Genomic DNA, 124,228 nt, shown 5'->3' on the forward strand with positions numbered 1-124,228 from the left:
CACCATCTCCTCCTCCAGACATCACCCACATTTTTAGGCAGCGGAGACAGACAGCAGCAGACTGAGCCACAAGTCCAACCACTGCTGGATACTTTAGTTTGCACTCACTCAGGCACTGGTAGGATGGAGCTCCTCCGGAATCTGCCTGATAATAAGTTCAGCACTGCAGCCAGCCAGGGGCTCTCTCCGCCCACAAACAGTCACACTGGCTGCGTTCTCTTAACCCCTATGTGTGCCTGCCTGGCTGCACTGACTGAGTGAGAAGATGCTTGTGTCAGAGCTGGCACATAGGGGGTTAAGAGAAGGCAGCCAGCAGTGACTTTGTGGGCGGAGAGAGCATGTTCTCCTGCTCTGCTCTCCCAGCTGTATCTATGATAGCGTGAGTGGGCCCCCCTCTCTCTCTAGGGCCCCGGCATTTGCCCAGGTGCGCCAGGTGCTGACGCCGGCCCTGAGTACAGTCCATAGGCTCCTCAGCACTGGCATTTCCAGCAGGTACTGTATCTCCTCTGCGAGAGCTGGCATTGCTGGGTCTCTCTGAGGTGGACTTGGAGCGCCCCCAGACACAGGGTTGCAGTCTCTTTACCTCTTTACTGAAGGCTTTGGGATCCGCAATCCAGAGCACTGCTAACAGGGCTGGCTGAGACCGGCCGGTCCGAAGGCACATCCAGAGTTTCCTTTGCAGGTGGAAATCAGTGCCTACCCACTAGCGCCTGTGTGTTGTAGTCCTTCCCTGCTGAGCACCACGGGATAGTCCTCACAACTGTTGTCTGTGTTCGTTGTTCTTTCTCTCTCTCTTCGTCCCCCAGATGATATGGTTAGGACGCACCCGTATGACGGGTAGGCCTGGAGTTATTCTGGGACCCTAGAGACGCCACTCTCCCACAGTTGCCTCCCTTGTCTGCTTAGGTGATTTAGGTGAGACAGCCAACCTATAATTAACTGTCCTGCCGTGTTGAAGTAATGCGTAAAGTCTCTTACTTTCTCGGTGCTCCGGCCATCGCTATGCGCCTCAGAAGGATGTTGCCTCGGTCTCACGGCACGACACCTACTGGCTCTATCTCCTTTACACTGTCATCCTGCTTCTCACTTCTCCACAATCAACTTCGCTTCGTGTCCTTTCTTAGAATACCGCCACAAGGTAGTGCAGGCGCGGCTCCGTAACGATCTGTTCTCTTTCTAGATCGCTGTTGTGAATTCTGTGGTCAAGCTCCCTCCTGTGGTCATGAGTGGTACTTCGGCTGGTTCTGTCCATGAGCTTCCTTTGGTGGATGTGAGTGGGGCTGCGGCTTCTGAGTTTCCTTCCTCAGGTGTCGAGGTTAAGTCGTTAGGTGCTGCTCTATTTAACTCCACCTAGTTCTTTGTTCCTGGCCTCCAGTCAATGTTCCAGTATTGGTCTTGCTCTCTCCTGGATCGTTCTTGTGGCCTGTCTGCCCTGCTTAAGCTAAGTTCTGCTTGTGTTACTTTTGTTTGCTATTTTTTCTGTCCAGCTTGCTATATTGGTTTGTGTTGCTTGCTGGAAGCTCTGGGACGCAGAGGAAGCACCTCCGTACCGTTAGTCGGTGCGGAGGGTCTTTTTGCGCCCTCTGCGTGGTTGTTTGTAGGTTTTTGTGCTGACCGCAAAGCTATCTTTCCTATCCTCGTTCTATTTAGTAAGTCGGGCCTCACTTTGCTAAAATCTATTTCATCTCTGTGTTTGTGTTTTCATCTTAGCTCACAGTCATTATATGTGGGGGCTGCCTATTCCTTTGGGGAATTTCTCTGAGGCAAGGTAGGCTTATTTTTCTATCTTCAGGGCTAGCTAGTTTCTCAGGCTGTGCCCGAGGCGCCTAGGTCTGGTCAGGAGCGCTACACGGCTACCTCTAGTGTGGTGTGATAGGATTAGGGATTGCGGTCAGCAGAGTTCCCACGTCTCAGAGCTCGTCCTATGTGATTAGCAACTATCAGGTCATTTTCTGTGCTCGTAACCACCAGGTCCATTGTGGTTCTGAATCACCTGTTCATAACAGATTGCTGTCAGGATCCCACCCCTGACAGGTCCTCTCTCGAACTCTCCTGGGCTCTTTCTGTCTAACTTCCTGTCCAACCCCCAGTTTTACCAGAGTGTGAAGAGTGGCCTACTAGATAGAACCACTCCCCCTGGTGGCTGGAGTGTGAAGTGTCATGTGTGTTTGTGATACCTGGTCAGAACTCCTTTAGTGCCATCAGACGTACCATCACTCCCCTCACGGCAGAGTGTCATACTGCAACGACCAGATCTCTGGGGCGCTGCACCCCCCCACCCCCCCACCCCCGGTTAAATCCAGTACTCCTGGACTGGGAAGAAGAAGAACAACGATACATGTTAACATAAAACATATAAAATTTGTGAAACATTATGAATAAATAAACATAACAGTACTTCCCTTTATGGGAGGTGAAGACGCTTGAACGTTGCAAAAGTTTGGTCACACACAGTTCATGACTCTCAGTTCAGTTGGGTGGCACTTTAAAGCAGCAGGGACCGCGGGTAAACAAAGGGGCCCCTGTGAAGTTTTTGGAGCAATTCACTGTCCATTACTCCGTTGTCCATTTTTAAACTTGTAACAAAGATATTTACACAAACAATAGCACTTATCATTAGTATCTCCAAGCTTTGTAGCGAAGGGGAGTCTAATTCTGGGTGCTACGTGTGGACCTCCGCAGTGCAGGGGCTGTTATGGGCCTAACAGGGTCCGCTAAGTTTGCTATCACTGGTGTAGTGCACTGTCTTCTAGCTACACTCCTAGTGAGTCTGGGCAGTACTGGCACGTTGGAGTTCTCAAAACCGCTACTACTACCGATGGACATGGCAGATTCACCACTAGCGGAGGGAAGACTTGTCGGTTCAGCAGTGGGCATGGCATCTTCTGGTGAGGTCTGTTGTGATGGCGGATCTGGATGACCTGGCTCCACATCTAGTTCTGGCGGGGTCAGTTGGCGAAACGTCAGGACAGGTACCACGATGGCCTGATTTATTTGCGTCCAAGACTGGGGAAAGTCACCAAGAACAGTGTGTATCATCTTTTCTCCTTCCGCGGCCGGAGTCGTCCCAGGGTCGGCTTCCTCATCTCTCAGTTTATCAGGGCATATCTTAAGGTGGTCCCTGGATATTGCCGTTGAGGTTTCCCCTCCATCTTTGCTGATGAGACAGACCTTTGTATTGTCAAAATCAGATGGCAGAATGGTATATGGTTCCGCTTCCCATTGGTCATCCAGCTTGTGTAGCCTCCTCTTTTGTTTGAGTACTTGCTCTCCAGGGGACAAGGGAGCCGCAGGGGCATGCTGCTTGTAGTCCCTTTCTTGTTTCTGTCTGGCTTGGGCAAGGCTTCTTTCCACACATTCCTGTACTTTGCGCTACTTTTGCTGCCTCTCCGTATCCCAATCTGCATCGGGCGAGATATCTTCGTAGGACAGGACCCCCATGTCCAGGTCCACAGGCAACTTACTAGACCTCCCTCGCATCAGGTATGCTGGGGTGCAATTGGTGGAATTCACTGGGATGTGGTTGTACATATCCACCAGGTCTGGCAACTTTGTGGGCCACAAGTTCCGTTCCTCCACAGGTAAGGTCTTCAGCAAGTCGATCACTACCTGGTTCATCTTCTCACACATTCTGTCGGTTTGTGGATGGTACGGCGTGGTTCTGATCTTCTTACACCTGTACAGATCACAGATCTCCTGGAATACCTCCGCCTCAAATGCTGGCCCCTGATCGGTTAGTACCTTCTCCGGGTACCTATGGGGTCTACAGAAGTACTGCTGGAAGGTTTTGGCAGCTGTCCTAGCCGTTAGATCCTTGACCGGCACGACTACCAGGAATCTGGAGTAGTGGTCCACGATGGTGAGAGCGTAGGTATAGCCTGACCGGCTGGGCGTTAACTTCACGTGGTCTAACGCAACCAACTTGAGCGGTCGTTTGGTGACGATGGGTTGCAAGGGCGCCCGTTGGCTGTCACGATCCTTCCTGCGTAGGCTACAGGGGCCACACTCTCGACACCACTTCTCAATGGCTTTCTTCATGCCAATCCAGTAGAACCTCCCATGGAGTAGCCTCTCCAGCTTCTTCCATCCGAAGTGTGCCGTACCAACGTGGTATGCCCCCAGGACCATGGGCACATCTTGTCTTGGGACCACGATCTGCCACACCAATTCATGATTGCGTGGGTCGATGTTCCTCCGGCACAGCTTTCCATCGTGAATAAACAGCTTGCTCCTCTCCTTCCACAGCTGTAATGTCTCCGGTGGATCATCCGGGCCGGGATGCAATCCTGCCTGCGTCAGGAGCTCTTTGACCCGACGGACCGCAGGGTCACCATCCTGGTTCTCTGCCCACCCATGATGGGGCAGAGGGTTCAACGGGGCGCCCTGTTTACTCTTGCACCTTTTCTCCACCTGATGACAACACTGAGTCGCCTTGGGGTGATGGAAAGCGGGCAGTTCCACCTCTTCAAATGCTTCTGGGTCTTCCTCCGTTTCGGGCAAGTGAGGCATGCGTGACTGTCACGCTCACGCCCTGACTGGTGGGCGTGAGCTCGGGGGGTTTGTGGCCCCACTGTGCCACAAACCAGACTACCCTGGAAGGGGCGTGACTAAGTAGCTTCCTAGGTGTTCGCTGGAGCCTCTGATGGTGAGGTCAGACTTGTGCAATAGGAAGCTACCAGGTGCCACTCCAGGGTAATGTCTGGCTGTGGCTGCTGATCCCACTAAAGAATGGAGCGGGCACGGCTGGCACTCTGGCTGACAGGCGGGCACGGCTGGGACACAGGCAGGCAGACGGGTACAACAGACACTGGCGGGCAGGCGGACACGACTGGCTCTCTGGTAGGCAGGCAGGTACGGCTGGAACATAGGAAGAACCGGTAGGGACCGGTCTGCAGGCAGGTATGAGAAACAGGTTGGAACCTGTTCAGACAGGAGGACTAAGTAACAAGTAGAGAAAGACCGCAAGAGCGGATGCAGAGCGAAAGCACAAGAGCTAGAACCAAGAACAGAAACGCAGGAGGCTGAGTACGAGTAGAAGGTGGAACTAAGAGAAGAGAAGGAGAAGGCAGAGCCAAGCGCGGAGACGCTGGAGGCGGAGCCAAGAGCGGAGACGCTGGAGGCGGAGACGCTGGAGGCGGAGCCAAGAGCGGAGACGCTGGAGGCGGAGCCAAGAGCAGAGACGCTGAAGGCGGAGCCAATAGCAGAGACGGAGCCAAGTGCAGAAACACAGGAGGCGGAGCCAGATAGAACCACAAAGAGCGGAGCCAGATAGAACTGCAAAGAGCGGAGCCACAGAGCAAAGCCAGAGAGTGCGAAGCAAGGTCTGAGTGCAGAGCCGCAAGAGTGCGGAGTGTAAGCAGACTGAGAACACAAGGAAAGACAAAGCAGGGAAGGAAGCCACAGACAAGGATACCGAGAAAAGACAAAGTACAGACAAGGCAATGGAACAAGACACAGGGACAAAGACACAGGGACCAGGATATTCTGCCTCCTGGAGGGCGGACTACAAGATCAAGGCAATAGCACAGAGAAAAGCCTCCGAGGGAGTAACTCAGAGCAAGGCCAGGCAAACTCAGCAGCTAAACACTAACTGAGCTAACACATTGCACAGGCCCAGAGCACAGGGTGGAGCTGCACTATATACAGGAGGCTTTTTGGTAATTGGTCAGGAACTGATTAGACAGATGCACCTGATTCCTATAAGAACCAGAGAGTTCAGGCGCCGGCCCCCTATACACATAGCCATGAGGCATGCAGAGAGCAGAGACACAGAACATGGAGCTGGCATGAAACAGAAACCACATCATGGCCTGGAGCAGTGGGTAAGATTGTGTGAGAGATGTGAGGCCATGCTGTGATGCCAGCAGAGTTGTTACAGTGACAATGCATCAGCATTCGCATTCTTGTGCCCTGCCCGGTATTTGATGGTGAAGTCGTAGTTGGACAACCGGGCCATCCACCGCTGCTCCAGGGCACCGAGTTTTGCTGTGTCCAAGTGCGTTAATGGGTTATTATCCGTGAAGACAGTGAATTTCGCGGAGGCCAGGTAGTGCTTGAACCTCTCTGTCACGGCCCAAACGACGGCGAGGAACTCCAGCTTAAAGGAACTGTAGTTGTTAGGGTTCCTTTCAGTGGGGCGAAGTTTCCTGCTGGCATACGCGATTACTCTCTCTTTACCCTTCTGGACTTGGGATAGCACGGCTCCCAGTCCCACATTGCTGGCATCCGTATACAATACAAATGGCTGGTCGTACTCAGGGTAAGCCAGCACCTCTTCTCCCATCAGCGTAGACTTTAAGCAGGTGAACGATCCTTCCAGTTCGTCGTTCCAGTCGAATGGGGCATTTTTGCCCTTGGGTTTCTTGGACTGGCGCACCAACAGGTCTTGCAATGGCACGGCCTTCTTGGTGAAGTCCTTGATTAACCTCCGGTAGTAACCCACCAACCCGAGGAATTGCCAGACTTCATGGAGGTTACCGGGCTGCGGCCAGTCCTTGATCACCGTGACTTTGTCAGGGTCTGGGGCCACTCCTTCGGCACTCACCACATGGCCCAGGTACTGCACTTTGGGTTTTAGCAGATGGCATTTGGACGGTTTCACCTTTAAGCCAAAATTGGACAGCGCTTCAAACACCTCAGCCAGGTGCTTCAAGTGGTCTTCATAGGTCCTGGAGAAGACAATGACATCGTCCAGATATAGCAACACGGTTTCAAAGTTCTTATGCCCCAGACAGCACTCCATTATCCTCTGGAACGTTCCCGGAGCATTGCACAATCCGAAAGGTATGTAGTTGAACTCGCAGAGGCACATTGGTGTCATGAAGGCCGTCTTTTCCTTGTCTGTTTCTGCCACGGGAACCTGCCAGTACCCACTGGTAAGATCTAAGGTAGAAAAGTAGTTAGCAGACTTTAAGGCAGCCAAGGACTCCTCTATCCTGGGTAGGGGATATGCATCCTTATGTGTAATGCGGTTTAGTTGCCTATAATCCACACACATCCTCATGGTGCCATCTTTCTTCTTAACGAGAACTAATGGGGCTGCCCAGGGGCTACAGCTGTCCCTCACTACCCTGTTATGACCTGGTGGTTAGGACAATAATGGACCTAGTGGGTAAGAGCACACGGAATGACCTGGTAGTTACTAATAATATAGGACGAGCTCTGAGACGTGGGAACCCCTAATCCTATCACACACACTAGAAATAGCCGTGGATTGCTCCTAACGCTCCCTATGCAACTCGACACAGCCTAAGAAACTAGCTAGCCCTAGAGATAGAAAAATAAAGCCTACCTTGCCTCAGAGAAATTCCCCAAAGGAAAAGGCAGCCCCCCACATATAATGACTGTGAGTAAAGATGAAAATTACAAACACAGAGATGAAATAGATTTAGCACAGTGAGGCCCGACTTACTGAACAGACCGAGGATAGGAAAGGTTACTTTGCGGTCAGCACAAAAACCTGCAAAAAGACCACGCAGAGGGCGCAAAAAGACCCTCCGCACCGACTCACGGTGCGGAGGTGCTCCCTCTGCGTCCCAGAGCTTCCAGCAAGCAAGACAAAATCAAAAAAGCAAGCTGGACAGAAAAATAGCAAACCAGAGAAAAACAAGCAGGAACTTAGCTTCAGCTGGGAAGACAGGTCACAAGAACGATCCAGGAGAGAGGTGGACCAATACTGGAACATTGACAGGTGGCATGGAGCAATGATCTAGGTGGAGTTAAATAGAGCAGCCAGCTAACGAATTAACCTCGTCACCTGTAGAAGGAAACTCAGAAGCCGCAGCTCCACTCACACCCACCAGAGGACGCCCATGGACAGAACCAGCCGAAGTACCATTCATGACCACAGGAGGGAGCTTGACAACAGAATTCACAACACTACCCCAGCCTCTTTCATCTCTCGCAACATGTCCTTGGCGCACTGATAATGAGCTGGGGGCACATGACAGTACCTCTCTTTTATGGGCGGGTGATCTCCTGTGGGGATGTGATGTTGAATCGCTCTTACCTGCCCGAAATCTAGAGGGTGCTTGCTGAATACCCGCTCATACTCATGAACCACCCTGTAAGCCCCCTGTTTCTGGTGAGACGGGGTAGAGTCAATGCCTACGTACAATTCCCGGCACCAATCTTTTGACTGTCCTGTAGAGCCATTGTCCTCCGCCGGTTCGGACAAAACTAAGGGCCCAGGGCCTGTATTACATTATTACTAACAGTGAACAGCTTGGCAAGTGTGGCGTATTTGGTCAAGTGGACTTCTTCCTCCCCACAGTTAAGGACGCGTACTGGCACCCTACCTTGGCAGACGTCGACCACCCCTCTGGCTGTCAGGAGAGTAGGCCTGTTATCTGAATACACCGGCTCTACCAGGGCCTGATAATTTTTACCCCTAAGGCCTATGGCTGCCCGACACCATATTAACATTTCACTCCTGAGGGGTATCGCAATGGGGTTTGAATCACTCACTGTGACCCGGCCAATTTCACCACCGGTCAACTACACCTGCTGTCTCTGCATCAGAGCTCTGATCTCTTTCTGCAAGGCATGCTGTTCGCTGTAACCAGCTGTTTCGGCTACCTGCTGCAACAAGACAATAACTTCTGCAAGACAATTTTCTATAACATTAGTACCGATAGTCATCATGGGGTTACATTCACGTCGATCAATATCAACAATAACAATGCCCTGGGCCTCCAATTCTACCCGCTCCACTTTGATGGTGACCTCCTTATACCCCACTTGTGGCAGTGGCTGACCATTACTAGCTATGATGGTGAAATCGTCATCGGGGCCACGGGTAATGTCGGTGTCCTCCCAATAGGATTTATAGAGGACGTAGGGCATAGTCGTCACCTGGGAACCGGTGTCCAACAGAGCGTTCATGGGGATACCGTCGATCACGATGGGGAGAACTGGTCGCCCTCTGACGTATTTGGCTCTCCAATGTTGCGGGCCTGATCGTACTATTCCTGGGGGTTGGCCCTTTGCCCCAGGGGTTGCTCGTTTAAAGGACAGTACCTTGCAAGATGGCCCACTTGGTGACAGCGGCAGCAAATCGGTCATCCTTCCCGATGGAAGCGATCGATCGTTGTCTCGGCCACTGGTCGACGGGATCCTCCTCTGTCGCTGCCAGGGGACATCCTCCGGTCTGGAAGCCAGCTGGATCTTCTCCTTGGGGGCCTCCTGTAGGGACTGGACGGTCCGGGCTAGGGCAGCAACGCTCTTGGTCAGCTCTTGCATCTGGAGGCGTAGTCCTGCAGGGGAGTCGTCATCCACAGTCTGGGCATCGGCTTCAGCAGAGATGGGTGTTTCTGGCACCACCTCCTGGTGGTACGTGAGGGCTTGACGCCTGGGGAGTACAGCACGGCTGGGCTGTCGCTCTGGGAGCGCTTGGATGGCTTTATCTTTGAATTGCGCAAAGGTCAGGTCTGGGTTCTGCATGGCTAAGAAATATAGCTGAGCCCTTTGGTTACTGCATAGGAGCCCCTCGATGAACCGCTCTTTCAGGAGTTTATCTTCATCTTGCATGCTGCTGGGGTCACTCTGCTTGATGGCCCGCAGTGCCTCCTGAAGATTGAGGGCATAGTCCCGTAAGCTATCCTGCGGCCTCTGCTTGCACCCATAGAATGTCAATTTAATTTTCGTAGCGGTGCGGGTGTCAAAGGTGGTTTTTAGCTTTGCAAGGACCTGCTGTGCAGTTTTCTTATCCGCGGCGGGCCAGGACTTCGCTTCTCTCAAAGCCGCGCCAAAGAGCTGTCCAGTTATCATATGAACCTTCTGAGGCTCTGTCAGGGGATAAAACTCGAGCAGGCTGCAAATCCCCTCTTTAAAGTCAGTGAACGTGTGGGCTTCTCCGGAGTATCGCGGGACTTCTGGTAGGTACGGCATGGAGAAGGGCATTATGGCTGTTGTGGCTGCAGCAGTGTCCAGCTGGCCGATGGGAGCGGCAGGCCCCGCGGCTTCCGGCGGTGGTACCAGGCCCGCGGCTGTGTCTACAACGGGGTCTGGAAGTTCCCCCACGGCTGTGGCCGCCGCTTCTCCTGGATCTGACATGGCCGTTCTGCCTTCCTGCTAACTCCCCCCCGGGGTCAGAGTTCCACTTCCGTAATTGGCACTTCACCGCGTCTTTTCGTTCCACGCTCTTTTCAGATGGCTCCGCCCACGAAACAATGGCTCCTCCCCTCGCGCCCCACTCGGCGCGGATTTTGGCGGCAATTAGCAATACACAGTCTTTGGAAGGGGATCACAGTTCAAGTACAATTCAACACAGTTCCAAGGCACACATGACCTGATTCTTTCAGGCTTAAGTAGATCCTGTTCATGACACCAAGTTGGAGCGCCCCCAGACACAGGGTTGCAGTCTCTTTACCTCTTTACTGAAGGCTTTGGGATCCGCAATCCAGAGCACTGCTAACAGGGCTGGCTGAGACCGGCCGGTCCGAAGGCACATCCAGAGTTTCCTTTGCAGGTGGAAATCAGTGCCTACCCACTAGCGCCTGTGTGTTGTAGTCCTTCCCTGCTGAGCACCACGGGTAGTCCTCACAACTGTTGTGTCTGTGTTCGTTGTTCTTTCTCTCTCTCTTCGTCCCCCAGATGATAGGGTTAGGACGCACCCGTATGACGGGTTGGCCTGGAGTTATTCTGGGACCCTAGAGACGCCCCTCTCCCACAGTTGCCTCCCTTGTCTGCTTAGGTGATTTAGGTGAGACAGCCAACCTATAATTAACTGTCCTGCCGTGTTGAAGTAATGCGTAAAGTCTCTTACTTTCTCGGTGCTCCGGCCATCGCTATGCGCCTCAGAAGGATGTTGCCTCGGTCTCACGGCATGACACCTACTGGCTCTATCTCCTTTACACTGTCATCCTGCTTTTCACTTCTCCACAATCAACTTCGCTTCATGTCCTTTCTTAGAATACCGCCACAAGGTAGTGCAGGCGCGGCTCCGTAACGATCTGTTCTCTTTCTAGACCGCTGTCAGGATCCCACCCCTGACAGGTCCTCTCTCGAACTCTCCCGGGCTCTTTCTGTCTAACTTCCTGTCCAACCCCCAGTTTTACCAGAGTGTGAAGAGTGGCCTACTAGATAGAACCACTCCCCCTGGTGGCCGGAGTGTGAAGTGTCATGTGTGTTTGTGATACCTGGTCAGAACTCCTTTAGTGCCATCAGATGTACCATCACTCCCCTCGCGGCAGAGTGTCATACTGCAACGACCAGATCTCTGCGGCGCTGCAGACTCTCTCCTTGGCCCGATGCTACAGCACTTTGCTCCATGTCATGCTCAATCAAGGAACATATCAGCCGCTCCCTGGATCTGTCGGCTGTCTCTAGTCCTCTCTGCTTCTTGTACTGGGCTGCCATATCGATGAACAGCCTTTGCCAAATAAAAGATAGAAAAGAAAAACGGGGAGGGGAAACTGTTTGCAAGTATGTCTAAGTAAGCACTGAGTTGAACCTTGGAGAACTGGTGCACTCCTTGCAAGGATACCAATTCTTTAGTACAGGGAATAATTGCTTAAACTATGCACTAATGCTCCAATAGAAATAATTCTATCCCACCGCTTTGCCACCAATTGTCACGGATCCCTACTCAGTGGTGTCGCTTATTTGTCACGTGCCTGCTCTCACATGTGACTTGGGGTTGTGCCTGCAAGGGTTAATCTATCTCCCCACTCTCAGTCCAGCATTCAACCTCTGTCCTATGCTGTAATGGGAGCATAAATCACACACCGACCCAGGCCACACACCCGCTCATACGCGCTGCCACCACTCACCGAATACACGGGCGATGAGTCCCAGAAATAATAATACTAATAAAAATATGTCTATCACTCATAAGGCTCACACACCTTAGGCTATGGATTCATTTAGAACATTCAAGGTTCAACTTGTTAAAGTTTTATACTTTAATAACAAAGGGTCAGTGCTTACAATAAGAAAAGGTATAAAAATATGATAATAAAAAGACATACAACTTATGCAAAACAGTATCAAAATAAACAGGCGAAAACTTACAGAAAATCATCTAACTGGTAATTGCTTCTGCTCTCTGAGGGTAGGAAGAATGTAGATTGGATCACACCAGCTTCTCAGGCTGCCCCTATCATGTGAACACAATTCTCTGTCTGCAGCCTAAATTTATAACTTTGGTCTGAAGTCAGGTTTCTAGACCGGCCCCTCAGGTTAATATCATAATTGCTGGCTTGTTGATTGGCCACGGCTGATCTACTAATGAATATATATTATTTCCCTCTTGAGACACTTGTGACCAGGTTCCCAGGAATAGATCACCTTAGGCCGCAATTTGGCATCTCCCCTCCAAGACCTCAGAGGTGCCAAACGTTACCTTCTTCTTGGCTCTAGCTAGACCCCCTGGTGTGATATGGAGACACAATTTCTACTAGTCCCAAGGAAGTACCTATTAACACCTAGGTGCGACATGCCTTCAGGACAGATGTTACATTATCACTAGTCACACATATAACCCTAGACATATGTCACTACACACATATAGATATATATATACACATATTTCACCACACCATTATTTTTTGAGCAGTGTATATTAGTATGGGGGATATTACCCAAACAGCAGTGTCAGCAGCAACCCCCATAACAGGGCTTCTTATAGTCTGAAAAATATGGTAGGTTATTTAGTGCTGATGCATCACACCAGGGCCGGACTGGCCATTGGGCAGTTCTGGCAAATACCAGAAGGGCCGATGCCAGTAGTGGCCCGCTGCGTGCCGACTCACCCTCCCCCCTACCCCCCAGCGCCGCCGCTGCCGCATTCAACTATACCGGCGTGAGTCTATGACGCCGGTACAGTTGAATGCAATGATGGAGGAGAGAGCGTCCGCTATCGCTTCCTCTCCCATCATTCCCCGCTCTGCCTCTTGACACTGCGGGTGCGCACGCACTCACTGTCCCAGGCAGTGCAGCGGCAGCTGCCGAGACAGGAGCAGGGAGCACTGCAGGCACAAGGGGAGGTGAGGAGTGTTTTTTTTACTGGACTGTGGGGCCATTCTAGGGGGGGTAGGAGAGATGTGGGCTGTGCTATACACTACTGTGTGGGCTCTGCTGTATACTACTATGTGGGCTGTGCTATATACTACTGTGTGGGCTCTGCTGTATACTACTATGTGGGCAGTGCTGTATACTACTCTGTGGGCTCTGCTGTATACGACTATGTGGACTGTGCTGTATACTGCTATGTGGGCTCTGCTGTATACTACTATGTGGGCTGTGCTATATGCTACTGTGTGGGCTCTGCTGTATACTACTATGTGGGCTGTGCTATACACTACTGTGTGGCTCTGCTGTTTACTACTATGTGGGCTGTGCTATATACTATTGTGTGGGCTCTGCTGTGTACTACTATGTGGGCTGTGCTATATACTATTGTGTGGGCTGTGCTGTATACCGCTATGTGGGCTGTGCTATACACTACTTTGTGGGCAGTTGTTGTGAATTCTGCTCTTGGGTTCCCTCCAGTGGTTGTAGGTGGGAATGCAGTTGTCTCTGAGTCGCAGTCCTGGCCAGGTGTATCTGCTGATTGCAGTTCTGACTGGGATATTTAGGTGTGCAGGATTCATTAGTCCTTTCCAGTTGTCAATGTTTCTTGTGAAGTGTTGGATCACTTTCTGGCTTCTCCTGCTTAGCTGCCAATTCAGCAAAGATAAGTGTCTGTTTCTTTTTCTGTGGCACACATGCAGTGTGCTTATATTCTGTGCTATTCATTTGTTTTTCTCTTGTCCAGCTTAGACTGTGTCAGTGTGTTCTCAGTCTTGTTGGATTCTCTGGAGTTGCAGATATACGCTCCACATCTTTAGTTAGATGGTGGAGTTTTTGTATTTTCAGCTGTGGATATTTTTGGAAGGATTTTTAATACTGACCGCTTAGTATCCTGTCCTATCCTTTCCTATTTAGCTAGTGTGTGCCTCATTTGCTAAATCCTGTTTCCTGCCTGTGTGTGTCTTTTCCTCTACTACTCACAGTCAATATTTGTGGGGGGCTGCCTATCCTTTGGGGTTCTGCTCTGAGGCAAGGTAGAAATTCCTATTTCCATCTATAGGGGTATTTAGTCCTCCGGCTGTGTCGAGGTGTATAGATTTTGTTAGGCACACCCCACGGCTACTTCTAGTTGCGGTGTTAAGATCAGGGTTTGCGGTCAGTATAGTTACCACCTACTCCAGTGAAAGTTTTCATGCTGCTCCAAGGTCACCTGATCATAACAGGCAGTGCTGTATACTACTATGTGGGCTGTGCTATATATTACTGTGTGGGCTGTGCTATATACTACTGTGTGGGCTGTGCTATATACTACTGTGTGGGCTGTGCTATATACTACTATGTGGGCTGTGCTATTTGCTACTATGTGGACTGTGCTGTATACTACTATGTGGGCTATGCTGTATACTACTACTCTATGTAGGCTGTGCTGTATATTACTATGTGGGATGTGCTATATACTACTATGTGGGCAGTGCTGTATACTACTGTGTGGGCTCTGCTGTATACTACTATGTGGGCTGTGCTATATACTACTATGTGGGCTCTGCTGTATACTACTATGTGGGCAGTGCTGTATACTACTATGTGGGCAGTGCTGTATACTACTATGTGCGCAGTGCTATATACTATTATGTGGGCTGTGCTGTATACTGCTACATGGGTTGTGATGTATACTGCTACCTGGGCTGTGTTATCTGCTATGCGGGTTGTGCTATATACTATGGGGGTATATTATATTCTATGGGGGAGGCCATGTTATATACTATGTGGCTATTATATACTATTGTGGGGGTATATTCTATTCTATGGGGGAGGCTGTGTTATACTATGGGGGGCTGCATTATATTCTATGGGGGCTGCATTATATATTATGGGGAGGTGGGCTGTATTATATTCTATGAGGTGGTTGCATTATACTCTGGGGTGGCTGCATTATACTCTGGGGTGGCTGCATCATATTCTGTAGGGTGGTGGCTGCATTATGCTATATGTGGGCTGCATTATACTGTATCGAGGATTATGGGGAATACGTTATACTATATGAAGACCTATGGGGTGCATTATACTATGGGAAGTGAATTGTACTACATGGATGACTATTGCGGTGCATTATACTACATGGAGCACTATGAGGAGTGTATTATGCTATATGGAGGACTATGTTGTATTATGCTATATGGAGGACTGAGCAGTGTATTTTAATATATGGAGGACTATAAGGAGTGTATTATACTATATGGAGGACTGTGGTGCACATTATAATATATGGAGGACTATGGGGTGTATTTTACTAAACAAGTAAAATGCTGCATATTCAGATTGTTTTTGCTGGAACAAAAATCATTGTTCTCAGCAGCACATTGACAGTGTGAACTGTACATGTGCTGCTGATAACATGATACTGTATGGTAATCTGTTAGTGATCTATTAGTGATCGCTCTGTCCCATCATTATTCCTCAGCTGGTGGAAAGAGGCCGGGAAACAAGTGTTGAACAACTTCAGTATTGTTGATCAAACTCATTTAGCGGCCTGAACTCAGCGCTTGTAAATACAACAGAAAAGCTTTTGTGTGATGTGCAATATGTTAGCATTTGGGGTCCCATTTTACACTTTGCCTAGGCATAGGGCCCCACTTTGCCTAAAACCGGCCCTGCCTACAAGTGTACAAAGATATTATACAGTCACCATGTGACAAGTGGGCCTGTGTAACTTCAAATGCCAGTTCTGAATTTTAGTCCCAGTCCGGCCCTGCATCACACACAAATCGGATTCCAAAAATATTTAAACTCAGGTTGTAATATAAATAAATAGATAAAAGGAACGGGGGTTGAATATTTTTGCAAGCCACTGTATGTAGCTTTTGGGCGCAGAGAAAAGTGAGTGTTCATCCTTAAGTACAGTGTGTTAGGCTGCTTTCACACATCAGTTTTTTGCCGTCAGGCTCAATCCGGCGAATTCTGAAAAAAGCGGTAAAAGTTGACGCCAGATCGTTTTTTTTTTCTCATAGACTTGTATTAGCAAAGGATTGTGATGGATGGTCTCACCTTTCATCTGTTTTTTGCTGGATCCATTGAAAATTGGTTTTCTGGCGGCCGGAAAAAACGGACATAGTAACGTTTTTTGTGTCCGTTGAAAAAACGGACAGCGACAGATCCGTCACCCTCCGTTTGCTACAATGGAACCCTATGGTGCCGGATCGGTCAAATGACGGAATCCGGCGATGAATTCCGTTTTTTTAAACTGAGCATGCTACAATTTTTTTGGGATCCAATTAGCTGGATCAGCAAGTTGGATCCGTTGAAAAAACGGATCCGTCGCATCAGTTTTTCACAATCTGCGCCGGATCCGTTTTTTTCAGAATTCTTCGGATTGTGCCTGATGGCAAAAAACTGATGTGTGATAGCCGCCTTATGGTTTGATTCCTTATACATTTTTGATCAAAAGCTTTTAAATACGTACCTTCGTGTATTCATTAATTGCAGTGTGGAGATGCATTTTGTTATCATATATGTTTATGAATCTTCATCTCACACAAACAGACATTGAAATTCTTGCATATCATCAATAGTCACAAGCAAGGACATATATTGCATATGCCATAATCTTTCAGATTATCTCCCATTATTTTGGAAAGACAACAACATTTAAATTAACATATAATTTACAACACTTCCCTTTTCCCATCAAGCCACGGAGAAAATAACCATACTGCCCAATTAACACATACCTTTCCATCAGACTAATCATTAGTCACATGATTCCAGCATTGTTCTACATGTATAATACATTGACTCTTGTCTGGAGTACAAAAGATAACGCACTATATTTTATTATTATTCTTTATTTATATAGCACCATTGATTCCATGGTGTTATACATGAGAAGGGACTACATACAAATTACAGATATCACTTACAGTAAGCAAACTAACAATTACAGACTGATACAGAGCAAAGAATTCCAGAGGATGGGGGATATTCTGGAAAAGTCTTGGAGGCGGTTGGGTGAGGAGCGAATAAGTGTGGAGGACAGAAGGGAGGACCCAGAGATCACGTGACGGAAGATATCGGGAGATTAGTTCAGAGATATATGGAGGAGACAGGTTGTGGATGGCTTTGTAGGTCAGTATTAGTAAATTGAACTGGATACGTTGAGGGAATGGGAGCCAGTGAAGAGATTTGCAGAGGGGAGAAGCAGAGGAGTAGCGGGGAGAGAGATGAATTAGTCGGGCAGCAGAGTTAAGGATGAACTGGAAAGGTGCAAGGGTGTTAGCAGGGAGGCCACAGAAAAGGATGTTGCAGTAGTCAAGGCGGGAGATGATGAGGGCATGAACAAGCATTTTCGTAGATTGATGGATGAGGAAAGGACGGATTCTGGAGATATTATTGAGCTGACAGGAGGTGGAAAGAGCTTGGATGTGCGGTTTGAAGGACAGGGCAGAGTCAAGGATTACTCCGAGGCAGCGGACTTCTGGTACAGGGGAAAGCGTGATGTTGTTAATTGCGATAGATAGGTCAGGTATGGAAGATCTATGAGATGGAGGAAAGATGATGAGTTCAGATACGCATTAATCCACTTCTTTTCACACACTCCGATGATATTTTTACATACTCAGACTATCTTTAGGCCCTCCCTCTTTTAGTTAGCACATACAAGGGATAACACACAACTACTTAGTCCCAGACACATCAATTGGAGTGTAGTGAAATTGTGAAATTCAGGTTTGGGGGATTATGGACTATGGCCCCAACAACTGTAAGATTCATCCCAAGTTACAAGTTTTATGAGATTTAAGCAGCGTTGGAGAGATTCAAAAGGAAAAATAATTTTATTTAAGGAAACTCAAGGAGCCACTGGCTATGGCGGTTTATGTTATCCCTAAAAATAATCTACAGGAATTTACATAAGTATATCCAAGTGTAGACATTTGACATAAAAAATTATTGCCAAATCATACAGTAAAGATTATCGTAAGATTGCCTCTATTTTTCAGAGTTGTTCATCATTTCAGTTCTGGTGATTTCTCCACGGCTAAGATGGAAGACAATTAGCCTGAAAACTATGTGAAACTGACTTCCACAGCACACTCCCGGACTTGTCCAGACTGTATAAAATCAGAAAGTGAAATTATGTTTAACTCAAAAAGAAATAAGAAGAACGGCACTAGATCCAACGGCAAAATATATAGAGATCCAACTGCAAAAAATACATGAAGCTTAGTCCAATGAAAAGGTGGTGTTTTTACACGCTCCTTGCGGTGCTCAACATAATATAGCAATCCATAGGCAACACATGAACAAGAAAAGAGAGAAGATGTGGCACTCACCAAATTGTGTTGCAATAAAAGTCATTTATTACACCATCACGTGGATTAAGGACATCATACCATAGGCTGCGGGTATGTGCAAGGGTGCATGGTGACCGAGGACGATGGCCGTTTCGCGCCGACTGCACTTCAACGGGTCCAGGCGCGAAATGGCCGTCGTCCTCGGTCACCATGCACCATCGCACATACTCGCAGCCTATAGTATGATGTCCTTAATCCACGTGATGGTGTAATAAAGGACTTTTATTGCAACATGATTTGGTGAGTGCCACATCTTCTCTCTTTTCTTGTTCATGTGTTGCCTTGAAGTTATGTTTAACCCGTTTGCTGTCTCCCCTAAAGTGTCACGCCATTTGCTATAACATCATTTAACACTTAAAGCGCTCGCCATATAAGTCACAGACTGCAGCCATTTTGTAAAAATGAAACAGAGGGACATAGGAATAAAAGGAGGGCACCAGGTATGTTGATGGTACATTAGACTATACAGTCAACTTCTCAGTGTGGACCATTTACATGGACCGACTGACAGCATGATACGATTGCTGATGAGTAAACTTGATCTGTGGCCCTTTGACTACGTGTGTACAAGGGATGCACACTGATGGATCTATACTAGATTGCTCAGCTCAGTGGGCATAGGCTGCCATGGTTCTTGAGGACATGCACTGATGATCTTTTATACTGCACAAAAGATCATTTCACCTGATGAATGAGCATTTTGCTCATCCATAGGGTGATCGCAGCCTGTTTTCACGGCAAAATAATTGTGAAAGTCGTTTTTAACAAATAAGGTTCTGTATTTGCGTGGGTTTCCTCCCACACTCCCAAGACATAATTATAAAGAAATTAGTCCTAATTGGGATTTTGACGATGATGTCTGTAAACTGCTGTGAAATATGATGGCGTTATATAAGTAAAATAAACAAATTGGTGTTCAATTATTTTTTGTACTTTTAAGATGGTAATGGCCTTTTAAAATTAGTTTGTGGTTTGGAAAACTAATTTTCAAATGTACACTGCTCAAAACAATAAAGGGAACACTTAAACAGAATATAACTCCAAGTAAATCAAACTTCTGTCCATTTCACATGCTGTTGTGCAAATGGAATAGACAACAATTATCAAGACACACTCAATAAAGGAGTGGTTCTGCAGGTGGGGACCACAGACCACATCTCAGTACCAATGCTTTCTGGCTGATGTTTTGGTCAATTTTGAATGTTGGTTGTGCTCTCACACTCGTGGTAGAATGTGACAGACTCTACAACCCACATAAGTGGCTCAGGTAGTGCAGCTCTACCAGGATGGCACATCAATGCGAGCTGTGGCAAGAAGATTTGCTGTGTCTGTCAGCGTAGTGTCCAGAGGCTGGAGGCGCTGCCAGGAGATAGGCCAGTACACCAGGAGATGTAGAGGGGGCCGTAGGAGGACAACAACCCACCAGCAGGACTGCTACCTCAGCCTTTGTGCAAGGAGGAACAGGAGGAGCACTGCCAGAGCCCTGCAAATTGACCTCCAGCAGGCCACAAATGTGCATGTGTCTGCACAAATGGATAGAAACCGACTCCATGAGGATGGTCTGAGTGCCCAACGTCCACAGATGGGGGGATGTGCTCACAGGCCAACAGCGTGCAGGACGCTTGGCATTTGCCACAAAACAGCGGGATTGGCAAATTTGCCACTGGCACCCTATGCTCTTTACAGATGAAAGCAGGTTCACACTGAGAACATGTGACAGATGTGACAGTCTTGAGACGCCACGGAGAGTAATCTGCTGCCTGCAACATCCTTCAACATGACCGGTTTGGCAGTGGGTCAGTAATGGTGTGGGGTGGCATTTCTTTGGAATGTGATCGCCAGAGGTAGCCTGACTGCCATTAGGTACCGAGATGACATCCTCAGACCTCTTGTGAGACCGTATGCTGGTGCGGTTAGCCCTGGGTTCCTCCTAATGCAGGACAATGCCAGTCCTCATGTGGCTGGAGTGTCAGCAGTTCCTGCAATATGAAGGAATTGAAGCTGTGGACTGGCCCGCCCATTCCCCAGACCTGAATCCAATTGAACACATCTTGGACATCATGTCTCACATTATCCACCAATGTCACGTTGCACCACAGACTGTTCTGGAGATGACGGATGCTTTAGTCCAGGTCTGGGAGGAGATTCCTCAGGAGACCATCCGCCGCCTCATCAGGAGCATGCCCAGGCATTGTAGGGAGGTTATACAGGCACGTGGAGGCAATACACACTTGACCATCATTTCCTTGTCTTGAGGCACTTCCACTGAAGTTGGATCAGCCTGCAACTTCATTTTCCACTTTGACTTTGAACATCATTCCAACTCCAGACCTGATTTATGTTGATAATTTTTAGGTTTCATTGTTCTCAACAAATTCCACTATGCAATGAATAAAGATTTACAACTGGAATATTACATTCAGTGATATCTAGGATGTGGGATTTTAGTGTTCCCTTTACTTTTTTGAGCAGTGTAGTAGCAGGAAATGACAGCAGGAAACAAGCTGATTGGCAATTGTGTAATATTCTGTCTAAGGGCAACCATAATTCTTTGCACACAGAACAGTCATTAAAACCATTATTCTGTATGTATATAATATCACCATTTTCTGTAGCACATCACACAGGACAATGTGCTGCCAATAATATCTTTATTGCCAGTATGAAGGACCCAGTCACCAGACAAGCGAGCATCTTGCTCGTTTGTTGAGTGATTGGCACCATTTTTACACAAGCCAATTGTTAGGTGTTGAGATCCCGCCTCTGCACAGGGGGAATCTCGAACCATCTCCACTGTGGTCTCCCATTCTTCTCCAACCGCAGTGGACTCTGCTCAGCGGAGACGTCGGTCCCAGCGTCTAGCTCAGGCTGATACTGGACGACTGGTTACTGCTGCCTTTCCAACTTCTGCCATTGTAGCCAGTACTGGGCAGTGGCGAGCAGACGTGTTTGGGACTAAGTCCTGCTTTTTCTTTCTGAGCATGCCCAGGGCAAGATCTCTCGTTGGAGATCAAGGGTCACATGCTTAGATACTGCAGCAAATCCCATTGGTCCTTTAGGAAGGTCCTAAAGGTGTTCTTCTGGGAAGGTTCTGTTCTTGCTGCAGTTATAAAAGGTTCGCGTGGCCGTGCTAGTGTACATTTGGAATTGTGTGTGTGTTGATGAGTGCAAGTCGCTCTTTAAAATCCCCTCCCTTGTGTATGACTGTTTGCAAAAGGTGGATGCTTGCTGTCTAGCGCTCGACTAAGCTGTCAACATAAAGACACATGATGCAGCGTCTATTGCTGTAACCGCCAGTGCAGCGCCGTGCGCTTATAGAGCGCTTTCCTATCCCAAGTCTGGGTGGTTAGTGGCGTCCGCCAAAGCGGAACAGCACGCACTCTTGTGCTTTAAGTTATATTTTCTGTTACTTTGACACCCCAGTTGCGGTGTCGAGTGCAAGTGGTCTGTACGTACCCTAATCCTGTGTCTTGGGATAGAGTCCTGAGACTCCTTGCTTGCGCTCTTGGTGCGGTACTGCGGCCCTGTGACGCAACAGGGTTTGCTTCCTTCACACAGAGTGAAGTTAACCCGTGTGTGTATCCACATTGTACCGCCATATAGTCCGTCATTACTCAGCAGAAGGTTCCATCTCTGCATGGTGGACCCCGGGCTGCGAACGCACCTTATACCATCTCTCTTATAATTTGGTGCGTTCCGTTAGCCCTAACACCAATAATCTGCGAACAAGCCATCTAAAGAGTAGTCATTCTTGATTATCAGCTTCTTGCATGTTTCCCCAGATTGCCATGAGCCCTGAAGACCAGGCGCTCATCATCTACGTAAATGTACCTTGTACTGGAGGATCCCACTTGTTGGTGCGTCACATCTATTGGCACTGCATGGGTTACTGAGCACTAACTGCAGATTACAGAGGATTGCTGTAACCCCTGTTAATAGTTTATCATTATTGGATATTTCTAACATAAAACTAAAATTCTCAAGTGGACATTTAATGTGTATTGTAAATGTACTGGCCTATTACAATAGGGATGATCAAAGTCACAGTTGAAGTCTGGATTTATTACCTAGGCTATACGCTTCTAATTTCTAGGCTATACGCTTCTAATTTCATCATCGGGCTGGGACAAATCAATGTAAAACAAATATTATTCACATAGATCTGATTTTGAGATGAATAAAGCATTGATACAGAATTAATTTCATTATGTTTCCAGTAAATCTATTCTTCACTTATTTTTACAATCGACCTCTTTAAAAAAGACCAATAATTTGGAAAACACGCTCTCTAAAGTGCCATTCAGGTGTTCACTCTTACAGATAAGAAGCTAAAAATGGAATATCCCCCCAAATGTGCAAAAGAATACTCTGTGTAATGTAATTCTAACTCGTACGCTTGTAATATTGCCACACTGCTATAGGGTGCAGAAGCACCTAGTCACGTGCATGTGTTTTGCCATAGGAGATAATTAAGTCCTAATGTTAGTGCGAAGTGGCTTTGCACACAAATGTGCTGAGACAGTAACACTCCTCACAATAGATCATTAACACTACAGCCTCACCTACTGTAGGAGTCACAGAAGCAGATTCCAGTTAACGATGACTGTGTAGGACACAATTGGGAAGAAATGAGACTACTGTGCAGTTGTGCATGGCTGCTGCTGCTGCATGGACACAGAGTTACATCACCTTGGTCTCCTGTAAGATGTTGAGAACTCCTCCTTTTCATCCTGCCTCCTATTTAAAAGCACCTTTTCCCTGCCTACTCTCCTGTTAAGTCCTCGAAGGAGCCAAATCTGGACATCCGTGGATTTAGTCGGGTGAGTTTTGACAGTGCATTTATTTTTTCCTTTTCATTAGCCAGTCCGGCTAGGCTAGCAGCAACTCTGCCTTATGTGACCATTAATATGTATGATTCAATAATATACTGTACGCATTATGTGTACTATTATCTATCGGTCACAGTCACAACTCACATGGATATGTAAACTAGGGTAGTGGAAGAATGAAATTGCCCCTAATTCTGTGCATCTCTATCTTTTTTGTCCACTTCTCCTAGGTCCAATGGCAGATTACGCACCTTACGTAAAGGATAAATTGACTTTTTCGCTGTGGGACTATGGAGTATTTGCTGCAATGCTTCTGGGATCCACAGGCATTGGGCTGTTCTATGCTTTGGCACGTGGGGGACAGAAGACATCAGATGACTTCTTTACAGGGGGTAGAAGCATGTCAGCATTACCCGTAGGATTGTCCTTATCTGCTAGCTTTATGTCTGCAGTACAAGTGCTTGGGGTTCCAGCTGAAGCTTATCGGTACGGTGCCAAGTTCCTTCTGATGTGTCTGGGTCAGGCATTAAACAGTGCCCTGACCGCCTACATCTTTATGCCAATGTTCTACCGACTGGGTATCACCAGTACATACCATGTAAGTTATATTATCTATTTCAGTTCTGCAAACCTATTACTGATTTCATCTTTCATGCATGAAACATTATACACAGTATCTGGATTTGCTTTCCTTATTTCCACTTTTTCATCTACTGACTACTACACATTTCTGGCACAATAAAAACTCCTGACAATGTTTCTCTATCTTCAAAACAGTATTTAGAAATGAGGTTTGCAAAAAGTGTTCGTCTCTATGGCACTATTCAGTTCCTTGTGGCAACTGTAAGTATATACTTGTAATGAAAGAACACAGATTACGTACAAGGCAGACGTACTGATAGTAAACTGTTCTCTTTCCTCTGCAGATGTTATACACGGGCATTGTCATCTATGCGCCTGCACTAATACTCAATCAAGGTACCGTACTTACTATATTGTTTATACATGAGCACCAATTATAGAACCTTAATTCAAAATCTTTCTTTCTTCATTTCTTTTTTTAGTCACGGGGCTGGACCTCTGGGCATCTCTGTTTTCTACTGGAATAATATGCACATTTTATACATCAGTGGTAAGAATAAAAAACATAGCTTCATCATCACTTTTGATGGTAATAGGTTGGCAGTTCTAAGTCAGAAATGTTATCATTTTTACCAGACTAATAGCTCTTGTTGCTATGCTGCTTATTCCAGCATAACAGACAACTTAAAGAAAATACAAAAGACCCCATTATAGGTCAATGGGTTCAGTCTGCGCCAGAGATGTTTATCATGTAATGCAGGAATGGGGAATGGTTTTCTCTGCCGGGGGCCATTTGGATATTTATACCATCATTGAAGGGCCGTACAAAATTATCAACTTAAACATTATTCTGTGATATTTGGTCAAACATTTAATTAACTCAACCATAATGTGATGGCTGAAACTGTTTCTCTTTGGTGAGGTGTGTCATGTTAGGTGGTATTAATGATGTTGCTAATCAAAACTGCATTTCTAGATTTGCAACTCTCTGGGGCATAGTCAACTCTTTGCAATAAGTTTTGTGAAGAACTTGCAGCAGGCAATTGTTCCAAACACAGATGTATATCACACGTTGTGTATCCTCACAGTGGCAAATTCACCATTGCTCGTGTTACGTTTATAGAACTCAAGCAGTAGGAAGTCTGCAGTATACATCACAAAGGAGACACTGAGCCTGCTGTATTCATTACATAGGAGACACTAAGACTGCTCTATATGCATCACGTAGGATACACTAAGACTGTTTATACATCACTTAGGATACACTGCGACTGCTGTATACATCACATACAAGACAGCAAGAATACTGTATATATACAGTTGTGCTCAAAAGTTCACACACTCCAGCAGAATTTTAGTTTTCTTGGCCTTTTTTTCAGAGAATATGAATGATAACACCAAAACTTTTTCTGCACTACTGGTTACTGGTTGGGTGAAGCAAATTATTGTCAAACTACTGTGTTTTATTTTTTGAAATCATAATGACAACTCAAAACATCCAAATGTCAAGCTGTCCACTCTTCTTGGTAAAAAGCCTCCTGTTCCTGCAAATTCCGGGGCTATTTAGCATGAACTGTGCGCCAGGCATATGGAGAGCCCATCAGGATTATGTGATACTCGGTACCGGGCCGGTTCTTAAAGGGATGTGTCACGGCAGCAATGACCTGGTCTGTGGCCCTGGGCGCCCAATAAAATATGAAGTTGGGGAATAAAGTTTATGGAGTAATGTTCGTGACTCCACCTATGGTACTCAGCCAGGGATGACTGACGCTGCTTAAAGGGGTCCACTGGGGATGATGGCAGCAGAGGTGATATAGCTCCCCACAGGTAGAGCTTAGTCCCCAGGGCTCCCAATGCACTTGGTAAGGATGATAGATGGTGAAGTGCAGGAAAGAATTGGAGGACATAAGGTTGCAATATCTTTACCTTTTACTGATAACGTTCAGGTACACAGATTACAGGTGGTCTTTGGAATCCGGGCAGCCTGGAAGTGATTCAGAATCCCCCTAGCCAGGTGGGGTTGGATGCCTTCCTTACTGCGCTGTATTCTCAGTCCCTTGCTGCCAGAGGCTTCACACAAGGTCCTCTCTCAATCTGTACTCTAAGGTGGACTGTTGTGAATTCTGTTGTCAAGCTCCCTCCTGTGGTCATGAATGGTACTTCGGCTGGTTCTGTCCATGGGCTTCCTCTGGTGGTTGTGAGTGGAGCTGCGGCTTCTGAGTTTCCTTCCACAGATGACGAGGTTAATTCGTTAGCTGGCTGCTCTATTTAACTCCACTTAGATCATTGCTCCATGCCACCTGTCAATGTTCCAGTATTGGTCTAGTTTTCTCCTGGATCGTTCTTGTGACCTGTCTTCCCAGCAGAAGCTAAGTTCCTGCTTGTTTTTCTCTGGTTTGCTATTTTTCTGTCCAGCTTGCTTTTTTGATTTTTGTCTTGCTTGCTGGAAGCTCTGGGACGCAGAGGGAGCGCCTCCGCACCGTGAGTCGGTGCGGAGGGTCTTTTTGCGCCCTCAGCGTGGTCTTTTTGTAGTTTTTTGTGCTGACCGCAAAGTTACCTTTCCTATCCTCTGTCTGTTCAGTAAGTCGGGCCTCACTTTGCTAAATCTATTTCATCTCTGTGTTTGTAGTTTTCATCTTCACTCACAGTCATTATATGTGGGGGGCTGCCTTTTCCTTTGGGGAATTTCTCTGAGGCAAGGTAGGCTTTATTTTTCTATCTCTAGGGCTAGCTAGTTTCTTAGGCTGTGTCGAGTTGCATAGGGAGCGTTAGGAGCAATCCACGGCTATTTCTAGTGTGTGTGATAGGATTAGGGATTACGGTCAGCAGAGTTCCCACGTCTCAGAGCTCGTCCTATATTATTAGTAACTATCAGGTCATTCCGTGTGCTCTTAACCAACAGGTCCATTATTGTCCTTACCACCAGGTCATAACAGTACAGGTGGCCCAAAGTATTAATGCATCTCAATAGAGGGATAAGAGAAGTTCTGAGACCATTTTTTTTTCTTTGCAGTGTGTATTGTCTCTCTTTTCCCCTTGTAGCGATTTCACTCACTCAGCTGCGACGGCTGACACTCAGGAGACGTGTTCCTTTAAAGTTCACTGGGTTTATTGCTTCATAAACCATGTGGCAAAACAACAGAAAGCAAAATAGCCTTTGGTTCAGGCAAAGGAAAACAAGTGTCCAGTTCATCCGGCTCAGTCCTGAAGCCGAATACACTCAGGAGGGTTTCACCTCCACACATATCTGCTGTGTAAAGGATTAGCCAGTCTTATATAGGACTAACCACACCCAGTAATCTATCACATGATTAGCCAAGTGGTCTGACATCACCACAGGTCCTGAAACACAAACATATGGTTATATAAAACAACGCAATATTCCGGGCTACATTACAGCAACAAGGCACTTATGTGGCACATACCTCCCATCGACTACACACCCTTTAGCCATGCTACACCCTTTACCTCTGGTTCAGGATACAGGTGTAGATATGGACATTCAAGGTCTGTCCTCTTGTATGAATAATCTCACTGCAAGGGTACAAAACATTCAAGATTTTGTGGTTCAGAATCCGATGTTAGAGCCTAGGATTCCAATTCCTGATTTGTTTTTTGGGGATAGATCTAAGTTTCTGAATTTCAAAAATAATTGTAAATTGTTTCTTGCTTTGAAACCTCGCTCCTCAGGTGACCCTGTTCAACAAGTGAAAATCATTATTTCTTTGTTACGTGGCGACCCTCAAGACTGGGCATTTTCCCTTGCGCCAGGAGATCCGGCATTGCGTGATGTTGATGCGTTTTTTCTGGCGCTCGGATTGCTTAATGATGAACCTAATTCAGTGGATCAGGCAGAGAAAATCTTGCTGGCTCTGTGTCAGGGTCAGGATGAGGTAGAAATATATTGTCAGAAATTTAGGAAGTGGTCTGTACTCACTCAGTGGAATGAATGTGCCCTGGCAGCAATTTTCAGAAAGGGTCTCTCTGAAGCCCTTAAGGGTGTCATGGTGGGATTTCCCATGCCTGCTGGTCTGAATGAGTCTATGTCTTTGGCCATTCAGATCGATCGACGCTTGCGTGAGTGTAAAGCTGTGCACCATTTGGCGGTATTATCTGAGCATAGATCTGAGTCTATGCAATGTGATAGGACTTTGACCAGAGCTGAACGGCAAGAACACAGACGTCGGAATGGGCTGTGTTTTTACTGTGGTGATTCCACTCATGCTATCTCCGATTGTCCTAAGCGCACTAAGCGTTTCGCTAGGTCTGCTACCATTGGTACGGTACAGTCGAAATTTCTTTTGTCCGTTACTCTGATTTGCTCTTTGTCATCCTATTCTGTTATGGCATCTGTGGATTCAGGTGCTGCCCTGAATTTGATGGACTTGGAGTTTGCTAGGCGCTGTGGGTTTTTCTTGGAGCCCTTGCAGTATCCTATTCCATTGAGAGGAATTGATGCTACGCCTTTGGCCAAGAATAAGCCTTAGTACTGGACCCATTTGACCATGTGCATGGCTCCTGCACATCAGGAGGATATTCGCTTTTTGGTGTTGCATAATCTGCATGATGTGGTCGTTTTGGGGTTGCCATGGCTACAGGTCCATAATCCAGTATTGGATTGGAAATCTATGTCTGTGTCCAGCTGGGGTTGTCAGGGGGTACATGGTGATGTTCCATTTCTGTCTATTTTGTCATCCACCCCTTCTGAAGTCCCGGAGTTTTTGTCGGATTACCGGGATGTATTTGATGAGCCCAAATCCAGTGCCCTACCTCCTCATAGGGATTGCGATTGTGCTATCAATTTGATTCCTGGTAGTAAGTTTCCTAAGGGCCGACTGTTCAATTTATCTGTGCCAGAGCACGCCGCTATGCGGAGTTATGTAAAGGAATCCTTGGAGAAGGGTCATATTCGCCCGTCGTCATCACCATTGGGAGCAGGGTTCTTTTTTGTGGCCAAGAAGGATGGTTCTTTGAGACCTTGTATTGATTACCGCCTTCTTAATAAGATCACAGTCAAATTTCAGTACCCTTTGCCGCTGCTGTCGGATTTATTTGCTCGGATTAAGGGGGCTAGTTGGTTCACCAAGATAGATCTTCGTGGTGCGTATAATCTTGTGCGTATTAAACAGGGCGATGAATGGAAAACAGCATTTAATATGCCCGAGGGCCATTTTGAGTACCTGGTTATGCCTTTCGGGCTTTCCAATGCTCCATCAGTATTTCAGTCCTTTATGCATGACATCTTCCGAGAGTACCTGGATAAATTCCTGATTGTATATTTGGATGATATTTTGGTCTTCTCGGATGATTGGGAGTCTCACGTGAAGCAGGTCAGAATGGTGTTCCAGGTCCTTCGTGCGAATTCTTTGTTTGTGAAGGGGTCAAAGTGTCTCTTTTGGAGTTCAGAAGGTTTCATTTTTGGGTTTCATTTTTTCCCCTTCTACTATCGAGATGGACCCTGTTAAAGTCCAGGCCATTTATAATTGGACTTAGCCGACATCTGTGAAGAGTCTGCAAAAGTTCCTGGGCTTTGCTAATTTTTATCGTCGCTTCATCATTAATTTTTCTAGTGTTGCTAAACCGTTGACTGATTTGACCAAGAAGGGTGCTGATGTGGTCAATTGGTCTTCTGCGGCTGTGGAAGCTTTTCAGGAGTTGAAGCGTCGTTTTTCTTCTGCCCCTGTGTTGTGCCAGCCAGATGTTTCGCTTCCATTTCAGGTCGAGGTTGATGCTTCTGAGAGTGGAGCAGGGGCTGTTTTGTCGCAAAGAAGTTCTGATGGCTCGGTGATGAAACCATGTGCCTTCTTTTCTAGAAAGTTTTCGCCTGCTGAGTGCAATTATGATGTTGGCAATCGAGAGTTGTTGGCCATGAAGTGGGCATTCGAGGAGTGGCGTCATTGGCTTGAAGGAGCCAAGCATCGCGTGGTGGTCTTGACGAATCACAAGAATTTGACTTATCTCGAGTCTGCCAAACGGTTGAATCCTAGACAGGCTCGTTGGTCGCTATTTTTTTCCCGTTTTGATTTTGTGGTTTCGTACCTTCCAGGTTCTAAGAATGTGAAGGCTGATGCCCTGTCAAGGAGTTTTGTGCCCGACTCTCCGGGTGTTCCTGGCCGGCGGGTATTCTCAAAGAGGGGGTAATTTTGTCTGCCATCTCCCCTGATTTGCGGCGGGTGCTGCAAAAATTTCAGGCTGATAGACCTGACCGTTGCCCAGCGGAGAAACTTTGTCCCTGATAAATGGACTAGTAGAGTTATCTCTGAGGTTCATTGTTCGGTGTTGGCTGGTCATCCTGGAATCTTTGGTACCAGAGATTTGGTGGCTAGATCCTTTTGGTGGCCGTCTTTGTCATGGGATGTGCGTTCTTTTGTGCAGTCCTGTAGGACTTGTGCTCGGGTTAAGCCCTGCTGTTCTCGTGCCAGTGGGTTGCTTTTGCCCTTGCCGGTCCCGAAGAGGCCCTGGACGCATATCTCTATGGATTTTATTTTGGATCTCCCTGTCTCTCAAAAGATGTCGGTCATTTGGGTGGTTTGTGATCACTTCTCTAAGATGGTCCATTTGGTACCCTTGTCTAAATTGCCTTCCTCCTCTGATTTGGTGCCATTATTTTTCCAGCATGTGGTTCGTTTACATGGCATTCCGGAGAACATCGTTTCGGACAGAGGTTCCCAGTTTGTTTCGAGGTTTTGGCGAGCCTTTTGTGCTAGGATGGGCATTGATTTGTCTTTTTCCTCGGCTTTCCATCCTCAGACAAATGGCCAAACCGAACGAACTAATCAGACTTTGGAAACATATCTGAGATGCTTTGTTTCTGCTGATCAGGATGATTGGGTGTCCTTTTTGCCTTTGGCTGAGTTCGCCCTTAATAATCGGGATAGCTCGGCTACTTTGGTTTCGCCGTTTTTCTGCAATTCTGGTTTCCATCCTCGTTTCTCTTCAGGGCAGGTTGAGTCTTCGGACTGTCCTGGTGTAGATACTGTGGTGGATAGGTTGCAGCAGATTTGGACTCATGTGGTGGACAATTTGACATTGTCCCAGGAGAAGGCTCAACATTTCGCTAACCGCCGGCGCTGTGTGGGTCCCCGACTTCGTGTTGGGGATTTGGTTTGGTTGTCGTCTCGTTATGTTCCTATGAAGGTTTCCTCTCCTAAGTTTAAGCCTCGTTTCATTGGTCCGTATAAGATTTCTGAGGTTCTCAATCCTGTGTCGTTTCGTTTGACCCTTCCAGCTTCTTTTGCCATCCATAATGTATTCCATAGGTCATTGTTGCGGAGATACGTGGCGCCTGTGGTTCCATCCGTTGATCCTCCTGCCCCGGTGTTGGTTGAGGGGGAGTTGGAGTATGTGGTGGAGAAGATTTTGGATTCTCGTATTTCGAGACGGAAACTCCAGTACCTGGTCAAGTGGAAGGGTTATGGTCAGGAAGATAATTCCTGGGTCTTTGCCTCCGATGTTCATGCTGCCGATCTGGTGCGTGCCTTTCATTTGGCTCGTCCTGGTCGGCCGGGGGGCTCTGGTGAGGGTTCGGTGACCCCTCCTCAAAGGGGGGGTACTGTTGTGAATTCTGTTGTCAAGCTCCCTCCTGTGGTCATGAATGGTACTTCGGCTGGTTCTGTCCATGGGCTTCCTCTGGTGGCTGTGAGTGGAGCTGCGGCTTCTGAGTTTCCTTCCACAGGTGACAAGGTTAATTCGTTAGCTGGCTGCTCTATTTAACTCCACTTAGATCATTGCTCCATGCCACCTGTCAATGTTCCAGTATTGGTCTAGTTCTCTCCTGGATCGTTCTTGTGACCTGTCTTCCCAGCAGAAGCTAAGTTCCTGCTTGTTTTTCTCTGGTTTGCTATTTTTCTGTCCAGCTTGCTTTTTTGATTTTGTCTTGCTTGCTGGAAGCTCTGGGACGCAGAGGGAGCACCTCCGCACCGTGAGTCGGTGCGGAGGGTCTTTTGGCGCCCTCAGCGTGGTCTTTTTGTAGTTTTTTGTGCTGACCGCAAAGTTACCTTTCCTATCCTCTGTCTGTTCAGTAAGTCGGGCCTCACTTTGCTAAATCTATTTCATCTCTGTGTTTGTAATTTTCATCTTTACTCACAGTCATTATATGTGGGGGGCTGCCTTTTCCTTTGGGGAGTTTCTCTGAGGCAAGGTAGGCTTTATTTTTCTATCTCTAGGGCTAGCTAGTTTCTTAGGCTGTGTCGAGTTGCATAGGGAGCGTTAGGAGCAATCCACGGCTATTTCTAGGATTAGGGATTGCGGTCAGCAGAGTTCCCATGTCTCAGAGCTCGTCCTATATTATTAGTAACTATCAGGTCATTCCGTGTGCTCTTAACCACCAGGTCCATTATTGTCCTTACCACCAGGTCATAACAGTGGACACTTCCTGCATGGCAGGCAACTCGAGCCTTTTTTTAGGTGTCACTTCTTGTGGTGACTCTGGGCTCTAATCTACTGCTATGCCTTCAGGTGTTATTGTGGCCGGGATACTTGGAATCTGCTGCCCTCCGGTTTCTGCTGTGGGGCATACAGTTCCCCCCTCCACAACCTCAGACTTCCGGCCGCCGGTTTCTTGCGCTTGAACCTGGAGGGAGCCCAGTCGCAACTCTACTCCAGTTTCCCTCTCCTCCTGTGCTCCTTTTCCCATCACTGTTGCCTACAATCTTCCTAACTCCTCCTCCAGCCAGGATATATATAGGGAAACTACCCTGAAACCAAGTCTAGAGCTCCCCCTTCTGGCCTGGTGTCAGAAAGTGTTGCATGTAAGTGTCACCTGCTAAGGGGATCATTCTCACCTCCAGGCAAGGCATCACCCTCCCCGTGAGGAAGGCAATACCACTGTGACAACCGGATTCCTGGGGTGTCACACGTACAATTAGCGTCGGCGTCACTGTCACTACCTTACGTCAAATTGAACATGAAGAGGAAGTCCGGGCTGCAGCTGATTTGACTTGCTCTTCATTTTCAATTTTTCCGAAGGCGGAGAGAGTGATGCTGACGCTGATTGGACGCCAGGCACACGTGTCACAACAACCGCACGGGAGCCCCAGGAGTGCTGACACATCTGGAATGGCGCTTTTACGGGAGGGGAATATAAGCTTTTTTGTTTTATCGGGGCCAAGCATAGGGAATGACAAGGAGTTATCCAAGCAGTGAACAACTTCTTTAAGTCTATAGATTTGATACATCCAGTGTGTCCATAATATATTTTATGCAAACCAGGCCTATTATACGAATTTCATCTTTACCAGGACTCAACAAGCATACTGGTAATTATAAATAGAGATGAGCAAATATCTTCGGCTACCTCCTTATTCGGCATGCTGTAGTGCTTACCGAAGAAGCTGCATCTGCTCCACAGCTGCATGTGTCGCAACTATGTGACAGTCACAACTCTTCATTCATGTGTCTTGACTGTCACACAGCAGCGACACATGCAGCTGCTGAATCGAACAGCCGATCAGCAGGAATGATCCAGGTATCCTGGTACCCTCTGCAGCTTATTCGGTAAGCGCTATAGCTTGCCGAATAAGGAGGGAGCCAAACATATTTTATACACAATACATTTTCTTGTTTTTATAGGGATATTTACTTTAAAAGAAAATTTGACCTTGTACGCGCAATACAAAACTTTCACGTGTTACATGCGACATAAAACTACAGTATGTCAATCAGCTCTGTTCCTTCTGATCCGTGACTTCCTGCCCTCAGTTAGGATAATAGGTTTCATTTAAATGAGTTGTCTGTTTTGGACAATCCCTACTAGTAAAGCTAAATTCGCAATACGCAGTTCATAAAATGTTCTGGTAATTCCAAGGATCAGCTTTAACCCCTTCACCCCGAAGCCTGTTTTCAACTTCCTGACCAGGCCATTTTTTTTCATTTCTGACCACTGTCACTTTATGAGGTGATAATTCTGAAACGCTTCAACGGATCCTGGTGATTCTGAGATATTTTTCTTGTGACATATTGTGCTTTATGACAGTGGTAAAATTTATTTGATATGACTTGCGTTTATTTGTGAAAAAAATGGAAATTTTGCGAAAATTTTGAAAATTTAGCAATTTTCAAACTTTTTGTTTTTATGCCCTTAAATTACAGAGTCATATCATACAAAATAGTTAATAAATAACATTACCACATGTCTGCTTTACAGTACCACAATATTGGAAGCATAATTTTTTTTGTTAAGAAGTTATAAGGGTTAAAATTGACCAGCGATTTCTCATTTTTACCACAAAATTTGCAAAACCATTTTTTTAGGGACCACCTCACACTTCAAGTGACTTTGAGGGACCTATTTGACATAAAATACCCAATAGTGATACCATTCTAAAAACTGCACCCCTCAAGGTACTCAAAACCACATTCAAGAAGTTTATTAACCCTTCAGGTGCTTAACAGGAATTTTTGGAATGTTTAAAAAAATTGAACATTTAACTTTTTTTCACAAAATTTTTTACATCAGATCCAAATTGTTTTATTTTACCAAGGGTAACAGGAGAATTTGGACCCCAAAAGCTGTTGTACAATTTGTCCTGATTATGCTGATACCCCATATGTGAGAGTAAACCACTGTTTCGGCGCATAGCAGAGCTCGGAAGGGCAGGAGCGCCATTTGTCTTTTCAATGCAAAATTTGCTGGAATTGAGATCGGACACCATGTTGCGTTTGGAGAGCCTCTGATGTGCCTAAACAGTGGAAACACCCCACAAGTGACACCATTTTGGAAACTAGACCCCCTAAGGAACTAATCTAGATATAAGGTGAGCACTTTGAACCCCCAAGTGCTTCACAGAGGTTTATAATGTAGAGCCATAAAAAATCATATTTTTTTTACAAAAATTATCTCTTTTCCTTAAATTTTTTATTTTCCCAATGATAACAGGAGAAATTGGCCACCAAAAGTTGTTGTACAATTTGTTCTGAGTACGCTGATACCCCATATGTGGGGGTAAACCACTGTTTGGGCGCATGGCAGTGCTCGGAAGGGAAGGAGCGCCGTTTGACTTTTCAATGCAAAATTGGCTGGAATTGAGATTGGACATCATGTAGTGTTTGAAGAGCCCCTGATGTGCCTAAACAGTGGAAACCCCCCACAAGTGACACCATTTTGGAAAGTAGACCCCCTAATGAACTAATCTAGATGTGTGCTGAGCACTTTGAACCTCCAATTGTTTTACTAAAGCTTATAATGCAGAGCCGTGAAAATAAAAAATATTTTTTTTCCACGAAAATGATTTTTAGCCCCCAAATTTTTATTTTCACAAGGATAACAGAAGAAATTGGGCTGCAAATGTTGTTGTGCAATTTGTCCTGAGTACGCTGATAACCCAATTGTGGGGGGGAACCACCATTTGGGCGCATGGCAGAGCTCGGAAGGGAAGGAGAGCCGTTTTGGAATGCAGACTTTGATGGAATGGTCTGCGGGCATCACATTGCGTTTGCAGAGCCCCTGATGTAAACTAAACAGTAGAAGCCCCCCAAAAGTGACCCCATATTGGAAACTAGATCCCCCAAGGAACTTATCTAGATGTGTTGTGAGAACTTTAAAACCCAAAGTGTTTCACTAAAGTTTATAACACAGAGCGTGAAAATAAAAATATATTTTTTTCCACAAAAATGATTTTTTTAGCCCCCAAATTTTTATTTTTATAAGGGTAACAGGAGAAATTGGACAGCAAAAGTTGTTGTCCAATTTGTCCGGAGTACGCTGATTGTTATGATCCGGTGACCTTGGAGCCGCATGAAACTTTCTCTGGAGTAGGTGGAAACTATACTGACCGCAAATCCTAAACTAACACCGCAACTAGAAGTAGCTGTGGGGTGTGCCTAACAACCCCTAGACACCTCGACAAAGCCGGAGGACTAAATACCCCTATAGATGGAAATAGGAATTCTACCTTGCCTCAGAGCAGAACCCCAAAGGATAGGCAGCCCCCCACGAATATTGACGGTGAGTAGCAGAGGAAAGACACACACAGGCAGAAAACAGGATTTAGCAAAAGAGGACACTCTAGCTAAATAGGAAAGGATAGGACAGAATACTAAGCGGTCAGTATTAAAACCCTTCCAAAAATATCCACAGCAGATAATACAAAAATTTCCACAATCTAACTAAAGACGTGGAACATATATCTGCAACTCCTGAGAATCCAACAAGACTGAGTAAATACAGACACAATCTAAGCTGGACAAGAAAAAACAAATGAATAGCACAGAATTATAAAGCACACAGCATGTGTGCCCAAGAAACAAAAACCAGCCACTTATCTTTAGCTGATTTAGCAGCAAGGCAGGAAAAACAAGACAGAGATCCAAATCCTCCCAAAACCATGGACAACTGGCAAGGACTAATGAATCCTGCAAACCTAAATACCCCAGTCAGAACTGCAATCAGTAGATACACCTGACCAGGACTGCAACCCAAGGACAACTGCATTACCACCTATAACCACCGGAGGGAACCCACAAGCCGAATTCACAACAGCTGATACCCATATGTGTGGGTAAACCACTGTTTGGGTCCATGGCAGAGCTCGGAAGGGAAGGAGTGCCGTTTGACTTTTCAATGCAAAATTGGCTGGAATTGAGATGACACCATGTCACGTTTGGAGAGCCCCTGATGTGCTGAAATAGTGGAAACCCCCCACAAGTGACACCATTTTGGAAAGTAGACCCCTTAAGGAACTTGTCTAGATGTGTGGTAAGCACTTTGAACAACCAATTGTTTTACTAAAGTTTGTAGAGCCGTGAAAATTAAAAAATCATTTTTTTCCACAAAATGATCTTTTAGCCTGCAATTTTTATTTTCCAAGGGTAAGAGGAGAGATTGGACCCCAAAGGTTGTTGTCCAATTTGTCCTGAGTACGCTGATACCCCATATGTGGGGGGAACCACCATTTGAGCCCATGGTAGAGCACGTAAGGGAAGGATCGCCGTTTAGGCATGCAGACTTTGATGGAATGGTCTGCGGGCGTCACGTTGCGTTTGCAGAGCACCTGATATACAGTAGGGACCAAAAGTTTGGACACACCTTCTCATTTAAAGATTTTTCTGTATTTTCATGACTATGAAAATTGTACATTCACACTGAAGGCATCAAAACTATGAATTAACCCATGTGGAATTATATACTTAACAAAAAAGTGTGAAACAACTGAAAATATGTCTTATATTCTAGGTTCTTCAAAGTAGCAACCTTTTGCTTTGATGACTGCTTTGCACACTCTTGGCACTTTAGCACCGATCGTGGGCATTGCTGCGGGGTGTCAGCTGTCACATACAGCTGACACCCGCACATGATCGCCGCGGTGCTCACCGTGAGACCACACTATCGTGCTGCCATACTAGTACTGCGGTTGCGGGAACTAGAGCAGTACTAGTATGGCGCATGTCAGAAAGGGGTTAATATGTATTATATGTGAATCTGAGAGGAAGTGTGCAATTTCTCCTCAGCAATACCACTGGGTAAATTACAGTGGCATGTAAAAGTTTGGGCACCCCTGGTCAAAATTACTGTTATTGTGAATAGTTAAGCAAGTTGAAGACTGAATGATCTCTTAAAGACCTAAAGTTAAAGAAGACATGTGACCGCGACGTCATCGAAGGTCCTTCACTCACTGCATTCTAAGGAACGGAGGGAGACGCTAGCAGCGCTGTGAGCCAGGGGCCGTCCGAGGGTGAGTATATCCATGTTTTTTATTTTTATCCTTTATTTTTTACATGAATATGGATCCCAGGGCCTGAAGGAGAGTCTCCTCTCCTCCAGACCCTGGGAACCACACGCCGAAATTCAGGATCGCTCCCTGCACACGCCGTACCCGGTCACCTGACCGCTCATGTGACCATGACGTCACCGAAGGTCCTTCACTCACCGCATTCTAAGGAACGGAGGGAGACGCTAGCAGCGGTGACAGCCAGGGCCCGTCCGAGGGTGAGTATATCCATGTTTTTTATTTTTATTCTTTATTTTTTACATGAATATGGATCCCAGGGCCTGAAGGAGAGTTTCCTCTCCTCCAGACCCTGGGAACCACACGCCGTATAAGATGACTGGGCGTATAAGATGACCCCCGTCTTATACGGCGGGCATATTCCAAATTCCATATTTTATATGGAAGAGTTGGGGGTCGTCTTATACGCCAGAAAATACGGTACATAAAAATTAATCTCATCTATATTTTTGAATAATAAAGAGAACATAATATAAAATTGAAAGCATTACACAAATGAACACACAAAAGGGTTGCACAGAATAAATAATACAAATATAGAAGATTAAATTATATTATAAACAGGTAGTGAGGGGGATCATATATACGAGTGTCTCCCTGGATGTGCATAGAAACATACTGAACCTGCTAAAGAGCATGGTAATTACAGCCCCAGCTATGGTTACAATGCAAAGTAAAAGAGAGTGTGCACTTGGTCAAGCTATTTGACCAAGTCAGATTTAGGGAAACCTGATATGGGCTTTTTTTTTTGGAGAGCTCTGTAGGAAGGTAGTGGGATGGATCTCTCCCTCCAGTCCGCGTCTTATAAGTGGCCCATGTCCACAATTCTCATTTAAACTTTCATATAAGGTTTGGGTGTGTCAGCATTTGGTTTTGCAAGCAGCAGAACAGGAGCTGTATGTGTGTCAGGTCTGTGTGAGACTGAACACAGTTCAGAGCCAGAGAGAGCAAAGTCATTGCTGCAAACATGGGTTACACAGTAGTGCTGTTGCCCACTGCAATACATTGTTACAGACTGCTATGGATGATCTGACTGTGAACTGGAGGATAAAGTTTGAATTTATTTTTGCAAGTTGTTAAAACAATGGCATTTGAGTTTTACTATCTTGGGTCACTGCCTCGTTACCGAAGTGTTGTGAAAGCCGTAACACACTATAAAGAGTGCAAGAATATTTTAGTTTTACAGGCCATCACCCTTTGCTTGTCTGTCATAGGGTGGTATGAAAGCGGTCATCTGGACGGATGTTTTCCAAGTACTGGTAATGATCTCTGGCTTCTTTGCAATTGCTATTCGTGGTGCTATACTGGTTGGTGGACCCTCTACTGTAGTGGATATTGCAAGAAATTACTCCAGAATTAACATTGGCGAGTAAGTATAATTGTTCTTTGATTGATTTTTTTTGTACAATAGTGCCAGTTAGGTTTGTCTATAGTTCATAGAATATGGACACTATATAAACAGATAATATGCTGGATGCTCTTAAAGGGAACCTGTCACCCCCCCAAAATCGAAGATGAGCTAAGCCCAACGGCATCAGGGGCTTATCTACAGCATTCTGGAATGCTGTAGATAAACCCCCGATGTATCCTGAAAGATGAGAAAAAGAGGTTATATTATACTTACCTGGGGGGCGCGGTCCGGTCCGGCGCCTCCCATCTTCTTACGATGACATCCTCTTCTTGTCTTCACGCTGCGGCTCCAGCGCAGGTGTACTTTGTCTGACCTGTTGAGGGCACAGCAAAGTACTGCAGTGCGCAGGCGCTGGGAAAGGAGAGGCCCGGCACCTGCGCACTGAAGTACTTTGCTCTGCCCTCAAGAGGGCAGACAAAGTACGCCTGCGCTCGAGCCGCAACATGAAGACAAGAAGAGAACGTCATCCTATGAGGATAGGAGGCCCCGGACCGGACCGCGAAGCCCATCGGACCGGACCGCAGCAGGAACGCCCCTGGGTGAGTATAATCTAACCTCTTTTTCTCATCTTTCAGGATACATCGGGGGCTTATCTACAGCATTAGAGAATGCTGTAGATAAGCCCCTGATGCTGGTGGGCTTAGCTCATCTTCGATTTTGGGGGTGACAGGTTCCCTTTAAAGATTTGACAACTATTTTTAGTCAAGAGCATTGTCCCATCTGAGGCATTTATAACATTTATTTGATGTAGTTCAAATCACCCAACCATCACCAATCTTGAAAACCACTTCAATGCATAAAAGGAAATAGGAAACTTAGCAGAAAAAAATAAAGGTGCAACACTTACAGTACCTGCTCCTACACTGAACACAAACAATAAGGGGAAGATACCTGGTAAAACTGTGATTAGCTAACCCTAAAGTGGTTTTCCCATGAACATTTATCATTTGATAATTGTATGATTGCTGGGGTCCCACCATTGATACCGCCACTGGTATGAAAAGTCGTAGTTCTGAACTTAAAAAATGTGCAAAGAATTCTCACAAATGATGTATTATCTGTGTAAAGAACACTATGCAATTCTCTAATAAATGTATTCATTGGTATTTCAAAACTAAAACAATGGAACAGATGCAAGATTAATAGTACCATAATTAATAAGTACTAATGATGACTTCACATAGATATGTATATGAGAGTGCTAATTATTATTTGTAACAGCTTTGACCTAGACCCACGCAGGCGATACACCTTCTGGACATTTGTTTGTGGCAGCACCTTCCTGTGGCTATCCATGTATGGGGTCCATCAGGCCCAGGTACAGCGCTACATATCCTGTAAATCGGAAAATCAAGCTAAGCTGTGAGTGATCTATTCTCATTCATTGTAAAAAATGTTTATTTGTATGAATTAATTCCCTGCTGCTAAGCGAATTCACAAGTCAGTTTTTCTCATTGACAAGAGAGGACTGATTTCACCAGTGTGTCGGATTTTCATACGCTCTCGATCTGTCAGATTTTACCACACATGTGTCATTTGTTGTTGTTGAATTAGTAAAAAAAAACTGATGGCGGTTTCCTAAGTTTCTCCAAGGATTACTCAGTGAGAAATGGGCAGAACATGGCTGCAATATAGATGGCAACTGAGTGCTGATTGGTGTTTCATGGAACCGTTCACTTGAATGGAGAAGTTTGATCTGCAAATAGGACACAAAACATATGTGTATTAAAGGAAACCTGTCACCAGGTTTTTTTATGTACAAACCAATACCACCACCTTCCTCAGCGCCTGAGCTGCTTTCCAGAAAGTTGTATACTATGTTCTGATTCTCCTGAATATCATCGAAAAACCTTTTGAAGTGCTCCAACGAGGTATGCAAATTCGGACGCATCCTGTGTCATCCACATAGCCGAATGAAATCACTTGCTTGCACAAGGACATCGCTGGCTCTAGCCGACTGTAAGCAGAGCCTAAAGCCTAACTGTGCATGTGTCAGCACAAGTCTTTCTGACTCCTGCTTACGGAACCATTTTTCCCATATTGTTTTGTGCCCTGTTGCCGAAATTAAACTGGATTCCGGGTTTTAAAGGAACTCCATAATGACAAGACTGAGTCTGAAGACTCTGTCACTCCAGCTCTATTCTCTGCCGAGCACCACCTCCTCCTGCTTGACTGGCAATCCCTATGCTTTTTGACTTCAGGGAAGGGAGCTGTCAGTCAAGTAGGAAGAGGCGACACTGTGTGGGGAATAGAGCTGGAGTGACAGGGACTTCAGATTAACAATTGTTTTTTAGCCTTTCTGGTAGACTCCCATTCTGACAGAGAAAGCTTCTGGAAAACAACTGAACTCAGGTTGCTAACCCAGAGCCACAGTAATCTGCTGATTCTCACATATCGCTTCAATATTTAATGTATGGTTAGAAGGAATTCTGCTATGTGTGTATTCTGTAAAAGTACGCAAAATTATGCAGAAAGGCATGATACAATAAACAGTATCTGGGCCTAGAGGTGGACTACATTCTTGATCCAATCAAATACAAAAAACAAGAGATATTGGAAAGAACAAAAAATATTACGGTGTCATACCAGTGCCATATTCATAGAATAGAACACAGTTTTAGGCTCCGACTAGTTTAAATGCTTCTTTCCAGCTTCTGTTGGTTTTGCTTGGATTACAGCTTGAGAGTGTATTTTCTTGCAGCGCAATCTTGGTGAATCAAGTGGCTCTTTGCGTCATTGTGCCAAGCGCGGTGATCTGTGGAATTATAATGTTCACATTCTATGTGAACTGTGACCCTCTTCTTGCCGGATATGTCTCTGCTCCAGACCAGGTAGTTATATAGTCACTTATTTTAGGAGTTAAACTATCTTGATCTGTTATAAATATTATGTATTTACTGCCAGTGGAATTAAATTGTTAGGTATTTATATGTACTTCGTTATTTAGTGGAGATATTTCTGCATAACCGAAATATTAGTACCAAAAGAAAAAAAACGCAAAAACAGCTTGATTTTAAAATCTTTAGAATAGGTAAACTTTAGTGATGAGCAAGCACTAAAACGCTCGGGAGCTCGTTGCTCGGTTCGAGCAGATTGGAATACTCGGGTACTTGGCCATAACAACGAGCCCAATGTAAGTCTATGGGAGACCCGAGTATTTTTTACCGCGATCCCCCAGGGGGTCCTTTTAATGTCTAAAAAAGCTGACCCATCTTGTTTCATTTATGAAGGAGGGACTCTTAAAGTCACAGAGCCTATTTTTACTGGTGCATCAGGCGGCATTAATCTTCTTAAAGGGCCATTATTAAACAGTGGGTCTCCTAAACTGTTGTAGCCTATGCTGTGAGTGGTTGGGCTGCCAATAATTATGACACACCACAATACCCCTTTCATAAGATGCCCAGGGGGAACTCCTGAAAAAAATGTTGCATTGAATGCAAGGCCTGCCCTGCTACCAATTCACATGCACCCCAATAAACCTTTGAACCCACATACTGGATGGGCCCATGAAAATCCACTTCACAATATGCATTTTCTGCTCCATACTCCTTTATTTTTACACATTGGCAGCAAGGCCAGCCCTGCTGCATAGTCAGTCATATGCACCCCATTACGCCTTGGTACCCACATACTGCATGGGCCCATGAAAATCCACTCGTATTTTTTAATGGTATGATGGTTCTCTCTTTGCAGAATTATTTAAAGGAGAATTTGGCAATTTTATTTGCCATGATTTTAACACTTAGGTTCAGATACGGCTTTAAATAAGGCTAATACAACTCAATTTTATTGCAAACTACAAAATTCAAGGAATAGTATGATTGAATAGTGTAAGTGCGTACACTTTTATATATGTTAACATACAAAGGTTAATAAGTACATATAAGGATTAAATACATATAGTGATTACGTATATGTATATATATAGACACTCAAAAAAGAGGCAGCACTCCATAGTTTAAGTTAAAAATGTGGAAGGTTTAATCGACCCACATAGCCGGGCGACGTTTCAGCTCCATCTGAGCCTTTATCATTCCTGCATTTAGAGTGTCAAAGGTCGTCATAAATGCAGGAATGAATGTGTCACATGGATTTATGTCTTTTTACATCAACTAAGGAACTTGCCCCTCAGACCATGAAGGGTCACCACAACAGAGACCCTAATCACAGGACAATAAAACAATCCTTATCTAAGAATTGGCCCAATATTTATGGACGTAACTGTTTATCACCCATGGTAATTCTGCTTCATGTCACCTGGCTTATCCATGGTGGTTTTTTTTTTTTTTCTATACGATGTTGTGCATAAATATGTGATTCTTCAGAATTTGTTTTAGTCTTTGCCTGATGAAGAGACGTATGTAGTCTCGAAAGCTTGCAATTTGTTACCATCTTTTCAGTTAGCCATTAAAAGGTATCAACCACTGAGGACTCTCAGTTCTAAATATTTTTCTATCTACTGGCTAACACGGTACCAAGATATATTTCTTTCCTGTTACACTATGTAACTCTAGTTTCACCCAGCCCTTCAAGTGGCCAGCTTTCAAGGTTGTATAAAACTGAGATATCATGGAGTCATCAGACAAGGGGCCATAAACCCCTAGAATATAAAAGCCACAAGGATTTACATCAAACCACCACAGGCAGAGTTTCAGTAAACCTTAATGCTTTACAATCACAAACAGCAAACATATAGAGGTTTAGAACTGTTTGTGAAGTGAATAAACAAACATTTCTCACGATTGTGTCACTATGAGCATTGTCTGTCACATCTGTAAATGTTTTACAAGAAATGCAGCTATGTGATTGTCTGAATGCATTCGGTGTACAGTATTTTAATCTGGATTCCAAATCGCCGTTTGTATTTTGGTGTTGGCAGCGGCTCCTGGAGCGGTGTTGGTGGCGGTGCCGGTGGGTCCTCTGCAGGCGTTGTCCAGCATGGAGCCTTGGTGCTCACCCGCAGCTGCAGGAGCTGGTCGATCAGTTCTCCATTCCAGCCTGCAGGAAGTCAGCGCCAACTGTGGATGCCTGGTCTCAGTGCCTCTCCAGGTAGCTGGGGGAGTCCTCTGCTCCGACCCCACGCTCTGGTTCCGGGCGGCTGGCCATGTTGTCCTCCACGTGGCTGGCTCTCTCCTCATCCTTTTCCCGCTCTCTCCTCCGTGGGTGGTTTCTTGTTCTTTGTCTCTGCCCGCCATTGAGGATCAGGAGGCGGATCTCGGCTGCTGACGGACACGTCCTCAAGGTACAGAGATATTTGAACTGGGTGGCCATTATTTTTCGCGCTTCTCAGTTCGTTTATGCTCACAATGCCACGCCCTTCTTATTCTCGTGCACTCCTCATGGTGCTGTAATGGCGGCAGTTTTGGCGGGAATTTTTGGCGGCAAATGGCATTACACAGATCTTAAGCAAATCACAGTTCAAAGACAATTCTGGCACAGTTCTTAGGCGCACATGACCCGATTTTCAGTCTTAAGTAGATCCTGTTTGTGACGCCTAAAGATTGGAGCGCCCCCGTAGGTCAATGGGGTACTCGGTACCGGGTCCTTCGGTTCTCAAGGGGAATGTCACGGTGGCTGACCCGGTCCGTGGCCCTCGGGAGGTCCGTTGTAAAAGGGGAAAGGTCTTTAAAGGCATAATGTTCGTGATGTCACCTGTGGTATTCGGTCAGGGTGACTGACCCTGCTTAGGGGTCCGCTGGGCTGATGTTATGGCAGCCAGTTGGTATACCTTCCCACAGGTGAAGTATGTCCCCAGGGCTTCCCAGTGTGTGGATGGTGGATGGTGTGAGGCGCAGTGAAGAACGAGGACACAAGGTTGCAGTCTCTTTACCTTTACTGAAGGCTTCAGCATCCACAATCCAGAGCACCAGATCACAGGGCAGGCAGAGTCCGGACGGTCTGAAGGCAAATCCAGAGTCCCCTTATCCAGGTGGAAATCAATAGCCTTCCTCTAGCACCTGGATGTTGTAATACCTTACTGCTGAGCTTCTCATAAGGTCCTCACAACTGTTGTTGGTGTTCTAAATGTTATGTCTTTCTCTCTGTCCCCCAGATGGATAGGAACAACCCGATTGATTGATGGCCTGAGGCTTTTTACAGGGACTCTAGCATGCCCCGGCCCCCACGATTGCCACCGTGCCTCCTGGGTAAAAGGTTGGGCAACTAATATGGAATTAGCTGTCCTGCCGGTCTCTGGAGCCAGGCTTGTAGACGATGACTCCCTCGGTGTTCCGACTACTGGCTTCTGCGCCTCAGAAGGAGGCAGCATTTTACAGTGCAGAATCCTTCTGGTTTCCTCTTCTTTTGCTATGACTTCGTTTCTCACTCTCTGCAATGCAATTCCCTTCAATGTCTCTTTCTTAGGATGCTGCCACATCGGTAAGCAGGCGCAGCTCCGTGTCCTTCTGTCTAGGCCTCTGACAGGATCCCACCCTGTCAGGGACCCACTACCTGAGTGGAGCTCAGATAGCAGCTAACTGGGTGAAGCCCAGCCAGCCTCTGCCTGACTGGGGCTGCCTGGGTGAAACCCAGTCAGCTTCTGCCTAACTTCCTATCCAGACCACCAGTTTTACCTAATTGTGAAGAGTGCCCTACTAAATAGGAGCATAGCTCCCCCTGATGGACTGGAGTGTGAAGTGTGTTGAATGGTTTGTGATACCTGGTAAAGTGATCTCCTTTATTGTCTTCAGACGTAACATCACTCCCCCTGGTGGAAGAATGACATTACTGCAATGACCAGGACCCTGGGGCGCTGCACTGCCATGTGCCTGATCATGCTGGTGGTGGTCAGGCTGGTTGTTTTGCTACCCCTGCTGATGCGGGCATGGCAGGTGCTGCAAATGGCCTGTCTGGGGTTATCGGCAGAGTCTTTAAAAAATAACCAGACTCGGGAAGATCTAACAGTTGGAATGGCAACTTCCCTCATGGTGTTGCGGGGAATGGATGCACGCCTTCTGTATGTGGCCACCACACTGCTTCTTCCTGCCTGTTGGGGGATATGCCTCCTTCCCCATTTGTGCTACTGTCCTCGCTATGCATGTCCTCCTGTCAGGTTAGGTCAGTCATTATGTCACCTACCACCTCGTCTTCCACATCCGCACCCTGCTCCTCTTGCTGACTTTCTGGCAATTGTGTCTCATCATCGTCCATCTCTTGTGACACTTTCCCACGATTGCCTTTGTGTGACCGGGGCTGGTCAAAGCTTTGGGCAGCTCTACATACGATCTCATCTGTCCTCACTTCAAGTTCACCGGCAGAGAGTCCGGAATCTTGAAATGGAAAACTGAACAGCTCCACAGAGTGTCCAAGTGTGGGATTAGTTGTCTCAGGGCACTCGGCATGGTGGGAGGAAGGAGGATCAGGGTGAGGAATATCCAGGCCTCACTCACGGCTACTAAGACTTGACCGTGTGGAAGACATGGTGGTAGTCGTGGTGGCTAAGTGACTGGAAGCATTATCCGCTATCCAACCAACAACAGTTTGACACTGTTCTGGCTTTAATAGTTTTGTGCTGCGGTCCCCTAGAAACTGGGACAGGAAGGTCGATTGAGAAGATGTGGGTATTTGTTGTGGCCCACTTTCACCTTGGCCACAGCCTCATCCTCTGCATGCACCATCAGCATCACGCCCACTTCCCCGTCCCTTGCCCCTTGCCTTGCCCATTTTAAATGGACTACTGCTAGTGATGAGCGACTATACTCGTTACTCGAGATTTCCCGAGCATGCTCTGGTGACCTCCGAGTATTATTTAGTGCTCGGAGATTTAGTTTTCTTCGCCGCAGCTGGATGATTTACAGCTATTAGCCTGCTTGATTACATGTGAGGATTCCCTAGCAACCAGCCAACCCCCACATGTACTTAGCCTGGCTAATAGCTGTAAATCATTCAGCTGCGGCGATGAAAACTAAATCTCCGAACACTAAAAAATACTCAGAGGACACCCGAGCGTGCTCCGGAAATCTCGAGTAACGAGTATATTTGCTCATCACTAACTACTGCTCTATTTCAAAAGCTCAACACAAATGTATTTATTTGGAGCTAAATGATATCTGATCAGTATGCCTGCAAAGCTATGATTTTTCAAACACAAACACCAGGCCTCAGCCTGACATAACAGACTGTATTGCATTTTTTGGGGCTTTTTGCTGAATTTAACCCCCCCCCCCCCCCCAAAAAAAAAAGAAGAGTGGCACAAGGCTAGCACACAGAACTATGCTACGTATGCCTGATGAAACACGATTTTCCTAAACCAGATACAACTGAGCTCAGCCTGACATAACAGACTGTATTAACTTTTTTTTAAGGTTTTGTATAATTAAAAAAAAAAATCTACAAGGCTAGCAGACAGATGAAACTTATGCCTGTCAAGCTATGATTTTTCCACCACAGATACAACAGGCCTCAGTCTGACATAACAGACTGTCTTAATTTTGGGGGGGTTTGTAGAATTTTTTTAAATGTAAAATAGTGCTGTAGAGTCACAGACAGGAAAAAAATGGACTAATGGCCTAAAATGCCCAAACTTGGAGCACGCAGATATATGAGGCCTGTCACGGAAATATCACACTGCCAAATATGTGGCCTGTATTTTTTGAGGGGTCTGCAAAATAGTGCTGTATATAAGTAGAGTCACAGACAGCAAAAACAGTGGAAAACCGGCCTAAAATGCCCAAACTTGGAGCACAACAATATATGAGGCCTTTTTTGTTTTCTTGTTTTCTGGCACAAGGCTACCACATACTATGCTACTGCGGAAATACGATTAAAAAAAAAACAAAACACCAGGACTCAGCCTAACATAACAGACTGTATTATTTTTTTTTATTTTTATTTTTTTTTGGGGGGGGGGGGTGGCTTTTGAGTGAATTTGTAATAATAAAAAAAAAAAAATAGTAGAACAAGGCTAGCACACACAACTATGCTACGTATGCCTGACAAACTATGATTTTTCTACAGATGCACCAAGACTCAGTCTGACATAATAGACTGCAAATTTTTTTTTTTGGGGGGGGTGGTGAATTTCTGGAAAAAAGAAAGAAAAAAAATGAAAGCTGCAACTAGGTATATAGTAAATAAGCAGCAGCAGCAGACAGTTATGGAACTTTTGGAGGTATGCAGTGAGAGCTATGTACGTACACACAGTGCCTGAAGGCCTTGCACTGATGTCGGTATGCGCACATAGACTCCCCTGCCTACCTAGCTGCAGACCTACTCTAACCATTAAAACCACGATTCTGTCCCTATCTCTGCAGCAGCTCGCCCTACTCTCGCTGAATCCGGAGATGAATGCGTTGAGCAGGGCGGCGCCAGGTGTCTTATACTCGGGATGATGCTGTGCGGCCCAGTCAATCACTGTACAACCACAACAAAGATGGCTGTGGTGTTTCATGGCCTGGCAGACAATCCCTGCAGCGTGATTGGGTCTCTAAAGTCCGCTAAAAATGCTGGGTGGAGACACCAGTTACCGCTGAATAATCCCGGAAATGCTCGGTGCTCGCTGAGTACACCGAGCATAGTGATACTCGGGCGAGTAACGAGTAGTGGCGAGCATGTTCGCTCATCACTAGTAAACTGTAAAAAAGAAATTTCAACCCTAGGTTGCTTCTACATGGCCGTGTCCGGGTCAGTATTTTGTATCAGACCATGGAAGGTGGAAATCTTTCCACTATACATTTTCTGTTATATTCAACTCCTGAATTTGGCTTACAAATGCGGATGGAAAATACACAATCATAGGCTTTAATGTCCCTGACAAGTTCATTGTTGGATCTAGCAGCCATAACATGGATTTCTGAAACTGGCAGTTGGCTGGTTAAAGCTATCTTTGGTTAAAATATTTGGTTAAACATCCTTCTATTCCATCTTATTTATCCACCCACAAACTGTATTTTTGGCATTCTTGCATATACTTCTCCAATACATACGGGGCAAATATAATCCCAAGACCATAACTTACTAAAAAGTAACACATTTATTAGTATAAACACAAAATATGTACAAGCTTAAAGAACAAGGTACAGAGCTCGTATACAGAGGACAAAAAACACTGAAGATCGCACCACGGGTACAATTGAACAGAGATACTAATAACATGCTATGCTCCATACCTGTGTATGTGCGGTGCATGTTCCTAGTAGGGCCATGTAAGTAACTAATCATGTAAGCTTTAAATAAGAGAAGAAAAATAGTAAGGCCATGTCAATCTTACCCATAAGGTTAGTGCCAGTATCAGTCCAGCAGCCCCGATACTGTAGAGCTCCCCCGAGGAAGCCCACGCGAAACGCGCGTCGGGGCTGCTGGACTGACACTGGCACTAACCTTATGAGTAAGATTAACATGGCCTTACTATTTTTCTTCTCTTATTTAAAGCTTACATGATTAGTTACTTACATGTCCCTACTAGGAATATGCACCGCTGCACTTTATCAGGCACTATGCACCTCTATATGATTCAGCTCCTTACACAGGTATTGAGCATAGCATGTTCTGAGTATCTCTGTTCAATTGTACCCGTGGTGCGATCTTCAGTGTTTTTTGTCCTCTGTATACGAGCTGTGTCTGTACCTAGTTCTTTAAGCTTGTACATATTTTGTGTTTATACTAATAAATTTGTTTTACTTTTTAGTAAGTTATGGTTTTGGGATTATATTTGCTCCGTGTTTTCTGTGTGTAATGTGCTGCTGCAGTGCAGTATAGAGCAATCTCCACCAGAGGGTGCTGGATAAGGAAAGGAGGCTGCACACACAGCACAGCAACACTGAGCAACAACACAGGTGTCACAGGTAATGAAAGGGACATGAAACAAGCCAAGGTCATACACGGAGATAGCAGCGCGGTACAGAAGGGGCGAGCAGAGAATCGTCGGGGACAAGCAAGACGTCAGAACCTACCGGGAACGTGGTAACCAAAACGTGAGACGGAGACGGAGTCGGGGTACAGGCCAGAGGTCAGAACAAGTCATAAACGGGTGTAGGCAGTCAGAGGCAAACAGGAACACAATAACAGGGATCCGGTCAGGAGCTCAAACCGTGCAGCATGAACTATAGCTGACACTGGCCCAATGGCTGCAGAGGACTTAAATAGCTCAGCCAGCTCCAGGGTGAGGCAGAGAGGATTAACTCCCACATGACCAGTCCAGAGACAAGAGAGCTGAACATAATTTCAGAACTGGATCATGACACTGTGTAGGATAAATCTAGTAGTGGAGTTTTCCCTGTCATTCATTGTGTTTCCAATTTATGGGTATATTCCTGTGAGTCTTTGATTGATATGTATCAGTGGAACCTGTTCTTCCAATACATACGGGGCCTGATTCACTAAGGTGTTTACGCCAGAACTCTTGCGCATAACATATTAAAAAGTTGCAAAAACTTTTCATGCAAGACCTTCATAATGGATTAGACACATCTTAGTTTTGCATGCTCCTTCAATGAGACTGGTGTGTCCAATGCCAGTCTTAATGGCTCAGCCTCATAGGCCATCATTTTTTTACTCCTTATGGCCTTAAATTTATTTCAATGTATGGAGCTGTTGGCCAGATAACATAGCAGCCACCACACAAAATAGAAGAATGAACAGTAGAGTATATTAAAAAAGTGACTGTAATGGTAGACTTCTTAAAGGGACTCTGTCAGCACAAAATGACTGTTCAAACCAAGTACAGGCACTTGGTGCCCTGTTGGCATGGCCAGGCACCATCCCATCTACCGTATTTGTTTTCCCTCTATTTCCACCCTCCTCTTCCTTGATTTATAACTCTGGCTCTACAGGAGGAAGAGTACTGAACTGTTTTCAATGCCAAGTGTGCACCGTTGAGCCAACTACCTTGTAAGCATCCTCAAACTCCCCTGATTCTGCCACCGGTTTGTGTGGTGTAATTCCACTGCAGAGATTCACATTTGTTGCTTTTGGAGCACAATTTGTGAAATCTCTGCCTGAAGTCTATCTTGGTGTTTCTCTAGGGACATGCGATGTAACTCCTCCCCCCAAGATGCTGCCAATCACAGCTCAGCATTACGTCAGATGGCTAAAACATGGAGACTAGCAGTGTCTGTGAGGGAGAGGTGAAAGCGCAAACTCCTAGAGAAGACTTACCCTGTTGGATTGCAAGCAAAAATTTCACATACTACTCTCCAAAATCACTAAATGTGAATAACTCTGCAGTGGAGTGACAGAGAAAAATGAGAAGAGTGTCAGAATCAGGGGAGCTTGAGGATTTGTACAATGTCCTCTTAAAACATCTTTATGTTATTTAGATCTACAAATTATGAACACCATATACTATTCTGATTATAGCTAAATAGTTAAGACTGCTAATTTTGTGTTATGTGATTTCAATTTATGCATTTGGCTGAATAAAAGTAGGAATAAGGGTAAAATTAAAAGAAAAAATTAGAATAACTTTTGCCTTCTAAAATAACACATCCTAATAGATGCCACAAACAAAAACTATGACTCTTAACACTGACAAGTAGTGGCACAGCTGTATTGACCTCATAAATAAGATTTCTAATAGTCAAGTGATACTGGTAAATCAAGGTGGCATGTTGGTAATTACAAGGATTTAGGTGTGGAAGCTTAATATTTTATTTTGTTTTCTTCTAGTACATTCCATACTTGGTGTTGGAGATATTTGAACAATATCCAGGTGTCCCGGGTCTTTTTCTTGCCTGTGCATACAGTGGGACACTCAGGTACAATTCAATTCATGAATATGAACAATCAATAGCAGTATGCAGACGCAATCTTCTATTTCATCTTAATTATATTTTATATTGCTGCAGCACAGCATCTACAAGCATTAATGCTATGGCTGCAGTGACACTGGAGGACCTCATTAAGCCAAGAATGCCTCACATTTCTATGGCAAAGTTAATAATAATTTCAAAGGCATTGTGTGAGTATGATGTACTGCCAATATAGATGAGATATTCTGCTGATTATCAACATGCTTTATGCTGTGTATAAGAACAGCCTTGTGCTGGACTCGTATTCTCTATTACATTACCAAAATGTTTTTGTGTTTACTTGGTGTTGCACTGATGTTTGATAGGTGTTATTCAAACTTCAGCATACAGAAAAGGTGTTAAGAAAGTCCGCTTTTCAACAAACCTACAATAATGTTGTGAAAGGGCTTCCACAGATATCTGCAACCAGTACAGAGGACTCCTAGATAAGGCTATGTTCACATATTGCATTTTTCTGAGTCTTTTTCTGCAGGCAAAACCTGCTCTCAAGGCAGTAAAGAATTTGCTTACGAAAGCTTCAGCTTTGCTTTCACTACATAAGTATAAACGAACCATGAACAATGCAAGGTGTGAGGTCACCAATGCAAGACATATGCGAAACCAAAAAACATTTTGTAAAAAAAAAAGAACAATTTCATCATACTATTTAGTGGAAAACGATGTTTCTGAAAAAATAGTGACTATTCTGAACAAAAAAGTTCACATGAGTTTATGACAAAATACACAATTACAAATGTAATAGTGGGGGTAGATGAATTGGTCAGGAATAGTTTACCTAAAATATTGTCAGAGCATTGAATTTGTAGGACAAGGTTTACTTTCACACTTTGCTCAGCCCTTGAATTGATCAGGTATTGTACAATATCACACCTTGGTCAGCCCTTGAGTTGGTCAGGTATTGTTCAGTTTCACACCTTGGTCAGCCAATGTTTACTTTACACACATCACTAAGTTAATTAAACTGTACTAATCCTATCTACCATTTTCCGGTCAGGAGACCAAGACATTATGGTTTAAACCTGGGAAAAACATAAAATAAATGAGCTTTACATCCTGCTGTACCTGCTTTCTTTCACTAAAAACACAACAAAACCCGATACCTGCATTTTTTGCTGCATTTCTGCATTTACTCATTGCTTTCTATGGGTGAAAAAATGCTGCAAAAACGCTGACAGAAGTGACATGCTGCAGTTTTAAAAAATCCCAATGTGTGTGCATAAGATTTCTGAAATCTCACAGCTTTTTCTGGTACTGTAAAATGCAGCTTAAAACTTCCATTAAAAAATGCAGCAAAAGCACAACATGTGAACATAGCCTAAAGTGTCAGATTGAAGGTAATAAACTCTGCATGAGTTGGGCACAATGATTTGTAGGTGCTGAGTTCCTGGGTCTGAATCCCACCAAGGATAACATCTGCAATGAGATTGTATGTTCTCCCCGTGTTTGCGTGGGTTTCCAGGTTCTACGGTTTCCTACAACACTCCTATAGCATGCTGATAGGGAATTTAGATTGTGAACCCAATGGAGAACGTTACGATGATGCCTATAAAGCGTTGCGGATTATGTTGGTGGTATATAAACAAGCATAATAAATAAATAGCTTGTGGGCTAAAGTACCACATACACATTATACATGGTAACTATTACAGGCTTTATTACAGTATGTCTTGCAACTAAGGATGCTAATAGACCCTGGTGCCAGCACACACTTTGTAAGCCCACTGTCTCTTCCTGTTCCCATTTTCATACAATAACAACCCTTACCCCACAGTTTGTCAGCTGTTGTCTCCCTCCTTCCCTGTGCTGTGTACCCTTGTTCCTTACATCTTGTTGAGTTTTCAGCCCCCTCACTCCTGCAGACTTCTGAGCACTCTCCTTGCTGCAGACTTCATCGTACTCCTCCCTCTCCCCTGTGTGGTCTAAGTATTGTATGACTGTATGTCAGAGTTTTGTGGACCATCTTGTGGTATTACTTACCTTCCAGGTAGAGATCACTTTTTAGATAAATTATGTCATAAATCATATTTCTATTGGAAAGGCAGATGTAAATAATTTTATGCCCAAAAATGATAAAATATTCTCAGAGTGATACCTTTGTTGGCTAACCAGAGAGAAAATATATATACAAGCCTCCAGAACACTGGGGCTCCTTCTTCAGGCCTGAATACAAATGGAAAGGCCAAAAGACAACTGAACCTTTTCTTATTTGTGCCGAAAATTCAGATTTGGCAATTGCCCATTTTAGATGTGCTAGTATGTGACATCATTTTACCTAGGAAATAAAATTCAGCACAGATTTATCAATGCTGTTGGAGGAACAAATTCAGAAATGGAGCATATAGTGTTTTCAGGATGAAGAGACATTAGAGTCCTCATACACAATAGGTAGCATTTGGCTAAATGATGGTTCAGACGATTATTCGGTGATCTCTCTTGACACCTCCATACACATGTTGAGCGCTCCTGCGTTTCCTACAAGAGAGCCACCGCCAGACTCCTCTGACAGCAATTTATCTTGCCAAGAACAAAAACATGCCGGGTCCTTCTGTCCGTAACATCATTTGTCGAGGTAAAGTCTGAAGGCCCCCAAACCCATTAGACAATCCACTGAGCCTGCCGATATTGTGTAAGGTGTATGGAGGCCTTAATATGCGTTACTTTTACTCTTAAGTACCAGTAACATGTGACCATAGCTTTTTTGCCATATAACATACCAAAAAAACAAAAATATATTCTTTGTGAGGAGGAAAGATGAAAAAAAATGCAATTTTTCAGTGGCTATTATATATATATATATATATATATATATATATATATATATATATATATATATATATATATATTTCTCTTTTAAAAAAATAAAAAGCGTCTGTAAATAAAAAAAAAATTGGGTTTGTGTTGCTATATATTTTGATACTCAAAACTTTTGATTTCTCCAACTACTGAGCTGAAGAGGTATTTTTTTGCAGGGTATACTATAGATTTTATTGCTACCAATTTTTTGGTTTTATTTTCACTTTTTTGGAATGTGGTTTGCAAAAGGAAAAATGTAACATCTTAAAAGTTCAGTATTAGTCTATTGAAATTTTACCGATCACCTAAGAAGCTCTGCATGTAGCATAGAAGTATAATCCTCTTAACGCTGGGAACATTTTGTCCCTAATAAATGTAAGAAAAAAATATTTACAAGCCAAGATTGAGAACAACAGACATGAGAGAGCAACGCCAAAATTAGTGTGATTGTGGAAGGGCTTATTTGGCTTACTGAAGTTTCTGAGAAATCCACTTCTAACAAGCTTACATTGCATGTGAATATACTGTAAATGAATTTTCCTGTCTTTTCTTTCCCAGCTATGTTGTATGGGTGCTCGTGTATTATAGTAGCTGCTTTATCATCATTGCTAGGAGGTGGAGTTCTGCAGGTATCAGTATTTAACTAGGGCTAAAGAATGGTATATATTATTCTCTACCCAATGATTTATGATGATGACTGTTTCTCTTTCTCTTATATAGGGCTCTTTTACAGTGATGGGTGTGATCAGTGGCCCATTGCTCGGGGCCTTTATACTGGGAATGTTCACTTCCTCATGCAACACTCCGGTATGGTTATGTCTACATTATGTAAATTGACATATGTATATAAAAAATGCAGAAAACCAATTTAACTATGCTTGGGTATTAGCTGTGATTATAATATTCTCTATAATCTTCCCCAGGAAGTAGCATACTTCCTGCAGTGCTCTACGTTTTAGATATGCACTTGTGAAGTCATAGAATAAATTGAGAAGAATGGATATGATAAATGAATAGACATGTAACTGGACTGCGGAACATTTCCACGTATTAAGTAACAACATGGGGCATGACGACCCCTTTAATGATGCCAGAGTTGTGCAGTTGTATACAAGTGCTTCTCACAAAATTAGAATATCATCAAAAAGTTAATTTATTTCAGTTCTTCAATATAAAAAGTGAAACTCATATATTAGATAGTCATTACAAACAGAGTGATCTATTTCAACTGTTTATTTATGTTAATGTTGATTATTAAGGCTTACAGCCAATGAAAACCCAAAAGTCATTATCTCAGTAAATTAGAATATTTTTTATCACCAGCTTGAAAAATGATTTTAATATCCAAAATGTTGGTCTACTGAAATGTATGTTCAGTAACTGCACTCAATACTTGGTAGGGCTCCTTTTGCATCAATTGCTGCATCAATGCGGTGTGACATTGAGGCAATCAGCCTGTGGCACTGCTGAGGTGTTATGGACGCCCAGCCTTCAGCTCGTCTGCATTGTTGGGTCTGGTGTCTCTCATCTTCCTCTAGTCTTGACAACACCCTATGGGGTTAAGGTCAGGCGAATTTGCTGGCCAATCAAGCACAGTGATACTGTTTTTAAACCAGATATTGGTACTTTTGGCAGTGTGGACAGGTGCCAAGTCCTGCTGGAGAATTAAATTTCCATCCCCAAAAACCTTGTCAGCAGAGGGAAGCATGAAGAACTCTAAAATTTCCTGGTAGACGGCGGCGCTGACTTTGGTCTTTATAAAACACAGAGGACCTACACCAGCAGGTGACATGGCTCCTCAAACCATCACTGATTGTGTAAACTTCACACTAGACCTCAAGCAGCTTGGATTGTGGCCTCTCCACTTTTCCTCCAGACTCTGGGACCTTGATTTCCAAATTAAATGCAAAATTTTATTTCATCTGAACACAGCACCTTCAACCACTGAGCAACAGTCCAGTTCTTTTTCTCCTTGACCCAGGTAAGACGATTCTGACATTGTCTATTGGTCATGAGTGGCTTGACACAAGGAATACGACACTTGTAGCCCATGTCTTGAATAACTTTGTGTGTGGTGGCTCTTGAAGCAATGACTCCAGCAGCAGTCCACTCCTTGTGAATCTCCCTCAAATTTTTCAATAGCCTTTTCTTAACAATCCTTTCAAGGCTGCGGTTATCCCGGTTGCTTGTGCACCTTTTTCTACCACATTTTTTCCTTCCACTCAAATTTCCATTAATATGCTTCGATACAGCACTCTGTGAACAGCCTGCTTGTTTAGCAATGACCTTTTCTGGCTTACCCTTCTTGTGGAGTGTATCAATGACTGCTTTCTGGACATTTGTCAAGTTAACAGTCTTCCCCATGATTGTGGAGCCTACTGAAACAGACTAAGGGACCTTTTAAACACTGAGGAAGCCTAGGTGTTTTTTGTTAATTATTCTAATTTACGGAGATAATGACTTTTGGGTTTTCATTGGCTGTAAACCATAATCATCAACATTAACAGAATTAAACACTTGAAATAGATCACTCTGTTGTGATGACTCTATATAACATATGGGTTTCAGTTTTTGTATTGAGGAACTGAAATAAATTAACTTTTTGATGATGTTCTAATTTTGTGATAGGCACCTGTAACTAAACTTTCCATAGGGCCTGGACATCTTTCTTGAAAAATATATTACAGGCATTACTAGATTCTGTGATGGGACGTTAATTCAGGAAACTAGTATGACTGCTGTATGTGGAGCTGGAAAGGAATTGTTCCCCTAATATGGAGAAATTATCATATGCCTTATGGGGATTTTGCCTTCCTCTGGATCAACATGTTAGACTTGTGTCTACCTTTAACCTTAAAAACTAAGAAATGTAATTTCATTTAATCCGTTCACGACCAATGATAATAATAATCTTTATTTATATAGCGCCAACATATTCCGCAGCGCTTTACAGCTTAACAGTTTCAAACACAACAGTCATAAGTAATAACGTTAGCAATACAATAAAAAAAGCAAAATAAGATGACCCTGCTCGTGAGAGCTTACAATCTACAATGAGGTGGGGGAGATACAAAGTACAGGTGTGTATTTACAATGATGTATTTACAATGATGGTTCAGCTGTCACGCTGTTCTGTCTGTATCTGGTTTTCGGCGTGACAATGCATATGTTTGCTTTAACCCTTTACTCTTTTCCCCCTAATTTGAGCTGGGATACTGTTGGCTGTTACCATAATGGAGCCCTCTCAGTTCCCTGCTCTGCTGCGCAGTCGTACATGGGTGTTTAGGTATTTGCCCTGTTGCATACCTTCCTCATGTGCGGTCCCTGGTTGCTGCTGTGAAGCTGTCCGCGGGTTGTGAGGTCATTTGCAGCTGGTGCATGACTTTCCATGTGGGTCAGTGCATGCAGTTTGTCAGGTGCCCTGAGCCTCAGATCCTGCACTGTGTGTGCTGTAATGGTTTCTGTTTGTGCTTAGGGCGTGCGCGGCCACACCTCCCCTGCCTTTTTCAGGGTGAGGGTGTGTACTCCAAATGCTGTCCCCAGCCAATTGCTGAGGGGCAGCTCATATATAAAGTTCCCCTACCCTATGGGCAGGGCCTGAGCTACTCACAAAGCTCCTGAACTTTGCTATGTGTGTTTGTGTTCCTGCACCCTGATGTCCTCGTGTACCCTGATGTCCTGCCTGGGCCCTGATGTCCCGCCTATTTGTGCCTCGGTGATCCGTTGGTGCCTTGGGGTGCACAGGGTGGTACCCTTCTGAGGTGTGGAATCGGGAGCCTAACATCGTCATGTTTTGTTTATGTACTCTGTGACTTTACTTTAGTAAACTTTACTTTCTCTATACCTGAAGTAGCGGTGTAATCAAGTCCTACGTGTTTCTTTCTTTGTCCACATGCTCAGCTGCCACAGAACCCCAGTCTCTGCCCTCCCCCTAGTTCGGGTAGGCCCGGGTCCCCCTCTGCGGTTTAAAGGGTCCGTATTGCGTCTCCGGGGGACGCGCGCCCCACGCCTACTGAGGTTGTTTGGCTTGGGGGCGTCTATGGGCTGGGCCGCATATGTGGCTGCAGCTGACCGTGACACCAGCAATCTTCAGGGGGTGGGGGATAGATGGAGATAGTGAATGGGCTACACACACACATAAACATAAAATGACTTTGATTAGAGAACATGATAGGCCGCTCTGAACAAATGTGTTTTGAGGGAGAGCCTAAAAATATGTAAATTGTGGATGGTCCTAATATCTTGTGGTAGAGCATTCCTGAGGATTGGCGCAGCGCAGGAGAAGTCTTGGAGTCGGGAGTGGGAGGTACGGATTAGTGCAGAGGTTAGTCGAAAGTCATTTGTAGAGCGCAGAGGTCGGTTAGGCCGATAGACTGAAATGAGGGAGAAGATGTAAGGGGGTGCCACACTGTGGAGAGCTTTGTGGGTGAGAACAAGTACTTTGAATTGTATCCTGTAATGAATAGGCAGCCAGTGTAACGACTGGCAAAGAGCGGACGCGTCCGAGTAACGATTAGCTAGATGGACAACGCTGGCTGCTGCATTAAGGATAGACTGGAGAGGGGAAAGTCGAGTAAGGGGTAGGCCAATTAGTAGAGCATTGCAGTAGTCCAGGTGGGAGTGGATCAAGGCGACAGTGAGGGTTTTTGTTTCCATGGTGAGAAAAGGATGGATTCTAGAGCTGTTCTTCAGGTGGAAGCGGCACGAGCAAGCAAGAGATTGTATATGGGATGTGAAGAAGAGATTTGAGTCAAACATAACACCCAGACAGCGCCCTGAGGTACCCCAACAGGGAGAGGAAGAAGAGATTAAGTGGAGCCAGAGAACAAAACACTGAAGGAGCGGTCAGAAAGATAGGAGGAGAACCAGGAGAGAGCAGTGTCCTTAATGCCTAGTGACTGGAGTCTAGAGAGTAGGAGAGGGTAGTCTACAGTGTCGAAAGCTGCAGAAAGGTCGAGAAGAATGAGCAGAGAGTGGTCACTGTTACATTTTGCTGTCAGAAGGTCATTGGTCACCTTGATGAGTGCCATTTCTGTTGAATGTAGGGGTTGGAAATCAGACTGTGAAGCGTCTAGGAGGGAATGAGTGGAGAGGTAACGGGTAAGGTGGGAGTAGATCAAGCACTCCAGGAGTTTAGAGATGAAGGGGAGATTGGAGACTGGTCTGTAGTTGTTTGTGCAGGATGGGTCGAGGGAGGGTTTCTTTAGTAATAGAGTAATGATACAGTGTTTGAAGGAGGAGGGCAAAATGCCAGAGGAGAGGGAGAGATTAAAGATTGTAGGTGAGTTGTGACGACTGGAGAGAGCGACTGGAGGAGATGTGAGGGAGTGGGGTCGGTAGTGCATTTAGTCGGATGAGAAGAAGAGAGGAGCCTGGAGACTTCTTCTTCTGTGATGGGATCGAATGTGGAGAGTGAGCCAGGGGAAATGCAGGGAGGGATGGGAGTTGCTGCGCTTGGTGTCTGGGAGCGGATTTCCTGACGAATGTTATCTATTTTCTCTATAAATTGGGAGGCCAGGTCATCAGCACAAATGTCTGTGATAGGGGCTTGTGCTTTTGGCCTGAGGAGGGAGTGAAAGGTGTCAAAAAGTTTCTTGGGGTTGTTGGATAGTGAGGAGATCAGAGTGGTGAAGTAGTTCTGTTTGGCAAGGTGAAGGGCAGAGTTATAGGTTTTTAACATAAATTTGAATTGTATGAAGTCTTCTGGTGTGCGAGTTTTCCTCCATAAGCGTTCAGCACTCCTAGAACATTGCTGGAGAAATCGGGTTTGCGATGCGGGCCAGAGCTGTTTTACTCTGTGCTTGGAGGTTCTGAGGGTGAGGGGAGCTACTTGGTCCAGGGAACTTCTAAGAGTGTCATTGTAGTGATGTACAGCCAGATCAGGACAGAAAAAAGAGAAGATTGGGGACAATGATGGGTGTAGGGAGTCTGAAAGTGTGTGAGGGTTGATAGCATGTAGATTTCTGAATGTGTGGTTGGTAGGAGGGTGCTGGGGTGGGCGAGGAATTGTGAGTGTGAAGGAGAGAATGTTGTGCCCAGAGAGGGGAAGCGGTGAGTTATCTAGGTAGGAGATTGAACAGAGCCGGACGAAGACCTGGTCAAGGGTGTTACCGTCTTTCAGAGGTTGAGAGCTGTGAGAGGCCTAGGGAAGTGGTTAGTGATAGAAGCTGGGATGCAGATGTAGAAGTGGGGTTGTTTATGGGAATGTTGAAGTCTCCCAGGATAAGGGTTGGGAGTTCTGAGGACATGAAGTGCAGCAGCCAGGCAGAGAAATGGTCCAGGAAGTGGGTGGGTGAGCCTGGGGACCAGTATATGACCGCTACTCGGAGGGAGAGGGGACGAAAGAGCCTGATGGCGTGGACCTCAAAAGAAGGGAATGAGAGTGATGGAGCTGGGAGGATGACCTGGAAAGTGCATTGTGGGGACAAGAGTATGCCGACTCCACCACCATGTCTGTTGATGATGTATATTTACAGAGTCTGCTGTGTCCATGCCTTTGATGCGGGTTCACACGCTGAGCCTGCATCTTTCCCCGCACTTGATTTCTGATTTTATCAGCCATTAAGTGCCTATAACAGCTACGGCTGTTAGCCAGGTAAATGCCACTGTCATTCACTTACAGCGACATTTAACATGTGGTGACCGGAAGCGCGTCATTGATCCCGCCCATCGGCACTCCCATTACGTCCAAGGGTTGTCATGGCATTCATAGGAGATCATGATTTCTGCTATACTGCTATGTATAGCACAGGCGATCGGATGATCACCGCTTCAGGTATCCTAAGGGGACTATTAATGAAGTGAATAGTAAAAAAAAAATGTTTTCAAATTATTAAAAAAAGAAAGAAACACAAAACTTCAAATCACCCCTCTTTTGCCCAATTAAAAATAAAACAATAATAAAAAAATACATTTTTGGTATCACCGCGTTCAGCAATGTCCGATCTATTAAAATATGAAATAAATTAATCAGATAGGTAAACAGTGTAACGAGAAAAAAAATCAAAATGCCAGAATTATTTGGTTGCCGCAGCATTGTGATAAAATGCAATAAAAGGCAATAAAAAAACATTGTATCTACCCCATAATGGTATTAATAAAAACATCAGCTCCGGCCGCAATAAATCAGCCCTCACCCAGCTGCATATCCCGAAAAGTGAAAGCTCTATGGGTCTTGTAAAATGGTGACAAAAGCAAAAACTTTTTCTCATACAAATTTCAGACATTTTTTTCATCACCTACCATAAATAAAAAAAACTATGCATGTTTGGTATCTGAGTACTCATACTGACCTGCGGAATCATATTACCAGGTTGATTTTACCATATAGTGAAAATGGTAAGTAAAAAAAAAACAGTTGTGGAACTGAACTTTTCTTCAATTTCACCCCTCTTGAAATTTTTTCCCATTTTCCAGTACACTATGTGGTAAAAATAAATGATGTAATTCAAAAGTACAACTCCTCCCACAAAATAACAACCCTCACACAGCTATATTGACAGAAAAATAAAAAAGTTATGGCTCTTGGAAGAAGGGGAGGAAAAAATTGAAAATTGTTCAGGGGTGAAAGGACTATTAGAGTGGGGGAAATAAGAATTTGATCCATTGCTGATTTTGTAAGTTTACCCACTGACAAAGACATGAACAGTCTATAATTTTAAGGGTAGGTTAATTTTAACATTGAGAGATAGAATATCAAAAATAAAATCCTGAAAATCTCATTGAATAAATTATATAAATTTATTTGCATTTTGCAGTGAGAAATAAGTATTTGATCCCCTACCAACCATTAAGAGTTCTGGTTCCTACAGACCAGTTAGACGCTCCTAATCAACTCATTACCTGCATTAAAGACAGCTGTCTTACATAGTCACCTTTATAAAAGAAACTCATGTCCACAGACTCAATTAATCAGTCAGACTGTAACCTCTACAACATGGACAAGTCCAAAGAGCTTTATAAGGATGTCAGGGACAAGGTCATAGACCGGCACAAAGCTGGAATGGACTGCAAAACCATAATAAGCTGGGTGAGAAGGAGACAACTGCTGGTGCAATAGTAAGAAAATGGAAGAAATACAAATGACTGTCAATCGACATCGATCTGGGGCACCATGCAAAATCTCAACTCGTGGGGTATCCTTGAGGAAGGTGAGAGATCAGCCTAAAACTACACAGGGGGAACTTGTTAATGATCTCAAGGCAGCTGGCACCACAGTCACCAAGAAAACCATTGGTAACACATTACGCCGTAAATATTTAAAATCCTGCAGTGCCCGCAAGGTCCCCCTGCTCACAAAGGCACATGTGCAGGCCCATCTGAAGTTTGCCAATGAACACCTGGATGAATCTTTGAGCACACCTCCCAACCGTCCTAGATCCAGCGGGACAGTCCCAATTTAAGATTCTCTCCTGCTATCCCGACCGGGATCTTACTTTTCCCGACATGGGGGCGCAGTCTGCTGCCTAATGCGGCGGTCCACAGTTTCTCCCTCAGTGGCTGCAAGGATTTTTTTTTTTTTATCCAGGGGTCGACCCACCCATCAGTAAGTCTTCGCACAGCCGGATCTATTGTGAGGACTGTAGTTCAGTAACGCTTTTTAAGAAACAGAGAACAGTCGCTGGAACTACAGCTCCCAGAATCCTGTGTACGTTATCAGCTACCCCTGTGCACAGGCACAGAGAGAGTCACAATTGTGTCCTCCTATCACACCGAGGAAGGAGGATGATTTCACACGGAGCCTACTGCAATGTGAGGCATGGAGCAGTGCAGGTGAGGACTTAGCAGTGGGGGCACAGCAGGGGCTGGTGCTTTGTGTAACAGCAAAGTGGGCTGGGAGGAGGTTTGGGGAGCAGCACTCACAATGGGGTCTCTGCTGCCATGTCCTGGGTGATTACATGGTGTATTGTTCTGGACACCAGGCTTTGCTGGAGGATTGCAGTCACTATAGGGTTTATATGGCACTGGTGTGGTCTGTGGTGTTGTACAAAGCAGCAAAGTGGGTACTTGTGATCCAATGGGACAATCCCAAAATTCAGACTCTGTCCCACTGCCCTCGCCGGGATCTTACTTTTCCTGGCATGGTGGGAGCGCAGTCGGTCCACCTAATGCGGCAGTACACAGTGTCTCCCCAAGAGGCTGCATTCTTTCTGCCACTCCCAGACTGGCAGTCGGCTGTTCTCTGTGCCGGCTGCCAAGCTGATAGCCGCCGCAGAGAAGCTGCAGCACGCCGGTAGCAAGGGATCAATTGTACTCACGTCTTAGAGACACGAGTACAATTGAAGCTCTGAGCACCAGGTCAGAACGATGTCAGCAGCGTGAGCATATCATGTGATCACGCTGCTGACATCACTCGCCAGAGACGCAGGATGGGTGGTAAGTGCTCCAGTGGAGCTGAAGACACCGAAGATTAAGTGCATGGGGGGAGATTTGGAGTGGGGATGGGGGATTTAATGTGTGGGGGGAGATTTGAGGGCACAAAATGAGGAGCAAAGGGGGAGATGGGGCATGTATAAGGAAATAGTACAGTGGTATGGGGGCATGTTCGAGAAAACAGTATGGGAGAATAGGGGTCATGTACGATGAAACAGTATGGGGGAATGGGGTCATGTAGGAGGAAAGCGTACAAGGGGATGGGGATATGTAGGAGGAAACAGTATGGAGGAATGTGGTGCATGTAGGAGGAAACCGTAAGGGGGAGTGGGAGCATGTTGGAGGAAACCGTAAGGGGGAATGGGGGCATGTACGAGAAAACAGAATGGGGGCATGTATGAGGAAACAGTATGGGGGGATGGGTGCAGAAACAGTGGTGATTGGGGAGGGGTGCAGACAGTATGGGGAGCGAACAGGGAATGTATGCAGACACAGTATGAGTAGTGATGTGAAAAATGTATGTGGACAGAGTATGGGGAGTGAGGGTGATGGGATGTGTGCAGACAGTATGGGGGAGTCAGTGGTATGTGTGAGCACGCAGTATAGAAAGTGAGGGGGTAAATATGAGACAGTATGGTGAACAGGGGGGATGTGAGAGAAGACAGTATGAGGAGGGAGGGGAATAGTGTGAGGAGACAGTATGGGGGAGAAAAGTCAGTGGGTACAGAATTGAAACTGAGTAGTGGGGGTGTAGCATGTACTTTAATTCATTACTTGTAAATAAATTTATTTTTTTCTGTTTATAATTATTGTCTATGAAACAGTGTGATCAGCATTGCTAAATGCATGTGGTTGGGGCGTGGATATGGGTGTGACTAGTTGTGAAATGGGTGTGGTCAGGGGCATGGCCTAAAATTTGCCATGGCGCGCTGTGCATGCCGCAACCTTTGTCACCCTTTCCATTCTTCAAAAGTTGGGAGGTATGCTGTGATTGATTGGAAAAATGTGCTGTGGTCAGATGACACAAAAATTGAGGTCTTTGGCATTAACTCAACTCACCGTGTTTGGAGGATGAGACATGCTGCCTCTTACCAAAATAACACCATTCCCTCTGTCAAGCATGGAGGTGGAAACATTATGTTTTGGGGGTGTTTCTTTGCTAAGGGCACAGGACTACTTCACCACATAAATGGGAGAATGGATGGAGCCATGTACCGTAAAATCCTGAGTGACAACCTCCTTCCCTCCGTCGGGACATTAAAAAACAGTTTGTGGCTGGGTCTTCCAGCAAGACAATGACCCAAGACATACAGCCAAGGCAACAAAGGAGTGGTCTGGCCAGTCTCCAGACCTTAACCCCTTAATCCCATATGACGTACTATCCCGTCCAGGTGACCTGGGACTTAATTCCCATGGACGGGATAGTACGTCATATGCGATCGGCCGCGCTCACGGGGGGAGCGCGGCCGATCGCGGCCGGGTGTCAGCTGCCTATCGCAGCTGACATCCGGCACTATGTGCCAGGAGCGGTCACGGACCGCTCCCGGCACATTAACCCCCGGCACACCGCGATCAAAGATGATCGCGGTGTGCCGGCGGTGCAGGGAAGCATCGCGCAGGGAGGGGGCTCCCTGCGGGCTTCCCTGAGACGATCGGTACACGGTGATGTGCTCACCGTGTACCGAGCGTCTTCTCCCTGCAGTCCCCGGATCCAAAATGGCCGCCGGGCTGCATCCGGGTCCTGCAGGGAGCACTTCCGGGTCAGGATCAGGCTGCAGCTGCAGCTCTAATCCTGCCCGGCTGTATGTCAGATCACCGATCTGACAGAGTGCTGTGCACACTGTCAGATCGGTGATCTGTGATGTCCCCCCCTGGGACAAAGTGAAAAAGTAAAAAAAAAAATTTCCACACTTGTAAAAAAAAATAAAAAAAAAATTCCTAAATAAAGCAGAAAAAAAAATATATTATTCCCATAAATACATTTCTTTACATAAAAAAAAAACAAAAAAAACAATAAAAGTACACATATTTAGTATCGCCGCGTCCGTAACGACCCGACCTATAAAACTGGCCCACTAGTTAACCCCTTCAGTGAACACCGTAAGAAAAAAAAAAAAAAAACGAGCCAAAAAACAACGCTTTATTATCATAACGCTGAACAAAAAGTGGAATAACACGCGATCAAAAAGACGGATATAAATAACCATGGTACCTCTGAAAACGTCATCTTGTCCCGCAAAAAACGAGCCGCCATATAGCATCATAACCAAAAAAATAAAAAAGTTATAGTCCTGAGAATAAAGCGATGCCAAAATAATTATTTTTTCTATAAAATAGCTTTTATCGTATAAAAGCGCCAAAACATAAAAAAAATGATATAAATGAGGTATCGCTGTAATCGTACTGACCCGAAGAATAAAACTGCTTCATCAATTTTACCAAACGCGGAACGGTATAAACGCCTCCCCCAAAAGAAATTCATGAATAGCTGGTTTTTGGTCATTCTGCCTCACAAAAAATCGGAATAAAAAGCGATCAAAAACTGTCACATGTCCGAAAATGTAACCGATAAAAACGTCAACTCGTCCCGCAAAAAACAAGACCTCACATGACTCTGTGGACCAAAATATGGAAAAATTATAGGTCTCAAAATGTGGAGACGCAAAAACTTTTTTGCTATAAAAAGCGTCTTTTAGTGTGTGACGGCTGCCAATCATAAAAATCCGATATAAAAAACTCGCTATAAAAGTAAATCAAACCCCCCTTCATCACCCCCTTAGTTAGGCTAGGTTCACATTGCGTTAATGGGTTAACGCTAATGGACAGCGTTGCACGGCGAAAATGTCACAATTAACGCCGTGCAACGGGTCCGTTAGCACAACCATTGACAGCAATGTGATTTTCGGGTGTAGCGCATCGCTAGAGCGTGCCATTTTCGGCTCGCGCTAGCAAGGTGCCGTTCTTTTGTGGCGCGCCTCAGACGCTGCTTGCAGCGTCCGCGGCGCGCCCGAGGTCCGATCCCCGATCTTCCAGAGCGGGGACGTTAACGCGACCACTAAACACGACACCTAAAAAGACATTGCGTTAGCGCAATCCGCTAGTGCTAAACGGATTTCCCTAATGCAATGTGAACCTAGCCTTAGGGAAAAATAATAAAATTAAAAAAAATGTATTTATTTCCATTTTCCCATTAGGGTTAGGGTTAGGGCTAGGGTTAGGGTTAGGGCTAGGGTTAGGGTTAGGGTTTGTATTACATTTACGGTTGGGATTAGGGTTGGGATTAGAATTAGGGGTGTGTCAGGGTTAGGTGTGTGGTTAGGGTTACAGTTGGGATTAGGGTTAGGGGTGCGTTTGGATTAGGGTTTCAGTTATAATTGGGGGTTTCCACTGTTTAGACACATCAGGGGCTCTCCAAACACGACATGGCGTCCGATCTCAATTCCAGCCAATTCTGCATTGAAAAAGTAAAACAGTGCTCCTTCACTTCCGAGCTCTCCCGTGCGCCCAAACAGGGGTTTACCCCAACATATGGGGTATCATCGTACTCGAGACAAATTGGACAACAACTTTTTGGGTCCAAGTTCTCTTGTTATCCTTGGGAAAATAAAAATTTGGGGGGCTAAAAATCATTTTTGTGGGAAAAAAAAGGATTTTTTATTTTCACGGCTCTGCGTTGTAAACTGTAGTGAAACACTTGGGGGTTCAAAGTTTTCACAACACATCTAGATAAGTTCCATGGGAGGTCTAGTTTCAATATGGGGTCACTTGTGGGTGGTTTCTACTGTTTGGGTACATCAGGGGCTCTGCAAATGCAACGTGACGCCTGCAGACCAATCCATCTAAGTCTGCATTCCAAATGGCGCTCCTTCCCTTCTGAGCTCTGCCATGCGCCCAAACAGTGGTTCCCCCCCACATACGGGGTATCAGCGTACTCAGGACAAATTGAACAACAACTTTTGGGGTCCAATTTATTCTGTTACCCTTGTAAAAATACAAAGCTGGGGGCTAAAAAATCATTTTTGTGAAAAAAAAAAAAAAATTATTTTAACGGCTCTGCGTTATAAACTGTAGTGAAACATTTGGGGGTTCAAAGCTCTCAAAACACATCTAGATAAGTTCCTTATGGGGTCTAGTTTCCAAAATGGTGTCACTTGTGGGGGGTTTTAATGTTTAGGCACATCAGGGGCTCTCCAAACCAACATGGCGTCCCAACTTAATTCCAGTCAATTTTGCATTGAAAAGTCAAATGGCGCTCCTTCCCTTCCGAGCTCTGCTATGCACCCAAAAAGTGGTTTACCCCCACATATGGGGTATCGTCGCACTCAGGACAAATTGCACAACAACTTTTGTGGTCTAATTTCTTCTCTTACCCTTGGGAAAATAAAAAATTGGGGGCGAAAAGATCATTTTTGTGAAAAAATAAGATTTTTTATTTTTACGGCTCTGCATTATAAACTTCTGTGAAGCACTTGTTGGGTCAAAGTGCTCACCACACATCTAGATAAGTTCCTTAAGGGGTCTACTTTTCAAAATGGTGTCACTTGTGAGGGGTTCCAATGTTTAGGCACATCAGGGGCTCTCCAAACGCAACATGGCGTCCCATCTCAATTCCAGTCAATTTTGCATTGAAAAGTCAAATGGCGCTCCTTCCCTTCCGAGCTCTGCCATACGCCCAAACAATGGTTTACACCCATATATGGGGTATCAGCGTACTCAGGACAAATTGGCCAACAATTTTTGAGGTCCAATTTCTTCTCTTACTCTTGGGAAAATAAAAAATTGGGGGCGAAAAGATCATTTTTGTGAAAAAATATGATTTTTTATTTTTACGGCTCTGCATTATAAACTTCTGTGAAGCAATTGGTGGGTCAAAGTGGTCACCACACATCTAGATAAGTTCCTTAGGGTGTCTACTTTCCAAAATGGTGTCACTTGTGGGGGGGTTTCAATGTTTAGGCACATCAGTGGCTCTCCAAACGCAACATGGTGTCCCATCTCAATTCCTGTCAATTTTGCATTTAAAAGTCAAATGGCGCTCCTTCCCTTCCGAGCTCTGCCATGCGCCCAAACAGTGGTTTACTCCCACATATGGGCTATCAGCGTACTCAGTACAGATTGTACAACAATGTTTGGCATCCATTTTATCCTGTTACCCTTGGTAAAATAAAACAAATTGGAGCTGAAATAAATTTTGTGTGAAAAAAAGTTAAATATTCATTCTTATTTAAACATTCCAAAAATTCCTGTGAAACCCCTGAAGGGTTAATAAACTTCTTGAATGTGGTTTTGAGCACCTTGAGGGGTGCAGTTTTTAGAATGGTCTCACACTTGGGTATTTTCTATCATATAGACCCCTCAAAATGACATCAAATGAGATGTGGTCCCTAAAAAAAAATGGTGTTGTAAAAATGAGAAATTGCTGGTCAACTTTTAACCCTTATAACTCCCTAACAAAAAAAAATTTTGGTTCCAAAATTGTGCTGATGTAAAGTAGACATGTGGGAAATGTTACTTATTAAGTATTTTGCGTGAGATATCTCTGTGATTTAAGGGCATAAAAATTTAAAGTTGGAAAATTGCGAAACTTTCTAAATTTTCGCCAAATTTCCGTTTTTTTCACAAATAAACGCAAGTTATATCGAATAAATGTTACTACTAAAATGAAGTACAATATGTCACGAGAAAACAATGTCAGAATCGCCAAGATCCGTTGAAGCGTTCCAGAGTTATAACCTCATAAAGGGACAGTGGTCAGAATTGTAAAAATTGGCCCGGTCATTAACGTGCAAACCACCCTCGGGGCTTAAGGGGTTAATACCATAGAAAACATATGGAGGGAGTTGAAGTTCAGAGTTGAAAAGTGACAGCCTCAAAATCTTAATGATTTAGAGATGATCTGCAAAGAGGAGTGGACCAAAATTCCTCCTGTCTTGTGCGCAAATCTCATCATCAACTACAAAAAAAGTCTGACGGCTGTGCTTGCCAAAAAGGGTTTTGCCACCAAGTATTAAGTCTTGTTTGCCAGAGGGATCAAATACTTATTTCTCACTGCAAAATACAAATAAATTTATATAATTTATACAATGTGATTTTCTGGATTTATTTTTGATATACTATCTCTCAATGTTAAAAGTAACCCACCCTTAAAATTGTTCGTGTCTTGGTCACTGGGCATACTTACAAAATCAGCAAGGGATCAGATTCTTATTTCCCCCACTGTACCTAGTTGTTATGGGGTAAAATTAGAAAGAGCTTGTAAAGATCAGCAACTTTGCAATTACTTGCTATGAAAAATCCTCTCTTTTCAAGAATTGTAGTGATTTTTAATTTATTGTTTAAGGCTCTTTACCTTGTTAAACAGCCATTGCTTTCCATTAGCAGTGAAGGCTTAAAGGGAACCTGTCAGCAGGATTGTGCGCAGTAACCTACAGTGTCAGGTTGGTGCCGTTATACTGATTACAATGATACCTTGGGTGATGAAATCTGTCTTGCGGCTGCTGTATAATCTTTATTTTCAGTTTCCAGTTAATGATATGCTTGTGCCCCAGGCCGGCCTGTGGGGGGTCTTCATGTGGTGGTCTGATTAGGTATTTATCTGTATGGATTCTGACAGGTCACTAAGCAGAGCACCACATGAAGATTCCACACACAGGGGCACGAGCATATCATTAACTCAAAACTGAAAATAAAGAAAAACCAACAACCACAAGACAGATTTCATCAACCAAGGTACATTGCCTTGCGAAAGTATTCGGCCCCCTGGAGCTTTTCAACATTTTCCCACATATCATGCTTCAAACATAAAGATACCAAATGTAAATTTTTGGTGAAGAATCAACAACATGATTGTGAAGTTGAATGAAATTTATTGGTTATTTAAAATATTTGTGAAAATTCAAAAATCGAAAAAGTGCAATATTATTCTGCTCGTTTAACTTAATACTTTGTTGCGCCACCTTTTGCTGCGATTACAGGTGCAAGTCGCTTGGGGTATGTCTCTATCAGTTTTGTACATCGAGAGACTGAAATTCTTGCCCATTCTTCCTTGGCAAACAGCTCGAGCTCAGTAAGGTTTGATGGAGATTGTTTGTGAACAGCAGTTTTCAGCTCTTTCCACAGATTCTCGATTGGATTGAGTTCTGGACTTTGACTTGGCCATTCTAACACCTGGATACATTTATTTGTGAACCATTCCATTGTAGATTTTGCCTTATGTTTGGGATCATTGTCTTGTTGGACAAATCTCCGTCCCAGTCTCAGGTCTTTTGCAGACTCCCAAAAGTTTTCTTCAAGAATGGTTCTGTATTTGGCTCCATCCATCTTCCCCAGGGCCGATTTTAGGCAAAGTGGGGCCCTAGGCAAAGTTTGAAATGGGGCCCCAAATGCTAACATATTGCACATCACACAGAAGCAGTTCAGTTGTATTTACATGCGCTGAGTTCAGGCCGCTAAACGAGTGTGATCGACAATACTGAAGTAGTTGGACGCTTGTTTCCCAGCCTCTTTCCACCATCTGAGAAAGAATGATGGGGACAGAACGATCACTAATAGATCGCTAACAGATCACCATACAGTATCATGTTATTAGCAGCACATCTACAGTTTACATCGGTGATGTCCTGCTGAGAACAATGATTTTTATTCCGGCATAAACAATCCAATCACCCAATGAATATGCAGCATTTTGCTTGTTTAGTATAATACACCCCATACCCCTCCATATATTATAATGTGCACCACAGTCCTCCATATTGTAAAATGCACACCCCATAGTCCTCCATATAATATAATGTGCCCCATAATCCTCCATATAGTATAATACACTCCTCATAGTCCTCCATATAGTATTATACACTTCCCATAGTCCTCCACATAGTATAAGACACTCCTCATAGTCCTCCATATATTAATATATACTCTTCAGTCCTCCATATAGCATAATACATTCCTCACAGTGCGCCATATAGTAGTCATTCATGTAGTACAATTCACTTCCCATAGTATAATGCACCCCATAGTTCTTCATATAGTATAATGTATTTCCCATAGTCCTCGATACAGTATAATTCAGCCCACATATAGTATAATACAGCCACCACCCCACAGAGTATGCAATCACCCCTCATAGAATATAAATATAATACAGCCCCTCCCATAGAATATAATGTAGCCCCAAACAGGATATAATAGAGTCTACCTCCCCATAGAATATAATGTAGCCCCATCAAAGAGTATGATGCAATCATCCCTCATAAATTCTAATAAAGCCCCCCACAGAATATAATGCAGCCCCCCATAGTATATAACACAGCCTCCTCCATAGAATATAATGTATAATGTACCCCCAAATATATAACACAGCCACATAGTATATAACAGAGCCTCCCCATAGAATATAATATACCCCATAGTATATAGCACAGCCCACATAGTAGTATATAGCACAGCCCACACAGTGGTATACAGCACAGCCCACACAGTAGTATACAGCACAGGTCACACAGTAGTATATACAGCACTGCCCGCACAGTAGTATACAGCACAGCCCACACAGTAGTATACAGCACTGCCCACACAATAGTATACAGCACAGCCCACACAGTAGTATACAGCACTGCCACACAGTATTATACAGCACTGCCCACACAGTAGTATACAGCACTGCCCACACAGTAGTATATAGCACAGCCCACATCCCCCTTCCCTCCCCTCCTCTCCCCTCCCAAAAATGGCCCCACAGTCCAGTAACAAACACAAAAAAAAACCACAAGCTCCTCACCTCTCCTCGTGCCTCTGCTGCTCCCTGCTCCTGTGTCGGCGGCTGCTGAATGATGGGAGAGGGAGCGTCAGGTAACGCTCTCTACTCCATCATTGCTTTGAACTGTATCGGCAGACGCCAGTATAGTTCAATGCGGCGGGGGAGTAGGCGCTGGTGACAGGCGGGCCCCCCTGCCTCACAGGGGCCCCATAGCGGCTACGTGACTTGCCTCTAGCTGGGGGCCCCAGGGGGAGTGGGGGCCCCAGGCAGCTACCTGGTCTGCCTGCCCCTAACTCCAGCCCTGATCTTCCCATCAATTTTAACCATCTTCCCTGTCCCTGCTGAAGAAAAGCAGGACCAAACCATGATGCTGCCACCAGCATGTTTGACAGTGGGGATTGTTGTGAATTCTGTTGTCGAACTCCCTCCTGTGGTCGTGAATGGTACTTCGGCGAGTTCTGTCTATGGGCTCCCTCTGGTGGCTATGAGTGAAGCTGCTGCTTCTGAGGTTCCTTGCACAGGTGACGTGGTTTATCCTTTGGTTGGCTGCTCTATTTAACTCTTCTCAGATCGTTACTCCATGCCAGCTGTCAATGTTTTTGCATTTGTTCAGTTCGCTCCTGGATCTCTCTGGTGACCTGCCTTCTCCTGCAGAAGCTAAGTTCCTGATAGTCCTTATTTGTTCACTGTTTTCTTGTCCAGCTGGTTATCATGATTTTGTCTTGCTAGCTGGAAGCTCTGGGATGCAGAGTGAGTCGGTGCGGAGGTCTTTTTTGCATACTCTGCGTGGTCTTTGTAGGTTTTTGTGCTGATTGCAAAGTTACCTTTCCTATCCTCTGTCTATTTAGTAAGTCTGGCCTCCCTTTGCTGAAACCTGTTTCATTTCTGCATTTGTGACTTTCATCTTTACTCACAGTCAATATATGTGGGGGGCTTCCTTTACCTTTGGGGAATTTCTCTGAGGCAAGGTAGGCTTTATTTTCCATCTCTAGGGCTAGATAGCTCTTAGGCTGTGACGAGGCACCTAGGTCTGGTCAGGAGCGCTCCACGGCTATTTCTAGTGTGTGTGATAGGATTAGGGCTTGCGGTCAGCAGAGTTCCCACATCCCAGAGCTCGTCCTGTATGAGGTTTAACTATCAGGTCATCAACAAGTTGACACGTCACTCCTCTTATACTTCGGTGCCCGAAACAAGGGTTACCACACCCATATCATACTTATAAAAAAATGTAACGGCACTCAACATGTATATGCTTGAAAAAGAATTCTTTTATTGGATCTGCAAAATCCAGAATGTCACTGTAACGTTTCGGTCAAAACCTTGACCTTTGTCAGACTGGAGTACATAAAAGAAAATAAGGAAAATAAGGACCACATAATGATACAAAGTCCAAAGAGCAAAATACACATCCCAACAGAACAAAATATATATATATACAGGAAAGATACACAAAACCGATACAAAAAATATTTTACAAAGGAAAGACGACGAAAAGTATTTTTCTTTTATCAATAATATAACATCCGTCTAGTGTGATACACAATAGGTGATAGACTACAAATTTGTCATATATAACATAATAAAGAAAGTTCAATAATCTGAAAGACTCAGATTACAGGTTTGAACAGAACAAATTCATACATAATATCTAGAGCTGATGTCTCCCACATTTCATGAAAACGTAGGTACAAATAGAGAAGAACTAGAAAAGGAAAAAAAAGGGGGGCTAAAAAAGAGAAAAGAAAAAAGAAACTAGATCTTACCAGAGAAATACCAAACGCGCTTAAACGTGTGCACTCTCCTGTGAGTCCCTAGGAGTGGGGGAGGACCTTTAGAAATTCTAGAGACAAAAGGGCATACAAAAACGGAGCCCACTTAATCTGCGGTCAAGGTACAATAGATATACTGCGTGCTGGCTAAGTATGCCAAATTAGAATAGCACCATCCAGAGTTACGGGTGGAGAGATACCCAGTGAAATTCCATATTGATCCTTACCGGTGATTAGATCCGGAGCCGTGCGCTACACATGTGCGGGAGTGTCCGGTACAAAAGGCGTCCTAAACCAGGTAGGCAATGTAATCTATTTAAATACTACAGGCGCCGGAAATTGAGTGTCTGGAACACGGCGCCCAAAATGAACGTCACTGAGACGCAAATGGAGCGCAGCGGCGCTCCCAAATGACAAAAGGTGATCTCCCGAGCGTTGAATCGCGGCCGGAAGTACGTCACAGTATATCCCCATGTGGCGGAAGTATTCGGTGAGACGCACTGGTGGAACGCAAGCCGTCACCAGAGAAGAAAGAGGAAGAAGGCGGTACAGAGGGTGGTCCTTGGACGAATCACGCAGGTAAGCCATAATAAAAAGAAGAAGGAGGAGCATTATGAAATGACCTAGGAGACATCAAAAAAAGAAAATTAAGTGTACATAACAATAAGATTACAATTGCGCCTATTACTTTATAATAGCTTTAAAATTTGAAAGAAAAATGTCCACATGTTAAGGACACAAAACCCATGGACACTAGACAGGGAACTGAATGTAAAACATGGTAAAATAACATTCTGAAACCACTATGAGGTGAATCTAACATACTTGTGATAAATTTATAACAAACTCACAACGTCAAAATCCCTGTTGAGACCGCGTGGTTCCATGCTCTGTAGGAAGTGAATCCAATATGCCTCCCTTGCTAATAATTTTTGAGTGACATCCCCACCCCTCCTGTTCATGGAAATTTGTTCTAAAACAAAAAACCGTAACTGGGCTATCGTATGTCCTGCTGTATTAAAATGGTATGGGACTGGCAAGTGATTCTTTTTACAGCGAATATCAGATTTGTGGTGGGAAATGCGGTCCTTGACCGCCTGTCGAGTCTCACCTACATAAATCATACCACAAGGACATTTAATCGCATATATGACCTGTTTAGAGTCACATGTGAAGAAACCGGAGAAAGGAATGTAAACACCTGTCTGTGGATGGGAGATACTAGGACCCTTCAGTACATTAGGGCATTGCGCACACTGTAAGCAGGGGAACGTACCCTTACGTTGGGTGCGAAGGAACGTTTGTCTAGGACTGGTCAAAACAGAGCCTATATCTGCTCTTACAATTTTATTCTTTAAATTTTGAGGTCTCCTAAAACAAGGCAAAAATGGCTCCTGAAATTCAGGAATATCAGGGAAACTTTCTTTTAGAATATGCCAATGCTTCCGGATTTTACTATGTATTTTGTACATGAACGGATGGAAAGTATGTACAAACGGCAACCGTCGGGAGGTACTTGATCTAGATGCCCTATTTCTGGTTTGTTGGGCCTGATGTAGGAGACGAGGTGGATAGCCTCTCTGTAAGAATTTATTTTTCATTTCATCCAAACATTTTATGCATACTTGTGGATTACTCACTATCCTCCGTACCCTTTCAAATTGTGAGATCGGCACTGACTTTTTAACAGCTCGCGGGTGGCAACTTTGAAAAAGTAACAGATTATTACGGTCAGTTTCTTTAGTGTAAAGATCCAAAGTTAGATTCCCATCATCTCCTTGTAGAACCTTAGTATCCAGGAAATTGATCTCATGTTGATGAAAATTCAATGTAAATTTTAATTCAGGCCATATCGAATTAACATGATCTAAAAATAATAATAAACTCTCCTCCGTGCCCTTCCAAAGACAGAACACGTCGTCGATATAACGACGCCACAATAAGCAATGTGCTTGATAGAGTCCATTTGGATAGATGTATTCTGATTCAAAACGAGACATGAAGCAATTGGCATAGGGTGGGGCCACATTAGACCCCATGGCCGTTCCCTGTAATTGGAGGTAAAACTGATCCTCAAACAAAAAAATTATTGGTGAGAACAATTTCTAAAAGTTCCATTAGAAAATTAATCACATTGGGTTGCATTGAAGATTCTTCTAACATTGTCCTCATGGCCCTCATGCCCTTTTGATGTTGAATGGACGTGTATAGATTATTGACGTCGAAGGTTGCCAGTAAAGTACCCTTGGGTAATGTGCCAAAACTCTTGATAAGCTGTAAAAAGGAACCCGTATCTAACAAAAATGAAGGGGTGTCTTTAATAAGGGGGGTAATAGTTTTTTCTAATAATATCGAAAGGGGAGAGAGAATAGAGTCCGTCGAGGCTACAATTGGGCGCCCTGGGGGTTTATCCAACCTCTTATGAATTTTGGGCAGAACATAAAATACGGGAATTAGTGGATGATGTTTTATCAAGAAATCTTTTGTTTTTGTGTCTATAATCTGTGCTTCATATGCCCTATTCAGGGTTCCCATAATTAGTTGTTGAATAGATGAGGTAGGATTACTCGGCAAAGGTTGATAAATCTCTGTATTCGATAATTGTGACAAAACCTCAGTCTTATAAAAGGAATAATCCATGATGACAATCGCTCCCCCTTTGTCGGCAGGTTTTATTACTATTTCTTTGTCTTCTGTTAAAGACTGTAAAGCTATCCGATCTACAGATTTAAGATTTGATCTTAAACTAAAAACACACCTAGATATTTGCTTAGTATAATCAGTTACCTCTTTATCAATAAGTTCAATAAAAGTTTCAATAGGATGACTATTCTTTGGTGGAGAAAAAGTGCTACGGGTTTTCAGACCTAAATCAGTTAGATTAATAGGTGTTGCACGAATTATGGGTGTCACTCTACTCTCAGAATCTTTAAAAAAAGCTTTTAGACGCAGATTCCTGTAGAACCTCTGTAAGTCAACCTCTAACTGAAATGTGTCAAAACGATAAGTGGGACAGAATGAAAGGCCCCTTTGTAGTAAATTAATTTGAGAGTTTCTTAAACATTTTGACGAAATATTGACTACCAAACTCGAGTTACCTGGGACCTGGTGTGCATCCCTTGTCGGTTGATCTCTGTAGCATTGACCCCCCCTCCTCGTCCTTTTCTTGGGAAAGTCCTTTTGCTGGAACCTAAAAAAGAAGAAGAAGAAGACCAAACATAGTCTGGACGCTCACTATCAGAGCTAGAAGCTGAAGTTCCATCCATGTTTCTATAAGGACGGTAATTGCGGCGGGAGGAGCCTTGCCATTTATAAACTCTCTTTTGGAGATAGTCTTGAGTGTCCCTTATGAATTTCTGTCTTTTCCGTTGTTCTGTCTCTCTCTTAAAGGAGTCCACGTTGTCCTTAGTGCGTGTCTTAATTACTTCAAATTCTTCCTTGGATAATGAGTCTTTCAATTGTGTCTCGATAGACGATACTTTATCTTGGCAACTCTTAATCTCTTTATTCAGATTGTCCAAAGTCAGAGCCATTAAATCCAAAGAACACTTATTCAAAATTAGTTCAAATTTCTGACAAAAATCTGAGTTATCCTGAAAAAGAGTTGGTCTAAGGGACACCCGAAGGCCTCGTGGGATCCTCTGAGTCTTAATATACTCGGCAATAGTGATGCTATGTAACTCTAGGCCCACTAAGTGTCGGATTTTGCATATCCAATAAAAGAATTCTTTTTCAAGCATATACATGTTAAGTGCCGTTACATTTTTTATAACTATCAGGTCATTCCGGGTGCTCCTAACCACCAGGTCATAACAGTACAGCTGGCCCAAAGTATTAATGCATCTCAATAGAGGGATAAGAGAACTTCTGAGACCATTTTTTTTCTTTGCACTGTGTTTTGTCTTTCTTTTCCCCTAGACCTTTGGGTGGTTCAGGACACAGGTGTAGATATGGGCATTCAAGGTCTGTCCTCTTGTGTGGATCATCTCACTGCAAGGGTACAAAACATTCAAGATTTTGTGGTTCAGAATCCTATGTTAGAGCCTAGAATTCCTATTCCTGACTTATTTTCTGGGGATAGATCTAGGTTCTTGAATTTCAAAAATAATTGTAAACTGTTTCTAGCTTTGAAACCCCGCTCCTCTGGTGACCCCGCTCAACAAGTAAAAATCATTATTTCTTTGTTGCGTGGTGACCCTCAAGACTGGGCATTTTCCCTTGCGCCAGGAGATCCTGCATTGCGTGATGTTGATGCGTTTTTTCTGGCGCTTGGATTGCTTTATGATGAACCAAATTCAGTGGATCAGGCAGAGAAAATCTTGCTGGCTTTGTGTCAGGGTCAGGATGAAGCGGAGGTGTACTGTCAGAAGTTTAGAAAATGGTCTGTGCTTACTCAGTGGAATGAATGCGCCCTGGCGGCAATTTTCAGAAAGGGTCTTGCTGAAGCCCTTAAGGATGTCATGGTGGGATTTCCCACGCCTGCTGGTCTGAATCACCATTGGTACGGTACAGTCTAAATTTCTTTTGTCCGTTATTCTGATTTGCTCTCTGTCGTCCTATTCTGTAATGGCATTTGTGGATTCAGGCGCTGCCCTGAATTTGATGGACTTGGAGTTTGCCAGGCGCTGTGGTTTTTTCTTGGAGCCCTTGCAGTATCCTATTCCATTGAGAGGAATTTATGCTACGCCTTTGGCCAAGAATAAGCCTCAGTACTGGACTCAATTGACCATGTGCATGGCTCCTGCACATCAGGAGGATATTCGCTTTTTGGTGTTGCATAATCTGCATGATGTGGTCGTTTTGGGGTTGCCATGGTTACAGGTCCATAATCCAGTGTTGGATTGGAAATCTATGTCTGTGTCCAGCTGGGGCTGTTAAGGAGTTTTGTGCCTGACTCTCCGAGTGTTCCGGAGCCGGCGGGTATTCTTAAAGAAGGGGTAATTTTGTCTGCCATTTCCCCTGATTTGCGGCGTGTGCTGCAAAAATTTCAGGCTGATAGACCTGACCGTTGTCCTACGGAGAAACGGTTTGTCCCTGATAGATGGACTAGTAGAGTTATCTCTGAGATTCCTTGTTCAGTGTTGGCTGGTCATCCTGGAATCTTTGGTACCAGAGATTTGGTGGCTAGATCCTTTTGGTGGCCTTCTTTGTCACGGGATATGCGTTCTTTTGTGCAATCCTGTGGGATTTGTGCTCGGGCTAAGCCCTGCTGTTCTCGTGCCAGTGGGTTGCTTTTGCCCTTGCCGATCCCGAAGAGGCCCTGGACGCATATTTCCATGGATTTTATTTCAGATCTCCCTGTTTCTCAAAGGATGTCGGTCATTTGGGTGGTTTGTGATCGCTTCTCTAAGATGGTCCATTTGGTACCCTTATCTAAATTGCCTTCCTCCTCTGATTTGGTGCCATTGTTTTTCCAGCATGTGGTTCGTTTGCATGGCATTCCAGAGAACATCGTCTCGGACAGAGGTTTCCAGTTTGTTTCGAGGTTTTGGCGGTCCTTTTGCGCTAAGATAGGCATTGATTTGTCTTTTTCTTCGGCTTTCCATCCTCAGACTAATGGCCAAACCGAACGAACTAATCAGACTTTGGAGACATATCTGAGATGCTTTGTTTCTGCTGATCAGGATGATTGGGTGTCCTTCTTGCCTTTGGCTGAGTTCGCCCTTAATAATCGGGCCAGCTCGGCTACTTTAGTTTCTCCTTTTTTCTGTAATTCTGGTTTCCATCCTCGTTTCTCTTCAGGGCAGGTTGAGCCTTCGGACTGTCCTGGTGTGGATGCGGTGGTGGACAGGTTGCAGCAGCTTTGGACTCATGTGGTGGACAATTTGACATTGTCCCAGGAGAAGGCTCAACGTTTCGCTAACCACCGGCGTTGTGTTGGTCCCCGACTTCGTGTTGGAGATTTGGTTTGGTTGTCATCTCGTCACATTCCTATGAAGGTTTCCTCTCCTAAGTTTAAGACTCGTTTCATTGGGCCTTATAAGATTTCTGAAGTTCTTAATCCTGTGTCATTTCGTTTGGACCTTCCAGCTTCTTTTGCCATCCATAATGTGTTCCATAGGTCGTTGTTGCGGAGATACGTGGCACCTATGGTTCCCTCCGTTGATCCCCCTGCCCCGGTGTTGGTTGAGGGGGAGTTGGAGTATGTGGTGGAGAAGATTTTGGATTCTCGTGTTTCGAGACGGAAACTCCAGTACCTGGTCAAGTGGAAGGGTTATGGTCAGGAAGATAATTCCTGGGTTTTTGCCTCTGATGTTCATGCTGCCGATCTTGTTCGTGCCTTTCATCTGGCTTATCCTGATCGGCCTGGGGGTTCTGGTGAGGGTTCGGTGACCCCTCCTCAAGGGGGGGTACTGTTGTGAATTCTGTTGTCGAACTCCCTCCTGTGGTCGTGAATGGTACTTCGGCGAGTTCTGTCTATGGGCTCCCTCTGGTGGCTATGAGTGAAGCTGCTGCTTCTGAGGTTCCTTGCACAGGTGACGTGGTTTATCCTTTGGTTGGCTGCTCTATTTAACTCCTCTCAGATCGTTACTCCATGCCAGCTGTCAATGTTTTTGCATTTGTTCAGTTCGCTCCTGGATCTCTCTGGTGACCTGCCTTCTCCTGCAGAAGCTAAGTTCCTGATAGTCCTTATTTGTTCACTGTTTTCTTGTCCAGCTGGTTATCATGATTTTGTCTTGCTAGCTGGAAGCTCTGGGATGCAGAGTGGCCCCTCCGCACCGTGAGTCGGTGCGGAGGTCTTTTTTGCATACTCTGCGTGGTCTTTGTAGGTTTTTGTGCCGATGGCAAAGTTACCTTTCCTATCCTCTGTCTATTTAGTAAGTCAATATATGTGGGGGGCTTCCTTTACCTTTGGGGAATTTCTCTGAGGCAAGGTAGGCTTTATTTTCCATCTCTAGGGCTAGATAGCTCTTAGGCTCTGACGAGGCGCCTAGGTCTGGTCAGGAGCGCTCCACGGCTATTTCTAGTGTGTGTGATAGGATTAGGGCTTGCGGTCAGTTCCCACATCCCAGAGCTCGTCCTGTATGAGCTTTAGCTATCAGGTCATTCCGGGTGCTCCTAACCACCAGGTCATAACAGGGGATGGTGTGTCCAGGGTGATGAGCTGTGTTGCCTTTATGCCAAATCATTTTGTATCCAAATCCAGCTTTAAACTTCTCCACAACAGTATCACGGACCTGCCTGTTGTGTTCCTTGGTCTTCATGATGCTCTCTGTGCTTCAAACAGAACCCTATGACTATCACAGAGCAGGTGCATTTATACGGAGACTTGATTACACACAGGTGGATTATATTTATCATCATCAGGCATTTAGGATAACATTGGATCATTCAGAGATCCATAATTAACTTCTGGAGTGAGTTTGCTGCACTGAAAGTAAAGGGGCTGAATAATATTGCACGCCCCATTTTTCAGTTTTTGAATTTCCACAAAAATTTAAAATCTACTATATAAAGCTGAATGTGTGCGTGTGTGTATGTGTGTATGTGTGTGTGTGTGTGTGTATGTCCGGGATTGGCATCTGCACCGTCGCAGCTACAGCCACAAAATTTTGCACAGTCACATGTCTGGACCCCGAGAGTGTCATAGGCTATGTTGTGAGGTGAAATTTTAACCCTGCGCGTTACAATTCACCAAACAATTTTGCCCCTATCTACATAATGGGGAAAAAAGTGAAAGGAAAAGTGTTGGAAGCGTCGCAGCTACAGCAACAAAATTTTGCACAGTCACACGTCTGGACCCTGAGAGCGTCATAGGCTACTTTGTGAGGTGAAATTTTAACCCCGCGCGTTCCAATTCAAACAATTTTGCCCCTATCTACATAATGGGGAAAAGTGAAAGGAAAAGTGTTGGAGGCAAATTGACAGCTGCCAGATGTGAACAAGGGGGACTTAAAGAATGAGAGCGATGGCGCCAAAGAGTATATACCGTACAGTTGCTAAGGTGGGGCCCCGACATGGGATACTCGCCACACACGGGGATATGAACACACACACAAAATGCACCACACACTACCACGTGCTTGAACACATATTACCCTCAACACACATTTCACCACACATACACCAACCTCGCCACATAAAAGTCGAAACACAAAAATCGCTGTCACGATCGCCGATACTTACCTGTCCGGCCGGAGCGCTCCCAACGTCCCTCCTCCTTCTGGTCGGCTCGGCTTCTCTGCTTCTCGGCGCATCTGCGGTCCGCGCATGCGCCGTAGGGCCTCTTCCGCCGCTCTGCCTGCTGGGAGGTTGTGACCCGGTGGCTCCGCCTCCAATATGGCGGCACCCCCGGGTATTTCTGTTCGGCGCTTCCACAGGTAAGCGCCTGTGTATCTTCGCTGTAGCGTTCCTGCTAGCGCCAGCGTCGTATTTGGGCCCATCCTAAGGATACCTTTCTGGGTTCTGTTCCTCCGGTTTTCCTCTGTTCCCTGTTCCTACTGGTTCCTGGTTCTGCCATATTCTAACATTAGTGTTTTTCCTTTTCAGCTCTCCGCCTCGTCTTCCTCTGCGTTCCTGCTCCGCTGCTTCACCCAGTCGTCCCTTTGGCTCCGGCAGTTGCGGTTCCATCCTCCTTGGGCCTGCTCCTAACACTCCCTGTATAGGGGGTGCATCTATCAGGTTTGCTCGCCCTGGGGGCTCTGGGACCGTGACCCAGAGGGTCCACTATTGGGTTCACTACGTCTCGTCATCTCACCCCCGTGTAGCGTTATAGTATACACAGGCCATGGATCCCGCTGGAGCCTCGGCTGCTCAGAAAGAATTGCTCTTTCTTCGTGAAAATCAGTCCCGTATGATGGCTTTCATGAAGTCTATGGATTCCCGTTTGTCCTCACTGCAGTCTTCCGACCCCGGGAATGCATCTTTGTTGCTTAGTTTGCAGCAAGAACTGGTGCAGCAGCGCGACACACAAACGCAAATTTTGTCTTATATGGCTGCGATAGATTCTCGCCTTCTCTCTCTGCAGACCTCTGCATCTGCTCCCGCTCCGGTCCCCGCTTCTCACGCACCACCTCGTCTGGCCAAACCCCCACGTTATAATGGAGACCCTAAATTATGTCGGGGTTTCTTAAATCAGTGCCGTCTCCACTTTGAGCTCTTGCCCTTACAATATCCCACCGATCGGGCTAAGATAGCTTTCATAATTTCTCATCTTGAGGGGGATGCGTTGGCGTGGGTAAATCCTCTCTGGGAGCGTGACGACCATCTTATGTCTCACTTAGCCGATTTATTTGAAACCTCCTGTCGAGTTTTCGACGAACCTGGTCGTCTGGCCTCTACTACCGAGTCTCTATTCAGCTTACAACAGGGGACTCTATCTGTGGGTCAGTACGCCATTCAGTTCCGCACGCTGTCGTCTGATCTTGGGTGGAATAATGAGGCCTTGGTAGGGGCATTTTGGCGGGGACTGTCCGGACGCATTAAGGATGAGTTGGCGGGTCGAGATACTCCCACCAATTTGGAGGATTTGATATCCCTGGCTACCCGTATAGACCTCCGATTTCAAGAGCGTGCGCGTGAGAGAAGGATTCCTCGTCCTTCCCTGCCATTACGAAGACCATCTAGTCCCAGACCCAGGGCATCTACTATTGTGCCAGCGCCTGAGCCGATGCAAGTGGACCGGCTCAAGATGTCTGAGCAACGGCGCCGGGAGAGGCGCACCCAAGGCTTGTGTTTCTACTGTGGTAGTGCTTCCCATCTCCTCCGTGCTTGCCCTGATCGTCCAGAAAACTCCTCCGCCTAGGTCAGGTAAGAGAGGCATCCCTAGGTGCTTGTGATACCTCTCAACCCCTTACGCTTTCCGTCTTACTTCATGTCTCTGGTAAACGCTATTCTTTGCTAGCCTACATTGACTCGGGTGCTGCCGGGAATTTTATTAGGCAAGAGGAGGTTGTTAGATTTTCTGTTCCCATTAAGACCCTAGAAAGTCCTCTTTTTCTTGCTTCGGTGGACAGCAAACCCTTGCAGGAGACTGTAACCCAAGTCACTCAGGTAGTAGAGCTGCTAGTAGGGGTTTTACATAAGGAGAAAATTGCGTTTTACGTTTTAGCCAATATTTCTCATCCAGACCTTTTAGGTTTACCCTGGTTACGGACCCACGAGCCCGCATTTGATTGGCATAATGGCAATATTCTTTGTTGGGGGGATTCCTGTCGGACTCTGTGTCTGTCGTCAGTACGTCCTGTGGGTGACTCTTCCTCTTCCCTTGTTCTTTCTGGTCTGCCTTCTGTTTACTCTTCTTTTTCTGATGTTTTCAATAAGAAGGAAGCGGAGAGTCTTCCTCCACATCGGTCCTACGACTGTCCTATAGACCTGGTTCCTGGTACCACGCCTCCGCGAGGAAGAATCTACCCTCTCTCCCCTGCAGAGACTCAAGCCATGTCGGAGTACGTTCAGGAGAACCTTGCCAAAGGTTTCATTCGAAAATCCTCTTCGCCAGCTGGAGCCGGTTTCTTTTTCGTCAAGAAAAAAGACGGCTCTCTTCGTCCATGTATTGATTATAGAGGTTTGAACAACATAACGGTAAAAAACAAATATCCATTGCCATTAATCTCTGAGCTCTTTGACCGTTTAAGAGGAGCACGAGTGTTCACTAAGCTGGATCTCCGTGGTGCATACAATCTGGTACGAATTCGTGCAGGAGACGAATGGAAGACCGCGTTTAACACTCGAGACGGCCATTATGAGTACTTGGTTATGCCCTTTGGACTCTGTAACGCCCCTGCTGTATTCCAAGAATTCGTAAATGACATCTTCAGAGATTGTCTGTATGTTAGTGTCGTGGTTTATTTAGACGACATTCTCATCTTCTCTCCGAATCTCACCACTCATCGACGTGACGTCCGTCTGGTTTTACAACGTCTCCGTGAGAATCATCTTTTTGCCAAGATTGAAAAATGTGTCTTCGAACAATCAAGTGTACCTTTCCTGGGATATATCGTTTCCGATGCCGGTCTGAAAATGGATCCAGCCAAAGTGTCTGCGGTTCTGGATTGGCCACGACCAGTAGGAGTTAAAGCCATTCAACGTTTCCTTGGCTTCGCCAATTACTATAGGCAATTCATCCCACATTTTTCTTCATTGACCAAGCCCATCTCGGCTCTTACTCGCAAAGGAGTTGATTCCAACAACTGGTCAGCAGAGTCGCAAAATGCATTTCTTACTTTGAAACAGAGATTTGCTGAAGCTCCGGTGCTTCATCGTCCTGATGTCAACAGACCCTTTGTTCTTGAAGTGGATTCATCTTCCTTGGGAGTTGGAGCAGTCCTCTTACAAAAGGCAGCCTCTGGACGTACCGTCACATGTGGTTTCTTCTCCAAGTCATTTTTGTCTTCGGAACGAAACTACTCCATCGGAGACAAGGAACTGTTAGCCATTAAGTTGGCCTTAGAAGAGTGGCGTTATCTCCTTGAGGGGGCTGTCCACCCCTTCACTATATTTACGGACCATAAGAATCTAGCCTATGTGCAGTCGGCTCAAAGACTTAATCCTCGACAAGCTAGATGGTCCCTGTTTTTTGGCCTTTTTTTGATTTCGAACTCCATTTTCGTCCTGGTGACAAGAATGTCAGATCTGATGCTCTCTCACGGTCCTTTCAGCCGTTGGATGAAGTGGAGACTCCTGCACATATTATTGACCCTGCTAGGATCATTTCCGTTACTCCTTTAGAAGTAATCTCTTTACCTCCTGGGAAGACCTTCGTGGCAAGCGAGGACAAAAAGAGAGTTCTACTCTGGGGTCATTCTTCCAAACTTGCTGGACATGCTGGAGTTAAGAAGACCCTTTCTCTTATTGCTCGCCACTATTGGTGGCCGTCTCTTCGTCAAGATGTCCGAGATTTCATCGCTTTGTGTCCTTCTTGTGCTAAAAACAAGGTTCCCCGGCAATTACCTTCCGGACTCTTACATCCGCTACCAGTACCTTCTACTCCTTGGAGTCATATCGCCATGGACTTTATCACGGATCTCCCTCGCTCCTTTAATTGCTCCGTTATCCTGGTGGTTGTCGATCGATTTTCCAAAATGGCTCACTTCATACCCTTATCTGGTTTGCCATCTGCTCCCGAACTGGCGAAGATCTTCATCCGCCATATCTTCCGACTTCACGGCTTCCCTCTTCATATTGTTTCGGATCAAGGAGTCCAGTTCACGGCTCGATTCTGGAGAGCTCTGTGTGGCTTAATGAAGGTAACTCTGGATTTCTCCTCCGCTTATCATCCTCAGTCTAATGGCCAAGTGGAGCGCGTCAATCAAATTCTCACATCCTATCTACGACATTTCTCCAATGCTCATCATAACAATTGGGTTTCCTTGCTTCCATGGGCGGAATTTGCCTACAACAATCATCCTAATGAATCTTCTTCTAAATCTCCTTTCTTTGTGGTCTTTGGGCAACACCCTGGCATTCCTTTTCCCATTTCCAGCACTTCAGGCGTACCGGCGGCTGATTCTCTGTCCCTGGAGTTCTCCAAGATTTGGCTAGAGACTAAGGAGTCACTTCTAAAGGCTACTGATCGTATGAAAAGGTTTGCAGATAAAAGACGACTAGATGCTCCTCCATATCTACCGGGGGATAAGGTTTGGCTCTCTTCTCGGTACATTAGGCTAAAGATCCCTTCTCATAAATTAGGTCCTCGCTACATTGGTCCTTTCGAAATTTCTAGCCGAATCAATGAGGTGGCATATAAGTTAAAATTACCGGCTTCTTTGCGTGTGCCTAATGCCTTTCATGTCTCGCTTCTTAAACCTGCTGTATTTAATCGTTTTCACTCTTCGTCATCTTTTGTTCCATCCTTTTCCTCTTCCGACGATCAGTTCGAGGTGAGGGATATTTTAGCTCAAAAAACAGTTAAAGGCCGAACGCTATTTCTTATTGACTGGAAGGGATTTGGTCCTGAAGAGAGATCTTGGGAACCTCGAGAGAACATCAATGCACCCCATATTTTGAAGAGGTTTCTTTCCAGCTCTAAAAGAAGGGGGAGTAAGAAAGGGGGTACTGTCACGATCGCCGATACTTACCTGTCCGGCCAGCGCGCTCCCAACGTCCCTCCTCCTTCTGGTCGGCTCGGCTTCTCGTCTTCTCGGCGCATCTGCGGTCCGCGCATGCGCCGTAGGGCCTCTTCCGCCGCTCTGCCTGCTGGGAGGTTGTGACCCGGTGGCTCCGCCTCCAATATGGCGGCGCCCACCGGGTATTTCTGTTCGGCGCTTCCACAGGTAAGCGCCTGTGTATCTTCGCTGTAGCGTTCCTGCTAGCGCCAGCGTCGTATTTGGGCCCATCCTAAGGATACCTTTCTGGGTTCTGTTCCTCCGGTTTTCCTCTGTTCCCTGTTCCTGCTGGTTCCTGGTTCTGCCATATTCTAACATTAGTGTTTTTCCTTTTCAGCTCTCCGCCTCGTCTTCCTCTGCGTTCCTGCTCCGCTGCTTCACCCAGTCGTCCCTTTGGCTCCGGCAGTTGCGGTTCCATCCTCCTTGGGCCTGCTCCTAACACTCCCTGTATAGGGGGTGCATCTATCAGGTTTGCTCGCCCTGGGGGCTCTGGGACCGTGACCCAGAGGGTCCACTATTGGGTTCACTACGTCTCGTCATCTCACCCCCGTGTAGCGTTATAGTCGCCACATGCAAAAACTAGGCTCACGCAAAACTCGCCACAAGTGCAAAACTCACCTCATGGAAAACTCGCCACACGCAAAACTTGGACACGCGGAAAAATTGCCACATGCACAAAAGTTGCAACACATGCAAAAGTTGCCTCACACAAAACTTGCACATACTCAAAAGGCACCACACATAAAACTCGCCACACGCAAAACTTGGCATGCACAAAACTTGCTGCACACAACTTGCTACACTAACCTGTCACATGCAACTTGACACACAAAAAGTTGCTACACGCATGTCCCCACACAAAACTCATCTCACAAAAGTCGCTACATGCATGTCGCCACACGCAACTCAACACACACAACTTGACAAACGAAACTCGCCCTAAAACACACACAAGTCTGGTATTATCCTTCAAAAATAAAAATCTGATTAATAAGCAGACAAACTACAAGAGCAACAAATGTACCATATAGGAAATATGGCAGCTGTCAGTCACATGACCTGTCTATTATGTGTATGTGTGAGCTAATATATACAGCCAGGGGGAGGGCTTCCTGTTGGCTGGGGATTTATCAGGCTGCCAATTTAGCTTACAAATACTGAGGTAAAAATACTGAGCAAATAACGTGTGAATGAGGTCTAATACAGGAGGAGATGACACACAGGTATATACTATATACAGGGGAGATGACACACAGATATATACTATATACAGGAGAGATGACACACAGGTATATACTATATACAGGGGAGATGACACACAGATATATACTATATACAGGAGAGATGACACACAGGTATATACTATATACAGGAGGAGATGACATACAGGTATATGTTACCGTATTTTTTGGACTATAAGACGCACCGGACTATAAGGCGCACCCAGGTTTTAGAGGTGGAAAATAGGGAAAAAAATATTTGAAGCAAAAAAATGTGGTAAAATATTTAAAAACATACTATTATATATAATAACACCACATATAATAGTATGTTATTATGTTGGATGCTGCGGGACCAGTGTGGTGTCTGTACAGTACTATATGAAGATGCTGGAGGGTGAGTATAAGAATGGTGGCACAGGGCTTATATTTAAAGCACCACTCCAGCACTGTAAAATAACACTGGAGTGCTGCTTTAAAATCCAATGGGAGAACTATAACTCCCAGCATGTCCTGTAGGTCCTATGACATGCTGGGAGTTATAGTTCACTAAAGAAGTGGCAGAGTGCTTTATTGTGTTTTGGAAAGACTAACCTCTTAATTGCGGCAGCCAGCCACACTGTGGTGAGGTAAAAGCATCCCATGACTGCACACAGAGCCCTCCCTCTTGCTGCCTTTCCACAGCACAGGTAATGGAAGCCAGAAGATTCTAGTGTTGGAGTCTGAAGGACCTGTGATGATGTCAAGAAGAGGGAGGGCTCTGTGCTGCCATGTGATGCTCCAGCCCGCCCACTTCTGACATCATCACAGGTCCTCCTTGTGCACACTGCACAGCACTCAGCTCCAGCCCAGGAAGGTACAGCGATCTCCTCTCCCCCGGATCCTGCTGCTGCTGCCTCCTCTCCCCCAGACACACGATCCCCAGCTGCTGCAGGAATCAGCGCTGGGGAAGCCATGTGTGTCCCTGCTTAAGTGCAGTATTCATTTGCCTCTCCTGGCTGACTGCTCAGCTGATAGGTGGGCGGGGAGTAGCTAATGAATATTCACTGCACTTAATCATCGGGACCACATGGTTTCCCCAGCACTGATTCCTGGCAGTGGGGACATCCTGAAGTGGAATAACAGTGCGATACCACTCACTGCTGCCCCCCTCCCCACATGCTACATCCCTACCATAAGACGCACCCACACTTTCCTCCCAAATTTGGAGGAAAAAAAGTGCATCTTATGGTCAGAAAAATACGGTATATATAAAAGATGACGTGCAGGTATATACTATATATAGAAGGAGATGACATACAGGTATATACAATATATAGGAGATGATGACATACAGGTATATACTATATACAGGGGAGATGACACACAGCAGGTATATACTATATACAGGTGAGATTACATACAGGTATATACTATATATAGGAGATGACATACAGGTGTATACTATATATAAGGGAGATGACAAACATGTATATACTGAGGTGAAAATGAGAGGTGTGAGGTGAAAATGAAAAGGTGTGAGTGCAAAATGAGAGGAGTGAGGGAAAATAGTGGAGTGATCGGAAAATGACAGATGTGAGATCAAAATGAGAAGTGTTAGGGGGGAATGAGAGGGGTGAGGGAGAAAATGAGAGGTGTGAGGGAGAAAATGAGAGATGTGAGGGGGAAAATGAAAGATGTGATTGGGAAAATGAGAGGCGTGATGGGAAAATAAGAGAAGTGAGGTGCTATAACTAACCACAGATATTTACTATGCCCAGGCAACGCCGGGCTCTTCAGCTAGTAACCAATAAATTTCATTCAACTTCACAGCTGTGTTCCACTTGTTGTTGATTCTTCACCAAAAATCTACATTTGGTATCTTTATGTTTGAAGCATGTGTGATGCAGCGGTAGGACCAAAAGCAGTGAAACGGCAGTGACCCAAGCAAGTTCAAACAAAACGTTCCTTTATTGTGTTACTTCACACAGTCATTTAGCAATACACATTAAATGGCTTCATCCAGGCCAAAGGAAAATATACAGTACACGGCTTCTTCACACAGTCCATCAGAAATACACAGTAACCAGATTTACCTTTGCAGTCCCTACACAGGCCAGACTTCCCTTTGTCCAGTTTCCCTGGGGCGACCGCCCACCGATACCAAGTCTCTTTATTCATGCTGTGCACCTCACGCCATCCTCCTGTTTGCAGCCGGGCAACACAAGACAGCCCGGGACGCAGGGTGTCAGTTCCTTTTGCCCCTGTGTTGCCCCACACACAAAGAGCTCTGCAGACAACTTCCCTGTCTGCTTCCAAACCAACACTGACACACCTCCCCCTCTACTACAGGGCTTTTAATTAGTCACTGCTTCACTATTCTAATTACAGCCACACCTGTGTCTGCAGTACGCCCTCTTGACCTCACTAGGCTTCCATGCACATTCTGTAGAGCACATACAGCGCCCCCTAGCTGTAACAGGGGTCACTGCCTCACACTTGATATGAGGGAAAAGGTTGAAAATTTGAAGGGGGCCGAATATTTTAGCAAGACACTGTATGATTGTAATCAATACAACGGCACCGACCGGACACTGTCTGAAGGTTACCGTGCACAATCCTGCTATCGGTTCTCTTTAACTTATGCAAGCTTGTTCCAATAGTAATTCGAAGCACTGCTCTGAAGCTGTCCAGTTTCACTTAAATGCACTGTCTGCTCTTGATACCAGCTAGCTTCAGTGCCCCTGCGCTCCTGCAATGCTGCTGCATAAGCAACATTGGGGGGTGCACAGTTTGGACCAGTGGCTCAACAATGCCACTTGTCTGAATTGCCAATCAAGGGCTCACCTCACTCAATCAAGCAGGAACATTGCAGGCAGGGGTGTGATATGTCCTGGTTGAGAACAAGAGACAACTTATTAAAGAAAATCATTAATACCAACCCAGGCACCTTATGATCCTCCTACCTACCTCATCTATCAAGTACACTAATTGATTTTCCCATCTGTAAGTATTTATTCACAGTGTCAGTAGGATATTTGGCAAATAGTGCCCTTGTAAGGGTACCGTCTCACAGTGGCACTTTGGTCGCTACGACGGCACGATCTGTGACGTTCCAGCGATATTCTTACGATCTCGCTGTGTCTGACACGCTACTGTGATCAGGGACCCCGCTGAGAATCGTACGTCGTAGCAGATCGTTTGAAACTTGCTTTCGTCGTCAAGTGTCCCGCTGTGGCGGCATGATCGCATCGTGTAACAAAGGTGTGCACGATATTCTCCACCTCCTCTGCTGATTCTACATCGCAAATACATCATGAAATTATCGCTCCAGCGCCGTGCATTGCGAAGTGTGACCGCAGTCTACGACGCTGGAGCGATAATGGAGCGACGCTGGAGCGTCACGGATCGTGCCGTCGTAGCGACCAAAGTGCCACTGTGAGACGGTACCTTAAGACTACTTGTAGTTAAGATAAAGTGTGGTGTCATGTGTGTTTCTCAGTATAACTAGTAATAGTCCTACAAGTTATCTATCTGCAGCAGGTCCTATTGAGAGTGATCAGAAGTTGGTCATGGGGTAGTGGAGCATAAGGTATCTTGTTCACTTTTTTAAAGACAGCACTCCAATAAGGCAAACATGATGTTGCTATATTTGTGAAATCAAAGCAAAGTGTGACCAATGTTCTGGTTTTTCCTGGACCTTGTTCATAGACATAGTGAGCATATGTAGAAACGTTGAAAGATGTACGATTTACTATTGACTCGAATGAGACTGTGCATCATGGCCTAGTATAATGAGCTTCTTGATTTAAACTAAAAGGAATATATAAATAATATTCACCGCGCTACTGTTGTACCAAATGGTCTAAAAGGAAAAAAAAAAGTAGTAAGGTGTACTTACTTTTGTGGTGGAGAAGGTTAACAGTATCTCTTGGTGATGTGAGGGGATGTAATGTCCAAAAAGTGGTAGATTATAATAATAATAATAATAAAAAACATGTTTGTTTAGTATATTTGCTTATTACCTATTCCGACGACAGGCAAGGGATGTTGAGGACCTTGTCTGTTTGGGAGAACTGGTGGTGTGATAATATGGCTGGCTACAAATCAATGATTTGATGCACTGGTAGTATATTTGGAACCGCAGTGCATTGCAGGAAAAAATACCTATGAATTAATGGTACTTACTGATTGATATATCTGCTGAAGTAAGCAGTTAATCTGACGTTGGCTATGTTAGTGTTCCTAATCCATTATTAAATAATTGGCTGTATTAAGCCAGGTGTCTAATGGAGCTGACTTGGTAGAGCTGCTGGATAGTATGAGGATAATATCGTCAAGGGATCCTGTACTGGCGTCCCGTATTGTCAAATGTCTGAGAACCACTTACTTGGGTATTAGCGCTGGTGGTGCAGCAGGTTGCCTGGCGTTGTTTAGTCAGGAGTGTGTCTCTGCTACTTGCGGTTCCTCAACGGGGAATAGGGGAGAGCACGAGATGCCTGCACCTAGCGTGCCCCGGCCGGAAGCAAATGCTGAGGACGCGGCGAGGATGAGGGGCGGGGCTGACGTGATGTCACTATAAAGGAAGGATGGGTCCGTGGGTTGGACACTTTCCTATGCGTTTCAAGGGGTAACTCCCCTCTTCGTCAGGGCCGCATCATTCTACCAGTTTCCACTTTTTGGACATTACATCCCCTCACGTCACCAAGAGAAACTGTTAACCTTCTCCACCACAAAAGTAAGTACACCTTACTACTAATTTTTTCCTTTTAGACTAATTGGTAACTAACTAACTAACAAACAGTAGCGCGGTGAATATTATTTATACATTCCTTTCGGTTTAATGCACTAATGGGGTCAGACACAGTACCTGTTATTCACCAGCAGCAGCTGTATACCCTTTCCTGTTCTCTAGTGGTCAGCGCCAGTGTCCAGTAGTTTGATTTCAACTAAGTTTAAAGTCGGGAGTTTGTATGTTCTCCCAATGTTTGTTGGGTTTCCTCTGGATGGTTCTGTCACACTCCAAAGACATACTGATAGGGAATGTAGATTGTGATGGCAATGTCTGTTAAGTGCTGTGGAATATGATGGCGCTATATAAGCAAGAATATCAATATTAACTCCTTTCAAGACAGAACAAAAGATTCTAGGATTCAGTTATTCAATATTTACAATCTACAGTACAGACCAAAAGTTTGGACACATCTTCTCATTTAAAGATTTTTCTGTATTTTCATTACTATGAAAATTGTAAATTCACACTGAAGGCATCAAAACTTTGAATTAACACATGTGGAATTATATACTTAACAAAAAAGTGTGAAACAACTGAAAATATGTCTTATATTCTAGTTTATTCAAAGTAGCCACCTTTTGCTTTGATGACTGTTTTGCACACTCTTGGCATTCTCTTGATGAGCTTCAAGAGGTAGTCACCGGAAATGGTTTTCACTTCACAGGTGTGTCCTGTCAGGTTTAATAAGTGGGATTTTTTGCCTTATAAATGGGGTTGGGACCATCAGTTGTGTTGTGCAGAAGTCTGGTGGATACACAGCTGATAGTCCTACTGAATAGAATGTTAGAATTTGTATTATGGCAAGAAAAAAGCAGCTAAGCAAAGAAAAAGGAGTGTCCATCATTACTTTAAGAAATGAAAGTCAGTCAGTCCAAAAAATGGGAAAACTTTGAAAGTGTCTCCAAGTGCAGTGGCAAAAACCATCAAGCGCTACAAAGAAACTGGCTCACATGAGGACTGCCCCAGGAAAGGAAGACCAAGATTCACCCCTGCTTCTGAGGATAAGTTTATCCGAGTCTCCAGCCTCAGAAATCGCAGATTAACAGCAGCTCAGATTAGAGACCAGGTCAATGTCACACAGAGTTCTAGCAGCAGACACATCTCTACAACAACTGTTAAGAGGAGACTTTGTGCAGCAGGCGTTCATGGTAAAACAGCTGCTAGGAAACCACTGCTAAGGACAGGCAACAAGCATAAAAGACTTATTTGGGCTAAAGAACACAAGCAATGGACATTAGACCAGTGGAAATCTGTGCTTTGGTCTGATGAGTCCAAATTTGAGATCTTTAGTTCCAACCACCGTGTCTTTGCGCGACGCAGAAAAGGTGAAAGGATGGACTCTATATGCCTGGTTCCCACTGTGAAGCTTGGAGGAGAAGGTGTGATGGTGTGGGGTGCTTTGCTGGTGACACTGTTGAGGATTTATTCAAAATTGAAGGCATACTGAACCAGCATAGATACCACAGCATCTTGCAGCGGCATGCTATTCCATCTGGTTTGCGTTTAGTTGGACTATCATTTATTTTTCAACAGGCAATGACCCCAAACACACCATCAGGCTGTGTAAGGGCTATTTGACCAAGAAGGAGAGTGATGGGGTGCTATGCCAGATGACCTGACCTCCACAATCACCAGACCTAAATCCAATTGAGATGGTTTGGGGTGAGCTGGACTGCAGAGTGAAGGCAAAAGAGCCAACAAGTGCTAAGCATCTCTGGGAACTCCTTCAAGATTGTTGAAAGACCATTTCCGGTGACAAGCTTGACAGGCCACACCTGTTAAGTGAAAACCATTCCCGGTGACTACCTCTTGAAGCTCATCAAGAGAATGCCAAGAGTGTGCAAAGCAGTCATCAAAGCAAAAGGTGGCTACTTTGAAGAACCTAGAATATAAGACATATTTTCATTTGTTTCACACTTTTTCGTTAAGTATATAATTCCACATGTGTTAATTCATAGTTTTGATGCCTTCAGTGTGAATTTACAATTTTCATAGTCATGAAAATACAGAAAATCTTTAAATGAGAAGGTGTGTCCAAACTTTTGGTCTGTACTGTATATACCGTATTTTTCTGACTATAAGACGCACTTTTCCCCAAAAAAAATTGTGAGGAAAATGGGGGGTGCGTCTTATAGTTGGAATGCAGGCTTAATGATGAGGAACGGTGAGCGGTATGGCGTGAGCAGGGTCCCTTCCACAGGTGAGGTGACGCTATGGCCCAGTATCCAAGGCGAGCAGCAGAGCTGGGTCAGTCCCGGCTTACTCGGTGACGGCCATCTTCCTGAGGCCGCGCCTGCGCAGATTGAGTTTTCTGCTTCCTGGGGCTTCAGGAAAATGGCCACGGGAGGCCGCACGTGTGCAGGTTGAGATCGCGGCGGCCATTTTCCTGAAGCCGAGTTCGCAGATTGAGATCTCGGCTTCAGGAAAATGGCCGCCGCCATCTCCATCTGCGCACGGGCGGCCTCCCGCGGCCATTTTCCTGAAGCCCTGGGAAGCGGAGTACTCAATCTGCGCATGCGCGGCCTCAGGAAGATGGCCGCCGCCACCGAGAAACTGTTGATTAACACAGCTCTGCTGCTCACCTTGGATACCGGGCCGTGGCGTCACCTCACCTGAGGAAGTGACTGCAGATCTGCTGCCGCCACAGCACTGCCGAAACCCCCCCATGGACACCAGGCCATGGCATCGTCCACTTAAGCAGGAAGGGACCCTGCTCAGGTGCACGCCGTACCGCCCATCGCACCTCTGCTGACACCATGCCTCCTGTGACCCTGCTCTGCCACTGCCTGCCCTCAGGTAAGATATCTTAAATTCGGACAATAAGACGGACCCCCATCTTATAAAAAATCTTTTTTCTGCAATTTTTACCCCAAATTTGGGGTGCGCCTTATAGTCCGAAAAATACTATCTATTATTTTACCATATTGTATAGTGAGCGCATAGCTATAATACACCGCATATCTAAGTGCAAATGAACAGAAATAATTTGAAATAACAAAAACAGTACTACAGAATTCAAAAATATATCTTAACATGATTTATTAATGTCACATTTTTCCACTGATAGATCATATTTTTTAAAAATATGACCATATGTTCTTCTTTCTATGAAAACACATATTTTTTTTTAACTAGAAAAGGAAATTTTAACAACAGAAATCAAGTCTGTGTTGGATTTTACTAACAATTATTTACAATACCAATATAACAGTATAATTGAATTTTTGATTCATGCATATAAGCATTCTTTTTATTGGATTTCTTTTAACTGATGTTTGCACTTATTTCCTCTGTTCAGGGAGTGTTCTCAGGCCTTGTTGTTGGCCTTATTCTATCTTGTTGGGTAGCGGTTGGTGGCACTATTTATCCACCATCTCCAGAAGTTATGGGAGTACTGCCCACTTATGCAGAACATTGTCCCATTTATAACTCCAGTCAAGGTATCATATATGGGTCACCAACATCAAGAAACATTACAGCTCCTCTACCAAGGTGAGAGGTGTACTAACAGTATAATTGCAAACTTAACCCATTATCTACCAATGTCTTTTTTTTTGGGACGCCTAATCTTTAGCTTCTAGCAACTAAGATTTTATAATTTTTAAAATTAGGTCCAATTTTTTGTGTTGTGTTTGTAAAATGAATGTTTTCAAAATAGGAAATCATGTAATTGTCATTTTTAATTGAATAATGGGATGCCCTTTTCTGAAAAATCTGTACTTGAAAAAATTTTGCAAATTATGTTTCTGATTCATTAGGACCCAAATCATTAAAAATCTGTCATAAAAAAAATAAATAATGAAAATTACTAATTTGGCAAGTAATGGGTTAAAGGGATATTCCATTACTATGATATTGTAGATTATCAATATTAAATTGGTGGGGGGGCTGATACACGGCACCCCCACAAATAAGCTGCTACCAGACTGTAACTACACAGCTTTATTTAATGTTTAGTGGCCGCTCCCTGATTCTGAAGATCAACTCCCATTCAAAAAACTATGTGACTCCATAGAAGAAGCATATAGCCATGGAATGGCGTGTGTTACATCTGTTGCTTCCTTGCTAATCAGACCTTTATAAAACGGTAAAAGCTGTAATGAGAAAAAAAAACACCAAAATTGCAATTTCTTTTTTGTCAACACTACCGCATAAAAAAAGCAATAAAAAGCCATAAAAAATAACATATATACCGCAAATTGGTATCAATAAAAATGTTAGCACGCCACACAAAAACTGAGCCATCTTGCATATCCAACAAGGGTAAAACAAAAACTTTATGGACCTCAGAAAACTGTGGCACAAACCAAAAATCCATGGAATATTGGTATAGACAGGTAATCGTACTGACTTGGAGAATTATGTTTCCTGGTAATTTTTAAAAGAGAATGAACACTGCAAAACAAAATATGTCAGACTTTTAGGTTTGTATCCTTTCATCCCAGTTTTTATTATTATTATTAAAATGGTAAAATGAAAAGTGTCATTCAAGATCACAACTCATTCCACAAAAAAAAAAGTTTTTATACAGTTATTATTATTATTATTATTATTATTATAGCACCATTTATTCCATGGCGCTTTACATGTGAGGAGGGGTATACATAATAAAAACAGGTACAATAATCTTGAACAATACAAGTCACAACTGGTACAGGAGAAGAGAGGACCCTGCCCGCGAGGGCTCACAATCTACAAGGGATGGGTGAGGATACAGTAGGTGAGGATAGAGCTGGTCGTGCAGTGGTTTGTTCGATCGGTGGTTACTGCAGGTTGTAGGCTTGCCAGAAGAGGTGGGTCTTCAGGTTCTTTTTGAAGGTTTCGATGGTAGGTGAGAGTCTGATATGTTGTGGTAGAGAGTTCCAGAGTAGGGGTTATGTGCGCGAGAAATCTTGTATGCGATTGTGGGAAGAGGAGATAAGAGGGGAGTAGAGAAGGAGATCTTGTGAGGATCGGAGGTTGCGTGCAGGAAAGTACCGGGAGACGAGGTCACAGATGTATGGAGAAGACAGGTTGTGGATGGCTTTGTATGTAATGCTTTTGTACTGGAGTCTCTGGGCAATGGGGAGCCAGTGAAGGGATTGACAGAGGGGAGGGGCCGGGGAATAGCGGGGGGACAAGTGGATTAGTTGGGCAGCAGAGTTTAAAATAGATTGGAGGGGTGCGAGAGTGTTAGAGGGGAGGCCACAGAGCAGGAGGTTACAGTAGTCGAGGTGGGAGATGATGAGGGCATGAACTAGGGTTTTTGCAGATTCTTGGTTTAGGAATGTACGGATCCGTGAAATATTTTTGAGTTGAAGGCGGCAGGAAGTGGAAAGGGCTTGGATATGCGGTTTGAAGGAGAGATCAGTGTCAAGGATTACCCTGAGACAGCGAGCTTGTGGGACTGGGGAGAGTGGGCAGCCGTTTACTGTAATGGATAGGTTCGTTGGGGGGGTCGCGTGAGATGGGGGAAAGACAATGAATTCTGTTTTGTCCATGTTAAGTTTTAGAAATCTAGCGGAGAAGAAGGATGAAATAGCGGATAGACATTGAGGGATTCTGGTTAGTAGGGTTGTGATATCTGGTCCAGAGATGTAGATCTGTGTGTCATCAGCATAGAGATGATACTGAAAACTGTGAGATTCTATGAACTGTCCCAGGCCAAAAGTGTAAATGGAGAAGAGCAGGGGCCCTAGAACTGAACCTTGCGGGACTCCGACAGATAGGGGGCGAGGTGAGGAGCTGGTGTGTGAATGGGAGATGCTGAATGTTCGGTCAGTTAGGTATGACGAGATGCAGGATCAGGCCAAGTCTGTGATGCCAAGGGATGAGAGGGTCTGTAGTAATAGGGAATGGTCCACTGTATCAAAGGCAGAGTACAGGTCCAGGAGGAGGAGGATAGAGTAGTGTCGCTTGCTCTTGGCAGTTAATAGGTTATTGGTGACCTTAGTTAGGGCAGTTTCAGTGGAGTGGTGTGACCGGAAGCCTGATTGTAAGCAGTCGAAAAGGAAGCAGGAAGAGAGATGGGAGGACAGTTCAAGATGGACGTGTTGTTCCAGTAGTTTTGAGGCATAGGGGAGAAGTGATATAGGGCGATAGCTAGATACAGAAGATGGGTCAAGAGAGGGCTTTTTGAGGATAGGTGTGATTAAGCCATGTTTAAAGCTTGAGGGGAAAACACCAGTTGTTAGTGATAGGTTGAAGAGATGGGTTAGAGTTGGGATGAAGACTGTGACGAGGTTTGGGATGAAGTGGGAAGGGATCGGGTCAAGTGCACAGGTAGTGAGATGCGATCTTGAGAGTAGAGTGGAGAGTCAATCTTCTGTAATGGTGGAGAAGTTGGTTTTCGAGGTGGAGGGCTGGATAGTTGAGAGGAAGGGCTCTGGGGGATGTCGACTAAAACTGTCTGATGTTCTCAATCTTCTGCTTGAAAAATGAGGCAAAGTCTTCAGCTGAGATGAGTGGTGAGGGAGGAGGTGCTGGGAGACGGAGGAGAGAGTTGAAGGTGTTGAATAACTGTTTAGGGTTGTGAGACAGGGAGGATATGAGAGATGAGAAGTAGGTTTGTTTAGCTGTGGCGAGTGTGGTCTTGTAAGTAGTGAGGGACTGTTTGAATGCGATAAAGTACTTGTTGGAGTGAGATCTTTTCTATCTCCGCTCTGCAGCCCTGGAAGCTCGCCTCAGTTCTTTGGTCAGGCTGTGCAAGTTTGTGGGGTGGGGATTGTAGACAAGGAGTGGAGAGGGAAGAGAATGTGAGTAGATTGTGGTCAGAAAGTGGAAGAGGTGAGTTAGAGAGGTTAGATAGGGAGCAGAGGCGGGTGAAGTTGAGGTCCAATGTGTGACCATCTTTGTGAGTGGCTGCAGAAGACCATTGAGTGAGGCCGAAGGAGGAAGTGAGAGATAGAAGTTTAGTGGCTGCTGAGAGGGAAGTGTCAATGGATATGTTGAAGTCGCCCATGATGATAGTGGGGATGTCCGCAGAAAGGAAATGAAGTAGCGAGGTGAAGTGGTCAAAGAAGGTGGTGGCTGGCCCTGGGGGGCCGTAAATGACAGCCAGTTGGAGGTTGGTGGGGGCATAGATGCGCACAGAGTGCACCTCAAAAGAATGGAGGGTAACAGAGGGTGGCAGTGGGATTGGAGTGAAGTAGCAGTTACCTGACAGGAAAAAACCAACTCCTCCATCATGCTTGCTGCTGTGGCGGGGTGTGTGAGAAAGGTGGAAGCCACCATAGGAAAGTGCAGCAGGAGAGGCTGTGTCAGAAGGGGTGAGCCAGGTTTCAGTGATGGTGAGGAAGGAAAGTTTGGTAGTAACAAAAAGATCGTGGATGTAGGAAAGCTTGTTGCAGACAGAGCGAGCGTGCCACAGAGCTCCTGTTAGTGGAACTGGGGAAGTGGGGGCTGGGCAAATGGGTATAAGGTTAGAGAGGTTAAGGAAATTTGTGATGGAGCGTGGGTGGGAGGTAGAACTGACTGTGGCGATGTGGTGAGGAGGACCAGGATTTGGAGAGATATCACCAGCAGTGAGGAGGAGCAGAGAAAGTGTTAGCATGTGGGAGCAGGAGAGAGCATGAGGTGGCTGTCTGTGCTTTGAGACAGAGGATTGTATGTTAAGGAACAGTTCTGAGGAGGAGGTGAGATGGATGGGGAGGCTTGAAGAGATGAACAGTTCTTTACTAGGAGTAGGGATTAGGGGAGTTTGCAGAAAGTGAAGAATTATAGGGGTGAAAGTGAAAACAAACAAACATTGTTTACAGTGACTGTGTCCAGTTACCTTCAGTTCCCATTCTGGTTTTAATTCTAAAATTAATCTTCACACTTCTAGGACACACTTATAGGAATTACACAGCAGTCTAAAGTCATTGCAGACTTGTACTATGCAATATATGTACAACTAAGTGCATTCAAGTGTGAAGCACAGAGTAGTGGTCTCTGCTCATCTTGGTCAGAATTAAGGGTGGACCAGATGCATACAATCAAGCATTGAGTAAACAACATCATAAATAACACAGGGTAAGCTGGGGTTAGCTGAAAGGCATACCATGAGAATGCTAGGAGCAGAGGAAAGTCTGTGTGGAAAGTTGGGTGATGCACTATGTGCATTTCATAGACAGACAAGGCAGGAGAGCAGGCTGGAGAGCTGGGTGAATGAACATACCATGTGAATGCTAGGAGCAGAGGAAAGTCTGTGTGGAAAGTTGGGTGATGTACTATGTGCATTTCATAGACAGACAAGGCAGGAGAGCAGGCTGGAGAGCTGGGTGAATGAACATACCATGTGAATGCTAGGAGCTCACACTGCTGTCCAACCTTTGTTTCTGATATAATAGTGGAGATACCAAGAGTTCTGAAGCTAAAAATAGTCTGCTTATACTGCTATCCACCCGGTCTTTCTAATCTAATATTGGAGATACCAGGGTTGCTGAGGTATGAAGATGCTGCTCAAACTGATGCCCACCATATCTTTGTGATCTATTACTGAAGATACCAGGAGTGCTGAAGTAAGATAAGACTGCTCACACTTATGGCCACCATGTCATTCTGATCCAATACTGGAAATACCAGAGGTGAAGAGATAAGAAGAGGCTGCTCACACTGCTGCCCAACCTTTGTTTCTGATATAATAATGAAGATACCAAGAGTTCTGAAGCTAAAAATAGTCTGCTTATACTGCCATCCACCCGGTCTTTCTAATCTAATATTGGAGATACCAGGATTGCTGAGGTATGAAGATGCTGCTAAAACTGCTGTCCACCATGTTTTTCTGATTTAATACTTGAGACACCAGGAGTGTGGGGGTAATAAGTGGCCTCTCACACTGTGTTTCTGGTATGACAGTGGCGATACCATGATGGCTGAGGTAAAAGGCGATAACTCACACTACTATACACTAGGCTTATCTGATCTCATACTGAAGATACCAGGAGTGCTGAGATAAGAAGAGTCCGCTCACACTACTTTCACCATATCTTTCCAATGTAATACTGGAAATACAATTGGTACTGAGGTAAGAAGAGGCTGCTCACACTGCTATCCAGCATCTTTCTGAATGACTGTCCATGGTATAGGTTATTTTAAGGTCACTGCCTAGGAGCTTCATTTTGCTAATGATCGCAACTGTCCTATTAACACCCCATCATTAACACCATATTGCACCCCATTGTGACTGAAAAAAAACAGAAATTTTTGCAAATTTAATAAAAAAGAAAAACTGAAATATCACATGGTCATAAATATTCAGACCCTTTGCTCAGACACTCATATTTAAGACACTTGCTGTCCGTTTCCTTGTGATCCTCCTTGAGATGGTTCTACTCTTTCATTGGAGTCCAGCCGTGTTTAATTAAACTGAAAGGACTTGATTTGGAAAGGCACACACCTGTGTATATAAAACCTCACAGCTCACAGTACATGTCAGACCAAATGAGAATCATGAAGTCAAAGGAACTGGCCAAGGAGCTGAGAGACAGAATTGTGGCAGGGCACAGATCTGGCCAAGGTTACAACAGAATTTCTGCAGTACTCAAGGTTCCTAAGAGCACAGTGGCCTCCATAATCCTTAAATGGAAGAAGTTTGGGACCACCAGAAGTCTTCCTAGACCTGGCCATCCAGGCAAATTGAACAATCGTTGGAGAATAGCCTTGGTAAGAGAGATAAAGAAGAACCCCAATATCACTGTGGCTGCACTTCACAGATGCAGTAGGGAGATGGGAGAAAGTTCCACAAAGACAACTATCACTGCAGCCCTCCACCAGTCGGGCCTTTGAAGGCAGAGTGACCTGACGGAAGCCTCTCCTCAGTGCAAGACTTATGAAAGCCCCCATAGAGTTTGCTAAAAAACATATGAAGGACTCCCAGACTATGAGAAATAAGATTCTCTGATCTGATGAGACAAAGATAGACCTTTTTGGTGATAATTCTAAGCGGTACATGTGGAGAAAACCAGGCACTGCTCATCATCAGTTCAGTACTTTCCCAACAGTGAAACATGGTGGTGGTATCATGCTATGTGGGTGCTTTTCAGCTGCAGGGACAGGACGACTGGTTGTCATTGAAGGAAAAATGAATGCGGCCAAATACAGAGATATCCTGGATGAAAACCTCTTCCAGAGATGGGGTGCAGAATGTACATTAATGAGAAAAAAAAATGAACTTTTTTGCATTTAGCAAATGGCTGCAATGAAACAGAGAGAAAAATTTAAAGGGGTATGAACACTTTGTGTACCACTGTATATGAGGAATGGGTTTCAGAACATGTTGACACAAAGGCATTTTTTTAAAAAACTTGTTTATATCGTACAAAAATTGTAACCTACGTACATTTTGAATTGCTGTAATAATATTGACCCACAAAAGGTAAAAAAAAATAGCATTTTTTCAACCTCTACTCATTAAAAAAAACCAAAACAGTAACTTAAAGACACAGGCTCACTTTCTTTTATCTTCGATAACCACACCCTCCACCAAATTGTCACACTTTGCCCTTCTTTTATATATTATAACTGTGCAATCTTTATCATCAGCTGTGATATTGCTCCTTGCTATATTTACATAACTGAAGCTTTAACATAAAATTTTCATTTTTTTCTGCATAGGACAACCATAGCAGATGAATTCTACTCTTTGTCGTATTTGTATTATGGAGCCTTGGGCACCTTCAGCACAATAATAAGTGGACTTATTGTCAGCTATATATCAGGTAAGGTGACAAAACTTTAATGGTTTCTTCAGGGGTTCCCCAGCTTTAACTTTTTTTTACTGTAAAAGCTTGGTCTGTATAAAAGTCTTCCACTTTAGTCTCTCACTGACATGGCTGCAGTGATGATGCACGTGATCACTGCAGCCAATCACGGGACTTGGCAAGGACAGGAGTGGTCTTGTGTGGTCTATCTCAACATGACCACTGAGCCCAGTCAGGGTCAAATGCTATTGTCGTGCCATCACCACTGCAGCTGATTTATTAATGAAAAGAGGCCGAAGCGAGGTGGCAGTACAGGTGCAACAGTGGATAAGTAACATTAAAGGGAACCTGTCAGGTCCCCCATGCCATCCAACCCAGCAGCATTCACCTATGTGTGATTAAACTCCCTCCCTAACCAGCCCAAAAGCATTTATAATGTCCCTATGCTAATGAGGGCTTTGATTAGTTGATGGGGCGCATGCACACCGGCTCATTCCGGCAGCGTCAATGCGTCTCTGAATCTGGGTTACGCTTCACGGCTGCAGAGGTGCGCCTCACATGACCGAGAGCCATCTTCTGAACATCCAGTCATGCGCAGTGCGCCTCTGAAGTAGCTAACGCCCCATCGACTAGTCAAAGCTCTCATTAGCATAGAAAAGTAGGACATTATAAATGTTTTTTAGAGCATTTATTTAAATGAAGTACATTATACAGAGCTGGTTAGGCAGGGAATTTGCTCATACATAGGTGAGTGCTGCTGTGCTGAAGGGCATGGGGACCTGACAGCTTCCCTCTAACTATATTACTTTTACATTGACCAGGCCTCTTTTGAGTGAAAACTTTACAGCTGAAAAAACACTTTAACTTGACAAATAATGCACTACATGCAGAAAAATGCCATAATACAGCACACTTTACTTTCACTAAAGACCGAACAAGCCATTGAAAATGCTTTCTGCATCATGACATAAGGCGCTAAAGAGAACCTGTCAGCAGGATTTTGCTATGTAAGCTACAGACAGGATCATATTAATGATGTAATACTGATTCAAATTACACTGTGCTGAAGAAATCCATAATGTGGTTCTTGTGTAATTAGTGTTTAAAGTTTTGCTGTAATCTTGTCTTCATGCATCGGAGTGGGACTTTGGGGTGGGGCTATGAGCAGTTTCTTCTTCTTATTCTGACCCCCTCCATTGGCCTCCTGCTTTAATGACAGGTCACTTTAATATTATTTATATTATTTTTATTGTGTCTGCAAAAAAAAATTATATCACTATCAAAATGGAACCAACGCATGCACGGTACTTTATTTTGACTGAAAAAACATTAGGTCTCCATTAAAATGGCGTGGGCGCATGCACGGTACTTTATTTTGTCTGAAAATGGCACCGGTGCATGCGCAGTCGCATCTAATAAGTCGATACTAATTCTCAAATAAAGTACACGGACAGTCGGCACTACGTTCTTGTGATGGTGCACGTGGGGAAAAAGAAGTGAAGCAGAAAAAGACCCCGGCACTCACGTGTTGGTAGTTAAGAAAAAACACAAAAATTGAGCTTGACCTAAGTTGGTACACATGCAGCACATAAACGCATGTTCACATTGGCAATAAAACATATAAAAACTATTTAGAGGCACTTTTTGCTTTTTACTTAGTTACAGCAGGGCTTTTGCTCATTTTTTCTCTTGAAGGTTTTATATGTTTTATGGCCAATGTGAACATGCGTTTATTTGCTGCATGTGTACTAACTTAAGTCAAGCTCAATTTTTGTGTTTTTTCTTTGTAATATTGCATTCTGTGCAAGCTGGGGTGTGGCCTCCCTGTTTCTGAGCTGGAGATTGTATATAAAGCTCCCCCAAGCTGGTGTCCACTGGTTTGGCCCAGTCCTGTTGTCTGCCCTTATTCACACTGAGGTCAACATTGACACATGGTAAGGTTTGTAATATTGGACAGAGTAGGGCCATCCCGATCAGAGTTACCTTGTCGTGGTGGGATGGCTTTTATGCTATTTTTGATCAAAAACAGTATTACTAAAAACTCTGTATTATTTAGATGCACTTTTTTCTTTTTTACTTATTTACAGCAGGGTTTTTGCTCATTTTTTCTCTTGTAGGTTTTATATGTTTTATGGCCAATGTGAATATGCGTTTAAGTGCAGAATTTGGAAAAATTTAAGTCAAGCTCAATTTTTGTGTTTTTTCTAGATACTAACCATGCAGGGTGCCCAAACTTTTGCATTGGCCCATTTTACTTTTTGTAATTTTTTAAATGTAAAAGATAAATATAAATATTTTTTTTAACTAAAATACAAAGGAAATGTGTCATCATTAACTTCAGGCCTTTTAGAAATCATTTCATCTTCAACATGCTTAACTGTTTACAATAACAGTAATTTTGACCAGGGGTGCCCAAACTTTTACATTCCACTGTATTTAGGTGACATAACTAATAATGTATTCAATGTAATTTAGGACCTACCAAGAGAGAAACGATAGCTCATGGATTGCTTTGGTGGGACCTAGTAAGGCTACCGACCTCAAAACCAACAGAGCTGACACCAGAAACAGAGAAGGTAATGAAGATTTTATTGACACTTGAGTTTAAATAAACCTTTCTGGTATTTCTGATGGAAAGAATAACGGTCAGCAGAGCTATTCTAAACATCGAAAACAATGGAAACCAAAGCTCAATTAAAGTATATGAAATCCATCAAAGTCTGTAAGGCTAGGGTCACATTGCGTTATGTGACCGCATTTAAAGGACTACATTACACCGTGGCATAACGCGGTGTAACGTAGTCCGTTAACGCCGCCATTGCCTGTAATGGCGAACGCATCGCTAGCGCACGCCCACATTGGGCGTGCGCTAGCGATGTGTCGTCATTTGAGTGACTGACAGCGAACGCCGCTTGCAGCGTTCGCGGTCCTATTCCTCGCTAGCGCAGATCCAGGATCTGCGCTAGCGGGATCGGCTAACTCGATCCCTTTTGGGACATTGCGTTGGCGCAGTCCATAGCGCTATGCGCTAAACGGACTGCCCTAATGCAATGTGACCCTAGCCTAAAGGGGAGAATCAAGTCTTCTCAAAAGTTGATTAAAACATAAAAAGCACACAACTTTATAGATGTAAAAACATAGCAATACAGTTTTTCCTGATATCATATGTTGGATGTATACACACATGATCAAATTTGTTGGTACCACTCGTTTAATGACAGAAAAACCCACAATGGTCAAATCTATGAAAATTAACAAATGAAAGTCAGACATTGCTTTGCAACCATGCTTCCACAGAATTAAAAAAAAAATAAAACTCATGAAATAGGCCTTGACAGAAATGTTGGTACCCTTAACTTAATGTTTTGTTGTACAACCTTTTGAGGCAATCACTGCAATCAAACGATTCCTGTAACTGTCAATGAGACTTCTGCACCTCAACAGGTATTTTGGCCCACTCCTCAAGAGCAAACTGCTCCAGTTGTCTCGTGTTTGAAGGTTACCTTTTCCAGATGGCATATTTCAGCTCTTTCCAAAAATGCTCAGTAGGATTTCGGTCAGGTCTCATAGAAGGCCACTTCAGAATAGTCCAATGCTTTCCTCTTAGCCATTTTTGGGTGTTTTTAGCTGTGTGTTTTGGGTTCTTACTTTGTTGCAAGTCCCATGCGACTGAGACCAAGCTTCTGACACTGGGCAGCACATTTCTCTCTAGAATCTGTTGTGAATTCTGTGGTCGAGCTCCCTCCTGTGGTCATGAGTGGTACTTCGGCTGGCTCTGTCTATGAGCTTCCTCTGGTGGATGTGAGTGGGGCTGCGGCTTCTGAGTTTCCTTCCTCAGGTGACGAGGACAAATAACTTGACCCAGTTCACACTTACTTTTATTCTTCCCTGTGTCTCACAGGCAACCTGCTGTGAGCACAGGGCACTCCAGCGGATCTAATATGCTTCTAAGCACATCCTGGGGGACACATAGCGACCCTCGCATATGACACCGGTCACTGCCTCACAATATATATATGGGGCACAGCTTTATAAGGAGCATCTATGGGGCCATAATCAATGGTGCAGAGGAATATATATGGGGCACAGCTTTATAAGGAGCATCTATGGGGCCATAATCAATGGTGCAGAGCATATATATATATGTGGCACAGCTTTATAAGGAGCATCTATGGGGCCATAATCAACGGTGCAGAGCAATATATTTATGGCACAGCTTTCTATGGAGCATCTATGGGGCCATAATGAACGGTATAGAGCATTGTATATAGCACAGCTTTATGTGGAGCATCTATGGGGCCATAATGAACGGTATAGAGCATTCCATATGGCACAGTTGTATATGGAGCATCTATGGGGCAATAATGAACGGTATGGAGCATCTATTTTTACTTTTGACATTTACCTGTAGCTGCTGCATTTTCCACCCTAGGCTTATACTCGAGTCAATAAGTTTTCCCAGTTTTTTGTGGCAAAATTAGGGGGGTCGGCTTATACTCGGGTCGGCTTATACTCGAGTATATACGGTAATTATTTTGAAGCATGATCTATGGCAGCTGATTTTATATCTGGCGTCATTTTATAGTTTACCATTGCCTTGATTGTTTTGGCAATATTTAAGCTACTTCTGCATCTTGATAAATAACATTTTCATACTGAAACAAATGTTTAACAAGCTACAGCTATAAATGTTGTTCTTGAGGTTTTGTTATTAGTCTTATGTCAATAGCTATATCAGTTTGATATGGCTGAATGTTAACAGATATTTGGATATTATGTGTAAAGCTTGAAAATGACTGATATATTATATTTCCAGAGTTCTCAAGCTACACAGAAGATGGACATTCACTACCCTACATTTCAAACGAATGCCAAATTCTCAAATAATGACAATCATCACGTCATGTTGAACGCAGATCCTGGATCTTCCCATATGAAAAACCAAAAGAAATCTACAGAAAACAATTGCTTTACTCTTTGGCCTAGAAACGCAGTTGACAGAGAATCCTATTTATGATTTTCAAAGAAACATACAAAAGGAATTCTTACAATGTATCCTAACAAGACATCAAATGTACATATGAACTAACTTTTCTGAAGCCAGAATTTATATTGTTGATTTATACTATGATTTTTTGTTTTTGATATAAAAGGGAAATAATTTAAATGCATTTTCTGCTCAATCCCTATTTACCGTATGTGATATATTAGAACAATTTGACCTTAAAAGACATGTCTATTCCCAGAAGCAGTGTCTAGCAGAGCTCTTGGTGAGCAATGATTTCAATAGATGCCACAAAATGCCTTTTTTTTCTATAGTGTGGTTAGATCATGGTGAGAATGAAAAAAAACACAACTTATTGTATGGGCTCCTAGCTTGACTCTCTTTCAAGAGGTATTCGGTTTCAGAAAACAAATATTATTTTACATAATAAAAAAATATATCCAATTTTACAATATACTTTTTACGTCAATGTTTAATAGTTCTTAACATCTCTGCTAACTTTTAGTCAACATTCAATAGGAACCTTATTTTTTATTCCCAGGAAAGAAAAAGGGGGTTTGGTATCAATACATGCTGTCTAATCTGTAGGCAGCATGTATCAGGCACTAGCCAGGTATGTTTTACTCTATAACATTTTAGTGCCCAAGTGCGTAACTTTTCATTAATCACCAATGAACCGTATCTTCCAAGTGGATGCCCAAACACTCAGTTTGCCCAACTCAGCTTGTAACTTATGAACATCTGCCATAGACTGCACTATACTATATTGTGTCGTGTCATCTACAAAATAGAAACACTACTACAGATGGGCGGACCTCAGGACATTGGGTCTGGCGGGTTCGGCCAAACAGTTAAAAAAAAGTTCGGGTTCACTTGAATGGGGGACCCGACAATCCAATGTTTGCCAAGTGCATGACAGCGCGGCAAACACTGTTTCTGATCGGCGGGGAAATCATTACCGCTGGTCACACAGCCACAGTTCCCACGCTGTCAAATGACAGAAATTCCAGAGACACTATAAAGGTAGATTGAAAGTCATTTCACAATGTAAATATCATAATATCCTATCTAATCATGTTTGATGGAATGTATAGGAAGAAATCTGATATCATATAGTACAAACTGGGAAAAAATAGAGTGCTGACTTCATAAGTATAAAAATATAAATCAATCAGAAGTTCATTATAGCAATATAAAGCTAATGTAATAGGTCTAACACTTATGGGTCCCTATTGTTGCATAATATGGGAGAACACCTAAAGAAAAGTAGAAAGAAGTATAAAGTGCATGTGTGTCTTACTAGTGTTAATATCCCTGCATAAGAAGTATAAATAGGTAACTCATAGAGATTCAGCCCAAAAGTTCATTGAATAAAGAGATGTCCCACTAAAAGAAACTTACCCATATTAAGGTGCTAGTGCGGTTAAGTATTCCTCAACGTGCGTTTCGCATTCCCTTTCTCGAAGGGGTCTGCATCTGGCATGTCATGTCTGCTAGTTATATGTGGGTTAATTGGTCTCCAGTGTGCTATCGCGTGTGGTAGTCGACCCATGCCGGAAGTACCCGTCATCTGATTGTCCTCTTTGGACACGCACATGTCCAGAACAATATTCCGATGACATCAATTGTAGCTCCCGCATCTCTGCCTGCAGTCCCTCTCTCTGTGCAGAGACACCAGTTTACTCACCGCCGAGGCTCCCATCCTGCTCCTTCCGGGTCTGCTGCTGCTGCCTGGAGTGCATGCACTCTTAGCAGGTCTCCAGGCACTGTGCTTAGGTCGTGCGTACGCACACTTCCTCAGTCTTAACGGGGGCATGCGCATTCCTCTAAAGTGTCCGTAGCCAATAGCTGGAAGTCACTTACTATTTAAATCACCTCCTCCAACATTGAGGTGCCTGTGCAATGTTGTGAGTTTGCTCCTAACACTCTTGTCAGTTCTCAGATCCCAGTATTTGCATTTAGTCTGCTGCAACCGCCAGTGCTCACCTCAACAGCAGCTGTGCCAGTTGCACCCATCAGTGCTCACTTCAACTGCAGCCAAACCGGTTGCACCCGCCAGTGCTCACCTCAACGGCATCTGAACCAGTTGCACCCGCCTGTGCACACCTCAACAGCAGCCAAGCCTACTGTACTTGCCTGAGCTCGTCCCTTCGTCAGTCTGTCCTGTCTGCACCTGCGGTTCCTGTCATCTTCTCTGTCTGTCTGAATCTGTTGGACATTCACAGCTACCCGTTCCTAGGGGTCATCTGCCATTCACCCAAGGTCATACCGGAAGTAGCATCTGGATCACCTTCCTTTTCTCTCCTCGGATCTTGATGTCAAAAGCTGCTGCGTATCCGAGGTCAGATTGGGTGAGGCTCCTAGTCACGTCCCGACAGGTCTTCCTTGGGCTTTGGTGCAGTGGTTCCACCACGCAGCCTGTTATATCAATGACATGCGCACTACCAAATTGTAGGCCAAATGGGAGGGACCAGCGGCCAGGACACAAAGCATGCAGCCGACGGCTATCTTTAAGAAGTCCCATAAAGTCCACCTTTTCATGTGAGGTGAGTGGAAACAATATAAATTATTTCATTAGATATATAACTAAAGTGGATGAGAGCAAAAATGTGTACATATACGTACAGTAAATACATTGTATCCCACTGATTACAGTTATATTTCATTGTGATCTAGACTCATTTAAATCACATACTAAGAGAAACAACATTAAGGACAAATGCACATTATTATACATATAAGCACCATGGTAATTCTTGTACGATGGTAGTGGAAAGGAAGTCCCAAATCCCACAATTAATTCATGAATAGCCAAAAATAGATGAATCTTCAATCATGTATAGACTAGAAGCAGATAAAAACACACAATTTATGAAACAGAAAAAGACAAATAGCAGGAGCCATTCCTGGTAATTATTAATTTTTACATTTCTTATAGGAACAGGAGGAAACTTGATTTCTCATTAACCCCTTACCGACATTGGGCTTTCCGGGGACATGTCAGCTGTTTTAAACAGCCGACATGTGCCCGCAATAGCCGCGGATGGAATCGCGATCTACCCACAGCTATTAACCAGTTAAATGCCGCTATCAAACTCTGACAGCGGCATTTAAATTGAACTTCTTGCCATTAGGCCGGAAATATGCACACTGGTGACACTCTGTCACGTGAGCGCAGTGTGTTGGCATGACAACCTGAGGTCTCCGGGAGACCTCTATGGTTGTCAGTGCCGACTTGCTGTGAGCGCCACCCAGTGGTTGGCTCTCATAGCAAGTGAGTAATTCTGCTATATAGGTGCGATCTGAACATCGCCTGTATGTAGCGGAGCCGATCGGGTTATGGCAGCTTCTAGTCTCCTAGGGAGAATATTGAAGCATGCCAAAAGTAAAAAAATAATAAACAATAAAAATAAAATCAAACATACACATTTTTGGTATCGCCGCATTCAAAATCGCCTGATCCATCAATTAAAAAAAAAGGGGGATTAACCCCTTAGTGACAGAGCCAATTTTTGCAATTCTGACCACTGTCACTTTATGAGGTTATAACTCTGGAACGCTTCAATGGATCCCGCTGATTCTGAGACTGTTTTTTCGTGACATATTGTACTTCATGTTAGTGGTAACATTTCTTCGATATTACTTGCGATTATTTATGAAAAAAACGGAAATATGGTGAAAATTTTTAAAATTTTGCAATTTTCAAACTTTGTATTTTTATGCCCTTAAATCAGAGAGATATGTCACAAAAAATAGTTAATAAATAACATTTCCCACATGTCTACTTTACATCAGCACAATTTTGGAAACAAAATTTTTTTTGTTAGGGAGTTATAAGGGTTAAAAGTTGACCAGCAATTTCTCATTTTTACAACACCTTTTTTTTTTAGGGACCACGTCACATTTGAAGTCATTTTGAGGGGTCTATATGATAGAAAATAACGAAGTGTGACACCATTCTAAAAACTGCACCCCTCAAGGTGCTCAAAACCACATTCAAGAAGTTTATTAACCCTTTACATGCTTCACAGGAACTGAAACAATGTGGAAGGAAAAAATGAACATTTAACTTTTTTTTGCAAACATTTTAATTCAGAACCATTTTTTTTATTTTCACAAGTGTAAAAACAGAAATGTAACCATAAATTTTGTTATGCAATTTCTCCTGAATACGCCAATACCCCATATGTGGGGGTAAACCACTGTTTGGGCGCACCGCAGAGCTTGGAAGAGAAGGAGCGCCGTTTGACTTTTTCAATACCGAATTGGCTGGAATTGAGATCGGACGCCATGTCACGTTTAGAGAGCCCCTGATGTGCCTAAACAGTGGAAACTCCCCACAAATGACCCCATTTTGTAAACTAGACCCCTTAAGGAACTTATATAGATGTGTGGTGAGCACTTTGAACCCCCAAGAGCTTCACAGAAGTTTATAACGTAGAGCGGTGAAAATAAAAAATCGCATTTGTTTACACAAAAATGATCTTTTCGCCCACAAATTCTTATTTTCACAAGGAGAAATTAGACCACAAAAGTTGTAGTGCAATTTCTTCTGAGTACGTCGATACCCAATATGTGGGGGTAGATCACTGTTTGGGCGCACCGCAGAGCTTGGAAGAGAAGGAGTGCCGTTTTACTTTTTCAATGTAGAATTGGCTGGAATTGAGATTGGATGCCATGTCGCGTTTGGAGAGTCCCTGATGTGCCTAAACAGTGGAAACCCCCCACAAGTGACCCCATTTTGGAAACTAGACCCCCCAAGGAACTTATCTAGATGTGTGGTGAGAACTTTGAATGCCCAAGTGCTTCACAGAAGTTTAGAATGCAGAGTTGTGAAAATAAAAAAATATTTTTTTTTCCACAGAAAAGATTTTGTAGCCCCCAAGTTTTTATTTTCACAAGGGTAACAGGAGAAATTGGACCCCAAAAGTTGTTGTCCAATTTATCCCGAGTATGCTGATGCCCCATATGTGGGGGTAAACCACTGTTTGGGCGCATGGCAGAGCTCGGAAGGGAAGGAGCGCTGTTTTGGAATGCAGACATAGATAGAATGGTCTGTGGGCGTTATGTTGCATTTTCAGAGCCCCTGATGTACCTAAACAGTAGTAACCCCCCACAAGTGACCCCATTTTGGAAACTAGACCCCCCAAGGAACTTATCTAGATGTGTGGTGAGAACTTTGAATGCCCAAGTGCTTCACAGAAGTTTAGAATGCAAGTTTTTATTTTCACAAGGGTAACAGGAGAAATTGGACCCCAAAAGTTGTTGTCCAATTTATCCCGAGTACGCTGATGCCCCATATGTGGGGGTAACCCACTGTTTGGGCGCACGGCAGAGCTCAGAAGGGAGGGAGCACCATTTGACTTTTTGAGCGCAAAATTGGCTGTCGTGTTTGGAGACCCCCTAATGTAACTAAACAGTGGAAACCCCCCAATTCTAGCTCCAACCCTAACCCCAACACACCCCTAACCCTAATCCCAACCCGTTCCATAATCCTAATCACTAACCCTAATGATAATCACAACCCTTACCCCAAAACAACCCTAATATCAACCCTAACCATAACCCTAATCAAAACCCTAAATCCAACACACCCCTAATCCTAATCTCAACCCTAACCTCAAACCTAACCCTAATCCCAATACACCCCTAATCACAACCCTAACCTTAACCCTAATCCCAAACCTAACCTTAATCCCAAGCATAACCCTAATGCCAACCCTAACCCTAATACCAACTCTAATCCAAACCCTAACCCCAAATCTAACCCTAACTTTAGCCCCAACCCTAGCCCTAACTTTAGCCCCAACCCTAACCCTAGCCCTAAGGCTACTTTCACACTTGCGTCGTTTGGCATCCGTCGCAATCCGTCGTTTTGGACAAAAAACGGATCCTCCAAATGTGCCCGCAGGATGCGTTTTTTTGCCCATAGACTTGTATTGCCGACGGATCGTGACGGATGGCCACACGTCGCGTCCGTCGTACACTGGATCAGTTGTGTTTTGGCGGACCGTCGGCACAAAAAACGTTCAATGTAACTTTTTTTGTACATCGCGTCCGCCATTTCTGACTGTGCATGCGTGGCCGTAACTCCGCCCCCTCCTCTCCAGGACATAGATTGGGCAGCGGATGCGTTGAAAAACTACATCCGCTGCCCACGTTGTGCACAATTTTCACAACGTGCGTCGGTATGTCGGGCCGACGCATTGTGACGGCCCCGTACCGACGTAAGTGTGAAAGAACCCTAACCCTGAATTTAGCCCCAGCCCTAACCCTAGCCCTAACCCTAGCTCTAACCCTAGCCCTAACTCTAGCTCTAACCCTAGCCCTAACCCTAATTTTAGCCCCAACTGCTCTTCTCCTGTCGGCCGGCCGCTAAGTATAATAGGGTCCCCGAATCCCCCTATTTCTCTGTCCTCTGATGTGCGATCACATCAGAGGACAGAGAATTACACTTTGATTTTTTTTTTGCGGTCGCCGGTAAACAGTTAATTACCGGTGATCGCAAAACAGGGGTCGGTAAAACCGACCCCGATCATGTTCTTTGTGGTCTCGGCTACTCCCGGCAGCCGAGACCTCAAAGATTCTCCCGGTGCTGGCCGGCGGGCGCACTGCGCATGCGCCTGCCATTTTGAAGATGGCGGCGCCCACCGGGAGCCACGAGGAGCACCGGGGGAGATAGGTGAGTATCGGGGGGATATCTGGGACCCCTTTTCTCTGTCCTCTGATGTGCGATCACATCGGAGGACAGAGAAATTAAAAAGAGATCGCGTTTTTTTTTGGTTTTTTTTGCGATCGCCGGTAAACGGTTAATTACCGGCGATCGCAAATGCGGGGTCGGTAAAAAACCCCCCGAATCATGTTCTCTGGGGTCTCGGCTACCCCCGGCAGCCGAGACCCCGGAGAAAATCCGTCTCTGGGGGGCGCTATTTACTTTTTCCACAGCGCCGTTAATTAACGGCGCTGTGGTTTAAGTACCCTTAGTGGCCGCCGTTAAAAGGCGTATCGGCGGTCGCTAAGGGGTTAACATGATCGCTAAATGACATAATGAGTGAGTCAAAACGCCAAAATGCACTTTCCTTTCTAAGAAATGGTCTTTGGATGAGAGAAATTATGATGTGGGCAATAGGGAGCTGTTGGCGATTAACCCCTTTACCCCAAAGGGTGGTTTGCACTTAATGATCGGGCCAATTTTTACAATTCTGACCACTGTCCCTTTAAGAAGTAATAACTCTGGGACACTTCAATGGATCCGGGTGATTCTGAGTTTTTCTCGAGACATATTGTACTTCATGATAGTGGTAACATTTATTTGATATGACTTGCGTTTATTTGTGAAAAAAATGGAAATTTGGTGAAAATTGTGAAAATTTCGCAATAGATATGTCACACAAAATACTTAATAAGTAACATTTCCCACATGTCTACTTTACTGCAGAATACATTTAGAACCAATTTTTTTCTGTTAGGAAGTTATAAGGGTTAAAAGTTGACCAGCAATTTCTCATTTTTACAACACCATTTTGTTTAGGGACCACATCACATTTGAAGTCACTTTGAGGGGTCTATATGATAGACAATACCCAAAAGTGACACCATTCTAAAAACTGCACCCCTCAAGGTGCTCAAAACCACATTCAAGAAGTTTATTAACCCTTCAGGTGCTTCACAGGAAATTGTGGAATGTTTTAAAAAAATAAACATTTAACTTTTTTTCACAAAAAATTTACTTCAGATCCATTTTTTTAAAATTACAAAGGGTAAAAGGAGAAATTGGACCGCAAAAGTTGTTGTACAATTTTGCCTGAGTAAGCTGATACCCCATATGTGGGGGTAAACCACTGTTTGGGCGCATGGAAGCAGCGCCGTTTGACTTTTTCAACTCAAAGTTGGCTAGAATTGAGATCGGACGCCTTGTGGCGTTTGGAGAGCCCCTGTGTGCCTAAACATTGAAACCCCCCACCAGTGACACCATTTTAGAAACTAGACCCCGCGAAGGAACATTTCTACATTTGTGGTGAGTACTTTGAACCCCCCAAGTGCTTCACAGAAGTTTTTAACCTAGAGCCGTGAAATAAAAAAATCATATTTTTTCCCCAAAAATGATATTTTGCCCCCTATTTTTTATTTTCCCAAGGGTAAAAGGAGAAATTGGACCCCAAAAGTTGTTGTGCAATTTGTCCTGAGAATGCTGATATCCGATATGTGGGTGTAAACCACTGTTGGGGCGCATTGCAGAGTTTGAAAGGGACGGAGCACCGTTTTACTTTTTCAACGCAAAATTGGCTGGAATTAAAATCTGATATCATGTCGCGTTTGGAGAGCCCCTGATGTGCCTAAACAGTGGTAACCCCCCCACAAGTGACACTATTTTGAAAACTAAACCACCTAAGGAACTTATCTAGATGTGTGGTGAGCACTTTGAACCCCCAAGTGCTGCACAGAAGTTTATAGCATAGAGCCATAAAAATAAAAAATCATATTTTTTCCACAAAAAAATTTTTTCGCCCCAATTTTTTATTTTACCAAGAGTAACAGGAAAAATTGGACTCTAAAAGTTGTTGTGCAATTTGTCCTGAGTACACCGATATGCAGGGCTGCCACTAGAAATTTCGGGGCCCCATACTGGCAACATTTTCGGGGCCCCTTTGAGACTCCGCCCAGGCTCCACCCCAGCCTCCACGCTCCACCCCTCGAACTGTCCACAGTCCCACTGCTCTCTCTTGGAAAAACTCCACTTCTCACCTATCACACATTAACAGTTCCCATCACCAGATCACATACATAGCCAGCAGCTTTTGTTTTGGCCAAAAGATTTTTTAAGCCGCCACCATAACACAGTAGACACTTTTGGCCGGGCCCTACTCTACTGTAACCTATTAAATATTTGTTAAAATATGCAAAACAATTTAGGTATATTTTTATTTATTTTTCAATTTTTAAAATGACCAATAATATCACATAAAAAGAACAAATACCGCTACACCATGACCAGATGACATATTACCACCACAGTGATCGAATAATATCACATACAAAGAACAAATACCGATAGACCATGACCAGATGACATATTACCACCACAGTGATCGAATAATATCACATACAAAGAACAAATACCGCTACACCATGACCAGATGACATATTACCACCACAGTGATCGAATAATATCACATACAAAGAACAAATACCGCTACACCATGACCAGACCACATATTACCACCACATAGTGACTGAATACTACAATTCTGATCAGTCATTAAAAAAAGCACCATACTATCACCATAAGTGCCATTATACACAGGAGATCTGTACTTAGTATGCAGTGTCTGTGTACAGATAATACAGTGATCACTAGTGAAATTATACACAGGAGCTCTGTATACAGTATACAGTGTATAGTGTCAGTGTATAGGTAACACACTGACTCACCAGTGACGTCTCTAGGTGAAGTCCTTCATCTTTCATCCAGCACAGACCGCCATCATTTCATCCAGCCAGGACTTCTCTCTGCAGGAAATAACACAGTTATCTTGAGCTCCGCTTGTAGAATACATTACTTAATTTATCCCAACTTCTACATTACACCACATGAAGAAAAAGAGGCGACATAGTGTCACTCTACACAGTAACAGGACCGCCCGCCCCTATTTAAAACCATGTCCTCAAAAAAAAAAAAAAAATACATCACTGCAGTAATAATATCCCTAAATTAGCCCCTATGGTAATAATATTCCCCATCCAGGCCACCGTGTGTCTCATTCCTGGCGTCAGCCATATGTTCTCCCATCCTGCCCTCATGAGTATCCATTCTGCCCCATATGATCTCCCCATCCTGCCCCATGTGATATCTCCATCCTGCCTCATCTGTCTCCATCATATCCATCCTGCCCCATGATCCTGCACGATCTGTCTCCAATTCTGCCCCCAGTGTCTCCAATCATGCCCCCTGTGTCTCCATTCTGCCCCATCTGTCTCCAATCCTCCCCCATCTGTCTCCAGACATGCCCCCATGTCTTTCATCCTGCCCCGTGTCTCCAATCATGCCCCGTATCTCCCATTCTGCCCCAATGTCCAGCATTCTGCCCCAATGTCCAGCATTCTGCCCCCGGGTCTCACAGTCTGCCCCTGTGTCCAGCATGCTGCCCGTCACTGTGTCCAGCATTCTGCCCGTCACTGTCTCCAGCATTCTGCCCCTGTCTCCAGCATTCTGCCCCAGTGTCTCCAGCATTCTGCTCCAGTGTCTCCAGCATTCTTCCCCCCAGTGTCTCCAGCATTCTGCCCCCAGTGTCTCCAGCATTCTGCCCCCAGTGTCTCCAGCATTCTGCCCCCAGTGTCTCCAGCATACTGCCCGTCACTGTGTCCAGCATTCTGCCCCTGTCACTGTCTCCAGCATTCTGCCCCTGTCACTGTCTCCAGCATTCTGCCCCTGTCACTGTCTCCAGCATTCTGCCCATGTCTCCAGCATTCTGCCCCTGTGTCTCCAGCATTCTGCCCCCAGTGTCTCCAGCATTCTGCCCCCAGTGTCTCTGGTGGTCCCCCGCTGCCGCCTGCCTCTTCTCCGCCGTCTGGTCCTCCGCCGGTCCCCCGCTGCCGCCTGCCTCTTCTCCTCCGCCGTCTGGTCCTCCGCCGGGTCCCTCGTCGTCCGGTGGTCCCCCGCTGCCGCCTGCCTCTTCTGCTCCCTCCGCCGTCTGCTCCTCCGCCATCCGCAGCCACGTGGTGGCAGATCGCACGCTGCTCTGCTCCGGAATGAGGAAGTGGAGTAGGGCAGCGTGTGACGTCACGAACTTGCGGCCCATGATGCACCATGGGCCCGGCCGCCTTAAAGCTACAGGGCTCATTTGGGCACAGTGGCAGCCTAAATAAAAATGTCAGGGGGGGCCCGAGCAGAGCGCGGACCGGACCGGCTGCCAGCGTGCTCGCTCGGCCCCCCCTTTTTGCTCCTCATCACCGGGCCCCATACTGCAGTGATGCCTGTAATGCCCTGATGGCGGCCCAGCACATATGTGGGAGAATACTACTTTTGATGCACAGTGCAAAGCTCAGAAAGGAAGAGCCTCCATATTGGAGTTCAGATTTTGCTGGAATGGTTTGAGGGTGCCATGTCACATTGGCAGAGCCCCTGAGGAGCCAGAACAACAAAAGCCCCCTATATGTGAACTCTTTTTACAAACTACACTCCCCAATGTATTCATCTAGGAATACAGTGATCATATTAACACCACATGTGCCTCTCAGAATTTTATACCACTGAGCGGTGAAAAAAGAATTATTTTTTTTTACAACAATCGGAGGTCCATTTTTCTCTGAGTGTGCCAATAGCCTACATGTAATCGGGAAATATTTTTCAGGCACAGTGCAAAGCTCAGAAGGCAAGGAGCGCCAGATTTTACTGTTATGGTTTGCAGGTGCCATAACCCACTGGGAGAACCCATGAGGTGCCAGAACAGCAGAACCCACCATAAGGCTATGTGCACACGTTGCGGATTTTGATGCGTTTCTGCTGCGTTTTTAGCAGCACGGATTTGCATCAAATCCACAGTGTAGTGCACAGCCAATGTTAGTCTATGTGAAATTGACATTTGTTATGCACATGCTGCAGAAAAGAACGTGCGGAATCGCAGCTTTTTTTTTCCCACAGCATGTCCATTCTTTTGGCGGATCTGCAGCGTTTCTGCACCCACTGACTTCCATTGTGTCAGGGCAATCTGCAGCAAAACTGCAGATGTAAAAAAGATCTGCAGTTTTGCTGCGGATGAAATGCAGATCGGCGCATTTCTGCTACATACCAGCGATCAGCAGGTCGCTGCTATGTAGCAGAGGCGAACGCGTTGTGCCTGCTTCTAGCCTCCCATGGAGGCTATTGAAGCATGGCAAAAGTAAAAAAAAAAAAAAAAAAAGTAAAAAAAAATGTGAAAAAAAATATAAAAGTTTAAATCACCCCCCTTTCGCCCCATTCAAAATAAATCAATAAAAAAAAAATCGAACCTACACATATTTGGTATCACGGCGTTCAGAATCGCCCGATCAATAAAAAAAAAGCATTAACCTGATCGCTAAACGGCATAGCGAGAAAAAAATTCGAAACGCCAGAATTACGTTTTTTTGGTCGCCACGACATTGAATTAAGATGCAATAACGGGCGATCAAAAGAACATATCTGCACCAAAATGCTATCATTAAAAACGCCAGCTCGGCACGCAAAAAATAAGCCCTCAACCGACCCCCAAATCACGAAAAATGGAGATGCTACGAGTATCGGAAAATGGCACAATTTTATTTTTTTTAGCAAAGTTTGGAATTTTTTTTTCACCACTTAGATAAAAAATAACCTAGTCATGTTAGGTGTCTATGAACTCATAATGACCTGGAGAATCATGTCAGGTCAGTTTTAGCATTTAGTGAACCTAGCAAAAAAGCCAAGCAAAAAACAAGTGTGGGATTGCACTTTTTTGCAATTTCACCGCACTTGGAATTTTTTTCCCGTTTTCTAGTACACGACATGGTAAAACCAATGATGGAGTTCAAAAGTACAACTCGTCCCGCAAAAAATAAGCCCTCACATGGCCAAATTGATGGAAAAATAAAAAAGTTATGGCTCTGGGAAGGAGGGGAGCGAAAAACGAACACGGAAAATCCCACGGTCACGAAGGGGTTAATAGCCAGTAAAGGCTATGCAGACAGCTGAAGGCAGATATTCATAGCTTGGAAAATCCATGGGTATAAACCCCTTCCTAGACTATAAACATCTGCCCCCAGTCGCTGGCTTTCCCACCCTGGACTTGAAAATTGTGCAGGAGCCCACACAATTTTTTTTTTCATTTTTTTAAAACAGATATTGAGTTTAAGGCCGGGGTCACACTTGCGAGAAACTCGCACGAGTCTCGCACCTCAATACCCGGCACTGCCGCCGGCACTCGGGACCGGAGTATGCGGCTGCATGTATTTCTATGCAGCTCAAAGCTCCGGTCCGAGTGCCGAGTATTGAGGTGTGAGACTCATGCGAGTGACCCCGGCCAATGCAGATTTAGGCCGGCGTCACACACAGCGTAAAACAATACGGTCCGTATATTACGGCCGTAATACGCTGAAAAGTCCCGAAAATAGTGGACCGTAGCTCCTCCGTAGGCAGGGTGTGTCAGCGTTTTTTGCGCATGGCATCCTCCGTATGTAATCCGTATGGCATCCGTACTGCGTGGTTTTCTCGCAGGCTTGCAAAACCAACATACCGCTATAGAAGTGATCCATGTGTCCCAAAAAGAAAAGAAAATATATATATACTGTATATATATATATATATATATATATATATATAATGTCAGTAAACACATATATGTATATATATTAATATTTTTTCCAGCGCTATACAGCTTGAAAGCCGGTAATTCAATTACCGGCTTTTTCTTTCTCCTTCCTAAACCCGACATGATTTGAGACATGGTTTACATACAGTAAACCATGTCTTCTCTCCATTTTTTTTGCAGATTCCACACTACTAATGTCAGTAGTGTGTATCTGCAAAATTTGGCCGTTCTAGCTCTTAAAATCAAGGGTTAAATGGCGGAAAAAATTGGCGTGGGCTCCCGCACAATTTTCTCCGCCAGAGTAGTAAAGCCAGTGACTGAGGGCAGATATTAATAGCCTGGAGAGGGTCCATGGTTATTGGCCCCCCCCTGGCTAAAAATATCTGCCCCCAGCCACCCCAGAAAAGGCACATCTGTAAGGCTACGTTCACATTAGCGTCGCGTCGCTGTTGCGTCGGCGACGCAGCGGCGACGCGCCCCTATGTTTAACATAGGGGACGCGTGCGTCTTTTTGCACGCGTTTTCCGACACGTGCGTCGTTTTAGACGCTAGCGTCGGACGCAAGAAAACGCTACAAGTTGCATTTTTCTTGCGTCCGATTTCGTCAAAAAACGACGCACGCGACGCAACGCTAGTGTGAACGTAGCCTAAGATGCGCCTATTCTGGCACTTGGCCACTCTCTTCCCATTCCCGTGTAGCGGTGGGATATGGGGTAATGAAGGGTTAATGCCACCTTGCTATTGTAAGGTGACATTAAGCCTAATTAATAATGGAGAGGCGTCAATTATGACACCTATCCATTATTAATCCAATTGTAGTAAAGGGTTAAATAAAACACAAACACATTATTAAAAATTATTTTAATGAAATAAAAACAATGGTTGTTGGAGTAATTTATTCTACGCCCAATCCAGTCACTGAAGACCCTCGTTCTGTAAGTAAAAAAACATAATAAACCAACAATATACTTACCCTCCGCAGATCTGTAACGTCCAACGATGTAAATCCTTCTGAAGGGGTTAAAACATTTTGCAGCAAGGAGTTCCGCTAATGCAGGCTGCTCCTTGCTGCAAAACCCCGGGGAATGAGGCTAAATATAGATCAATGATCTATATTTAGCTTCATTTGCGGTGAGGCGCCCTCTGCTGGCTGTTCATAGATCGTGGGAACTTTCCTAGAAAGCTCCCAGGCATATACCCAATGCGTTAGAATCGGGCCACCATCTAGTTTTCCATAACCAGCCGGGCAAAACTCACAGCTGGGCGCTGCAACCCTCAGCTGGCATCTTCAGCAAGGTTAGTTATCAAGAATAGGGGTCCCCACGCTGTTTGTTTACCACACGTGGAACGGCATAAACGCCCCCCCAAAAGAAATTCATGAATTGCTGGTTTTTGTTCATCCTGCCTAACATAATTCGGAATAAAAAGCGATCAAAAAATGTCATGTGCCTGAAATTGGTACCAATAAAAACATCAACTCGTCCTGCAAAAACCAAGACCTCATATGACTCTGTGGACCAAAATATGGAAAAATTATAGGTCTCAAAATGTGGAGACGCAAAAACTATTTTGCAATAAAAAGCAACTTTTAGTGTGTGACAGCTGCCAATCATAAAAATCTGTTATAAATAGTAAATCAAACCCCCCTTTATCACCGCCTTATTTGGCGAAAAATAATAAAATTAAAAAAAATTATTTATTTCCATTTTCTCATTAGGGTTAGTGTTGGGGATAAAGTTGGGGTTAGGGTTTGGATTACATTTATGGTTGGGTTAGGGGTGTGGTTAGGGTTGGGGCTAGTGTTGGAAATAGAATTGGGGGGGTTCCACTGTTTAGGCACATCAGGGGCTCTGCAAACGCAACATGACGTCCGAT

At 44.6% G+C, this 124,228-nt stretch overlaps 1 protein-coding gene across 1 annotated transcript; it reads left to right on the forward strand.

The window, feature by feature from the left end:
- The first annotated feature begins 23,048 nt into the window (after nt 1–23,048).
- On the forward strand, nt 23,049–109,497 carry SLC5A5 (solute carrier family 5 member 5). The gene is made up of 16 exons (XM_069767768.1): nt 23,049–23,179; nt 23,419–23,786; nt 23,966–24,031; nt 24,115–24,166; nt 24,253–24,320; nt 38,709–38,863; nt 40,127–40,267; nt 41,607–41,736; nt 51,509–51,597; nt 51,688–51,800; nt 55,003–55,073; nt 55,165–55,251; nt 96,682–96,875; nt 103,959–104,062; nt 106,520–106,620; nt 108,861–109,497. The coding sequence occupies exons 2-16, from the start codon at nt 23,424–23,426 to the stop codon at nt 109,059–109,061; spliced, it is 1,935 nt and encodes a 644-aa protein (XP_069623869.1). The 5' UTR covers nt 23,049–23,179; nt 23,419–23,423; the 3' UTR covers nt 109,062–109,497.
- The last annotated feature ends 14,731 nt before the right edge of the window (nt 109,498–124,228 follow it).

This window comes from Ranitomeya imitator, chromosome 1 (assembly GCF_032444005.1).
Source record: "Ranitomeya imitator isolate aRanImi1 chromosome 1, aRanImi1.pri, whole genome shotgun sequence".
Lineage (NCBI taxonomy): Eukaryota > Metazoa > Chordata > Amphibia > Anura > Dendrobatidae > Ranitomeya > Ranitomeya imitator.

Excerpts from the sequence above, each read along its gene's own strand:
- SLC5A5 (XM_069767768.1), top strand. The coding sequence starts at position 23,424 with ATGGCAGATTACGCACCTTACGTAAAGGATAAATTGACTTTTTCGCTG. Across the intron at positions 51,598-51,687 it reads GCATACAGTGGGACACTCAG|CACAGCATCTACAAGCATTA; the intron begins GTACAATTCAAT and ends ATATTGCTGCAG. Across the intron at positions 96,876-103,958 it reads ATTACAGCTCCTCTACCAAG|GACAACCATAGCAGATGAAT; the intron begins GTGAGAGGTGTA and ends TTTTCTGCATAG.